Here is a 144,179-nt window from a genome sequence, read left to right as displayed (position 1 = left end):
ATAAGTGGCTCTGATGGTCAAGATAGGTAGTGAAGATCAGCGCATTAACAGAAGGTCTTTCTCGCACATCTTACCCTGTCCAGGCCTGTAGACTTTGTGCATGTTCTCCCTCTTCATACACAGGAGAGCAGAGAGTCTAATGGTGAAGTACTTGAGTCTGTTCCGCGCACAAGGACACCGTCCTGCTGCACCCTTAAGCACATACCAAACTGGAATTGCTTCTTAAAAAAAAAAAAAAAAAAAAAAAAAAAAAACACACATCCAGCCCTATAAATGACTAAAAAACACACTGCAGCAAGGCTTCAGGTAAGCAGTGGATCTTGAAGTTGCAAGATATTCAACTAAAGACTGTCGTTCACACGCACACATTTCTTTGAAGAACTTGTTTTGAACTACACCGGTGCCAAAATTAGGGGAATGATAATTAAACGGGAAATATGTGGTCAGGCACTGTTTTTTTTCTGCTTCCCTGGGCATTTTGAAATTACCAGGGCATTTAACAGGGCAAGCATGAACCTCCCTTTAATCATAAGAGCATGGTAAACAGACTCCGAGAATATGCAGGCGCCACAAGGTCAGTGGAATTAATCAGGAGCTAAAGGAGTTCTTGTTCCATTAATCTAAATTTGGCGGACTTGCTGGGCTCCGGCTCGGTTCCGCCAAGGAGGGGCTGTTCTCGGAGACCCTCCTTGACTGACTGGACCCACTCTGCTGCTTTGCTCCTCTTCCTCCTGTGCTGGAAAGCCTTAGAACCAGAACTCATTGGCTGAGGGATGCAAAATGGCCTGTGGACACTTTGGTGCTTGTCCAAGGTTGCAAAGACAAAAAAAAAAAGAAAATATGAAGAGTCATGCTGAGCTCTTTATGTCCAGGTAGATTAAACAGGTTTTCACAAATATGTTAAACCAGGATGGTTTGTACTGTACTTGGTTAGCTTCATGTATGATTATTGAGATGAGCCATTTTACTCCTGTGTCTACAAGCAATTCACTACTATACAATACTCCTGTAAAGAGTACCTAAATGTGTAATATTTTCCTTATACGGACAGTGCCCTAAAAGCAAATAAATCAGTTATTTCATCATAAAAGCTTCCTTAATGGAAGCAAGCCAGGAAATCCAAGCACATGGCCTCAAGCATATAAGGATGTGTTCCGATGCTGGTTTTCAGTATGATCACCACGAGGGCTCCAAAATGCAGCCACTTTATGCACATAAATCTCAGTTCCACTATTTCTACATCGCTGCAGTCTGACAATTATATACAGTTGCAATATGAAGTTTGTCCTGTGAATGTTCAAGTGTTTAAATTCAATATTGATAAGATGATGCATTATAATTTGTCTGTTATTAGTTCTGGCATATTGTGTTTGCCCGTTATTATGACTTAGCTGAAGATCAGACCACATTCTGTGAGTCATGAATGTAGGAACCAGCTGATCCCAGAGGGTTCACAAACTTTTTCTTGCAACTCTACCTTCTATCTCAAGTTAATTAAACATACACCATATTTCAGTGTCTTATCTTTTCTCTTCCATGGAGAGCCTCTCTCTCACATCCGTACCAAATGTGCCCATCTGAGAAGGCTGCATCAAACAGGCAGATTGCAGAGCCCCAGCAACTAGCTCTCTAGATATGGCACCGCAGACAGACTCCGCCTGGAGGGACAGCATGCAATCCAAGGACCTTCAATTATAACTAAGGCAGGCTGAAAGGCCCAGATTTCCTTAGAGCTTTGAATGGCACACTCTGAAAAATACTAAAGATGACTAAAAGACATGTCTAGACTGTACACGACTGCTGTTAAGAAACTTGTCTCCTTATCAACCAGTCATCCATTGTAATCTTAAAGCCTATCAAACATGTTGGTTATCAAATACATCTAATCATCCTGGTCTGGAAGTGGCCATACACGAGCTGAAGCACTGACTTCAGGAAGACCTTGAAATGCGCTGCCCACAACACCAGGATACAGGGTGCAAAATGGAATTCAGTGATGAGAGAATGAGAAAGCATTTCTTTAAATCACCAGGGTCCGGGTCGAGCGTGCTGAAGTATTAGAGAAATTTACAAAATCACCACGAATAATCACCACTGATAGCCCAAGTTTGAGAGCAGGCAATGAAGTGGAGAAAATTCCATGTTCCTGAAACCTTGCCTTCACAACCAGACGCCTCGTGCATTGCCTGAACCTCCAGCAATTAATCTTCTAATACTGTGCTTAGCGAAGCGGTCCCGTGCTGCCGGGTTTCTAATTAAACAAAAGAGATGGGAGAGGCTGGATCAAGCCACAGAGAAACAAACAGAGAACTGGAAACTGGAAGACGAGTCACAGGTGTGGTCCAACGGGATGAGGCAGACCGACAACAACCAAAGTACTGAGCCCCCCACTGCCACGTCGCCTCTTTGTTGGCTTGGACATGTGATAAGAGTGCCTGACTACTATTTCCCACATGTGTCATGAAGTCTCCCACTACCCACTACTACTTCATGTCCCATTAGGAGCTGCAAAATGAGCAGGGAACAGACGAAATTGTTGCGGGAATCCAGTGCGGATGTGCTGAAGAAAAGTGGCAAAAAAACTGTACTTTTGCTGAGATGTACGTCGCTTTGGACAGAAGCATCTGCTAAATAAATAAATGTAAATGGAACCAAGCCATCACATCTGGAATCTAAGGCCCACGACAGAAATATCTGGTGGTAAATACAGTGATAGCAGAGCTGTGTTTTAAATACACATCCATGGCAGCTTTCGAGAGAACCAAGAGACACCTACATTCAGCCAGGATTAAATTTACCTTGATCAACTCCATTTGTAACATCTGCAGCAGGGTATGAACCTCTTGCACTGGCTTGGAGCCACATGAAGTAGAAGCAGCACCCACCATGCTGAGCTCTCTCAGTTGCTGCCAACACCAACTGCAATGGGCAACCAGCAGTCACATCAACCACGTTATCTCAGCCGGTTGAGGTAGTGACCCAAAGCCATAGGCTCCAAAGACAGCGAATTATCAAGACAGATGAAACCAAAGAACCCAAAAGAGTGCAGATACTAGGTTAGACACTGTGTTCCTCTACACCATTCTCAAGCAGTCTAGGAGATATACCTCCAGAGCAGTGTGGTCTAGGGTTTGGCGGACCGTAAAACAAGCCCATTTGCCCCTGGTCCAGCTGTTATGACACAGTTACTCTAGAAGCTGTGTCTCAGTTTCTTACAGGAGGCACAGTTCCTACAGACAATTATTGACATACCCTGTCTCAGAGCGCCCCCCCACCCCCCACCCCCGCTACGCCCCTGAGCAATTAGCCCCCTCAGCCTGCACAGAGGGGCAATCAGAGCTTTAACAGGCAGGCTCCTCTTCAAGCCATGAAATACAGGCCGCCTTTACTTTTTATGGGGATAATTTATTACCTTATTTACGAGGTGAGCCGCTGACAGATTTAATATTTTAATTCAGTTTTATGGCCTTGACACAGAGCAGCGTGCTTTATGGCCATGTTCAGCCACCGGATGCACTGGGCCATGTCAGAGAAGATGGGTCCGATCGCAACCATTCCTCACAGCACTCCGGCGAAATACCCCCCGCCCATCGCCGCCCCCCAGCAACCCCTCAGCGCCCCTCTAACTTCGCCTCTTATCTGTCTCCCCATCCTTCTAAACCATAAATTCTTCTGGCATTGAACGGAAGGCTGGCAGTAGAGCAGACAATACAGATAAAGGAGTCGAGAGAGTCGTTGAGCAGAAAAAGGCCCTCTGTTACATTTGCACTGAGGGTCTCATTTGACCATGTTCCCTGCCGAGGTCCCTCTTGTCCACACTCCCTGGCAGTTCTCGAGCGCTTACAGCCTCATCCGCAGGTCACGTGTCGGCCCCCTGCTCAATAAATAGAGATTAAACACAACCTAATTCCCTCTCCTGCTTTCCCTTTTTGTTCAATATGTGCTATTTGAAGTGGCCTGGATGCATTCACAGTTACAGGGGAAGAAGAAAGCACTGTATGGAATGAATTACCCATATTCTGTATTGTGAAACATTTACATCATGCTTTTATGCATTTCGCTGAAACTCTTAAGAGCAGCTTAAGTAAAATAAATGAAATTTAACAATTTCATTTAAAAAAATTAAAAAATACATTTTAACATTAAAAATAGAAAGTAAGTTATGAGATGCAGGTCAACTCTTTTCCATACAATAAAATCATTGTTGCACTTTTTAGCCTTGGTAGTCTCGATATAATGAAGGTAAAAGTAAAAAAAAAACAAAAATTCTTGCATAACTCATTATCCATCTACTAATCACTTATTCACCAAATACAAACTGATGGTTATTTTTGTTCCTTGGAATAAATTATTTAATTGTTTTTTGAACTCCTGTGAGGGCTGTCCTCTGTTATTGATACAAGGGACACCTTGTTCTCTTCCAAAGGACCAGAAACAAAGAGGAGCAGGTTGGGGAGCACAAGGCAGGTGCTCAGAGACTAGAGCCGTTCTGCGCACTTGTAAAAGCGACAAAACCATAGGTCACACAACAGAAATGCAGGAACTTTAATAATGGATGAAGCTTTAATTAAAGGTGTGAGAGGCAGCGGCCACAGAGCAGCAAGAAAGGAGCTGCTTGTCAATAAAAACAAAAGTGAGGGCACAAGTAATGGGGCGTTAGCGATTTAAGCTGAAACATTTTGTCCGGCAACTGTAAGACGTGATGCGTTTACAATTTACAATTATACTGAATATCCTGATATTTTACTGCTGTACAAGTTGCCTACAATATTAGTTTAACTGTACAATTGAAAGTGACACTTTAATCAACTTAGTATTTAAACCTGAAATATACAAGGTGGTTTTCCTGTATATTTCATTCACAATTATTTACATTTTACTAATTCACCCAATGCTTTTCTCCAAAGCTCAAAGGTACTAGAGCTGGAGATGAGATTCAAACCTGCAACCACCTGGTCCAAAGGCAACCGCTTTAACTCCTACTTTACCAGTTGTCTAGTGGTACAAAATATCCAATAAAATTCAGAAAGATAAATATAGAATTCAGAAATCAATCTAGAATGTATAGTAACACCAGAAAATAGAAATTTTGTAAATTTTGTGCAAAATTGAACAAAATATAAGAGGACAGCATAGACTATAAACATTTCTGAATTTTCAAAGATTTTTTGAACCATAAAGTAAACATCAAGAACAGTAAAATACAAGGTAAATTTATTGCTTGGTCCATTGCTTTTATAACATTAAAAATATTTCTCAGTACTGTCATTTACTATATTTTTGTCTATGTTATTTAATATTGGATACTGAAATGGCTATGTCCGGAATTCAGTATTAAAACAGATTAGTTGGTTTGTGACTGCCTCAAAATGGCAAAATGACAAAAAATACCTCACAAAATATACTTTAGAATTAATATCTTTATTTGAAGAAGAAACTGTGTCCATAAACATTTTAGCTTTCAGTTATAATTAATAGAAACATGAAACCAACTATTATTATTACTGTTATCATCATCATTATTATCATATGTGGTAAAACAGCCATGTGGTATTGGGAATTGCTCAAAAAATCTGTAAATTTATTCAAGCAATTTAAAAAAGTATTTATGGGATATTTGAATCACAGCTTTGTCATTGCCCAATTATTTTACAAATATATACAAAGGAACTTACTTAAAAATTCAAAGCAATGAAATGGAGTGAATGCAGGGTTTGAAGTCTTATTTCAAAAGAAAAGACAACATGAAAAGATCACAAGAGTTGGAGGTATGTGAGCGGGTGTGTGTGTGTATGTGCGTACAGTCATAAAAGAAAATTAATTTCCCAAGCCATCACACTGGGTTGCATTAATCACTTGTCCCTCTTTACCTCCCATCATTTTCATCTGCTAATTTTCAGCGGCACTTGGCAAGAACATATGCCAAGGGCAGTAAAAACCTGGATAATTGAATTAAAATATGTTGTAAAAAATACCTTTTTCTTTCTATCCTGAAGCACTTTCTGCGGGAAAAAAAAAAGTGTTTGCAGCTGAATCACCTGAATGAATATGAATCCTGTCCCAGTAAAAGACTGAGATGGAAATTGATTATTTTTTTTCAAAGGAGAAGTTTGCTGAATAAATGCTATTAGTAAAATACACCAAAAATTAAATAGTTTCAGATTTTTCCCACAGGCACTGGTTATATACTGTATGCAAACAGCAAATAATGAACATTGGACTGATTCTATGAAAAATTACACATTTAAGGTACACAGGAAAAGAGGTTATACCCCGTGCGTATTTTTCAACGGCTGTACACAAGGACCTAGTCCAACCATCAACCCGAAGCCAGAGAGAACACCCAGCATAGCCAAAAAAAACATCTTCACGACCTGAGAAAAAGAAGCTTAACTGACTTCTCCAAACCATCTACAAACCAAAACTAACCCACCAACAAATAACCAAACCATGCCTAACCCACCATCAAACCAGACCTAAACTAAGTCTAACCAAAAAAAAAGCCATCAAGGCATCCCACTAACAAAAAACCAACCATCAAACCATACCCACCAAAGCCAAACCAACAGACCAAGTGTCAACCACCAACAGAAACCAACCAAGTCTATGCCCAACAACACAAAAAACCAAACCAACAAATCAAGTCTAACAAACCAACTTAAAACCATCAAACCATACCACCAAGAAAACCAAGCATAACAACCAACCATCAAACCAACCCCACCAAAGCCAAACCAACAACCCAAGCCTAACCCATCAACACAAAAAAACCCAACCATCACACCAACCCATCAAAAACCCCCACCAACCAAAAAAAAAAAAAAACCGAGATTAAGTTTAACATAAGGACAGCTGGTAGTGTAGTGGTTAGAGCTACTGCCGTTGGACCCAAAGGTTGCAGGTTTGAGCCCCATATCTGGCTGTAGTACCCTTGAGCAAGGTACTTACCCTCAATTGCTCCAGTAAAATCACCCAGCTGTATAAATGGGCAAATGATTGTAAGCATGTAATAATGGTGATCTTAACATTGTAAGCTGCTTTAGAGAAAAGTGTTAGCTAAATAAGTACATGTAACCTACCAAGCCATCTGACCAACAAAAGTCCAGATCAAGTCTAACACAAAAAACCAACAGACCAAGCCTAACAAACCACACCACCTGGGTATCAACATGGGTATTTCACTGAGGTTATCAAGTGGGAACTTCCTTTTGTCAGTGTTCTGTTGAATTAGGCCCACGACACCTCTGGAAGGCTCAACAGTGCAGTCTGGTGTCCCAGACACACCCCCCTCCACACATGTTTGATAGGCTTCACCCTCAACAAATGCTGCAACCCCACTAACTCAACCAGATAAACCACAGCTCCAAACCAACTGCCAATGCACCACTCCACAAATTGAAACTAACCTACTTAACAAGGGCACACCTCCTTAATTAACACCAGCTGCCTTCCATTACTCACCACTGCAGACCTCCCTCCAACCTGTAACCCCAACTACCCTGCTTTCTTTTCAACCACAACCACTGACTTGCCTTCACTGCCGCCTTTAACGAGCGGCCTCTAATATCAAACTCCCCCAAGAATGCCGTAGCTGATTTAGCCACAAACCCTCTTACGCCTACCTCTACCGGCCTCACATGAGCTCGCCATCCACAGTCCCTTGCCTCTGCCACCAGATCTGTATGCTTTAACAGTTTCCGCTCGTATACCTCCCCATAGCATCCTCGAACGGCACTGTTAACTCTACAAAGTACACAATACGCTCGCCCTCCGAATACAACACCATGTCTGGACACAGCGAAGTAACAGCAATGACCTGCGGAACCTGGAGCTGCTTGCCCACATCAGCCAACAGTTTCAGGTCCTGTGCGTTACCCCACCTAGCAGGGCATGCCTGCCCTTGCATAGTGCTACTCTCTTCTGCCCGTACAAAACCAATTGCTCTAGCTAAACTGCCAACAGGCAGAGAATTCATAATTTGCCACTTACTCTCAAACACACCTGCTAAACATCTAAGAACTTGATTATGGTGCCAAGTATAGTGCCCCTGCCCCAAACTAACCTTACACCCTGACAAAATGTGCCTCAGCGTCGCTGCGTCGCCACACCGCTACACAACCTACAAGAACCATTGCTTAACATTCTGTGGCGTTGGTAGCATGTCATAAGTCACTCCAAAATTATTAGCATTTTTGTTCATTTTAATTAAATGCATACTATTTCCCAGTGGCCCTGCCTTCATTGTTTATAGAAATTTACTTTTCAAATACTTTATGAACATATAATAATATTTATGGGAACACAGTGCAATTATTTCAAAATTATTCACTTCTTGGAAGTTTTCTATAAACTGGTAAAATTTTACTTGCACAAAACTTGGAGAATTGCACCAGTCAAGTTTATTATTAAATAAATAATTAAAACCCTGAACAAAAACTGAACAAAAAAACACAACGAAGAAGAAAGAACCACGAAAAATGTTCTTTTAAATAGAAGACGAGACTGCAGCACAGAGGGATTAAACATCTCTGCAAGTAATTGCTTGGTAGGTCATTAGGACTCGGTGCTTGATCAACGAAAAATATAACTTTTAGATAAACAGATCAGATTTAATCCCACAGTAATGACTGGATTGTTGAGTTCTTTGCTTCCTTCTACTGAGCCTGGGATGTGTTATCTTGGAGTGCATTTTCAGACAATTAAATTCTGCAATAAATGTTCCACACTGATTGTTAGAAAGGTATGATAACATACAATGTGATTATGCTTTTTTGTACTAGTTACACATAACTCACAAAAATAATTAATTATTAATAAAAATATTAATTTCTGCAAATACATTGAAGACATAGCTCTTGGCTAAGTCAAAGTGATATGAGTGAAATTATGTAAGTGTGGTTCTTCCATTTAAACGTCAACAGTAAATGCAGTTTGATAGAATATCGCCAGTATGTTGCCAACATTGTAGCTCACTCACGAGATGTCAAATTTTCACACAGTCAACATTCAAATGACAGCTTAAAGGAGACACAAAATCTATGACCACACTGAGCTCTCACTAAACCTACACATAAATTTGAGTTTCGCTCAACCTGTTTCATTTCCTCGCTCGTATGTCCATGTGTCGTCCCATGGAGATGCAACTGTACACCAACAGCCCTGCTGTACACACCTCATTACAGGCCAAGCCAAATGTTCTACACAGCTGAAGATGACACAGCTTATGTTTACACAACACGAAGAAGGCATTCAATTTGTACCTATTTACATTTTACTGATATGAAAACAAATGGCACAAATGGGATCAGCATCACAGGTCAAGACCTCCACAGTGATGTTCAGCATCATCAGGCGATAAACAGTAAATATCAGCAGAAATATCTGTTTATCTCAGTCAAAAGAGCCCCAGTTTTTCTCCATTGTATATGTTGGGTAAAAATACATTTCCTCCATCTTAATCAAGGCAAAGCTCACAACAGACAAAGAGAAGCCTCCCAGCAGGGCTGGGCCCCTAATCTGCAATTCCACATACGTCAGAGAGCAGAAATAAATTAAGCCCAGAGGCTCTGATTGCTGTGCAGTTTGAGCCTTTTCACATGTTTTCCCCGAAATGTGATTTGAGCTTAATTTTCCTCCTTTACAGGAGAAGCTCACTTAAGAGGTTCTCACTCTTCTTTGTGAAAACAAATCCAGACCACCTACAACGTGCTACAGCTGAGCAGTGGAGATGGGGCTTGTTCATATGATGTCACATAACTCTACTGGAAAAGCAATTCATAATCATGACACATTGTACTTTGTGTGAAAACATGACACAATTAATAAAACATCTCTTACATTTTGCTGACACTTTCTCCAACAAGACTTACGAAGTTAATCTACTAAAAATTTTTTACCTATTTATACAGCTGGGTAATTTAGGGTAAGTACATTTCTCAAGAGTATGGCAGTCAGAGGTTGGGATTGAACTTGCAACCTTTAGAGCCAAAGAGAACAACTTAAACCACTATGCTACCAACTGCATTTTTATTGAGCAAATTATTAACAACAATAGAAAACTGAATAAAATGAGAGTCAAAGTGCAGATCAGACAAAACCATTCATCAGGGCAAAACAAACTGAAATGAGTACTAGATTACAAAAAACATTAGCTGGCACAATATAGAGTTACGCTGATGAAGGCATCTTGCCGAAACAATCCCACCCTGTTACAAAAAATAAAGCTATTTTGGTAAGCTAGTTCATGCTCCATCCTCCATCACTGCATCATTGCTTTAGTTCATTAAACAGAAGTTTTGAGCACCCAAGCCCTTAACTTGATTTTTTTACCAACATTTTCTGTTTCTTCAGTAAAAATCATCCAAATAATTGTAGGTAGCTTAACACTGTAAATTTCTTCTGACAAAAGCATCAGCTAAATGAATAAATGTAAATGTAGTCACGGGGGCCACACACATTTACATTTACATTTATTCATTTATCAGACACTTTTCTCCAAAGCGACATACATCTCCTAGAAAATACAATGTGTTCATTACATTATGAGACACTTAGATACAGACGAGCGCTTCTTAAGTAGTTAGTTTTTTTCTTCCCACCATATGAACCAATGTTCATCACACGAGTAGCTGCATAAAACTTTATCAGAATATCGATGATTCCTGATCACTTTTTTTTAGCTATACATAAACATTCACATTACATTACAGGAGTAACTTTGTAAAGGTTTATCTGGACATGATCTTAAAGTTATAATGCATGAACATTAACACCATACATGAACTTAAGAGATGATGGGCGAAGTGAGTCTGGAAGAGGTGAGTTTTCAGACCCTTTTTAAATGTGGACAAGACACACTAGTACATGGGAGCACACAGACAAACCCCGATGTGCCCCATTTCGTGGTGTCACTTGAGGACCATTCTCAGTGGTTATTCTCAGTATCCAAGGAGACAGGACAATGCCTGAGGTTGTGGCTGCTTGGTAACAAAGTAAGACAGTCTCTGGGCATTACATGATGGAGAGAGTCGTTTCCTGTTTGTGTCTCATGGTATGGAGAGTTAGTTTAAGGGCTTAGGTGGAGACACAGAGATTGCGGTGTGGCAGAGGAAACACCGAGAACCAGGAGCAGAGAAATATGCCGGTAGAGTCAACGTACACTTTAAAGTAGGATCCCGGAGCAAGAGCAGAAGCGGGGCAGGTACGCTTCGATAAAGCAGTAGGCCATGGAGAAGAGAACGCGTAGACTCCAGCTGCTGTTTTTGCCTGCTTTTACTTCCGCAGACGACAGGCCCATGAAAAAGTGTGGGATGAATGAGTATCTAAATTGCCTGTCCTCCGTGTGCATTAATGGAGACGGATGAGTGAAATGCTTGGGAAATAATTGCCCGGGTGAGGGTGGTGAACGACTGCATGGGGCTCCCTTTTCCCTCTCCCAATCCCTTCCCAATGAAGGTGGGTGGGTGTGTGTGTTGGTGGGGGGGTGGGGGGAGGGGTCATGAATGAGGCTGTTTAAGAGAAGGTCACAGATGGGAGCAAGGCAATTTGAGGTTGGAAATGAGCGATGTCCTTTCTCATTTGGATGGTACAAGTGCTCAGGCCTCTCAGATGTCGCCTCCTCTTAAATATTTCTACCACATTGTTTTATCCCCCCTTGTCTTTCTGAGAAACAGAGCACGAGAGGAAGCAAATAAGAAAATGTCTGATGCGCCGTGCTTCGGAAATGAAATACCCCGCATAAGTGTGGGAGCGGTGCCCATCTGTAGTCACTGGAGATTCAATAAAAGAAAACATAAAAAATGGGATGAAGCTGAATCTAATTTCTCAGCAGCTGTGTCCATAAATGGGAGTAAAAAAAACTGACGACAAAGGAGATGGTTCACGCTGGCTTCCCCTACAGCTAAATGCATTCCAGCAGCATACGAGAAGGCTTCATTTTTCCTCTCAGAAAACGCATAGAAATTGAAATTTTCGCAGACTGTGTTGACACACGGAGAAGTTTGTTTGCTCATATCTGTGTTATTACTTTCCGTGTGTTTTGTTAAGTTCCGAAAAAATATCACTAGTGGATTACGGACCAACCTCCTTCGCCCGGTTCTGGAAACGAGACCTTTCCATTACAACAGAGAGAGAGAAAAACACTACACTGTCCCTTTACAGAGACATGCTGTTAGTTAGATAATGGATATTGCAGGTGTATATCGAATGGTTTTCGCAGCAGGTGGTCTGGTGCCCGTGAATGGCTGAACTGTGTAACCCCTTCATCGTCATGACCAGCTCAACACAAACCACTAAGCAGCACCGTGAAGACAAGTTATAACAAGTGAAACAACAAAACAGAATAACCAGCTAACCAATTATGAAAGACCACATAAAAAAATTAATTGTCAAGAGGCAAAAACAAAACAGCCATAGTAATAAGAGTAAACAGAGGAGGGAAAAAAAAAAATCAATACATTCAATCTATATACGTATATATATATTCAATGGCAATATACTGTATAAAGTCAATATATCTGTATAAAAACTGCTAGGGAGGTGCTAAGACAAGCAGAGAGAAAAACAAAAGTAAGAGGAGAAAAAAAAAGAAGGAAAAATAAGAGGAGGGGTACAGAGTAATTAGATAAGGCCGTGCTTGGGACAGTGCAGTTCAGTAGATGTACGTGTTGAGGTACAAAAAACAAAAAGGAAGAGAAGGACAACTGAGATTTGAGAAAAGTTGTTGACGTGAAAAACGTAACGGGGAGAAAAGAAAAAAGAAAACAGAAGAAGGATGGGGGGGAAATAAATGGGTAACTGTCTCCGCACATTAACCAGAATTTAGTGGAAATGGGAAGGAAAAGAACGCAGACTGGATGTAACAAAGGAGAACCATGCCAGCAATAAATTATTACTAATAAAATCATAATAAGAATTATTATCACCATCATCATTATGATTAGATCTAATTAAGAAAAAGCGTGAATTTGCCCTGCATTTCTGTGTTTGCTCATACCTGAAGACAGCTTAAAATTGTATGGTATTAATTAACTGGCTAGTCAAGATGTAATGATTAGACCAGAAAGACCACACACACACACACACACACACACACACACACTGTCTGAAACCGCTGGTCCCGAGTGGGCTCGCAGGGAACCGGAGCCAAACTCGGCAACAAAGGGCGTAAGGCCGGAGAGGGAGGGGAGACACCCAGGACGGGATGCCAGTCCATCACAAGGCACCTTTAAGCAGGACTCAAACCCCAGACCCTTCCAGAGAGCAGGACTCGGCCAAGCCTGCTGCACCACTGTGCCCCCCCACTGTCCCAGAAAGACCAGATTTCTTAAAATTTGTGGGACTGGTGTTTATGATGGTGTTCAGGCAGTTAAAACATTTAGCCACTGGGAAGCTGAGAATTTATTTTTAGGACTCCAGTTTATGATTATAACATTTCTTGACAATAATTAGAGGAACAAGTATTTGTGTCACATTTTTAATTGATGCGTCTAGAACTGAAATGTCTCCAAATGCAATGATGGAGACAGTGGAACACTGCAGTTCATGAAATCTGATATTTTGTGAACCACCTCCTTCCGAAACTGGTAAACTGGAGTTCAACACCACATCATTTATGAAGTAAAAAAACTGAGTGAGTGCTGTAAACAAAAGCATGATTGAGTGAATCACTTTTAAAACATATATTTCTTAAATCTCCCTCTCACGCCCACATGTGGTGGTGTGTGCGTGTGCATGTGTGTCTTCCTCAAGCTCGGCTCCTCCACCAGAGGCCTTGGAGTTTGAAGGTTCTGTTCTGCGCAGTTTCTTCGCTCTTCTTAGGACTGCACTCTTCTGGACAGAGACTTCAGATGTTGTTCCCGGAATCTGCTGGAGCCCCTCTCCCAGTTTGGTGGTCACAGCCCCAAGTGCTCATATTACCACTGGGACCACTTTGGTCGTCACCTTCCACACCCGTTCCAATTCATCCTTCAGCCCTTGGTTCTTCTCCATCTTCTAATGCTCCTTTTTTCTCTGATATTATTACTACTTGGGATTGCTATTATTACTATTGCTATCTATCCCAATTATTATATGTAGCGTATACAGCATATAAATATATATACTGGATATATATATATACTGTATATATAATAGATAGTTACACATCCAAATCCAGAAAGATGCATCTGTGGTTAATAACTCTAGCAGGAGAGATGTGTCATTGCTCAGCGCATTAATGGTTTTATAAACTTTTGGAAAGTGGCCTCTTTGAATTGACTGTCTGGTTAATGCTTTCAAAAGCACGGATGGATTGAGGGAGTTATGAATGGGGATTCTGAATTTAATGGCTTTTTTTTTAGCTGAAGGAACTGCAAATAGTGTCATGCTGTCATGTTATACATCTGTATTAAGTCTTTAAACTTCAGGAAGTTAAATATTATCCTTGAATATATTTTAGCTTTAATATTCATTTGCTTCCAATAACTCAAGGTGAATGCTTTCTTATTTATCAAAATAGCTAGGACAGACCAGATTGGGGTAAACTTGCAGGGCAGAAGCGTGGAGTCGGCGATGGGTTTACCTTGCATCACGTGAGCTGATTTTTCTTTGGCTGTACTGAAAACTTCGTGCAGCATGTACCCTAAAGCACTGCCATTGTTTCGGAGGACATGAATGAGTCTCCGGTGTGATACATATAAGAAAATAACACAATTTAAATGGTGCTCTGGCATTTGACAACCTCTACCACTGCCACCCTGCAGAAGAAGATTTCAGCCGAGCCCGGGCTCAGGCATGTCCTCAGGGGCCAGCTTCTTGTCATGTTCTGTTGAGCAGTAAGTAGCGGCTCCAGCCCAACAGCACTGTAAGTGTTGTATTGATCCCCAGCTCTGTAGCTTGCGGATTAACAAATAAAGGGCCAGGTCAATAAACTATTCATCCAGGGCAAAGTGAAACAGCTCCCTGGGCCCACTCAGTTAATGTCTGTGTGTGTGTGTGTGTGTGTGTGTGTTTGTGTGTGTGTGGTGGTCTGTTCATTTGTATGTTTCTTTGTGTCTTTCTCCAGTTTCTGCTAGTTAGCATGATGGGTTCTCGAGGTGTAAGAGTGAGAAGAACGGGTTGCTGCACTCTAAGCAAGTCTGAAATTTTGCATATACACAGTCTTCATTAGTATAATGTAGGACATTTTAAACACACATAAGCTGCACGTAAAGAAAAAAAATTGCGGTATTGTTTTAATTCCAATGAATTGTGTGTATGAGGTAATGACTGTAAATCTACAAGTGCAACAAAGTGTAACAGATCGCCAAATTAATTGCAGTAATTCGCTATTAACTTATTAACTGTAAGAAACAAGGATGGATGTGCTTTTATTGATATTACCTGTGAAAGTTATTGTCATGGCGGCAGACGGACGGGAAACAGACAGGTAGGTGGAGGACCCAGTCGTGGGTTGGTTTTATTCTTGCAACCAGGTTTGAAGGACAAGACAAGATCAAGGTCAGGAACAGGTGCAGGTCTTTCTTGGCGTGAACGTGACAATGCAGGCAATCCAAACTAGGTAGTTGTAGAGAACAGGCAAGGCACAAAGAGCAAGGCCGCTGAGACTGCAAGGGCACAAAGGCGATTGCAAGAATCTGCATTGTGTTGTTGTCACGGAGCTCCTTATATCCTGGGTCTCATTGATTAGACACAGGTGTTGCCGATCTGCTCGTTCCCGGGGGCGTAACAGTTACGCAACTTTGAGATCTTTTACATAACATTTACATTTATTTATTTAGCAGATGCTTTTCTCCAAAGCGACTTACAGTGGATACTATGTTGTGTTACCAGCCAGTGTACGAATTTAGAATCCCATCAACAAGCAGGGATTATTAAAACATGGTATGTGGATTCTTAGTTCAGTCAACATGATATTTTACTTTATTTGAAGCTAAATACAGGCAGTCCCCGGATTACGAACATCCGACTTACGTACAACCAGTAGTTACGAACCAGCCGGTTACTGACTGGAAGTGAATTTTTTTGTCACCTTTAAGTAACAGTTGAACAAAAACTTCATAATTAAGCCTATTTTATTAAAAATTTGAGTTATATACAATGATTTGTAATAATAAACAGGCGCTACTTTGCGACGACCATCAAAACATTGCAGATCTACAGTGGTTTGTCGGCTCGGGAGCAGGGCGCGTAAGCTTGAGGTAGGACTAAGACTTTCTTCTTTTCAGTCGGAGCACATTGTTGTTAACAGTGCTGCGTGTGTTACTGTATTTTCCTTAATTTTTTTTTCGTTTTTACCCTCGTAAGTATGGCACCAAAGTATAAATGTGATGCAAGTGATAGTGATGCATCTAAGAAAAGGAAAATGATCATGACTGAAACTAAAGTGGAAATAATAAAGCAAAAGGTGAAATGCTAACCAACATTGGAAAAGTGAACATTAAATTTTCTTTAATGTTTTGCCCTCTCTCACTCCCTCTCCCAGAGTACTCTACTATAAAAGACACGGCTCAACCGCTTCTCAGTTGCGGAATCTCGCTCGAGACGACCCCCTCCTCTGCGTTCTACAACCTACTTTGCTTTGCTCTTCATCCTGTCCCTCATCGTTCTCCAGTCCCATTCCACATCTCTTTGATAATGACCGCCTGCCTTCTCCCTCCACCACGATTACAGATCCTCTCCTCTGTTCAGCTTGCCGGCCGACCGACCGACCACTCGCCCAACCCCGACCGCAAGAACACGTTTACGCCTTTGGCTCTTAATAAACGATCCTGCACTTAGGTCCAGCCTCCTCCTTGCCCTCTGTTCATCATGGCAGTATGTTTCTCTCTATTATAAACAGTGTAGTTACATTTATTATTATTAGTGCATACTATTATTATTACTGTATTGTTCTATTAAAGATGTTTTAGTGTATCGGGAAGTGTTTCTTTAATGTTTTTGCATTATGCATAGGAAGGTACACAATATACGATGTACTAAGACAAACACTTGATAAACTGACGTTTGTTAACGACCATACCTAACTGTTTTGACTTACGTACAAATCAGACTTAAAGACAGACTGAGGACATGGAGCTCATTCGTAATCTGGGGACTGCCTGTAAAGAAAATTCTCTGTGGTGCTCATATTTATATCATCTGGAGTTAATAATTAAGATAGTTTCCTAGGCAAATCACTGGGATTATGTTAACTCAGCACATATATCATACACTTAAGAGCTGTCAAGGCAGAAGAAGATAATGGAAGAACTGGGAGTGTGAATGGTTGGTGGTGAGTATGGGCAGAATTTTCACCTTCTAACACCCCTCCTGACAAGAACACAGGATGCATGTTCTCAGTGCACAGTGATGTCCCAGCAGTTTCAGCATTTCTTCAGTTTATGCAGAGGGAGGGCACTCCCCAACAGACCCCAACGTCCTCACCAACAGACCCCAGCATGTGCGGATTGGCAGTAATACCTCCTCCCCACTGATCCTCAACACTGGCACTCCACAGGGAAGTGTCCTGAGCCCAGTGCTATACTCTCTGTTCACACATGACTGTGTGGCCAGGCACAGCGCCAACACCATCATAAAGTTTACTGAAGATACCACCATTGTGGGTCTGATCACCAACAACGATGAGACGGCCTACAGAGAGGAGGTGAGGCTCCTGGCAGAGTAGTGCCAGGACAACAACCTGTCTCTAAATGTCAGTAAAACTAAGGAGCTGGTGATTGACTTCAGGAAACAGGATACGGTTCAGGCACCCATCTACGTAGGAGGGGCCTTTGTAGAGAGGGTCAACAGCTTCAGATTCCTAGGGGTCACCCTCACTGCCAACCTCACATGGACTGAGCACACAGGATCAACCATCAAAAAGGCCCATCAACATCTCCACTTCCTCATGTGTCTGAAGAAAGCCCGGATGTCCAATACAGTCCTCACCACTTTCTACAGGTGTGCTGTGGAGTCCGTCCTCACAGGGTGTATTACATCCTGGGGTGGCAGCTGTTCCATACAGGACAAGAAAGCCCTACAGAGGGTGGTCAAAACAGATCAGGAAATCATCGGCACACAGCTACCAGTAGTCGAGGACACCGACACCACACGCTGCTCAGAAGAACGATGCACATCATGAGAGATCATAGTCATCCCGCACGGGCACTTTTCTCCTGCCTGCCATCTGCAAAACGGCTTAGGTCTATTTGAATCCGCACAGCTAGGTACAGGAACAGCTTTTACCCCACTGCTGTAAGAGTATACAGCACTCACCAATGTGCCACCTTTTGTAACTAGAGTTGGACTGCTCCTTCCAAACACATTGGTAAATTACACTGTCACATTAAGCATTCTCATTCTCTCGTTCTGAGTTCTCTGACTGCTACCATTATTGTTACTGCTGTTACCATTATTTATCGTTATTGCTGTCATTGCTGCTAATGTTATTTACTGTCAGTGACACTGATTTGTTTGTCATTGTTTTGTCTGTGCAGTATTTCTATTGTCCTTGCCCATAGTCTGAGGAGAAGCATTTGGGAAGATTTTCATTATACATGTACATGGTACTTGTATCTATGACAATAAACTTGAAACTTGAACTTGAACTTAAATGTAAAACAACCTCTTTAATCCAAGGACATTTTAAAAAAATCTTAAATGCACTTAACGGAAATTTGGAGATAAGTTAGGGTCACCCTCTTATGAGATATTGGAGATGATGTGTAAAATATTTTGTCAGACTGACCAACATCTTCAGAAATGTCATTCTTGCTGTTTGTACTCTGCTACATGAACAGCCTTCCCATACTACACATACTCTCAAAGGCCTTATATGTCCAAGTGATTAATCACCTTGTCTTGCAATATGGTGTGGCTGCAGCTGACGAAACTGTATCCCATATCAATTACTGTTCAAAGCAGTAATGCAGCAACATGCACTGCCTTAGCCGAGTGTTTCCAGCAAGCATTCAGAACCAAATCGGAATGAGCTCGATCAACAACAATTCCTTGCAATGCAATTTGGTATTGCACGTGGCCCATTTGGGAGAATGGAGTGTGAGAACAGATCTTTGATTTCACCCTCATGGACCATCGTGGATGTTCCTTGATGAGTCATCCTCAGACAATCTGTTCTGCCATATCACATTATGTCAAAGTGTTTGGATTTTTTTCAAGTGTGAACAGTGCTACTCGTGCATATGGAAATTGCAGGAATCTCAACTCTTTAAGCAGGTCCTTCTAACCCTTCTTTGCTCACCCCCTTCTCCTTCTCTGTCCAAAATATATATATACAGGAGAGATTGCTGTACTGAAATGCTGTATGTATTGGCTTTGTTCATCTCCATTATGGCTGGCAGAGAAATTGCTGTAATAACACCAAGGGAGAAAAATGCCCTGTCTATTGAAGGCCACAAAACAGTGGGAGCCCCCCCATCACACCACCTCCCCTCCTCCTATAGTCTGACATCAGATGTACAAAAAGTACCTCTGCGGAGTGTCACCAAAACCAACCCTCACAGACGTGCGTGCAGCAGGGAAGGGGGACATCATTAAAATCTCATATTAGCGACCCCCAAACGGTCCTCGTCGGGGGGCTTCATCAAATAAACGGCGCTCATCAGACGGGCCGCGGATCTCCTGGCCACCTGACGCAGCAGCTCATCCCTCACACACTGGGGTCTTAGAATGCCCGTCGCTACTTCATTAATAATTCACAGAATCATAATAGCAGTTATTACAAACAGCCAGAACAAGAAAATGAAATGACAGAGGACCTGGCAGGCTGGTGAATTAAATTTCTCCAGCAAGAAAAATAAAGTAACAGTGTGAAACATGTCTGATTCATTGTTTAAAAGCTGCGTTTGAGTGTGAGAACATGTTAATAGGCATCTAATGATGCATTAGAGAGTCAGGTAGACAAGCCTCAATGCAATTTTAGCAATAACGAATGCCAAATATGAAAAGGTGTAGCGTTAGAAGTGTTTGGATTTCATTTGCTCATTTGGAACAATAAGCGGTCAATTCCAGTTAAAATGCATGATTTTTATGGGGCTGCAGGTGGCGTAGTGGTTAGAGTGCCTTAGAAGACACGGGTTTAGATCTCACCTCTTGTTGTAGTATCCTTGATCAAGGTATCTACCATGAACTGATGCAGTAAAAATCTGTTTAAATAAGTAAATCGGTCTAAGTAGCTTTAGGAAAAAGGGTCAGCTAAACAAGTAAATAGCAGAGAAGCAGGCAAAACAGGTTGAAAGCAACTTAAAAAATAATCAAATGTAAAAATTCCAAACTGCTCCATCTAAGTGTCCATCAGAAAGAAATCACCATCAGAAAATGAAAACAGAAAGAGAGCATAATACATCAAAAGAGTATCATAACAGAAGGTTATTTGTTAATGTATTCATATGCCAGGTTAGTGGATTTTACTCACCATGTAAAGTACTTTAGCTGTAAATTGTCTGCTCAATGTGTAATACTTTGGACATTTTAATACTATTTTCATTAAATCACTAAATTTGTTATAAAAACTGTAGTCATTTTTGTTTTGATCACTATTATGAAGTCCTCTGTGCATTTATTTGGGATTACTCAGCATGTGTTTAATATTTAAAAACACATATGACTGGAGAGTAGGGATTTCAGCAATCTGCCAGGGCTCTGTTTGTGATTTTTCATTTCCCAGGCCTTTGAGTTCTGTGGAGTATTCCTCAGTGGAGTATGTCTGTGGAGGCAGAGCCAGATGCAGAAGAGTTGATAGACAATGAATTTTCTCACTTTCACATACACACACACACAAGCATTTTCTATTAAGAAATTAAATGGCCTGCTTTGAGAAGGACGATAAAGGTGTGTTAAGAAGCAGAAGGCATCATCTCATAGTCCTCCCCAATCACAAAGATGCAAAATCCTAAAAAAAGGTAAACTAGATTTGTCTGAAGGGCCACTTTGTTTTAGAAGCATTGCTGTTGTCCCGGGAGATCCCGGCACTAACTGGAAACATCAAGATCCACAAGCCTATCTTCTATTACGGCTGCACAAAACTCTCTCCAAACTCAGTGTAAAATAAAACACATCCTAACGAAATTCTTATGCAAAACCTCATCATTTCTGGTTGGTGCATCATACTCTGCATCATTACTGTGATAGGTTTGACCCTTGACCCTCTGACCTTGAACTCCCCGTACAGGGCATTTATTACACTTCTTTGTGAGGGTTTGGTCACAAGGCGTCGGTTTACCGACTGGTGCTCTGTCCGTCAGTCTTGCAGATGATGTCCATTAGGGCAGATCAGCGCCATCCACCCTGTCTGGACTGGCTCCCGCGGTAGAGGACGTTTCCTCCCGCTGCAGTCCGGCCATCTGCTCAGTCCAGAAGGCAGCTGGTTTACCGGCCTGCTGGAGGTGTGCTGAACCCGCCATATTCAATCCAAGAGGAGCACGCAGAGGAGTCAGGGTCGGGCCCCTTTGGCCAGCGGGGACATAGGGTCATCTGTTACCTGCTGACCCTTCCGTCTGCTACCGAAAAATGCAAAGCTCAGAGCAGCATGGCCTGGGGGTGAAGAGGGAGCCAAAATAATTCTTTTTATAGATATGAGACTATAATTGGTGGCAAAGTGTTTCTCGGAATGCAGGCAGAGATTGCTGCTGACACAGGGACTTTGGAGAGTTAGTTTAAAAACAAAGGGAATTTTAAAAGGAACAGTGAGATAAGGGGCTACAGGCAGGAAAAAGTAACAAGTCAGGTACATCTGTACGGGATATTCGCCGCTGAGAGAAAATCATTTGAAGGAAGAAATAAGAGACATGAAAGAAGCAGATACAATCAGCAGTAGTCACGTTAGTGGAGTATGCTCCTTACTCAGTTTTAATGTTTCACAGGAGTTTAAGAAGAAGCAACAAGGGCAGCACTGTAAACATGCCGAAACAGCAGAGGGATGGTCTTATTTGCCCGCAGTAGCTCTCATATAGTTTCATAGTACATGAGCCCTTCTTTCATTTTTTCTTGCCAAATAATGGTACAGAATTTCAAGGGGCGCAAACACCCAAGGGGGGCTGAGGGAGAAAGTCAGAGAAAAAGCATTTTGGAAAGGAAAAACACCGGCTGCTCGGTACACTCATAATATATGCCTTGGTGGACCAAAATTAAGGCAATTGCTGCAACTTCTTGGCTTTCGAGGCATTCTGATTTCAGTGGACAGAGGGCGAGCAGAGGACTGCATGTTTCACGCCCTCTCGGCTTTGTCTGCGGCTGTCCAAGTCTCCCAGCAGTGTGACAGTTAGCAGTTATTAGCGGCTCACGGGCTCCACCAGGGGCTGCGGTGGTCAGCTCCACATTTTGCCACATCTTCCAGCTTCTCTGCTCCTGTGGGTGGCTTGTGATGGGAATGGCTAGAACTGCCTCCTCACTGTCTTCTCATCAGACCGTAAAAATCATACACATCTTTTATCCTTTATAATGTTACGGGGACGGCAGGTGGTGCAACGGTTAGAGCTGCTGCCTTTGGATTAAAAACAACCAGGTCTGAATCCCACCTTCTTCTTTATTACCTTTCAGCAAGATATCATATTTTTGCTCCGGTGGAAATTACCCAGCTGGGTAAATCTCTGTAAGTAGTGTCGTTGTAAATGTTACATGCACTCAGTTCTCACGTAAGAAAAACTGCATTTATTCATTTAGCTGAGACTTTTTTCCAAAGCTGCTAATAATTGTTCACCCATTTAGACAGCTGGGTAATTTGACTCAAACAATTTAGGGTAAGCCCTTTGCTCAAGGGTACTACAGCTGTGCGCAAGATTCAGACCTGTGACTTTTGGGTCCAAAGGCAACAGCAGTTCTCATCACTCTGTTTACCAGCTGCACCAACTAATGCTAAACCCTGCTCCACAATGAAGATCTTCAACAGTCCCTGGTAGGGATGGTGCATCAGCCAGAGTGTAAACAAGGCAGCTTGCTGGACACAACTTGACCGTGTTTAGATGGCTGTGAGAGCAGGCCAGAAAGGCTTTGTCCCCTCTCTTGATGTCTGAAGAGATGGGGGCTTGCGGTCATTTCTGCCTTCAAAGATTTGTGTGCCCAGTCTGATTGCCCCCTGCCCCCCACTCTGCTGCTATTGTCAAAACTTAATGGCACAGACCAGCGCCTGAATGGAAGGCATTCATTTGCTTTATGGTTTCAGGTCGTGGTCCCTCTCCAGCTCCCGCTCTCACCTCTAATAAACAACCTTGGACAGAGAATTTAATTTAGACCTGTGCTATCAAGCATCTTCAGCGCAAGAGAGTGAAAAAAAAGCATCAATAAAAGGGTAGTATCCGAGAGGCAGACGGCCTTTACAAAAGAGCGTGGTGCTTGACAGAGTGACCTCGCGGTCCGTAAAGCCGTGGCAGGCAGCCGCAAAAAAGAGCTGTCTTCCTGAAGTCATTGCGCTGACAGAGGCACATGTGCTTCTCCACTGAAAAGCAAGGTTTTGTTGCCAGTGCTCTCAATGGGAAACAGGAGTAGTATTTTTGGAATAGATCACTGGAAGAAAGGGGTCTTTACTGATTAGCTCTGATGTTTACTTGCTCTGCACAAATTTTTAACCAAAGTGCTGACAACTCCTTAAAGCAAGAAGATAATGAAATGTGGAACTGTAGATGTGAAAAAGTAATTACCCCCAAACTTTAATCAGCCTAATTAAGGCAAAAATTAGTTAGTGCTTTGAATAGAATCAGGCCTGACTTTACAACAGACACTGTACAAAAATGGGATATGCGGAAGAGTAGCAAAGGAGAAACCACCTCTCACTAAAACCAACATAAAAGCTTGCCTCCAGTTCACCAATAAGCACCTGGATGTCTCTCAAGACTTCTGAAGATTGCTCTGCATACTGATGGGTACAACATGGGCCCTGTCACATTTGCCCAAAACCAAAATTGGTATTTTAGTGGAAGAACCTTCTACCGTCAGTCAAGCATGGTGGTGGAAGTGTAATGCTGTGGGGATGATTTGCTTCCACAAGTGCCTTGCTATCGCTGCAGGGCCCATGAATTTTTCTTTGTATCAATAAGTTATAAAGAAGAATCCCAGGCCATCAGTCTGAGTTGAAGCTGAAGCAAAGTTGGGTCATGCATCAAGACAATGACTCCCAAACATACAAGCAAGTCAGTGTCAGAATGGTCAAAATCCTGAGTGGAATCCACCTTTGTTGAGAAAAGACCTGAAAAAGAGCTGTTCACGTTTGAAAATCTCTAAATGTTGATGAGCTAAAGCGGTTCTGCATGGGTGAATAGACCAAAACCACAGGCCCACAGCAATGTGAGACCCTGGTCAACAGGTACAGGAAGTGCTTCAGTGGAGTCATTACAGCTAAAGGTGACAACCAGTTACTGGCTATGTAGGGGCAATTATCACACCAATTTCACATTTCATTATTTTTCACACCAAAGAAATGGTATTTACATTTTTTTCCATTTAGCTCACTTTTTTCTCCAAAGCAGCTTACAGTCTTAAGCTACCTACAATTATTTACCCATTTTTGTGTAATTTTTACTAGAAAAATTTAGGGTAAATACCTTGTACTACAGCAGGAGGTGAGATTCAGACCTATGAACTTCAGATCCTGTGGTATCTATCCACAACGTAGCACACAAATTCACAACTTAAACATCGAGATCCACTTAATAGGTACAAAAATTCAGGACAACTTTTACTTTATAATAGTTATTCAGTTGTTGCGTAAAAGGTGGATTTTTAGCACTGATTTTAGTATCTGACTTCATGTAAACATAGAAAACTTTGGCAGTTATTGGTTAGCCAAGTAAAGGCTTATATTATCTCCCAGAATTAGATAAATTCTTGTCATGAATTCGTACAAACTCTTTGCATAATGCTTTCCTGCTCTCGTGCGCTCCTGCCATGTCATCACACAACGGACTTCAAAAGGGCACAATTCTCCATTTCTCACCTGTCCAAAAAGGAAACTTTGCATGGTGCATGCAAAACAGCAGGAGTTTAAGGTGTGACAATCACCCCGCAGCGCACATAAGGTAACCAGATAGTGAACAAGGCAGGGAATCCTCACAGAAATAGGTCTGAATTAATTTGACTGCTGCCTAATTTTTGGCCTAATGCTGGCAACAATTCTTCTTTCAGAAAAGCATGTGTGACTCCAGGCTGAGTTTCGGTGTTAACAGAGATCCTGACCTTGAGCTAAGCAGAAAGAATCAAATGCGAAATGACCTTTAGAGTCAGTTTGTATCAATAGAAACGACATATCCTTTGTGACCACATCACCCTCTCAAAACTCTCCATTCTCTTAGGTCAAACGATTATTAACGCCTTAAGATAAAACCTCTATTTGGGTAACAAGTCAGACATGATTAAATCTCCCACCAGCAATTGGTTGACTGGTGTGCACACTGACTGGGTGGAACAGCAATAGTGCTATTGTCTCACAGTTTCTGGGGAGAGGGGGTTCCATCCTCTCCCCCGTTTGTGTGCATTTAATCCGAGTGCCCTGGTTTCCTCTCGCCTTCCAAAGACATGTGTTTTTGAGCTTAGTGAAGCTAAACAGGGGTGTGGTGGCGCAGCGGGTTTGGCCAGGGCCTGCTCTCTGGTGGGTCTGGGGTTCAAAGCCTGCTTGGGGCGCCTTGTGATGGACTGGGGTCCCATCTGGGGTGTGTCCCCTCCCTCTCTGTATTGCTGGGTTAGGCTCCGGTTCACTGCAATCCCGCTCAGGACAAGTCGTTTCAGAGAGTGTGTGTGAAGATGCAAAAGTAACTACTATATCCTGCTTAGTTTACACACATTGACAAAGCATTCTGTACAGTAACCAAATGCACTGTACTGAACACATGAGGGAAGCTGGAGGAGAGCAGCATGGGAAGACTAAACCCATGTGTCAAACATGCACAGCAGAGCCCTCCTGGGGGTCTGTGGCTCGGCTGGCTTTAAAGTGAGCCTGAGTGAGACTGGCAGCGGTGCTTAATGATTCAGGGGGAGCACGGGTGGGCTCCCGAACAACGCTTATTTGATTGACATACTTATTTAATCCACAGGAACCCCACGGTCTTCCCATTTTTATTATACCAACCGTACAAAATTCATACGAAATAGGCAGACAGTAGACGTTGGGTCATTATCCTACTGTAGAAATATTCTTGCACACACATACACGGATACAGTGAAGAATGGTCATGGAAACAGTTGGCGGTGGTAGGAATCATGGCTGAAGTTCACAGTCCTCAAGAAGTAGAGCTTCTGGCCGTGCAAACAGTTAAATATCAACATATTTCCCCAAGAGTATTTAAAGAGGAGGGGGTGAGGGGTGAATGGGGACATAGCAATGAACATAATCACTATTAGAATCTGTCATTTCGAGACTGCCTCACTGCCACCTCCAAGGAGGATTTAACTTAATAGGCCACATTTGCAGCCTCGTGCTTGGAGGGAAAGCGATGTGGCATATTAACACTGCAGGAGCGGCTCAGACGCTGAAAAGTCAAGCGTACGTCAATATGCGGAGAAGACTAAAGCCACTTTGAGACTGTACGGATAGAAAATTCACACACTGAAAAATGAGCAGTCTTTGCAAACAGATTTTTTTTTTGTTCAAACCGTAATGGAATCACAGGCACCAAGACAGTGCTGTGTACCCAGACTTTTTATTTAAACAATGTTTTGCGTTGACCAAACACAGGGATCCCTGAGCCACCCGGTAAAGTCACGTAATTTCTGACATATTTTCTCATCCGGAATAAGATATATGATTTCTGGTTTTTGTTATTTCATCAGCAAGAAACACAAAGGTCTGTCCAACCACCTGCTTTTACAAAACCTCTGCCTGAATTATTTTTCTCATGAATATTAAAAAGACAGCTGCTTGCAGTGTGGAAATTATATCATAATTAGCAGGTTTCCGGACCAGCACGCCGTGTGAAAACAGATGGCCTCTTAATTCAATTACCAGTGCAAATGACTGACCAGCAAAAGGCTGGCTGGGCACCACGACCTTCATGCTACCGACTGCTTTCTCCAAGGCTTCCCAACTTTCTCTAACACACTTTCACAGGCATATTTTTGTACCAGTAAAACAATTCAGACCATTTGCAGCTCACTCTGTAAATCCAGACAGCAATAAACACCGAATAAAAATAGCAATAAACAATAAACACACTGAATCTTCCGGTACTTTGGTGGGAACAAGACCCAGACGATATGTAACTCCTCTATGAAGCAATATTTTCACCTTATCTGTGTCTTTGAAAGTAAGTTTGTTATAAATCATAAGTTTGTCAACAGTTTTGGGGGGCTAACATTTACACATTTCATACACTATATTATAATGAACAAGAATACATTTAAATACATTTTAAAATATTTGGAATCCTTCCATATATTCACAAGTATTATTCAACGAATGACAATATATTTTTTCAAGATACTGTATGTTTCTTTCATGAGGGCATACCAACACATGTCCAGGATATCCAGCCACGGTTGTCCCAGTGCAACTTGTCTCACATTTCCAGCTGGTGGACAAGCTGAGGTGTACATACTGTCTGAATTTTTTACCTTTCACGTCCTTGCGGGAGGAAAAAATTCAATTTCATCGGCACTGAATCGCACATTCCAACAATCCCATCTGTGTGATGGCTCCTTTGCACCATGCAGATAATTATCCACTATCGTTACATCCAAGCTCATTACAAACTTACTGCCATCAAACTGGCCAACGCTGGCCAAGGCATGTAGTGTATATGAAGTGTATAGGCAGTCCCAGGATTACGAACGAGTTCCGTTCCTAAGTCTGTCTTTAAGCTGAATTTGTACGTAAGTTGGAACACTTGGTTACGGTTTATGTCTAACATCAGTTAGTCAAATGTTTGTCTTAGTATATACTGTATAGTGTACCTCTCTATGGATGAAAACACATTAAAGAAACAGTTCCGAATAGTCACTAAAACATTTTCATCATAATAATACAGTAGTAGTAATAATAATAATAATAATAATAATAATAATAATAATGTAACTACAGTATTTATTATACAGAGAGAGACACACACATTGGGACAGAGCCTTTTACATGCTCCATTATTTTCACTTTGTCCTTAAAAAAATTGTCCCAATCTTTGACCGATTGTATCCCAATGTTTTTCCAGTGTTTGCTGGTGTTTCACTTTTTTCCTATCGCTTCATTATTTCCGCTTCAATTTTAATCGTGATCATTTTCCTTTTCTTGGATGCATCACCATCACTTGCATTACATTATGCTTTGGTGCTATGGTTACGAGAGCCAAAACAAAAAAAATTTAAGCCAAATACAGTAATACATGAGACGCTATTAACAGCAACATGGTCCGACTGGAAAGAAAAAAATCTTTTTCCAGCTCAGGCTAACGAGCCGACAAACCGCTGTAGACGCACAATGTTTTGATTCCCGTCACAAAGTAGCGCCATTTGTTATTACGAATCATTGTGCGTAACTCAAATTTGTAATACAGTAGGTTTTACGGGGGTGGGGGGGCTGGTTCGTAACTACGGCTTGTACGTAAGTCGGACGTTTGTAACCAAGGGACTGCCTGTATAAAGCGAAATAAATTTTACACATGAAATGTGATACAACATTTAGAGACAGCAAGCACAGAGTAGAATGAAACATTCTAATTCTAGGAGAAGTGGAATGTTTGACCGACCCTACGATTCAATATGCACACTACAGTACAACCCTAACCCTACAATACATTCAATCTTGAGCACTGAGCTCTGGTCAGTGTTTCACCCTGCTATGTTGAGGTAACACAAAGGTGTGATTGAAGTAAAGGCCACGGTCAAATCACAAACAGGACATATGTTTGCTCATCAGCAACGTTCAAGAGGAGTACGGAGTGTCTCTCAGCCAGATTGAAAGGAGTGCTTTTAGAGGTGCTTTGCTTTTCCCTTCGCTCCTGGGGAATATTGATCAGGATGTTTTTAATTACCACCACAAGCCAGTCTTCCCTTTCCTCTCCTCACTCATGTGTTTTTGTCGTGCCCCTTTTATTAAGCGTGATTATCTTTTTCCCCAGTTGGAGCGCAGGAAACAGTGTGTCTCTTCCATTATTCGGTCAGCCTGGCTTTTTAAGAAAAAAAAAGACCTAAATTAGGCTTCGTTCTACCAATTTTGTTAGTATTTCAGATTTCATAACAAAGATTGTTTTTAGTGTGCTTTTTTTTTTTCAAAATTCCGAAGTATGATTGTGGATATTTGCACTTTTACAGTGAAATAAAAGTCAGATGTCACAGTAAAACACCCCGGATGCTTCCTGATTTCAGCTCGACTAAATTGGGTGAAATTCTAGGTTTGAAACATTCTTCATTTTTCCAAAAAAAAACAAAAAAAAAAAAAATCCTTCAAAAGTGTCAACACTTCAGTGCACACCTTCAGGACTCCATTGTGATTCAGGTCCTTCCTCATTCCATGCCAGCTAAACTCTGCATGGTCCAATCGATGGCCTAACTTGACTGCTTCCCAAATACTGTATTCCCCATTGTTTGCCCAATATAAAATAAAGTCCACAAAAACTGTTGTCGACCTAGAAGCTGTAACTTAGCAGCTGCAAAAACAAGACAACTTCTGAAAAACTGGGTATGGTTACCTAGTCTACGACATGGTCTTAGAATAATCCGCACCCCATGGTTCATTTCACCACAGCCTAATTTCTGTCTCTGCTTGTTTTGTTTTTCTTTACAAATTTTGCTTTACTTTTTATATATATGTTTCAAGTTGTCAACCTAACATCTCAGTCTGACTAAATCAAAGTGAAGTAATTTCGCATATGTTCATAATGTGTTTCTTGGGGCAGAAATCAAGTAAATACAAAAAATATAAGGTTCATAACACCTCAGGGGCAATTGATCATATATGACGCACATAGGCAATGCCTTTATATAAGCCTAAATAAAATGCGTGTGTGCGTGTATACACACACACACACACACACACACACACACACACACACACACACACAGCCATGGCCGAAACAGGCTGAATATAATCACATGGATCACATTTACATTTATTTTTTTATCAGACACTTCTCTCTAAATCAACGTACATCTCATAGAAAATACAATGTGTGCATTGCCTTAGGAGAGACAGACATAGCTGCAGATGTGTAATTCTTGAGTACAGTTAGTTTTTGTCACCATATGCGCTAGTGTTCATCACACAAGTAGCTGCACAAAACTTTACCAGAATATCACCAATTTCTAATCACCTTCCTAGTTTTTTTTTTTTTGAGATACATATAAACATTTACATTACATTGCAGGAGCGGCTCTGTAATGGGCTGAGCCAAGCATGATCACGTATACATTACAGGCATGAATATTTACATTTATCTGACGCTTTTCTTCAAAGCAGCTTACAATGGTAGTCTACCTACAATTACTTGCCCATTTATACAGCTGGGTTATTCTGCTGGAACAATTTAGGCTAAGTATCTTGCTCAAGGATACTACAGCCAGAGGCAGGGCTCAAACCTGCAATCTTTGGGTCCAAAAGCAGTCACTCTAACCACTACATTACCAGCTATCCCTATAATATTGATACATGATCTTAAGAGATCATGGGTAAAGTGAGTTTTAAGACCCTTTTTAAATGTGGACAAAGATTCAGCAGTTCTGAGTTGGGGGGGGGGGGGTCGTTCCACCACAACGGAGCCAGAATGGAGAACCTCCATGCTTTACCTTTTGTGCGTGGGACCACGAAGCAGGTAGATGTGGAAGAGCATAGCAGTCTGGTTGGGGGGTAGTGAATGATCAAGTCTTGTAGTTATCTGGGAGCAATTCTATTCATGCTTTTGTAGCCATAACCAGAGTCTTAAATTTGATCCAGGCAGCTATGGGAAGCCAGTGCAGAAGAACAAGTAGAGGAGATACATGCGAACGCTTCAGCAAGTCAAACACAACTCGGGTAGCAGCAGCAGCAGTGTCCTGTATCAGCTGTAGAGGTTTGATGGCAGTAGCAAGAAGGCCAGACAAGGGAGAGTTGACATATCCAGTTGTGATATCACCATGGCCTGGACAAGTAGTTGCGCGGAGTCGGTTCTGAGGTAAGGACGGATCCTGCGGATGTTATGCAGGATGTATCTGTCTGGGTTGTGCCTTCAATGTGCTGAGAAAAAGATAGACTTGAGTCAATCATCACTCCCAGACTCTTAGCCAAGGAGGTAGGCAAAATGAGTGAGTTTTCCAGTTTGATCGAGAGATTATGACAGGAAGACAGGCCAGCTGGGAGGTGTAGGATCTCTGTTTTGGAGAGGTTGAGTTGTAGGTAGTGATCAGACATCAATGCAAAGATATAGGATAGACAGGCATCTATGCTCGTGGAAATGTCTGATGATCCAGGTGGAAAGGAGAGGAAGAGTTGTGTATCATCAGTGTAGCAGTGGTATTTGAATCCATGGGAGGTAATGACAGGACCGAGGGAGGAGGTGTAGATCGAGAAGAGAAGAGGACCCTGTACCGAGCCCTGCGGGACACCAGTTAAGAGACGAAGAGGAGAAGAACGGGAGCCCTGCTAGACCACTTGATAAGATCTGTCAGATAGGTAGGACTCAAACCATCTTAGTGCTGTTGCTTTGATCCCAAGCTGACTAAAAGAGAAGAGTAGAATCTGATGATTGACAGTATTGAACACTGCAGACAGGTGAAGGAGGATGAGGACCGAGAAGAGGGAGGCCACTCTGGCCAACTGCAGAGCATCATACACTGTCAGGAGCGCTGTCTCTGTGGAGTGACCAACTTCGAATCCAGGATATAGATATACTGCTGTGGTAGTTCTTCTATAGAGTCTGGGTCACCTGCTGAAATTTTGAGAATGAACAATATTGATATTTGCATGATAAACCTAGAGCACATTTGGTTAATCATAATTTTTTCAAGAGCCTCATTGTTCCTAGATGTCTTTTTATAGCTTTTACAGTTTTGAGCCATTTTACACTTTTGAAGTGAACCGTAAAAATTTTACTGGAGCAAGGTAAGTTGGACATTTTGCATGTTTTTTATGTGAGGTTGTCTAGGGACACAGCAATAAAATGCATTGCTCCTTGTCGGTCTCTGCATGGAAAATAAACTTTACACATACAAAGGAGCAGGCAGAATTTGATCATCAACAATAATACCCAGATCTTTATGGGAACTGACAGTGCAACGATTATTATTATTATTATTATTCACCTGGGGACATTTTGTAATGACACAGACAATTAACTCGCAAAACAGCATCATGCTCTCTTTGACAATGCAGGTAATGAGGGAAAGTCACACTCTTCCAGGATGCCATGGCCACTGTTTTGAAATGGGGTCAAATCGTGGTGTGGTAAGAGATGCAAGATGTTGATTTGGAGAAGGTCAAATTCAGTACAGCACTTAAGGGCACAGACTTGTACCTGGTAAAGGCCATGATGTGGCACCCTTGAAAAAAGGAACTCATCTTAAAATGTTTTAATAGTACAAAAGTTTGATAGTCCAGCGTTAAAAACTATTAGCTAGTTAAAATATTAAGTGCCACTGACATGATAAATAGTGGTTCAACAAACTTTTGTACTCCAGTTGTGTCCTTTGCGTTGAAAGTCATAAGTCATATTTGTCGCAGGTCACAAATCCTCTTATACAGTTTTATATCAATTAGAAGGATATATAAACAATTAACAAGCATGAATATTACATTGTATAATAGGGCACTGTTACATCTTTCAATAATTTCACAGACTATTCATGCTAAAATAATACCTGTATAGAATAATGAGAATATAAGTACAGTACTTTCATGTCACACTATTTTCACTTTCATTTCTAAATCAATTTTCTTTCACTTTTTCTTTACCTAGTTTGAAAGCAACTACAGTCACAAAAGAAAGATTGTGTAGATAAAACTTTTCAGTAAATAAAATAATAATCACTGATAGACACAGTCAATCAGAAATATGGTGCCTTGTGGCAGCCAGTGTTTTCATACAGTAAAGTGAGCCGTCATCGTTAGACGTTACGAGCAAAATGTTAGCTGTTACATGGGGGCTACAAAAAAAAATAAGTTAGCGTAGTGGTTAGAACTGCTGCATTTAAACTCAAAGGTTGCAGGCTTGATTCCCACCTCCATTACCTCGCTTTATAAACGGGTACATAATTGTAACCTTAACATTGTAAGTTGCTTTGGAGAAAATGTCAGCAAAAAGAATAAATGTAAAAGTAGTCTGATGGAGCAATCATTGTAAACAGGTCATCATATATTGTATGTCAAGGACCACAGATTCAACAAATCTGGTCTTTGTTCTTGAGAACATAGCAACACATTTCAGGATCTTTCCCATACCTTTCCATTTAAATACCTATTATTTATTTATGTCACTATGAGACCTTCATGAAACAGTACTGTGACACAATGGCCTGCTCTGCTCACACAACAAGCAATACTAAATGACACATGCAGGTGTTTCGAAAAAAGAAATGTCACATTTAACTTTACTGGTAATGTCCTAATGAGTCCACATGCTGTATATCCAATGTCCCGAACTGCTGTGGTAGCAAACAATCGATGGATTTTAAATGTAGGAAACTGTCTATAAAATGTTTGGCAATGGAGTCATATGTACACGGCTGTGTAAAAATAGCTTTATCAAGTTGTTTACACAAGAACATCAGATTTGATATGGGCATATGTAAGTCTTCAGTGCAATGAGTAAATCCAGAGTGTATTTGTAGCCCATTTGAGTGCGTTTTACTGCCAACTAATGGTTGTGTAAGGAAGAGTTTTAGAGGTACTATTATGTAAAAGAATGTGTGGCATAATTAAAAACATCACTTTAAAAAAATGTTGTGCACATGAGATCCATTAAAACATGTACCATTCTTCAGCTGTAGCATGCTGTAACAATGATGCTAAATAACTTTGCATCAAACAAAGAGAAAGAAATCAGCTTCTCACTAAGAGGTGTCAGACAGTATTTGCTTTATCCTAAAAAACAGCAAAATCACTTGGTTTTAATAAAATTTTTTTTACAGGAATTTCTTGAGTTTTGAGAAATAAAGCTTGTGTTTTTAAATGTTTAACTGCAGGTAGCTAGGGGTTTTACACCAGTAAACGCATGAAGTTTTTTCAGCTGCGTTAGTCTTGGGGCACCTAATTTAACCTTTTGCCCATGGCGCATTGCCTTTTTTTTTTTAATTTATTTAAGGCTATACTGTATTCAGCTATTCTACAGCTGTGCTAAGTGTACTATTAAAATTAGCTAGCTTGTCAAAGACAAGTGAAATAGGAAAACCTATAATGTGCCTATATTTAAAGTTCTTTGTTGTTCAATGCATTAACTGTATTCTCAGAATTTTACACAACTGAATGAATAAACATGAGTATCATACAATAACTGCAGAAAAATTTGCTTAACATCACTTTTTTGCAAGACAGCTTCAAAAACAGCCATGTGAGTGATCTGATAGACCAAGGTCAAAGAAAGATACGATGGACATGCTTAAGCTTTCTGTGATAAAAAGAACCAAAGTGTGACCAAGACAGCAAATCTTCCCTGTAACATGATGAATAAAATCAAAAGAGTGCAACAAATCAATAAAGTCCATGACCAGAATTGAATACACTGAACAAACGGAGAAGGGATTCCCCTCCAGAAGAATGGAAGAAACCAAGAATCATGTCGAGGTGGACAATATAAACAAAGAAGGAGCACAGATGAATCACAGCCGTACAATGTAAAATGGCAAGATATTCCTACGTAGAGAAGTTTCCAAAAGAAAGTTGTATTCGAAGTTGGCGCAGGAGATATTAGCTACACACTTGGGTTCTGGAAAAACTGAGACATTTTCATTTCTTTTTCACTTCACAAGTTAAAGATGTTTGAGTTCACTGGATTCTCAGAATACAAACAAAGGTCTATTTATAACTTGGTTTCTCAATAAATCCCTTTTATTACATTACATTAAGTAAATTGATGCAGACGCAACTAAATTTATTCACAGGACAGGTTCTGAACAAACCTCAGATGAAATAATAAAATTATAATTTTGTTTACATATTGGATTTTCATCATGGTTGCAGTATCTAGAGTGTATTTCTAGCCCAAATGAGTGTGTTTTACTGCCAACTAATGGCTGTGTAAGGAAGAGTCACGTCTGGTTTTCCGCAAAGAGAAATTTTTGAACGCAGTCAAGTGAAACAAATACACTGAAAAGTTAAAAAAAAAAAAAAAAACTTCAGTGTCCGTATCTTTGGAAATTTGTAACTCAAACATTCCTAACATGAGGACCCAGCGCTATAAGTGTGGTATGTAATGTGTAGACAAGTACCTATTATACTCAGCTGAAAGCCTTTTGTACCAAAACCTCCCATCATTTGAAGTACAGTTCTGATCACCTTCGTTCCATTATTAACAGGGTCATACTATTCATTCTAAAAAGTCAGCTTTTAATTCTGAGCCTCTCAAGTAAACCATAACATTGAAACTGATGAAAATATTTGCTTTTTTTTGTTGTTTGTCACAAAGTTCAACAAAATGTTTCTTCTTCAGTGTTTATCCTTTGCGTCAGTTGCACTGCTGTGTAAAAATACAGTTGAAACTTTTTTGCAAGACCCTTTTCTCTAGATATGCTTCAACGTCTTTTACTCTCACTCCTGCATAAGACTGTATTTTTGCAATTAATTTGTTTGCATTTTTAAAAGATCAGATAATACAGCGAGAAACAATTATAATTTTACTTGGTATGAGCTGACCTGGTTTTGTTAATATAATGATCATTAAGTGCTGAGAATCAGTTTGTTAGTTATTTCGAGAGTTATTTGCAGAGATTGAGTCTTGGCCTCTGGTGCCCTGTAGTCACCTTCCTCGTGTTCTTGGTTTATTGTGAGCAGTGCAATTTTCTAAATGAGTTTGTGGTGCATTAACATCAGTCACCAAGTTTGCAATAACGTCCTCTGCATCTACAATTAGGAACACACCACGCAAGATAATAGCGGACCGGTAATGACATTGTCATTGGGGCCTGATTTCCTGGTGACTTGTATGATGTCAAAATCAATGCCCTGATATATAACACTCTCCAGAGCAATATATCCCATGTGCGAAACTGCCCACTGTTCTCCTTATCTACTCTTGCAAGTCGATGCGTCAGAAAAGCGGAGGCTCTTCCACCGCAGAAATACTGACAATGGAGCCATGTGGGGCCGCAGCAGTGGGCCCTGAGAAGCACACATGCGGGACGGGCGCATAAAACACTCAGTTATAGTGCCTACTAATGTTTCCTATTTGGAATGAAAGCCCTTTTTCTCGTTTTGATGGGTGTCACCGTTCATTTAAAGTTAGTAAAATATGTATAATTCCTCAAGGTTCCATAAGTGCTCAGAGGAAAGAAATATTGAGCAAGCTAATACTGGAGTAACAGGGGTTGTAGAAAAACAATCCTGTGGGACAGAGAGGGAAACAGTGCAAACTGCATATTGAATGGCAGAATTGACAATTAGTACCAAAGTGATTGACATTTGAATAGGGGGACAGCTGGTAGTGGAGTGGTTAGAACAGCTGCCTTTAGACTGAAAGGTCAGAGGTTTGAAGCTCACCTCTGGCTGTAGTACATGCAACCAAGGTACTCACTCTAAAATACTGTAGTTAAAAAAAAAAAATTACTAAACTGTATGAATAGATCAATAATTGTATGTAGCTTAACATTACAGTAAGCTATTTTGGAGAAAAGCATCAGCTAAATTAATAAAAAGAAAAACACATTGGTGTCTGTGGGGCTGATATTCTCTGCTTGTTATTCCCATACACAGAATACAATGTAATTCTGGCCGACACTGTGAATAAAACTCACAGCACTTCATCTTCAAACATCTGCAGTCAGTTTTATGCAATTTTGGAAATAACCACTTTTGCTTAGCTGTTTCCAGCAGTGGGTTCACGGAAGAACGGTTTTGGAACATGGAGAAGTGCAATAAAAGGTCAATCGCAAGGCTTGCCATCGCAGTTGTGTGTCTGGGATACTGTAATTTCAGCTCCGAGCAGGTGGTCAATCTTAAAGCTTTCCTAGACGTCACTTATGAAAAGGAGTCTGAAGTATTTAAATCCCTTAACATGGGGTAGTCATCTTTCAGGACATCCAAGTGTCACTTTTCATGGCCTTTCCAAAGCCATTTGCCTGCAGGCTTTGCTTCTGTAACCCAGAATCTCTCTTCCAAATTCTGAGTTCTCCATGATGGTAATGTCTGACAGGTCTCCTTCTTTAACCTGATGGATTCCTCCACTGCTCAAGTCCACGAAAAAGTTCTTGATCTGATGCTACGAACAGAACGGACCACTTTTCGGTCAGCTCATGACCAGCACAGAAGTCCAGTAACGACTATCCTCTTGTCTCAGATCAGTTAGAATCTATTTCCTAATTGTACCTTTACAGACTTTGGTATTTTGACCTTTGGTCGCTTTGTTGCCGCTCACTCATCCATGCGGACATCACTGCAGGCTATTGAGCATCCCCACACCCACCCAGGAGGGCAACTCACATGGGGCAGCTCTACAACAGGAGAAAGACCAAAAAAGACTAAAAAGCCTGAATCCAGAGCCAACAGGGTGTAGTGCTTGGAACAATTATGTACTCTATGAATGTTTCTACTTCCTGCACTAGAAGTAAATTCCACTCAGTTGGTCTAAGCTGTTCAGATCTGTCCCACTTAGACAGTCATACAGCAGACATTTTACCATGTCAAATTACAAAATCCATGCTCGGCAGAAGCACATCAGTAGTGACTGGTGCAATACTGCATCAAACGCTCCCATTTGTCGTGACCCTTGAGAATATAGAATAAACCCCAATTCAGATACATACACATCAAAAAATGTTTGAAAGCATTCAGTTCTGTACAGATAGACTGTCATTTGCTAGTCTGAATTTTCTATTTCTAATCGATCAATGAATGAAAAGTCACAAGTGATACAAATAAATAAATGAGCACCTTTGACTTTGATGAAAACTTTTATCAAGTGTATTATATCTAATATACATGAGGCAAAAGGAAATGTCATTCTATAACATTTTTTAAAAAATTCCCTGATTTTTAAACTTTTTAATTATATATAAAGTAATAAATGTGGACACTTAAATGTTCTGATCAGATCATCGGAGAAGCTAACTGATAGTTGTTCGTGGCTCATTAAAGGTTGTCCAATAGGTCATACCAAGGAACTGGACACTTTTTCAATTTCAAAGTTTAACAGACAAATGTGTGGCTGTCCAGACAACCAGGAAAAATTGTTTTTTAAAATTAAAAAAAAAAGCATTAATCATATGTGCAGATGGATTGTATCGTTTTCACTTAGTAAGTCAATTTACAGTTTCAGCCTGCAATACGGTTTGATCAATGCTTCAGTCTCTATAATGGAGAAGTTAATGTATTCCAAAATGTAAGTCTGGGACTTTTTTATGGACAGTAATTTGAAAATGTCATACAGTGCTTCACTTTTTCTTGACTGAGATATAAAGTTGCCTGATAGTTTTTCTTAATTCTGTAGCTTACAGGGGCTAGTAATAAATTACATTATATAAGGGATGTAATAGGAAATCAATTGTTAGAGCGAATATTTACTTAGAGAATTTTTTCCAGAATATGCTAATCCTTGCACCCGCTGATTCTGGGATAGGTTCTGGAGTGTTGCGGCCCTGAGCTTGTATTTACATTTATTCATTGGGCTGACACCCTTCTCCAAAACAAACTTATTAAAATTATTTTTACTGTTTATTTACTTATTTATACAGTTTGTTACTGGAGCAATCTGAGGACCTTATTTACTCAAGGGCACTACAGAGGTGACATCCAAACCTGTGACCGTTGGGTCCAAAGGCAGCAGACCTAACTACGACACTACCAGCTGTCCCCTATACATACATATATAGTAGTAGTGGTTATTTCTGCTGTTGTTTATTTCTATTTCTATTGCTCTATTTTTAGTTGAAACATAGACGTATGAATGCAAGAGATAGAGGGGCTGTAACATACTGAGCTCAGCAAGTGTGAACCGGGGGACTTATGCCACAGAGTTGGCCTACAGCTGGCAAGTGGCTAGAGCACAGCTGGGGTGTTGCTGGTCTTCCAGTCCAAAGAAAAAACTCTAACTGAAGGCTATGGGATTGAGCGCACAACCTCAGGCTGGACCACATACATCAGAGAGAGACAAAGGACCATGTAGCTGCACATTACTGCTTTTAAAACAATGCAGTGACCTTCACATTGTATAAAGGGAACAGCTGTTTTCTTGGCAGAGAATTTTAAAAAAAAAAAAAAAAAAACTATGTGCTTCCTTTAAATACACGACACAAATAGACCGAGTTCTCTTAATAAGGCTTCAGGGTCAATGCAATATTGAACAAGCTTATTGTTATATGATTTTAAGACCTTTACTCCAGATAGGTTGGATGGCAGCTATGATACGAGACACACGCTTTACTGAGAGCAAAGGGGCCAGACAAAGATCTGCTGGAAAAAAGAAGGAAGTGGTGTGTTTTCGTATGTGTAATAGATGATAGAACAACAAAGGTTCAGGTCTGTATGGTATTCAAGTCCTTTACCATTTTCCTTCATCCCAGGGGACCCTGCTTTGAACTGTTCATACACACTTATTGTGGTGGCAGAAGTGGGATGTGTCACACATCCTAGCTGCTGACCGATCCAAGTTACAGTTCTACTTTTGTGATAGTTAATTCGTGAAGATTAAAAACTACAGTATATTGCATCTATTATCGTGGTTACATGATTGCTTCTGACAGATTTTCCTTTGTAATACACCTGTGGGTAAGCAGTTCTTGAGTAAAAACCTCATAAGCAAAAGCATCACTAGTGAAGGGGCACTAGATGTTAATTGGAACGTTAAGGCTTTGTCTTTTTTAATCTGGCATGGACAGAAACTGTAGAAAAGATGTTTTCATTTAACGATTTAGTACGGAACTAAAATACTGAAGAATACAAACAATAAATTGGAAATGCAAAAATCACAGTTAAACCTGAGAGAGTTCTACTGATAGGTTTAAATTTCTTCTGAAAATCTGTTGAATCGATCGATAAGGAATCTTTATTGTGCAAATGATCCAGAGCATAAATTTTACGGTTCAAAAATTTTTCTCAACTACAGATTTGCTTTTAAAAAAAAAAAAGACTGGACATCAAAGTTGAAGATATTCTGCAAATACTCTTGCTGTAAGACACTGACATAGAACTGTTTAATGACAATACTATATTTTGAATATGTCATGCACAAAACAGAAAACCTCAAAAAATGTAAAACTGAAGGATTTGTGTTAAAAATGGTTGCAAGGAAATTCCATTTAAGGTGAAATACACACACACACACACACACACACACACACACACACACACACACACACACACACATTTTCAGAACCGCTTGTCCCATACGGGGTCACGGGGAACACACTGTCCAACACACTGCGCCACTGCGCCCCCGATTAAGGTGAAATAACATTTATTAAAAATGTTAGTGTATAATTTAGATTTGCAGTTAATAAGCAGAGCAAATCACCAGTTAAGAAATATTAAAATCCTGTAATTTATCCTATTTCATGAATGACAGCAATATATATCAGGTCTATGCACTAAATTTTTGATGTGCTCTGTAATTTGCTCATTTAGTCAGTAATCTGTACTTATTATTTATGCATTTGATACTTTTCTTCAAATGTTGAGCCACTTACAAACATTTACACTAATGGGTAATTTTTACAAGAGCAATTTAGGGTAAGTACCTTGCTCAAGGGTACTACAGCCAGAGGTTTGGATTGAACCTATGACTTTCAGTTCTACAGGCAACAACTCTAACCACTACGCCACCTGCTGCCCTCCTATTCATACCAAAGTATTTCCAGAACACAGAGTAAAACAACTCCAGGAGAACCCAAGAGTGAAGGGAGGCGACAGAAACACGCAGTCAGTCAGAAAGAGAATGTGACTCATGCTGATTATTCAAAGAATAATTATTCAGACGTTCCATTGATGTGGGAGAGATTTAAAGTAAACCACATGGATTTCTTCTGGGATGTCGGTTGTCCATAATATTTTGGATATTACCAGTATCACAAAGCATAAACCATGGTAAGAGATTTAACTTTTTGCCCCTCTGACCAGAGAAATGGAATTTCCATAACACTAAACCTGAATGCAGAACAGCTGTGACTTAGCAGAAGAGAAAGAAAGGCGAGATTATTCTCAAGTGCCTCAAGATTTTACAGACAGTAGGGCAATCTTGCTGTCTTCCAAATCATTTGCATTTTAATGAAAACTTTGGATGGGAATGTAAATTGAAACCCAGCAATATGAAAAGATTTATTGCATTAACCACGATTTCACTACATGCATACATCCATACATACTGTACATATAGACACAGTGGCAGCATCGGGTCGCCGTGGCCATCCCCATTGCCACTTCCTAACTCCACTGAACACGTTTAGGGCATTGTGAAAAAACTGAAAAATGTTCTGTTTGAATAACCAGTCAACACATGTACTGAATTCCTAATGCAGGAACAGTCTTACATGCTGGCTGCAGAACTTCAAGTTATTGTACATCATTCGGTGGTTAAAGCCACGGGGGTTTGAATCCTTGCTCTTGCTGCAGTAGCCTTGAGCGAAGCACTCACCCTAAATCTCTTCATTCAAAATTGCCACGTTATATTAAGGTGTAAATAATTTTAAGTGACTATGGAGAGAAGCTTCAGCTCATCGGCATGAGTTAAGTGATCATCTCAGACGTACAACTCACATGTGGTGCCCGATTCCTCGTTCGCAGCCTTTATATTCGTCACTCTTCTCTTCACCACTTCTCTATGTGTATGAAACGACGGTATTAATAAATTAATTAAATAAATCAATCATTCCATTTAGTTTGAGTGATTAAACGGTCCAAAATTGCTGTGACCGGAGGAAGCGGGGCTGTGCTGCTGCTCCGGTCAGTCCAAGTTTGCTTCTCATTTCCTGCATTTCCTTCGAAAGGCATTCTGCTCCTTACGACTGTATGGAGTCATGGGATGAACGTTTACTTTACACAGTTGCTTTATTTTTCAGTATGTCTAAAAAGATAAACTCACACAACAGTAAGCAAAAAAAGGAAAAAAGAATGTCATAAAGGATATGATAAACAGTGCAGGGGAATCAACAATATGTTTATTTCCACATGGTGACCTTTTGCTAGTGAGCCTGATGGGAGAGATTCATTAAACTGAAAAGCAACTCCTTAAAAGGTTTTTTTTTTTTTTTAAACAGTTTTTTTTAGTCCAATAAATCATGTGGCCTGTTCACAACTGGCAAATCAAGCTGCTTTTCACTTTGATGAAGTCCATAACCTCAGTGCTCCTCAATCACAGAACACATTGCAAATCCATACAGTAAACAGGTTCATTTTCATCACCAAAGACACAGGGATGCAGTCAGCATCACACGTACTTAAACGCATCCCTGGGGACGTTTCACCGAACATGAGTGCATCCGTAGGACTCATAATGGAAATGAAGACGTATAACTAAACCGAGGACTTAATTAAAATGGCTCGTCTTCTCAAGAGCCACCTTCCCAAACTTTACAAACGGTCAAGCTCTTTCTTAAACACATAACCCTTCATTCTTAATGATGATTAGATGGAAGTGTAACACTAAGCCGCAGTATTTCGAACATCATTACATCTTTAAGCATATTCTACTGCACATTCAATGAGAAGAAGGTGTTACGCAATGCGAACAGGACTCAGGTTTGTCATAATTAACTACGACAACGGAAACGCAGTCAGACGTCTCGCTGAAACCCAACCATGTGTGAGTGTAAAATTACAGCAAAGTAATAAGCACATACACATAAGTAACAGAATATTGTCCCTGTACTAAATCAAGACAGATTATCACTGAGCCCCATACATATGATCATCATATTGGATATAATCCACATTACTGAACTACTAATTTTGTTTTTCGTTAAAAAAAGTTGTTGTAATTCAGCACTTGTACGTAGAGTAGAGAAAGACTGGTTTCATGGCTTGGGCTGCCATCTGTCTTTATTATTTTGATAATTATTATTTAGTCAGCGATATTATCCAAACCAGCTTTTACTAAAGCAGATCAGTGTTAATAACCTTGTCCAAAGGAACTACAGAAGGGCCCAACCTCAGCCCCCAAGTGCTCCCCTCTAGGTTACACTTCTTTAATGACCTTACATGGTGCCCTCCCTGAAATGAAATGGGTCCATCCAGACAACACAATCCAATATTTTTTGTACAGAGATATAGCAGAATTAACAAAACAGCAATTGTGGCCCATGAGTTCAGTGACGCACATAAAGACGCACACACTCCGTCTCCTTAGTCTATACGGTGAGTGAGAATCCAAGTCTTAGAACAACCAAAAACGATAGCGACAAAAAGTCATCTTATGCAGCCTACAGCCTCAAGTTTGCATTTTAACCAAGACAAAAGATTAAAGCTCCCTTTTCCTTCTGCACTCAGGAAAGCGTAGCTTCCAATTACGCTCCTTGGCTCCGTAGTTTAGTCACGCTGATGGCAGGAGTAGGGGTGGGGCTGGGGTGAAGGAAAGAAAATGTTTTCCATCCCAAGTCGATGATCAAACACCTTGGGCACCTGCTTAATGGTCTTATGCAGGCCAAGCCATCGAAGCTGACATACAGCCAGAATAAGCAATTTCAGCAGCAGAACTCACCGTTTCAAGAGAAAGCTTTTGAGTGCGTGATCAACACCAACGGGGTTTGCTGCTATCCCGGTGTACCTAGCATCTCAACATCTGTACTTCCTTCCCTGTTTGAAATATTCTTCAGACCCAAGGGTTCACGATTCAACATGGATCGAGATTTATTTGACAACAGGAATGTAAAAGTGCTGGAAAATAATTAAAAACTTTCCTACTGATGAGTCGTGAACATGGTCACCACTGACAGGAAGTGTAAAAATTTGTGCTGTCACAGTTACCGTGTTAATTAGGCATCATACACACTTAGCGTGGTGGGAGAAGTGGGATGCATCACACATCGTAGCCGGCAGCTCATCCAATTTGTGCTATAGTCTTACATTTGCGGCAGTTAGCACATTAATTGCACAACATACACACTTGCCATGGTGGTCATCAACCTACTGTCCTATCCCTCTTGACGGCAAAGTACACTTTCACAGAATTCAGAAGTGCAAACTAAGAGGTCAGCTCTGTCATCTGAAAATGCCAACAAGCTCATGTGCCTTAGCAACTGGTTAAACTGGTGAGTGGACAAATGGACGGAGACGTGTCCTACACAGTATCTGGAGGCTTGTCCTGACGGGGACTGTGTAATTGTTCTCTTTACTTATTGTTCATTGTCAAAGTGCACACTGGAGTTAAGCAGATGAGTCTTTATAAACAGCTTCCAATTGGATACCTGTTTACAATCACTAAAGTTAAACAAAGACGAGGTTTAGTCACTTAAAGTTGCTCATGAACATCAATACATTTTAAAATAAGATGCAACAAATGATGAATTAATCATGACTAATTTATTAAGATGTGCAATTAATCACGATAAAAAATTTTATCAGTTGACGGCACTATCCAAACATCGGTATGGGCTTTGCTTTGTCTCTGCGCTCACTCAGGAAGATGAATTGCATGCAAACAAATTTCAGTCGACTCATTTTGGAGAAGAAGAATAGATCAAGAAATACTATAACTATAATGAGGGTGAGAGCAGACTGAGGACGGTACTGTCCTCCAAACAGGCCTTACTCTGAACTCCGTGAGAGACAGAAAAGGAGGGAAAATTAACAAGTACAGCTACCGCTACTGTATAATACTCTATAATTACACCTTCGGTAACATTTCTTGTACACACAATTACGAGAGACACACAATTAGAGAACAGTTTTAATCTTTATTTTTGGCTCGAGTGTTGAGCTTTCTTTGGCAGTCAGGAAACGGGGTGAACATCAGAGAGGAGCAGCACGCCACCAGCCGCTGCCGTCCAGCCACGTCAACCACCGAAGAGGAAAAACTTCTCGGCGTTGCACTGCTCGTGCAGCTGTTCAGGCACATTTAATTTTCAGGAGTACACCTGCCTCTCAGGGCCGGGCCACAACCCGGCAGGTTTTGCGGAGCACGTGGGCGCACTTGGGAGGAGGAATTTGTCAGAATAAGCCCAGCTGTACCTGCCAACCACATGACCCCCCCCCAACCCCTTTTTAGCAGAAAATAAAAAAAAGTGGTCCCCAAAGCATAACCTTTCTGCCGATTTGCTGGGGGATTTGGAACCAGTGGCTCGGTCGGTGTGCAAATCGAGTGCGGGGGGCCAGGGTCTGCATTTTAATAAGTGCCACAGAAGGCTGAGCCATGCATCATGTCTAATGAGGCCAGGAAAGGATGTTTTCATTTAGCAGGATGCAGGTAGCAAAAGCGGCCCGGGCACCTTGCACCTCCAGCCACCGCCGCCCCAATATGGAAATACAGGGGCACCAGTGGTGTGCGAGTTCACTCAGATCACCAGAACACACTACAGGTCTCATTAACAGAAGAACTAGAAAGGAATTATTTAAATAAAGGCGTGAACGTGACATTAACGCTATCAGATAAGTTTAATACTGGCCACCCTCATAAAAACAGTTTATCCTAGAGAGATCTTCTCTCCCTGACATTCCGCATCATTTTTGATCTCATTCGAATGCAATATTGCGTTTAGCAAAAATATCAGCACGTGCCAACCAAAGCTGGCATCTAAAATAAGTCGTAACGCACCGAGGACCGGTACAGCTTCCCCAGGATCATCCTTCCATACCCCCGTTCATGCATTTTACAGCCACAGAACGCATTTCAATCTTTAGGGAAATAAGACCAAATACCATTCCAGGGTGTTCTTAATATATGAACTTGTTTCCCTAAACTGCGTTATTGGAATTAAAAGAAGATACTGCTGCACACCGTGGCAGTTGGCAGGAGTGTATACTTTTGAGCCCACACACAATAGAGCTGATTATATCTTCCCCAAGACCACCTACACTACTCCTAGGGTCATTCCTATTTTAGATTCCTATTAATTTTTCTTCCGGAAAAGACAAGCACCTTAACCAAAATTAAATGCAGGAACATCTGAATTTAAATGAAAAATGGATTCTGTCTCCATATAAAGTAGCGTACAACTGACAAGAAAGATATGTATTCTTGGACAAAAAAATATACTAAGGCAACAATGGCACTGAAACACTGTTCTGTCCTCCTTGAAAATATACCATAAAACCTCAGCAATACAATTAAATGTTCCCACATTGACAAACTTCATCGAGATTTAAAAAGGGTGGAATATGTAATATTTCTCCCATGAGTGGTTCATTAACTCACAGCCGAGAATCAATTCCCCTTAAGCTAAAGATCCCGACAATTATCACATCTGAAAGTCACAAAAAAGCTAATGTTTCTCCTCTTTTTATTGTCCACTTCTTTGAAAACTTTTGTTAACATGGTCTCAATAAATACATGATTTCCAAAAATACAATTCATTAACAGCAGACGAAATCATGTCGAGAAAGAGTGCAGTGCAAGCAAAGTGAAGCTCCTCAATCAACACTTGGAGACAGTAGAAGTACGACACTTCCCTTGGCAATACTTATAATAAAGAATGATGTATCACAATAATGAAGAATGCCCCCCTTACAAAAAGACACAATTAGCAACAAAGTTCATGGACCCTTTCCATACTTTCGCCACTGGTAAAGCCAATAGCAACCCATACCAGCGTAAAAAGCATTTTAAAAAAGTGGCAAGACAATTCATTGGAACATTTTGATTATGTGATCTGGAACTATACTCGATGACATCTTTAATACAAACTAACATGTTGTGCGCTAATCAATTACTGGCCAGGAAGCAGAAGTATTCATGTTAATAAACGTTTTGTTCCCCCCCCTCCAGAAGCACTGAAACGGACGCTGCCACCAGCAACTTTCCAAATGTGTCCTACTTTAGAATTTGCATTCGCTTTCAAAGATGATATATATTTATTTTTCATACAAGCATCTTTGGTTTATAAAACCTGACAAGTGATGCAGAAAAGGTAAAAATAGCACCAGTTTAATAAAACATATGAAAAGAGCGAGTGGGACGAGTGTGGTACAAGAGGAACTACCATGTTACGGTGAAGTGGCCAATGAAACCCTGTAATGGACTGGCGTCCTTTCTGGGGTTCCCCCCCTTGGCCTGGGACCCTGTGCTTCTGGGATAGGCACAATACCACCATGACCCTGCCTTAAAGAGTATATAAAAGACTATGTAGGACACATGGGACAGCTGGTAATATAGTGGTTAGAGCTGCTGCCTTTGGACCCCAAGATCACAGGTTTGAATCCCCCCACCAGCTGTAGTATCTTTGAGTAGGTACTTACCCTAAATTTCCCCACTAAAATTACCAGGTGGTATAAATGGGTAAATAATTGAAGAAAGCTTAACAATGTAAGCCGCTTCAGGGAAACATGCAGCTAAATTAATGCAAATATAAAAAAGGCATTAAAAAAATGGAAACCCTAGGAGATGTACACACCTGGCACTCTGACCTTGGCACAGGTGAACGTTCACTACAGCATGTAACGCATTGCTTTAGCAAACAGTTGGTGAGGCAGCATTAAGGTGCACCGCAGGGGATCTTCTGCAAGACACAAACTCAATCTTGTGCTGCAGAAGTACTAAAACATTCGCAAAACCTGAGTCAGCCAAAAACAGGTTACTTAACTTTGAAAAGGGTAGTTTTAGGCCTCTACTTAGCAGCAAATCTACAAGGATTAAAAATAAAATCTTTCAAACCGGGTCCCCACTGGGACAGCACTTGTTTCGGGGGATTTCTGACACAACGGGAGACTTCAGGTGTAAAGAATTTACTTTAGAGGTGAGTATAAAATACCGGAAAGCAATGAAATATTAATGTTGGTACAGAAAAAGTTTATGAAGGAGGATTATGACCAAATGAATGTGTCTGCATGACCATAAACACCACAGATATTTACATCTGATCATTTAGATCCTGCTTCTCTATCCAAAGCAACCAACATGTGTTAGGATACTTAGTTATCCATTCATACAGCAAGGTATTTTTTTTTATCAGTTTAGGATAAGTACCTCAATCAAGGGTGGGATTCGAACCCATGGCCTTTTGAGCACAAGGTGACACCTCCCATTGGCCCGCTGCCCAAGGTGTGCAGTTGCTCTCAAGTTCCAAGGTCACAACAGGTGCATGAAGTCTGACTGGGAGGCAGGGGCGAGTCCAGGTAAGGTTGCGGATGCGGGTTGCAGAGCCCAAAGGAGCTGACGGGGCCTCTTCCCATCAATCTTCCGTCGCCGCACCGTTCTGCAGCAGAGGCAACGCCACCCAGCCAGAAGAGCCTGCGCTCTTTAATGTCCTTATTCCTCCCCCCCGAGTGAAGATCCTGCTTTAACAGCTCCACGCAATTTTCCCTGCAGCCCAGAACCGTTTCTATTCTCACCACCTGTTTACTGTAGGGGGAAAAAAAAAGATTCCTCATCTCCTTTTCCCAGGATGCCCCTCTTTCCCCTTGCAAATGTATTGCACTGTTTGCCACAGCTGTTTCACCCGTCTTATCTGCATGACCCTGGACAATGATGTGTGCCGCAATTATTCCCATCACGGTGCTGATAATAAGTTTACGTATACTGTATGTGTGTGTGTATATATTATTGCAGTACTGTAACTGTAGAAGAGCAGGTAAATCGCGCCTCACAGCTCCTAAACTGCTTTTTGGCTGTGAGTTCCAGCGTGCCCTGTGTTCACAACCCAAAGACATATGTGGAAGTTGACCACGGTAAACTACTTCAGCACCATCCCTTACCACGCAAGGCACACAAGTGGTTACTATGAGAGTCATGCTGTAGTTGACAAAAAAAAAAAAAGACAAATTAATACATAGGAAGGCATTAATTGCATAAACCCGACGTCACTTTTATAACACCTGGGACCTGCAGAACGAGCACAAAGAAATGTTTCACACATCACCCGCGACCTGGACTGGAAGGTACACACACCTGTCAGTGGCTCCAAACAAATCCTATAGAACACCTCCCCCTTCCGCCAGACCCCGTCCCCCACCCGAACAGGCATTAATCCCCCGAAGTAGTGGGTCCTGTTTAGGGCAGCCCTGGGCTGACACCAATTTTACCATCTGCGCTAAAGGAGGAGAGAGTGATGGGGTGGCGTGTAGCGCTGCCGACACTGCATGCGCAATAACTCAGCCCCCCGTCACTGGCGCTCCAGTGTCGGGCCTTCTCACGCATGCCCTTGTTACGAGGAAATTCATTTTATCTTCTATCTCTTGTCTTCGTTCGTTCATTTTTTTTTTTTTGATCTACTACAGCAAACAAATAAGTGGCCTCCATCGCTACATACTGTCCTGCAATAAATGCAGTGACAAATTACAGACTGGCAATTCGAGGACAGAGCGTAGAGCTCATCTTCCAGTAGTACAGTAGTCACCAATATGAAAACTCTAACTATAAGGAGCAAATTAAGGAAAGAGAAATTTAAAACTGAAGAGTAAACAAAGTAATCCCATAAAAAAAACACTGCTTGACACTGCGAATGTACTGCTGAGCCGCTAGAATTATGCGCACAAGAGACAAAGTGCATCTACAGCTACAGAGCAATGATTTTGGGAGAAATTTTGGCAGGAACTGAGGCTGGCAGCTAACGCTTGTGACGGGAACCCTAATTTGGATTAATATCTCAGAAGTAATTAAATCAATATTCAGCCACAAGAACAGGGTACACCAGTGTTGTAGAAACATCATTAAACCATGGTGGAGGTATTGACTTCACGTCTCTCTGGGGACAAATCAGAAAGTTAGCACACACAGAACTCAAAATATTGACAACATGAAATATTACCTGATTTTACCATGCTGCACACCGTAAACTAATTTCCCCCAGTTTCTTTGTAATGACAGTGAATAGGAGGGTTTAGGGACATTTTGGGAGAAACGCTGTGTTTACACTTTCATACGCGTTTCTTACTGGTTACACTTCTCACACTTCAACATTTCTGACCGTTTTTTTCCCCCGAAACAATAAAAAAAAAAAAAACCAACAGAAGTTCGTAGACAAACAGCACAAAACACAAAAATGTAAACCGTATCAAAAATAACCAGGTGGTGATGCAAGGTATTCTCAAAAGACACCAAAATACTATACAAAATAGTTGCAATTTATTCCTTCTGGAACAAAAACCTTTCCACAACTATTTAAGTGTCAGTTATGAACACACCCAACAGAGAAAGAAAGGGAAGTCATGGGGCTCCTTCACGTTGAACAATGAAGTAGAACTGAGGAAAAGAATCAATGCTCTTTTTTTTTTTTTTTTTTTTTTTACTTCTTTCAGATTTTTTAAAAAGAAATATCGTTGATACCTTGAACATTAAAACGTGTTCATTCTATTGTTTTTCTCTCAATTTGAAAACTTGTTTCACTTTAAAGGATGATGAGGTTTTATCCTGTTTCTTGCACAACTTTGCTACAAATCCTTTTTTTTGGAACCAAAAAAGGAAAAGGGAGCAACATCATTCAACTGGACATGATACCTCTTTAAAGTATCTTCTATTAAAAATAAACAGAAAAAGGTTTTTCCTTCTGTAGTTTTGCCTTTTTTTTCTTTTTTTTTTTTTTTTTACAGAAAACAACAAGTGTGAGAAGAAAAATTAAATACAAACGTCACAAAGTTACCATTTCTCTACTAGCTTTCTTTTCTACATCTGTAATGACCTGCTTTCTGCAGAAGCAACTTATGCAGTTTCAATTCATTAATCCATAATACCTTTAGATACATTTTCTTGAACAAAATTCATTTTTATTGGTCTCCTTGTTGATGCAAAGTCTTGTCAACCTCTATAGTCTACTAAAGCACTGCAGATTTATGGCTATGCAGAGTACAGACCACATGGGAGACATGTAAAATAGTGCAATTATCACTTTTTAAACAGTGCCATAGCTTTTCAACTTTAAAGGATGATTAAGGTTAATGCCCTTGAACTCATGTCAATCCAAGTTTTTTCTGTCCCCTGACAAAATAGATATTTCATCCACTTTAACAACTTAAAAATTCCACATAACTCCAGCACTGTTGTAGATGTCCATCATTTATCAGTTATAAAAACAAGAAAAGGAAAAGGACTTAACTATTTATGAAATGTATTAAAAGTTCATATAAATAAGTTTGCTTGCCTTCTGTATAATTGAATATCCTGTCTTAAGGTCTGCAAATATAGCAACAGGACTATATGACTTGTTCGGTTTTTGTATGGGCTTGCAGAACATCACCATGCCTCCTTTTTAGTCACTCTTTACAGCTCCGTGGTCTGTGCAGCCAAGGCACCACACGCAGCCCCAGGACCCGAGACATGGCCAGTCCAACCGGAAGAGGCTGCTTTGCAGCCCATCAGTCTTGTCCTGATTTTCGTTCACCCCGAAAGCCGACAGAACTGTCGCTGCGGGCAGAGCGGGAGCTGCTGGGGGGGGGAAGGGGGAGGAGCATTGTTTTACAGTGTCAAAGGCTGAAGGAGGGCAGGTCCACTGGGGTGGGGAGGTGGGGGAGCAGGGCAGTGTAATGGCATTCCTAGGACTGCTTGAGGCGTTTGCGGGGCGGCCCAAGGAAGGGGCACTGCGCAGAGGCCAAGGAGCGGTAGGCCTCGGCCACCAGGTGCGGGTGTGAGGCCACCATGGACCTCCAGCCCGAGGTTTCCATCACCTCCGCTGCATGGCTGAAACACATAAACACAGGAAGACAGAGGGTCAAAACATCGAATGTCACTGACGCCATTAACATACACGGTCATGGTGGCACCGGTTGAAACAGAAGGGCCTCCTGATCCTCCATATTCACCAACTTGCAGCCCGAGTCTTTAGTTTAACAGGTTGAAGGGAACCTTCGCAACCCCATCTCCAGGGAGGTGGACTCTGATTAAAAACCTGGGACTGGGCAGAAGCCGACGTGGTCTGGCCTAGGATTTCATTATCGCCATTGCCGGCTGGAGAGCACTTGACTGGATGCCTGGTCCCCCACTGCAAAGCCCCTGCCACTTGTCACTGTCTGCCCCAAATGTGCCTTTATCTCTGCTGAGACATCCTCTCCCCCAGGAAACTCCACTGAGTCACAGAAGCCACAGGGATCCACGCGCACCTCGCTGGAGGAGGCCGTGTGCACCTGCACACCAACACATGAATGGCTCCTGATGACACTGCGTGCTGTGTGCACACCTGCAGGGGAAGGAGCTCCCTGGAGCTGTGTGGGCGAACTGCTTTGCTGCCACCCGGGGCTCCGATAACATCTGTGTGAAGGGCTGTGCGAGCGCCTCTTTGTCAGCAAAAGCAACGGAAGCAGGCATGCAAACAGCCTAGTGCTGCTGCATTGGTCTCCGACCCTTAAAGGACCCCACAACCTGCAGAAGCCTTCCCCTCAGCCTTCTGCACAACTCCTCAGCATGTTGGGCTGCCGTCGGCTCTCCTGCATCTCCCCCAGTCACAGCAACACACCGATTCACCGCCTCCAGGAAAGCCTGGGTGGAGGACGCATTCCGGCATGTCCGTTCGTAATGGGAGTGCAGTGGAGCGGTGCGGACCCTCGGTAGCCCATTGTTGCTCCTCCCTGCCTGGGCCCACAGAAAGATCTGCCCTGTCTGAGGGAACCCCCTGAGAAGCACCACAGGTTGCTGATGTACGGCCCAAGTTAGGTACAAATGGCGCTTGACGTTGTTTGCGCTAACCTTCCACTCTGTATTTGAGTTCTCCTGTCACACCACTGCTGACAAACGACCAACTACAACAGGGGGCTACAAAGAAATAGCTTTTGTTCATACACAGCTTTTAGATGTAAAATCGGCAGTAGGTTTACAGAATGAGAGAAACAATTTAAATACAAATACATCTAAACATAAGTAACGCAACCCCGAATGGTTTTCATATAAAATTAAATAAATTCATCCATGTTCTGCTCTCCTTTTCAAGCCGACTTTTGTCTAAGAACTACTTAAGGGATGGTGCCATACCAGTACTGTCTGCAGTGATCTAAGGGACACTTATGGTACACCTACAGGTCAACAGGTCAGAGGACAATTCTGCCCAGGTGGCACAGTCATAAAGGATCAGCGCTGGGGTCTTGGAGAGGGGTGCGCCCAAACAAGGTTAATACAGGAGGGAATTGGAAAGTCTACCATATCAATGAATCAAATATCACAAAGATGAAGTAATGTCTGGAAAATCTGAGGCCAATATTTCTCCAAGAATAAAGCACAACCTCCCATTCAGGTGCTTTTGTCACATCTACGAAGCGATATACTCTCAAGTATCTGCGTGTAGCTTTGGGTACAGACATGGTACAAAATGTACATGTGGACATTAGTCTGGAGGATACAGCAGCAGTATTTTATTAACTGATATCTGCAATAATGGTTTTTTATGAATAGTGATGGATTCTACTTTGCATCTGAAGTCTGTATTGCCCTGTTTCTTGGAAAACAATATTGTGGCTAATTAAACCGGCACGAATGTAGGACTGCTGCTAACAACACCCCACAAAGGAATTTGCAAAAAAAGCTTTCAATTACTTGAGCTCCTTAAGTAGAGACAAATACAACAGGGAGCAGGAATATGAGACAGAGACAGATGGACAGTATATTGTAGGATATTTCTTGATTGGTTTTCTTTAGACGTACATGTATGCAAATAGAGAAGACATCACACGGGTGGTGCCCACTCGACAATGCTAATATGGAATGAACAAGTGCTACTTGCATCAAAACAACGTATAGCAGTATTTGTCCCGTAAGAAATAAAAGAAAACCTGATGTGACTTCACCGAATCCCTGAAAGGCGGGGAGATCTACTCAGCTTTTCACCTCTTTGTTCAGCACTCCTTAAGTTTGTTTGGTCAACTTTTATTGATACTTGGAACAAATGGAGGGAAAGTTAGTCATACTGTATAAATCAGCACTGAAAACACACAGAGAAATCAAGGGGCAGCACACATACAAGATACAGAAGACAGCAAAAACTGATGCTCAGTGGAAGCAGACAACATGGGAAGTGTGGAGTGTAAGAACGCTTCTTTAACTACGTTTCACATATTTCTTACCGTTCTTTTACAATTATTACTGTATTTTCTAACTTTCCATCCTTACTCTCAGCTATTTTACTGAATAATAATAATCAGTTATTGTATTTGGGTGATTTTCAGCAGTGTTCAAACGATGTAAAGAAAAAAGCCATATATACTCAGTTCTATTTACTTTAAATTACATGACATGAGTCAAAAGAACGCAAATCGTACATTTCTGCTGTTGGCTACTAGTGTTGTGTTGGCACTTTGGGGATGCTGGTACCATGTGATGTGAGTTCATTCAAATAAAATCACGCAAAGCATTTTCTGAATAAAAATGGGTGGTCTTTGACAAACCGTTCTAGGATGAGATCAGATAACGTGCCCGACTACCTCTAGAAGACGATCAGTAATCCTGATCTTCAATGAAGTTTAAGAGGAGTTGTAATTGGAAAGTTTTCTACTGTATTCTGCTACTTTCGTTTGTGCTGAGGTTTTTTGCACCATTCATCAGAAAAGTAAATCTATCACATTTTTTAAAGTTTATTAGTTCTCTGTACAATAAACCCTACAATAAAGAGAACCCAAGGTATAAAAATGCGCTTATATTTGTTTTTGTGCCTTTCCGTTTCATCTATTTCACATGAAAATGCACCCCTTTGCGGGTCCGGCAGCGTGTCTGTGTGTTCAAAGTGTCTTACAGCAAGACACAGTCACAAAACAAGGAGTAGAGCATTTGAAATGATGGTAAGTCACTATATAGCAGAGACCATCTGCATTACATATCAAACAGAGCTGAAACTGCTCGAGAGTCTGACCTGGTTGTCAAAATTTAGTTTTAACTTTCTCTGATTGTCACATAATGCACCAAGGAATCAAAACTTTCTTCAATGTCAGTGTAGAACTTCTAACATCAGAGAAAAACAAATGTTTCATTGAAATTTCCATATGCCCAAATAAACAGCATCCTGAAATTGCTTAAAAAAAAACTGTTACATGAAAATTATGACAAAAAGCTAGTGCCTGAAATTTGATTATTTTTTAAATATTTCCTTGCAGAAATATTTCAATAAAAAAGTTGGATTTAATAAATATTAAAAAAAAATTTTAAAAAAATCAGAACCAGTCCTGGTGCTCCTACAATAACTAAAGGAAGACAGGAAAGACAGCTTCTTATTTGTCATCAATTTACTGATGTTAATTTTTAATGAGTTGTGATCTGGACACTTGATGAAACATCACAGTTTTTCACAACTCAAATTTTCTGTACACTGTTTTCAAAGGGAACCAATTATCCGTTCACTTTAAAAAGATGTCCATGACTACCTCCCCATTATAGAGTGCTAATGGTTTACTATGTTCACTGTCATAAGAGCTGTCAGAAAGTGCCCTGCATCAGTGCTGGCCCCACTTGAGCATCTCTCGTACCTTCAGTTTTCACATTCATCAGTCATGCTTATAAGACGGTAACACATTCTACTGTCAAGTCTCTGCGGATTCCCGACATCAGACTTCAGTTCGGTTTAAGATGATGCAACAGAGATGAGAAGAGGCTCTGCTGTTTGTTGTCACGGCTGTAATTTTTTTTTCCTGTGCTTTTTCTAATGTATTTGAAAAAGAAAAAATCCTCTGTTCTTAATGTCAGTCTCCAAAGTATAGACTTACGCATTAACGGAAAATGTGAGACGCTTACAGAACAAACAGGTGACCTTGAATCACGGTACAACACAGAAATGACATGTGGAAGATGCATGTGGAACTGCAGGTGGGTTAAAACCCCAAAGGATTTTCCCTTAAGAAAACTGAGAATATGTAGTGGGGGGGGCAGCACCTCTGCACCTCTCAGTAGAAACAAATGATCCAGCGATGATATTTCAAACATCCTCTGGGTAGGTGTCACTGTTTCCATCATGTATGCACTTGACACTCTGCAGAACTGTTTCACACCATTATATTTGATGCATATGACAGAAACCCAGCAATTAAAGTGCAATATGCATATCAGAGGAAACAAAACAAGTGAGAACCATCGCTGAACTCAATCTTTTAAATCATCAATACGGTCAGCTACACCATAAACATTTACATTTATTCATTTAGCAGACGCTTTTCTCCAAAGCGACATACATCTCAAACAAATGTCTGCATTGCTGTTTAAAAAAAAAAAAAAAAAAAAAAAAAAAACCCACATATAGCTAGGCTGCAGAACACCAGTGTGAGAAAATCATATTAACTGCTATAATTTCCTCAGCAATCAAGGATCCAGCTATTATTGACAAATTACCCATTTCAATATACTGTATCAATTCACGCAGGAGTTAATGTCAATCACTCCCTCCCCAGAAGAGAAGCAGATCAGCAGCATAATAAGCCTACAACTTCATATACCTATATTTAGCTTATATTTTTTTAAGAAATATATTTATGTGTATATATTAAAATACACAAATATATAAAATATATTTATTTTACATTAGTCAGTGGTCTAAAAAACCAGAAGAAGATAATTTCTATAAGGCTCAGTGTTCTGTATGGGGTAGCTATACTGCATATTGCTCTTTTTATTTATTTAAAATGCACTGCAGCTGCAACAGTTTTACAGTATTGTCAAGTAACTCATCACAATACCGATTGCCTGTTTTGTTCCTAATTTGCTGCTGAAAATGAACCAAATATCAACCAGATAATGAAATTACTTCACAGTTTTTTATGGGGGAAAACTCCAGTTTGTTCCAACTCCATTCCACGTTCACCCCAAAATCCCTAAATGATGTCCAATGTCATAAGGAGAAGGCATTGTTAAAATTTGCATTACAATTTCATGAGGTTTTACTTTCTCATAGTTTGTTCCTGGAAAATAATTTATTTTTTATTCCTTCACCTCCTCAAAGCATTTTTGAATTGCACACTTGTCAGCTGTTCTGAATTGCACACGTACTTAGAACAGAAAACAGGCCTGTACCTGTTAAACTCATCACTACTGTACAACTGCTCTTTTTGAGTCTACTCGCGAACAGTCGTAAGGACAATTAATGTTCTCGATTTCATTAACTTTAAAAAAAAAAAAAAATACAGAAGTTAAATAACTTGTTAATTTGTAGGTGCTGTTTTTCTTCTTATCCCCTCACTGCTACTTAAGATCTTAAGATGGTGTCAAGAACACCAACCGAGCACAAGTTCAGGAACTAACGAGTAACTGCTAGCTATTTGCAGAAATTTCATTTATAGAGTCCCGCAGCGCATGTGTATATATACTGTATATTTTTTCAATAATAATTTCATAAAGTAAACTCTATGGTGTAAATTCTATGGTGTTAGCCCATTCTGATCATTTTCCCAAGGTCAAACACACGAATCAGGGAATAATATGAATCCTGTACACAAGCAGACATGTGTCGCTTAATGATGGGGATAAGTTCTCAGAAATGCGTCGTTCGGCCATTTCTTCATTGTGCGAACATCATAGAGTGTATTTATACACACCTAGGTGGTATAGCCTCGATCATAGAGTGTACTCATAAAAACCTAAATGGTATAGCCTCCATGCAGTGAAGAGACACAGTAAACACATTTATAATGCTGCTGCCGGCGTAACACAGCATACTGTTTTACAGTAAAGTTTTTTATAAGTAGGAGCACACATTAAAAATAAAAAGTACATTAAATACATAAACCAGTGACATAGGTGTTTATATTGTACGTGCTATACTTTTACATGACTGGCAGCACCACCACAAACACGTGAATAACACGCGCTACAACGTCGCTGGTCGATAAGAATTTTTGAGCTCCATTATAATCTTACGGGACCACCATTGTATATGCGGTCAGTCTCTTGATGCATGACGGTAATATAAACTACAAGCATGTTCACGAAACAGGTATTGCTGCGGCCTTATAGCAGCGGGAATTCAGGTTGGACACGCACAGCCCATTGCTACTCACTAGTTGATGAAGTCCACAGCCTGCGTCTTGAGCTGGTCGGCACTATGTAGGTCAGCCAGGATGAGGATCTCTGCTGCATTCTCTACAGAAAGGTTTGTGCAGAGTGCATCTTCACACATCACCTTGAGACGTTCCAGAGCATACTGTAGGGAAGGAATAGGCAAGGCAGAAAAAACATCAGCTTCAGGTGCCATAAAGATGTATAAATCAGGTAACAGGAACATAAAAATAAGTTCTCTTGGTTTACGAAGGGCAATACTTAACCTGAGTACAGCAGGTTAACTATCTTGCTCAGGAATAGAGCAGCAAGACTGGTACCCAAAAAAAAAAAAAAAAAGAAACCCACACTGCAAGGCCACATCTTAAACCAGTACACTTAACGCTGTGTGGGACACTGCTTTCACAACACCTTTACACTTACGATGCAGTGGTGCACCACTATCTACTGCCACACAGCCTTCTCAAACATCACCTTGTCTGCCGCGGCAAGCAGGTCATCGGCCATCTTGTCCAGGTTGGGCGCCTTGCCAGTGTAGATAAAGCACATCATTTCTTTAAATACCTCTGGCTCCACGTCGTTGATCTCTACACGGTTCTACGGAAAGCACAGAGAAGCAAACAAGTTACCATCGGAGTAAGTGCAACTGGGGATGATGGTCGCAGCTGGTACTTTTTGGTCACAATCCCCCCCACCCTACAAGGAGCATTCCACTTAGAGAAACTAAAATTTGACAAACTTACATCCATCTACAACAAACTAACATGGTCACCAACGAACCTCCTCACGTAAGACAGGGAGCTCTGAGAGTGTGTCAAACACAGATGTTACATAAGTGACTTGATACACAGTTCACGATGAAATGTAACAGCGCTCCAATGTTTCAATGACAAAAGATGAAGACAGACAATGTGTACTTCACAGATACTAATATTAACAACTTGCCATTCTGCTTCTGCATTTCCATATATAAAGTTTTTTGTCAACAAATGTCTAAATTATCTTTGCTGGACTGTACTAGATACAGTACAGTAATAATGGTGAATCGCCATCCCTGCTACCGCCACAAAACCATGCATTGAATGTAGAGAAGTGAAAACTTAATCTATGCTCTGAAAAAGAAAGAAAACGTGTTTATTAGGATTTCGGGCACAAAATGTATTCGGGTTTCTCGGAGTCAGCTGTACATTTATCGCGTTATTAAAACCGGTCCCACCTCCCCCCGCTGGTCGTCTGCCACACGTTTAACAACACTCAATGCCACCAAGACGTACACTTCGACGTTTCCGTTCGTACAAGTTCCACATCTCAGGCTATTCCACCACAGGGGACAGTTTAAGCGTTTTTTTTTTTTTTAATAAAAATAAAAATAAAAAAATGAAAAATTTAAAAAAAAAACACTGGCACCTTGAAAATCTGATTTTTGTAGAGAGCGGAATTTTTTTAATTCATGCCTGGTAAACCAATGGCAGTGTGCAGATTGGGACACGTGATCTTAGCTCCACCGACAGAACTGTGTCTGAGCCGTGCTACATTCGTCCCTGGTCTACCCCCACCTTGGGGTGTCCAGTGCTGCTAGAAGGGTGCACATTTTGTACCGTCAGATAGGATCCACCAGTGGGAAATGGAGGCTGCTCTGCGGGGAAGGGTAACTCAGCACAGACTTATGGTGGAACAACACGGTTCCACAAACCTCTTTCGCGACCTACTGTACCATGGCATCGCAGAATAGTAAAATATCAGCATGTTAACTCCGCCAACTACATCTGAGCTTGATTACCTGTTCCACATTTAAATAAACCCACCTTCTAGAACACAGATAAGAATTCATTTACAAATGACACAATCAAGGCCATTCCAAATATTTCAGGGGATCACAAAAAAAAAGCACGCCTTCATACTTCCATCTAAACTATGAAAAATGATACGAACTGTCAACAATCTATAGAGCCAAGAGCTCCCAGCTGACTCAGCAAGATGACAATAAAAAAGAAAAAGGAAGAACAAGCAGAGGACTTGAAGGAGGAAACCGAGAAGCGAGTGAGCAACCGAATTAAACAAAGTGAGACAAAAGTTATCCGGCTGCCATATTATGACTTTTGGCTCTCGTGTGCGAAGGCAGCGAGAAGCTCATTTCCAGTGAGAGGAGCCGGCGGCCACTAGAGCGCTCTCCATCATCTGTTCGCATAGCAACCCGAACCTCAACCTTTCTTCACTCCAACAAGCAGAACAAGGCGGCAAACCAATTATACTTCCGCTTTATCTGTGCTGCAACAACACAATGGATTTTAACAGGGTCAGCGGCAGCGAACAAACTTTTAATTCATTCGTTTATTATTCTGCCGTTCGCTTCTGATATGACCACGGAGGGTGGTGGAGGTGGGGGGGTGTGCCCAAGTGAAGAAAAACCTTTAATGGGTAAAAAGGAAACTTTTCACATTTATGTTTATGGAAGATGGAAAAGTTGCTCCGTAGTTCTCACAAGGAAGTTGTTGCACAGGGCACAGCTCAGTCCCCCCGGGGATGTTCATATTGGGGGCCACGGTTAGTTGAGTTACTTCTACCCTTCTGGGCCACATAAACTGACGTTTATATTTATTCATTTATCTGATGCTTTTCTCCAGAACCAACTTACAATGTTAAGCTACTTGCAATTATTTTTATATGGAAATAAAGTGCAGTGCTGCTGGGAAACGAACGGTATGATGGTGCGACTGGTGTAGGTTCTGTCGTTGTCCATGTGCGTGCTGTCGATGGATGTGCTGCTGTACACACGCTAATACAGTAAGGACAAGAATATTTTAAACATACAGCACCAACCCAAACCCCTGCCCTGTTGTGATAAGAATGAAGATATTATTGTTACGAGAGATCATATTCTGGAATGAACGTGCAAGTCATTGCATAAGCAAAACATATGGAGTCAATAAAATGATCTTGTCAAATTAAAATGCCTTCAAATTTATTATCGCTATCACCAGACAACAGCATGAGCCCCCCTAAAAGAGAACTGGGGGCCTATTTAAATGTAAATTGTTCATGCACATATGAAAATAAAATAATAACCATGTCTAGAATAACTATTAATTGAAAGGTAAAGTGAGGGGCGCGGTGGCGCAGTGGGTTGGACTACGGTCCTGCTGTCTGGTGGGTCTGGGGTTCGAGTCCCGCTTGGGGTGCCTTGCGACAGACTGGCGTCCTGTCCTGGGTGTGTCCCCTCCCCCTCCGGCCCTACGCCCTGTGTTACCGGGTAGGCTCCGGTTCCCTGTGACCCCGTGTGGGACAAGCGGTTCTGAATATGTGTGTGTGTGTGTGAAAGGTAAAGTGTCGGGATTCAGATATCATCTTTTGTGCCGTTTGGATTTTTTAATAAACATCTCATCAGAACGGTGGAGGAATGTTTCATGAATGTTATGAAAAAAGTTGAGCTACAATTCTCTTTAAGTGCGAGCGACACGTGAAAGAACCAGCAGCTGTAAATGAGACCTGTCAGTTAGGTGCATTTTAAAGCCTGTCACAGTCTACTATTATTATTCATTGTTACAATTAAAAGCGAGAGGAAAGAAGCGGTGGAATCACAGCCGAGATGGAGGACAGAAAACACTGCAGTGTTTTTCCCAGGATGGAGCAGCGCTCAGGTGCTGCTGGGAGATGCTGAAACAGGTGTGTGTGTGTGTGTGTGTGTGTGTGTGTGTGTGTGTGTGTGTGTGTGTGTGTGGGAGACAAAACACCCTTGATAGAGAGAAGCATTGAGAGGAGAAACGATCGGGGGAAATGCCTCAGACAGACTAACAAGGTCAGGACGGCTTGGGAAGAAACACTGTTGAGCCACATTCCTCAAGAAAAGGCGCCATTTGAAAGCATCACCAAGATTATGTTGAACATGTCCAACGGACAAAAGAAAGAAATAACAGTAGGGGTGTGAAGGAACAGAATTCAGCTTTTAAATCCATATGGATGCAAATGCAGTTTTTAATGAAAATGAACATGGAAAATATCATTTTTACTAATCCACATGTCAATTACATTGCTGTGGAAAAACTATTCGCCCCCATCCTGATTTCTTCTATTTGTGTACACACACACATTTTCTGAACTGCTTGTCCCATACGGGGTCGCGGGGAACCGGAGCCTAACCCGGCAACTCAGGGCGTAAGGCCAGAGGGGGAGGGGTCACACCCAGGACGGGACGCCAGTCCGTCGCAAGGCACCCCAAGTGGGACTCAAACCCCACACCCACCGGAGAGCAGGACCCGGTCCAACCCACTGCGCCCCCCCCTCTATTTGTGTATATCATACTAAATAGTTTTACATCTTTAAACGAAACACAACATAAAACAAAGGCAACCTGAGTAAACACACAATAGTTTTGAATTTTTATTTAATTGAAGCAAAAAAGTTATCCAACACCTATCACCCATGTAAAAAGCTAACTGCCCCCTTAAACTTAACATCTGGTTGTGCCACCTTTAGCATCAATAACTAAACCAAACGCAACTGATAACTGGTGATCAGTCTTTTACAGTGCTGCGGTGGAATTGTGGCTCACTCTTTTTTATAGAACTGCTTTAATTCAGCCATACTGGAGGTTTTTCGACCATAAACAGCCTGTTTAAGGTCCTGCAACAGCATCTCAATTGGGTTCAAGTCAGGAATTTGACTAGGCCACTCCAAAACTTTAATTTTGCTTTTTTTGAGCCATTCAGAGGTGGGCTTACTCCTATGCTTTGGATCAATGTCTTGTTGCATAATCCAGTTGCAACTGAGTTTCAACTTACGGACTGAAGACCGGACAGTCTCCTTTAGGATTTTCTGGAAATTCATATTGCCCTCAATTATTGCAAGCTGCCCAGGCCTTGAAGCAGCAAAGCATCCCCACACCATCACACTGCCACCACCATGCTTGACCGTAGGTACGATGTTCTTTTTCTGGAATTCAGTGCTTGGTTTACGCCAGATATAATGGGACCCCTGTCTTCCAAACGGTCCCACTTTGACTCATCAGTCCACAGGACATTCTCCCAAAAGGTCTGAGGATCATCAAGGTGTGTTTTGGCAAAATTCAGACGAGCTTTAATGTTCTTCTGGGTTAGCAGTGGTTTTTGTCTCGCAACTCTTTCATGAATACCATTTTTTTCCCAGTGTCTTTCTGATAGTGGTCATGAACAGTGACCTTTACTGATGCAAGAGAGGCCTGTAGTTCCTTCGATGTTGCCCTTGGCTCTTTTGTGACTTCCTAGATGGGTAACTACTGTGCTCTTGGTGGAATTTTGGAAGGTCGGCCACTTCTGGGATAGTTCACTACCGTGCCAAGTTTTTTTTCCATTTGGAGATAATGGCTCTCACTATGGTTCCTTGGAGCCCCAGAGCCTTTGAAATAGCTTGGTAACCCTTCCCAGACTGATGTATTTAAATTATCTTCTCCCTCATCATTTATGGAATTTCTTTCAACTTTGGCATAGTGTGTTACTGGGTAAGACCTTTTAACCAACTTCATGCTCATGAAAAAGTTCTATTTAAGTGTTGATTTTATGGAACAGAGCTGGCAGTAATCAGGCCTGGTTGCGTCTAGTCCAGCTGAACCCCATTATGAACACAGTTTCATAGATTTGGGGAAATCTATTATGGGGGCAAATACATTTTCAAACAGGCCCAGGTGGTATTGGAAAACTTTTTTGCTTCAATAATAACATAACCATTTAAAAACTGTATTTTGTGTGTACTCAGGTTGTCTTTGCTTTATGTTAGATTTTGTTTTAATTTCTGAAACAATTTAAATTAAGGTGGACAGAAAAACCGAAGAAATCAGGATGGGGCAAATACTTTTTCACAGCACTATACATAGAAACATTTATTTGGCTTCAACTTTACACACAGGAGTCATTTTCCATGCCAGCAATTAGTAAGTAATATAGTGATATTAGTAAGAATATAAGCATTCATTTATATCAGTACAAGTATTTCTCCTTAGCGACTCGAAACAAGCTGCATATATGTGAATTTATACAAATCGCCTACTGCTGTGCAAAAGACCACTATGAAATACACTGCATGCAAAGTGTTACAAAGTAGGAGCCACCCCTGGAAAAGTGTAACTCGATCACCTGCACATCATCTCAGACTGACAGCAGACTGAGGACTTTGACTTCCCTTTAGTTAGACGGGGCTTCCAGGATAAGCTCTGGACCACCGCAACCCTCATTTGGACAAGCACTTAAAGGAGAGCGATTACACGAAGGAACCCAGCTCTCCTCGGAGCTCCGAAGCCCACATGCCACAGGTGGTTAAGGACCCCAGACAGGGAGCAACATGAGGAAGTGGGCTGGGGAGCACTCGTTACACTACAATACAGCGTCACCTGCATAGCAAAGTCGCGTAAACGATCGGAGCACATTACGACACCCCCGTGTGTGTGCCCACACACACACACACACACACACACACACACACACACACACACACATACACACACACACATACACACATACACACATACACACACACACACACCACAGAAGACAACTATGATGTAATTGTGAGAAAGAACCCCACAGGAGCCTGTTCACTATGTCAGCACAAGACAAGCGCCGCACGCAGATAGAGTGAGGTTACGCAGCCCCCTGTGCCATTCTCTCCTCCCCTTGACACCGGAAACACACCTCTAAAAAAGGGCAAAGCTGTCACTGTGCACCAGACGTGTTCAGGAGGACCTTACGGTCCATTTTTCTCCCTGTCAACCCAGCGCAGGATACAGGAACCTCTTCTGAAAAGCACGTCAATGTCAGAGATGAGCAAAACAAAAGAGGAATGGGATCATGCTAATTCAGTCCAAAAATAACCGATTGGGAGGTTCCTTTGAGAAATAACACAAACAGCAGAGACGTGCAAGCAGGGGGAGGGGGTAGCAGTGGGTGTATGGACAAGCGAGAGAGAGAGAGAGAGAGAGAGAGACGCTCTATCAGATGCTCCCACACCTCCATCGGCCAGCTGATAAATCTAGGATTAACAGCCCTACATATGAGTATCGGGTCCAGTCGGAGAGATCACCAGGCATTCCCCAGACACCTCATTTGGCATGTGTGTGTTCCACATCAGCCTTGGAGTACCCTACACAGCCCTATCTTTTACCCGAATTAGCGGCGGCTCATCTAGACACCATCTCAGCATCCGGCCATTTCTCCGTCATTGGGGTGTGAGGATGGGGCGGCGATGTGTATGTCGGCCGCAGTGCTGACGGAAAACAGCAGGAGACTCACCTTCTTACTCTCCTCCATCTCATGTTCAAACATGGCGCTGAACACGGGGGAGCGCGCTGCGACACAGAGAAAACACATAAATAAGGCCTGTAATATTTCAACATACAACAGCACTATTTGCTTGGCATGATCCCTTTTGTGTCGTGATGTCGACCCTCATTAGCCGAGCATAGACACGTTTACTGCCTTCTCCAATAAACATACCACTGTAATACAACGAGTGAGAGAGGAAAAATACTGGGAAAATGTTTGGGTTAAATATAAGATTATGGCAGTCTCAACAAAAAAACGGACTGAGTCTTCCTGGAATATACAAACATTTAAAACATCTGTTCTTAGCATATTTGTCTATCTTCCACTTAAATGTATTCAGGGGGTACTTACCGCCAAACCAAAGAACAAGGATTATTAACTAGTATTCAGCCGACACCTTTATTCAAGTTGACTTACAGCATTGGACACTGCAGTAAACCCCTAATCATTCACCCACACACTGACACATACTCTCTACAGCCTGAATCATCAATTAATTCACCTGAAACATATCTTCAGACTGTGGAAGGAAACCAGAGCACTCAGAGGAAACACGTGAAACATGGGAAGGACACAAACTCTACAGAGACTGAGCCGTGACGCACCGGCACCACACACAGACACAGAGATGTACAGGAAGTGGAACATTTCTGACTTCCTGCACAGTGCCACTGTGTGAGGGCCCAATGGCTGCAATGGTGACGGGTTCACAGCGGTCAACCTACCTGCCAGAATGGCCTTGTGGGCCTGGAACTCCTGCCCTGCCACACAGAGGGAGCAGTCAGTGAAGCGCGAGTTCTCCCAAAGGCCACCCAGCTCGTCGGCCAGACGGCAGTCGGGCACCTTCACCATGTTCATGGTGTTCTGGCCTGAGATGTTCACAGAGTCCTGGACAACGCTCACCTGCAATTAAGAGACGCAGGCAATCGATTAGTTCATCACTTCCATGTAAAAACACGGTATATACAACCTTACTTTGTGAAGTAGTGCGATGAGCTAACTGGCTGGGTAAAATTAAAAGCCTCATACAACTTGCACATAATAAGGCAGGTTATTGAGCAAGACATATTAGGGCCATATGGGTTGTTAAATGATTATTGATCCAAGATCCTCAGTGCAGAGTCTGCCCACTAAACAGCCAGATGCTTTCTGCGTTTCCCACGTGTGCCGTTACCCCTTGACCGCAGCGGCCGTGAGCTGCTCAATCCCAACAAGATTCCACTCTTTGCCCCTGCGGCACTTCAAGGGACCTGTACTCTACCAAAGACGCTTCCCACAAAGGAGCGCCATCAGCTTTCCGCGTCGCTTCTCGTGGGGAGGACCGAAGGTGAGGAAACTGCTCTCACTGCACACAGGTGGAGCAGGGTGGGAGGAAAAACAAAAAGAAGAGCATAGATGGAGAGGAGTAGGCTGAGCAGAGAGGGAGGGGAGGAGAGGAGAACCTAGTGTGGAGGTAAGCATCTGTGAGATGGTCTCCCATGGAAGCCACCTCAGCGAGCACAGCATATGGGCATGTGCGTGGAGCAACGGAGGCGTGTGCGTGTTTATGCGTGCGCGTAATTGACTTTAATTTCCCGTAATGCCAGTACCAGCTGCCTACCTGCTGCTGCCTCTTCTCCCACCAGGGCCCTGAAACATGTCAAGGAAGGACACGGGTGTCCCTTCGCATCCGAGTATCATCAAAAAGGCGCAAATCCGTTCGGTTATGGTACGGCCCATCTGCCGCGTGTCTGGACTCAGGGTCGGGAGGCCAGAGGCTCCACACCGCTCACTCATCGCAACTGTAGGAAAATGTCACCCGAGCACCGGCGGACAAACAGAGATCACTTCAAGGAGAGAGCGAAGCTCAACATACATGAGCCTTCGGCAAATAGGGAGACTAACTTCACTAAAGAGGAGACATCAAGTGGACAGCAAAGGTCACCAAATGGCCCTCGAGGAACATCAGAAGACCAGGAAGGATATCCCTAAGGAGGCAAGACTCCCGTGAAAAGCTTTGGAAGAAAAAGAAAAGGAAGGCTCAAGGTAAGGAAGCACAATGCTGCAGTAAGCTGAAATGTTGGAGAAACAAAGAGATGAAGGGACGAAGACAACCTCTCACACAAAATCCTATATCTAGAGGCCCAAAGGGGAAACTCTGCATAAAACCTGCCTCTATGTACTTAAACTAATGAAGTTTTTGTGCAGTGAACTTCACACACTTAAGAAGGAAACCACACACACACACACACACATTTTCAGAACCGCTCGTCCCTTACGGGGTCACGGGGAACCGGAGCCTACCCAGCAACACAGGGCGGAAGGCCAGAGGGGGAGGGGATACACCCAGGACGGGACGCCAGTCCACCGCAAGGAACCCCAAGCAGGACTTGAACCCCAGACCCATCGGAGAGCAGGACTGCGGTCCAACCCACTGCGCCACCGCACCCCCAAGAAGGAAACCAATCATTTCAATATTTTGATACTCTGTGGAAGCTGCCGACGATGTTTAAAGTTCCACCATCTATTGGCGTCAAAGCGGCAAACCTATCTGGAGCGGTTTACCCAATTTGTTTTTGGACCCAGTTTCCCAGGCAGAGCCGCGCAAGGCCGACTCTGCAGCCTGTTCTTTTCATCGGCGCTTACCTCGCTGCAGGAGCACACGTGCGTGGACACAACCGCCCCATGCCAGCTGGCTACGGGACATGTCCTGCAGGGCGGTTTGGGTAGCCGCCTTTCAGACAAGGCTGGGGAAGGTGTCGAGAGAGCTCCAGTCCTATGAAAAGCCGCGCAGATCAAAGTAAGAGCGCTGCTCTATCACAGATTCGGATGCTGGGATTATCAGACGAGGAGGCAGACACAGGTGTGTCTAGTCTGAAGGGTTTACTTGCGTGCGATGATGGAACGCGCTAACGTTTCCTGCTTGAGGTGGCTCAGTTTTAAAGCCCTTATCTGTCTCTAGAGCGAGGAGTGGCAGCACTGACAGGATTAGCCAGCATCCCTCTTCCTGGCACACGACAAAAATATGACTCTGCTTTGAGGGCCAATTCCGCTTCGGCTCCACGAATGTTAGTGATACTTCATCTGTCACCCGTAATAAGAAGCAAATAAAAAATGCAATTTTCCCCCATTCAAACACCAGAGAGAAGTACTTCTTAAATTGCTCTGGTGTATACCTTCCCAAGTGAACTGATAAAGAAGTCATGCTACACAACCACCTTTGTAAGCTTCACGGGAAAAAGAGTTGGGCCGTATCAATAAAAAGTAAACATTCGAAAAGTACAGCACCACCTGATCATGGTGAGAGGTGGCTCATTTGTAGAAACTTTTTTAATTTAAAGTGAAGAACACAAATTGGTACACGCCGGTGAACTTACTGGGATGTCTGTATCGTGGGGGGGGGGGGTAAAAAATTCACATCCAATGTTTTCCAGGTGAAGATGGGAAATGAGCAAAAATGTCTATGAAAATTTCCTACATCTACTGGAAAAAATCCAGGGGGCGCAAACCTTCCTGCGCTGCTTTTATGAACTGCTTTATTGCTCCATCAAACCATGTGCATTCCACCTATAGCCATATCTTCTTGAAGTCTCAACAAGACTCAAAGAACCTGGTAAAAAACAGCGAGAATATCTGTCTTTTAACACTCATAAAACAACATAGGTTTGCTGTGTCATCGCGTTATCAATGTTCCAGTTAGGAATTTTCAAAGATACAAGTCCTCTTTATGTAACTGTCTTTTCTCTCCAATTATCCATGTTCAAAAACTTGCTGCAGCGCAAACGTCACATGTATTTTGACAGTAAAACACACCAAAACAGAGCAGGAGTGCAACGCCAGACTAATTTAACTGGCCTCCAGTGTTGACAGCTTCCATCTGGTGTTTGAGTGTCTGATCAATAATGACATGAGTAAGACTGCATATGTTAATGAAATGAACTGGTCAACATGGGATTTGTGACGAGAAGGCTGTATTTTATTTTCTATCATTTTAAATTAGTTTTAATTTTAATGTAGCTCAAAGTGAGTAAGTGTTAAAGTCTATTCATTTACTATAGCTATATCCAAGACTTTTACAGTATATATTTAGCAAATAAACTGAGGGATATCTCTATTATTATGCTTTTATTGATTGTATAGATAATGAAGCAAAGGGGCAGATACTGAGAAATTTTGCCCAGGTTGTTTTCAAGTCAATGAAAGGCAGGCAGGGGGGGGAAGTCATGCAACGAACTGGAGTTCCATTCACAGTATTCCCTGACAGGCCTGGAACCGATAGGACAAACAGCAGAATTTTTTACTGAAACTTGAATTCAGAATAGCTTTATTTGAGCTTTTAAAAAAATTAAAAAAAAAGAGGAAAGTCTATATTATTAAACTTTTATTGAATGTTGCATTGTAGCCATATATACAAACAAATCAAGCTTCAAACAGATGCCTGATCCCATATGTTTGTAAGCTGAGAAACCAGTGCACTGATTTATAGAAATCGTTTATATCTTTTAAAATCATACATTTCTGGATGAAAATCACATAAGGGACGGATAAGAAGAAAGGAGGACCAGCTGAAGCTGTGACTCCCCAGAAGATGCATGACCACCAGGGCCAGAGGGGAAATCTACTGTCTTCTGCATCCAGTCCTCACCCTGTTTGTTGGTGCTCCTTTAGGAACCTTTAGGAAGAAAAGGTCACCCAACATTACCTATTCACTGGCCAAAAAACTAAGAAATAAAAATGCTGGCGTGCTCTTCATTCAGTTATGAATGTCATTTTCTTCATTTATTCACATAGATTGTTTTTTTTTTACGATACTGTGAATGTCTGCAAAAATAATTAAATAAAAAGTTCATTAAGTTCTCACAAATTACCACCCTGCTGGTCTATCGCATTTCTCCAATATTTTTCAGGCCTGGTGGGTTTTTCAATCAGCCTTTAGTATGTTCATGCCTGCTCTGCCCAGGCTGAATTAATAGAGCCATGATCTTTTAACTCGGTGGCGGTCCCCTGCGAAAAACTCATCACCAGCTTTTTATAATGCATGACTTTCCCTCGTCAAAGCGAGCCGGAGGAGCGACACAGTAAACAGCTCATTCCCGCTCCCGTTCTCGGACTCCTCCTGCCAGCTGCTGCGTGCTCCTATTGACTGAAACAATTAACACCAGGTGGGGAGGCGAACGTGGAAACGTGAAAACGGGCGGCTCTCGGCCCCGTTCCTCAGTCGTGTGGTGCACGGCCACGACCAGCGCTCAGGGTCTATCAAGAGTGAATATTTCATACTTCATTTAGAGCCCTGCATCCTTTTCATTTTGCTGATTTTGCCTCCAAAAGTTAACAGAGTTCCCGATTGGACAGTTTTACATCATGTTTATATGTACACATTTATAGGTATGTAACTTGAATACGGCCCACTGATCAGCAGTTCTGTCATGTACTTTAATCTGCAATATTATACACTCAGACAACACAACTGTATTCAAAGCCACTTGTACAGCACATAACTTCAACCAAGCTGTGGACAGTCACAAATGGGCTGAGATATCTGTTCATATAAAGCAGAAGTGTGACACGCTGTCAATAACGATTCTAGTTGTACAATTTGAAATAAACCCCTTTCAAAACACGGATGGTTCTCGAGTTACATTTTAAACTCCCTGCATTCTACAGCTCAGCATCAGCTGTAATAAACAAAGGGGTAAAAAGGAATTTAGCGCTAAAACCAACACGTTGACAAGTGTCTCTTCCGTGCAGTTTCAAGAGACCAGTGGAACTTGCAGGCAACGCCTCCTCCTCGTGACATCATGCCTGCATTTACATTTACATTTATTCATTTAGCAGACGCTTTTGTCCAAAGCAACGTACATCTCCACAAAAGTACAATTTATGCATTGCATTAAGAGAAGGAGACATAGCTGCAGACATGAAAGTCTCAAGCAAACCTAGTTTGTTCCCTACCACTTGCTGCACCGAGATTCATCGTTCAAGTAGGTGGATAAGACACGGGACAGACAAATCCCGATACCCTCCCACAAATTTTTATTTATTTATTTTTTTTTTAAAATATTATAAGACACACAAATAAGCAAGTACAATGCCAGAGTAGTGGCTGAATAAAGGTTGTATCTGGAGATGCTTCTGGAGTTACGTTGCGTGAACAGTTACACCATAGATGAGCTGGAGAGATCTCGGGCAAAGCGGATCCGGAAAAGGTGAGTTTTCAGACCCTTCTTGAAAATAGACAGAGTTTCCGCAGTTCTGAGTGACAGGGGAAGGTCATTCCACCACAACGGACCCAGAACCGAGAACCTTCGAGCTTTGCCTTTCGTGCGCGGGACCACCAAGCGAGCAGAAGTAGATGAGCGAAGGGGCCTGGCTGGGGTGTAGCGGTTGATCAAGTCTTGTAAATAGCTGGGAGCAGTTCTATTGATGCATTTGTACACAGTAACCAGGGTTCTGAATTTGATTCGGGCAGCTATAGGAAGCCAGTGCAGAGAAATGAGTAGAGGAGATGCATGGGAGCGCTTCGGCAAATCAAACACAACTCGTGCAGCAGCATTCTGAAGAAGCTGCAGAGGTTTGATGGCAGTAGCAGGATGGCCACATAGGAGAGAGTTGCAGTATCCAGACGGGAAGTCACCATGGCCTGGACAAGTAGTTGGGCGGAGTCAGTAGTGACGTAGGGACGGATCCTACGAATATTATGCAAGATGTATCTGCAGGACCGGGTTGTGGCTTCGATATGTTGAGAGAATGACAGACTCGCATCAATCGTTACTCTCAGACTCTTAGCGAAGGAGCTAGGCGAAATGAGTGAGTTGTCCAGTTTGATCGAGAGGTCGTGACAGGAGGATAGGTCAGCTGGGAGGTAAAGAATCTCCGTTTGGGAGAGGTTGAGTTGGAGATGGTGATCATACATCCGTGAAGAGATGTCCGACAGGCAGGCAGCAATGCGTGCGGAGATGTTTAACTTCTATTAAGCAGTCTTTTTTTCCAGGGTCATTAACACACACTTACCGTGGGCACTTTGTCCTATCTGCCAAATCACTATGTTTTCCCCCACCAGTTCCAAGCCCACCTGACCATACGTTTAGCTGCATCCCCACAGGAAGGCACACCACAGCCTTGTCCTTTGGATCGCCGGCTCCTCCAACAGCGGCCCACCATTTTGCAGCAAGGAAACCAACGTTTTCCAGAAGCTCTCGGCCTCCCTCTCCATTTCCCTTCCGCCCGAACCGGGTTGGCCTCGTGCCAGCATCGAAAAACAAAAACAAACGAGGACCAGCTGCGGCGGTCTCCGAGATGGGCACGCGGCATATGGCGCAGCCCTGTAAAGGATGGGCGCTGTCACGAGTAAAATGCTTAAAAAGAAAGAGAAAAAGAGAAACAGCGGAAAAAGGGGGCGAAAAAAAGCTGAACATCAGCAAAGAGCTAATTTATTCCACAGGAGCCGTTCCCCTGCTGGGCACCATTTGGAGGCAAACACGGGAGGGGAAGAGGAGACCTTACACATCTCACAACTACTTGTTTTCTACTCTTTTTCTCTTTCCTCATTATTACGTTACTAACCCAAACGCTGCGCAAATTAGACACTCGGCAGCACAGGTTCTGCTGTGCCAATAACGCGCAAATGAACCGAGAGGGCCGATGGGGATTGGAGGCAAATGATTCTCAAGAGCGAGACGGAAAAAGGAACGGGGGGGGGGGGTAGGAGAGTTTTCTTTGAAAAGAAAACAAATGAACAAAACACAAATAAACGAGTCAAAATGGCTTAATTTCCCAGACTTTAATCAGCGGCGCCTCATAGAGATGGACGGCAAGCGAAGAGTCACGACGGTCTCCCGTCGGACCATCTCGGGGCAGCAAAGCGAGGGCAAAGAAGGTGGGGCACTTCTCACCGTGCTCCTCGCACTCTCTCTCCGCTAGCCCTCTCGCTCTACACAGTGACTTCGGTGTCTGGGAAAGGGAAAAAAGGGTTTCCTTTGAACAAGCCATCTCGTAATGACAGCCAGCGCAGGCCCTTTAATGGGAACAATCTCCTCATTAAACAGCTCCGGGTGTCCGGGGACTCTGGCACAGACAGAGCGCCGGCCTTGTTTGCCCGCTTCCTACATGACACGGCGTCACGTCCCCCGAGACACCGCTAAGTGCCTCATATTGCTCAGCGCTAAGACGGAGCAGAGAAGCCTTAACTGGACTAAGAACCCCGGGGCTCCGCTCGGTGCAGTTTAACTACTGCTGCCTGAAATGACAGAAATATCCGCCGCCATGAAGTGCGCTGGATCATAAACACAGAGCAGCATGACTGAAGAGGGTCCTACAGACGCTCCCATCACAGCATTACCCTGCAGTTGCTTCTGTTATGGCGACACTCTCCTCTAACTGCCTTTTGAAAGGCAAATTAAACATCACAAACCTCAAAAGTATCACGGCAGCGGAGGAGGGAAACAGACGTGTGTATACCGAGAACACAGCTTGGTCACGAAGAGCCTCCATGCTCATCTAATCAGACCCACATGTACACAGCCATTGTTTATTATTATTATTAATTCAATTTGCACAACCTGTGACTAAAAGTGAAAGTTATTTACAGTGGAAGATCTATAAACTAACTCTACATACATACATTCTTTTTACTGGAGAAGTTCAGGGTAAGTACCATGCTCAGCGATACAACAGCAGGAGCAGGGATTCAAACCCATGTCTTACGAGAAGGCGACAGTTCTAACTGCTACTCCACCTGCTGACCCATTCTATCAAATGACCACCTTCTTAAGTCTGTAAATATTCACCCTAAGAGAAAATTTTCCTAGTGTTTTCCCTATTGACTGTTTTTCAGTCTCAATAAAGAATACTTTTGTCATTTTCTCCAGTAAAAAAAAAATAATTTGAAACAATTTTACAACAGGAGTTAAGACTTGCACAGACACGCACGGCGAAAGGCCAAATGGAGAAGGGCGCCTGCGCCGACCATTAAAACTGTATAAATGTGTGAGCCCTGCCGTCCTCGCCCTGCATCGCTGCCTGTCACCGAGGATTCGGGTCCCATCAAATCCATCCTCAACGCAAAATTATACACAAACACGTTTGCAAACTTTTTCATTTTATTTACTTTCAGTAAACATTCTTTACGGTAATACAGTTCTAAATAAAATAAAAAAAAAAAAAAAAAAAAAAAAAAACAAATTAAAATAGGAAATTTAAATAATTTGCTATTCAGCCACCATGGCTACAGCAATAAAAGGCCTCCATTAGCAGCTGCATGTAAGACACATTTACATAAACTGTTCACAGTTAGAAATCCTACAGTGCTCTGCCCTGTACAGTAATAACCCAGCATAAAACATGGTATTTCTCAAAGACTGGTGTGTGACATCCACCCAAACAGTCACACGTGTATCGCAGCACAGTTTGTCATCAGGTGCTAAGACGGATGAGCGCTCACATTTACATTTATTACATTATCTGACACTTTTCCCTAAAGCAACTTACAACATTAGTCTAATTACACTTATTTACCCAATATAGCCAGGTAATTTTACTGGAGCAATTTAGGGCAAGTACCTTGCTCAAGGGTACGACAGCAGCAGGTGGGATTTGAACCTTCAACCTTTGGGACGAAAGGTTATACCACTACACTACCAGCTGCAAGTTGGTCGGCTGCGGCCAGACCTGACGGAGAAAAGCCGAGGAGACGGAGAGGAACCGTCTGCCACAGCCATGTGCTGAACCGCCTCGAACCCGCAGAGGAACAACTGGCAGAACCTGCTGAAACCTCTTTGTGGGTGGAAGCACCCGCACTCGCACCCTCCCTTTCAGATCCCACCAGTATCACTGAAAGCAGCATGTTCGACCGCAGACTGACTTTGACTTTTAAGCGACTGGGTCTCATCCCTGAGAATTTTGAGACGACCCTCTTCCATCCCCTCCGGGTTAATTATAATTATTTTAAAGAGCCGCCGCACTTTTTAAACATTTATGGGTGCATGCATAACATAAGGAAATTAGCATATCTAAAGTTTAACCTCCCGCAGTTCACTTCACGAAAGTGCTATTAAACGTGAGTACAGTTCAAAAGCAGAGCTTTTGTACAGCTTTTCAACTGTATCCACGTTTAACAGCACTTTTGTCAAGTGAACTGTGGGAGGTTAAACCTTGGCTTTCGATCCTCTGCATCAGAAATCTTTTTCCATCGAGACAATAATAAAGATGCCATCCATGCAGACTCAGGATGCACCATGGCAGTTGAAACGCTCACAGGTAATATGTGTCCGTCCCCCAGCCCCCGACAACGACCGACAGAATTATGGCCTTTCACTAATCCGATCGCGCCTCCGATGGGCACCAACACCATGTGCTTTGGGGCTCCGAGAACATCCGTGGTGACGATGGCAGATGATGGCGCTGTAAGGATCATCTATCGAGAAGTTGCACATAAACAGGCGTTGCTTATGGGGAGGAGCTCTGTGTGTGTTTGTGTGTGTTGGGGGGGCACTAGGCTCCCGTTTTTAGGTAGCATTTGAAAATGTAATTCTGAAAGAGGCCATAAACGATAGACGCTTCCTTCCCACATTACCTTACCCTAATTTAGTGGGTAAAACGTTTTAAAAGCAGCCAAACAGAAACAGGCATTTTAATAACCTAATAAATAAATAAAGGTGATAAATAAATGTAATATTGCGCATGAGCAGAATGTCGTTAAGACTGGAGTGGTAGAGATGCTCTTAAGAATTATGCATCAGGGAAAAAAATTAAAATGGAAAAACAAATTATATTAAAAAGTATTTTGTATGACTGTACAAAAACGTTAAAGATGCAGCTTGGGCTTATGTAAATGAAGGAACAATTGTGCACTCATGCGATAAGAATTCATTATACTGATTTATTCTCTAAATTAATGAATAAAGTCGTATTTATTTCCATGTGGAAGAAAAACATGATCCGATGATGCATATTGCCCGTCACATAACGTTTTACACTTGCACACGCACGCGCACACACACGCAGAGATTGAGGCACAATCTGAGTGTATCCTACCTCGCAGAACAAAGTGAGCTTGTCATCAGGGAGCAGCCCGTTGGCCTCATCCAGCAGGAAGTCCCGGCGGATGAACTTCTTGAAGCCCCAGTCTTTGCCCTGGACGAAGCGGTAGGCTCTCTGGCTTTCTGAACACCCAAAGGAAAGGAGAGACATGCGTCACGGTCACATGTGATGATCATTCCTGACGGCCCGTGCTGATGGATCAGGCCCAGCAATAGAAGACGTAACACTTCTGAAGGTCTAATAAACAAATAACCTTGTGGATTACAGTGGACCATGATCCAGGACAGTGGCAGTTAAATGATCATCATAAAATGCCAACAGCCGTTTTCTGAAACATGTTCAAGGGTCATGCAGTAGCTCAGGTGTCACCTGGATGTCCATGCTGACTTGACCGTGGGGGGAAAGAGCCAAAGGCTCAATGACAGAAAGACCCATCTGAGCACAGCTGAATCCACCAACCCTGTTTGTGGGCACACCGGTACATCCTAAACACATACATTGCAAGGCCACGTTGGCGCTGCAGCAACGTTATATCACCACGAAGTCCTTGCAACACACGATGCCTTCAAAGAGAAACTGGATTTGAATCCCACCTCCTTCCCCTAAAATACCCCAGTGACAATCAGCCAGCTGAATAAATACACTGCAATTCGCTTTGAAGAGAAATGTCAGCTAAGGAAGAGGACAAGTTGCACGAGAACTTTCAGAGGTGCGTCGGAGAGTAACAAAAACCGGCTGCGCTCTGACACCGCCTCATGAGCACAGTATCTCTCTCTGGTTTCCTCATGCTGTCCTCCTTCAAGAATCGCTGTCGCAAACAGGTGCTTCACTGCTCTGCAGTGTCGGCAGACCTCAAGATAGAGAAATACAACTAAGCTGGAGTGACGCCTCCCCACGCTGCTTTTCCGAGTGGCCATGCATTCACTTTCTTTTCACTGGCAACTGTGAGAAGAAACAACACCAAAACCCAATAACCCTCCTTATGTCTCGGACGATAAGTGCAAAGAAATGCGCAAATTAATAAAAGTGACCTTTGCAAGGGAATAGTGGCACAAATGTGAAAGCTCTCCAACAACCATGCATGAGTGATCATCATTTATGATAAACAGTGCTAGCCAAAAATATTTTTTATAGAGTGAGACCTTGACATGGGTATGAATGGTTCAGGGAGCAGCAGAGCCTCTCATTCAAAGGCCAGAGTCCAGTCCCTGCACGGTGTTAAACACAGGGACTGGACTATGACCTTGTAACAGCATTCGTGCGCAAAGGGAGGGGGGAAAAAACGCCGTAGAGGATAAAAGCAGTGATCCAGAGTTTCTGATGCCACGGCGGTGTCCTCAAACGGCCTCATCCTTGGAGCTGTGCTGCGGCGCCGCTGGCAGGGTGGGTCAGACGTCCCGCTGCAATCCGGGCCAGAGCGGAGGAGGACAAGGAGAGGAAGCAGCAGCGCCAAGGGACTTTGGCAGGGCCACACACTGCAGCAGGTTACTGAGGCTCAGGTGAGGGATCCCCAGGGCTGCGCTGAAGCACTAGAAACGGCTCACTGCCAAAACCCCAAAAGTGTGTTCATGGAAATGGAGAAGGGCTGCGAGGGGAAACGGGCAGTGTTATTTCTGTATTTTGTAAAAGTTATAAAAAAAAAAAAATAAATAAAAAAAAAAAACGGAAAGTGCACCTGATCAACAGACAGCGTCATTTGTTACCTCAACCCAACACATCTTTGTGGGTTTGTAGCTGTCATCACTATAATTACACAGAGGGGAGGCAATAATCAGGATGTATTGGATACAGAAGAAGGGGCCTCTGGCATACTTGCACCATTATTAAAGCTCAGTAACTACGGTAAAGTAACAAAGACACAAGCATTACTAAAAATGCATACAAATGTGCTTATTAAATGTATGTATGCATGGACGATTTTATAAATATGATTCATTAATAACATACGCATTGTTATATTATTTAAAGGACGTTTATTTATTCGCATATACAATTCTGGTAATTCAACTATTATGTCAGAATACCAAATATCCAGTCATACAAGATAACAAGAAAGGAAAACATGAATATAAAAAAAATCTCTTCTGATAATTTACAAGACAATGTTGCCTTAAAACTGTACAAGTGCAAATAATCTTCTGCCCAACTAACAGAAAACTATTTATTGGTAAATGCCAGCCCATGTGAACAATTACAATTATTGCACGGATGCAATGTAGGGCCTGGCTTCTCCTGTGCATCTCAGTGTTCTGACGTGTGTGTTGGAACGCAAAATCTGTAATAAATAAAAACAAGAAAATCTTATGAAACTATCATCCATAATGAGCCCTGAAGCAAGAGAAGTTTTAAAGAAACTGCTAAAAAACTGAAAAAGTAAAAGAAAAGCCTTGCTCTCAATTTCAAACAAGAAGCGATAAAACAGAGAATTCCCTTGAAAGGCAATATCATTACTAATACCTTTGTGTCATTTCATTTACTATTCATTTCTCGTAAATGATACGTTAGAAACAGCTCAGCAGACAGGGGTTACAGGCAATTACAGTAATTATGAGAACGGCCTCGTTTGGTAGTTCTGACAATCTCTTTTACACTGCACATTTACAACAAGTGAGAAAGACGTGCTACAAGTCCTGAGCATTTCAAAGCAGATATCATAATTTTTAAATATTGCAATTTAAAAAGAAAAAAGTCATGCAAACACTGGGAGAAGATGCAAAGTACACAGACTGAGCCAGACTCATTGAAACCCGTGACTCGAAACCCGACCGGAGGAATTCTCTGTGCCACACACCCCTCCCAAGAAAAAGAGAATAAAGAGAGAAAATAAAATTCTTCCTGGCAAAGGAATGGCAAAAGGTAACCAGGGCTGTACAACAGAGTGATGATGCTGAAATCAAAAAAGATCATTTAAATCCTGCCCTCCACGGCAGCACAATAAAACCCAAAGCCCCAGATACAAAAACAAAGAGAGAGCAGATAAAAAGTGCATCGCTCTGTCTAAAGTTCATGTAATCCAATTTCCTTTGAACATAAACAAACATCACATTTAGCCTCAATTTAAAGTGTTCACCGGAAAAAGTCAACGAATGAGACTGTAACCACAAACAAAGCATTAACATTTCCAAATTAAAAAGAGGATTATTTAAGGTCACATGGTATCAATTGTTTTTTTATGATGTGATCCAAAGAAATTCAAAAAAAGGGATCGTCGTTCTCATGCTAACAGTATCGTGATGCCAGTGTACCGTGGGACAGACACCTCTTCGTGGTACAGGGGTGAGTCATCCGGCAATCCAATCTAATATCCAGGCTATAAGGGCTGTTATTGAGCACTTGACGTGTCCGTCAACCCAGGAGCCAAGAGTGGGCTATATTATCGGCGCCCCGTGTCACACGATATGCTGCTGAATACCAGTGGGTCACCGGGGCGTGAGCGTGTTTATCATCCAACCTACCCATTTGTCTGTAAAAATATCACTCATTCAGCGCGCAGCTCTGGCACAAAACGTTTCCGAAAGTGTGCTGCAGAGTCAAAGAGAATTCCCCGATCAAGGCTACATGAGCGCACAGCACCAACACACAACACCTGTCACACACACAAACACTGCATTTCTCCGACACTGACCGGTGTGGAACGAACCGATGTTCTGTCCATAAACTCTGCATGTCCCCAATGTCCCTGCTCCGTCGGAGCCGTCGTCGTCTTACTGAAGGGCCGGCGCCAATAAAAAGGGGGAATGCGGGTCAACACCTGTTGTAATACATCTATAATGCATCACGATAATCTCATTAATTTCAGTAATCTTCACGTCTCAAATTAATCAGTTCAAGTCGAGCGCGAACGCTGGGAAAACTTTGCACGGACAAAGCTGGATTTGAAGCCAGATCTGAAGGTGAAGGAGCTGCGAAGCACCAGTGCTACCACTGAGCCGCAGTTCTGCTCAATATTATTCCACCCAGAACTGCCACGGCTGCAGTCTGCAGTCACTCATTTCCCTTTGTTAATAGAAAATCAGAAACTGAACAAAACTATTCACTCAAAAACTAAATAAGAAGGTTGGGGGGGCGGTGTTTTGGGAAAGAAATATTTGACAAAAAGTAATTTGGACAGCTCTGTGAAACACAGCTTTCAACAATATGACACCAAGTTAATAGGTTTATTTACTCACCATCTCAAAGGCGTTGTTCTTAGTGTGGGGAAATTAGAAAGCTTGTCATTAATCAAGTTTCAATTCATCATTTCGAAATTACGCTGCCAAATAAGCGCAGCCCTTTTTCAATTCTTTCAGGACAATAATGTGTGTAATAGTACTGCATTTCAACACTGCGCTCCCACATCAACATTCATCCCACTGCAGTAAAAACAGGTGAGAATAGTGAAGTAAAGCTCGGAGGTGGGGGGGCCTTGGGCAGGCAGACATTTAGCGCTGTTCAGCCCATTTCCCTATCTTTGTACTAAAAATGTTTAGTCAGTAACTATACCTTCAATACATTAATCATGGTAAATCCAGGCACTGGCAACATAGCACCTTATCAGCAAGTTAAAAAACAACAGAGCCGAATGCTTGACACTTTTCGCAAGACACTCGTTTACATTTACAATTTATAACTTAAAAACTTACAGAGCCTGCAGATACAGCATCTTCATTTACCTCTGACGCAGAGCCTTGTTAAAAAGAGTGATCCGAAATGGTATGAGCACAGGTACGACTGTGACGCCTCCTTGTACCTTTTCGCAGAAACCGTGGAAAACTTTGCAATCGCAACGTTTCATAAGAGACGTTTCCTTCAAGAAGGATTTTGTGCGTCTCCTTCTGAATAAACGTTTCTCAGAATCTACGGCGGGAGTTCTCGGAAACCGTGTGCCCGGGCGTTTCTCAACCGGGATCTCCAGGGACAAATTACAGACCGTGCTCCACAAGAACGGCAGTATGTAAAGCAAAACGGGCCTAACAGCAAAAAAGCTGAAGAAATTATGTGCTGACATGGGGTGTCCCGAGGACGTGGGGGCTCGGTGTGTTTGCAAATGTCTATTAACGCAGGGACTGTTGTACCACGCCGACTGGCGGCACACAGTGCGCTCCGCCTGGGGCCGGCAGCCCTGAAGAAGTACTACCACTTTTACAGCATTTCACATTAAGATAGCAGCAAACACCAAACCGATCACCTTATAACGTTAAGCTACTTACAATTATTTACTCATGTATATAGCTGGGTAATTTTCTACTGCAGCAATTCGAGGTAAGGTCCTACAGCAAAAGGAGGGATTCGAACCTGAATCCTTGAACAGAAATATGGCGGCTCTAAGCACTCTGCTACTTGCAGCCCACATGAATGTGGTAAAATGTAGGTGCCCCAATTAAAATAAAAAGAAAAAAAAAAGAAATTACTCTGGTAATTACACAATAGCTCAGCTCATTTGGTACCTCAGCTGATTTGGAAGAGGAAAACTTTCTAATGCAACCTGATTATGGTCAAAAACAAAAAATGCACCAATCTTTATAAAAGCTAGGGGTTGTGTGAATCTATTCATGGCCGACGTCATCTGCCACTACTATTCTTTAATTTTTTTCTTCCCTAAATCTGTCAAAGTACTCCAAAAACATGAAATAACACCGTTAAGATGATTTCGCTATCATGGTAGCTTGTGGAGAAACTTTAGGTGTTCACATTTTTGTTGAGAAATGTGGGAAAAAAAGAAAACACTGCTCTCTCTACAGCAGTACAGTTTCACCAACTCTTACCCAACAACTTGCTTTGTTTACATTTATTTATCTGACACGTTTGCCAAAGCGACTTCCAATGTTAAGATATTTACAATTATTTACCCATTAATACAGCTGGGTAATTTTACTGGAGCAATTTAGGGTGAGTCGCTTGCTCAAGGGTACTACAGCTGAGGGTGGGATTCGAACCTGCGACCTTTGGTTTCAAACGCAGCAACTCTTAACCACTACGTTACAAGCCGCTTTGTCTTTCCACCCCCAGAAAATTGACAGGCCCTACTGAATAACAACAGCTGGGGGTGAAGAGCAGGGAACAGAGTCCAGAATGGACACCATCGGCCAACCTCACTCCTCATCCCGGCCACCCAACAGCACCATCATCTTTGAGGGCAAAGCAACGGAAGGCTGATTCACCTTTTTGCTGTGTGGCCACAGGGCCCTTCAGGGAAAGGTACCTTCCACTCCATATCCATATTGCTCTGTCCGTCTTACAAGGCATTTCTCTTTTAGACTTTAATGAAGTTAACAGATCACTTGTAATTCTTCTCTTAAGGAGCCAGAATGACTCACATAGAGCAGCAGTGAATGGAACTGTAAAGGCTTCGCCTTCATTTCTCATTCCAAACGATGAGCTCACTCGAACGCACGCTCCGCTTCAGCTCTCATTTGCCCAGATGCCTCTAGCTTGCAAAGTACGGCCGAAAACAGAGCAAACAAAGGAGCAGGTGAAAATGAAATCCAGCAGCTGCGGCTCTCGGAGCTCCGCGGCGGCTCGAGTCCTGGAAGACATGAACCTTAATGAGGTTCACTGGATCAATATGACACACTGAACGCATGCTCTGAAGAGGAGGAGGAAGAGGAGGCCCAGCAGAGAGACATCTATCTGGCCATGATGCATTCAGGGATCACAGCACTGTAAGCATGAGGAGACATCTCTCCAGTGGTCACTCCCGGCAATCTTCCCTTCTACCATAAAGGTTTTTTTTTTTTTTTAAAAAAAAAAAGAAAAAATTTCATAAATTGCGTCACGATACCAGCCTCAGGTAGTGTGTCCCTAATCCCTCCTCTCATTCTTAATATGAAACAGGCTCTCGAAAAATAGGTCCTCTATCCAACGGCCCTCCCATAAATTAAACTTTTTTTTTTTTTTTTTTTTAAAATATCCAACGGATTCGCTTTTACTATGGATGGTGTAAAAATCTCCAGGGCATGTTAGTACTGCACACTTTCTACTGTAATTATAAGAGTACTTCACTTGTGAGTAGTAGGAATTTTCGCATAGCTCATGTTGATTTCAGGCTTTTTTGGCAGAACAGCTGGCAGTGAGGCTATTTACTGTACTGCATTACCAGGACATTAGCACAGTAATACAGTACAGTAACATACACCTTCACTGACTGTACAGTACATGGTACTGATGGTACCCCATTGGCTCCCTACAAACGTGTCATCGAACATGATCCCTGACCTGGACTCAACAAGCGGTCATCATATAAAGAGGACTCTCCGTATTTACAGTATTTACTCGGCTTGTTTGAAGAGTAAATGAGCTTGGCACGAGGTTTGGACTCCCGCTGGGCAAGCGGACTGAAGAGTTCAGCCAAGACGAAACCCACGAGTCCCCAAGTTCCCCAAAAACTTTGTACCTGATGACTGCAGTCTTGGTTATCCGGCTTGTAGATTATTCTTCCTCGTCCAAAGAGGTGTTCAGCAGACAGACAGCGCTCAAATTTTATCATACACAACTCCACGTGTATGCCATTCGGTAACAGGAGGGTTAAACTCACAAGTAGCCATGTACTCATAGATTAATGAACCCATCGTTTGATGCAGCAAACGTGTTGAAGAAAAAGCAGTGGTACCTAAAAAGCGATTTCCTTCACAAGAAGCGTTTTGCACCATTAGGAAGAAGCTAACTGCTGAGACTGGGAAATAAAGTCTGGTCTCGCCCATTAGAGATGTTCTGCAGCACACCATTTCCCCTTTCCACACAATCTGCCCCGAAAGGGCCATTAAGGGATGCATCGCAACCACTCCAGATATAAATAACGCGTCCATATATGCAGAGCTCCACAGGACACATTAGAAATAACCAGCTGGAAAACTACCTAGAATGGCCACATCTGGCTCAGGGAAATTTAATTTCAGACTAGGCTTATTTTCCCCAGCTTATTCCAATTAAAATAGGTTAGAAATGGAAGTGTGCAGGTTCTCAATTCATCAAAAGTGCCCAAGAAAACTTCTAAGGCTGCTTTTAATCAAAACTAAAATTGCCTACGATGCTCTTAATTAAGTCCTGGGAAAATGGATCATCCCTACTGAGATTATACAAACATATGGCAACTGGTGCACCTTGCACACACACGCACACACGCTCAAGTGAGGCACAAACAGGAGGCAATTTGACCTAAATGCAGGCACACCGTAAACATTAGTGGCAGCGCCCAGAAAGGTGAAGAACCAGATGGACAAGCAGGATCACCTGTCTGCAAACAAGCCTGTAATACATTGTAGTCATTTAGCATTTTAATGGGATACACATGTATAACTCCCAGTTAATAAGATGCTACACCCATTTCTGTGCTGTCAAAATATCCAAAAAATGCATGCTGGTGGGGATTTATCATGGGAGGGGGTTGTGATGATAATTTCATCCCTGACGTCATTGCCTTCTGATGACCTACTCACCCATGGCTTTGGTCTCCTCTCCCTTGGCATTGAGGATGGAGAACTTGAACTTGGCACGGACCTCTGCCTTCGGACAACTGACCAGAAGCAGGTAAAGGGACAGGTAGTCTTTGCTCTCCTCATCCAGGCCTTTGGGGTTCACTCGCAAACACCTGGGAGCACAGAGCAGGCTGTCACTCTCCCAGATCACAAAGCCAAATAATGAATTCATCCACACTGGAATGATGGGTGCAGCAGTGTGTCCTCCATTTCTTACACAACATGGTACTTTGTAAACAAGACTCATGGATTGGTAATCTGGGCCTCAGGGACAACAAAGCACAGAGTAAACCAGAGCAAAGTTCTCCACGGCTAAGCTTGCCCAAAGCCCTCCCGCCTCACACCATTTCAGCTTGTCATTGGCTCCAGAAGAGAACGTTGAGCTCTTGATGACCTCGCCCATCTCCTCACGGCAAAAGCTGAAGTTGTTGATAGTCCACATGTAGGAGAACTTAACCACCTTAATCTGAGGGGAGAGAAGCAAAGAGAGTGGAGAAAACATGGGTAAGTCAAAACACATCCACAACCATTTGCATTTGACCAATTTTTTTTTTTTTAATTGTACATATTTTCAACTCGTCATACATTTAAACATGGGAAAACTGGTAGCACAGTTAGAGCTGTTGCCTGTGAACCCAAAGGCTGCAGGTTCAAATCCCACCTCCAGCTGTAACACCCTTGAACAAGGTCCTTACTCTAAACTGCTCCAGCAAAATTACCCAGCTGTATAAATGGGTAAATAACTGTAAGTAGATTAACACTAAGTTGCTTTGGAGAAAAGTGTCAGATAAATTACTGCATGTAAATGTGGAACAGGAAAGATACTATATGTACGTTGAGAACACGGTCAACACAAACTCCAGGAGCACACACTGGAACAGCTTTTCATCTCAGAAGGAGAATTAATAAAAGGCAGGAGTCATGCATAACAAAACTAAGACATTAAAGATGTTTAGCTGCACTTTAAATGCAGAAGGGACACAACTTAAAATAAGAAATTTTGAACAGAAAAACATTCCAGTGTTACTCGGATCACTCAAAGTCTGTGCACAAGAGAAAAAATTTAACAGATGTTTATGCACATATATGTACAAAAGCACTAAACTCTGCACACACTCAAACCAATTTACACAACTAGTAGGGAGACACCACCAAGACACACCCAAATAGCAACACTTGAGTGTGACATTTCTTAGCGCACACACACACACACACACACACACACACACACACACAAACACACACACACACACACACACACACACACACACACACCCATGAAGTCCCCACCTGAGTGTAACACCAGCTCTCAGCCACAGGCCCGCTTGACATTTCCGCAGGGGGAGGAGGGCTCGGTACTCTTGACATCGCCAGCTTTGACAGCAGGGGGGTGCAGCCAGAGCAGCAGAGTCCCACCAAGAAGAGCTTTTAAATGGCACAAAGCTGCCAAGGCTGCGGAGGAGCACCGCCACGAGCCGACTTCGTCCTGGAATGAAAACCAAGAAAGGGTTTCCCTTGGACTTTGAGGCACGTGCAGTGTCTCAACATTCGCAGCAGTCAGAGCAGTACAATATTCAGGCCCATTGTTACCTCTCCTGCCAGCCTGACCACGGTAACGATGAGCTCACACTCGTTACAAGAGCGACTATTACTAAGCAGCCAGAAGGACAGTGGCATCCTGTTGAAGTAACGCATGTACCTTACACACCTTCCATCTGCAATGCGCTGGAACCGTGGTCCAGAAGACTCAAAGAAATTGTCGCCAAACTCCTCAGGACAGCGGCAGATCGAAGGCCAATTGGCCTGTGGATCAATAACAGCCCCTGCAGCAATTAAGCCCGAAAATGAACAGCGGAGAGAGGGGAGCAGGTACAGTTTTGGCCCACGACTCACATCCGTCAAGTGGCCCGTTCCCTGGTGCGATGGCGCAACAACGCACGGCAATACTGAAGGCAACACAACTCTCCCCATACCTCCTGGAAGTGACAAGAACGCAAAATAAGATCAACTGCAACACTCGGCGTTCTGTTTAAATCTGGGTGCCGAGAGCTGCTGGCGGCGATAGTAACGGACAGCACTCGCAAACGCCAGATTATTTGGAATTTATTTCACACACGGACACTTTTTGGAACACGGTCCTCTGCGCCAAGCATACAGAATGAGACACAGAAAGACACACTCGTGGAAAAGCAGAGAGATCAAAGGACATCCGCTCCGTTAAAACATCACCAGGGACTGAAAGTACGCGACCGTTTTAATGTCAAGAAACCGTTGACACTGCACTGTCCACTAACAACTTCATACTTGCAGGAACAGTAAGAGGAAACGTCAAAATGTTCTCACAAACACACACACACAAACACACACCTGTTCAGAATTCTTATTAGACAGGCAGCTTAGGTCAAAGGCACCAAAGGTCACAGGTTCAAATCCCCCTCCAGCTATAGTACCCTTTAGCAAGGTACTTAACCTAAAATGCTCCAGTAAAAAAAAAAAAAAATGACCAAGCTGTATAAATGGGTAAATAATTGTAAGTTGCTTTGGATAAAAGCGTCAGCTAAATGAATAAATGTAAATATACATTTTTCTGCTTATTTCTAATAGCGTTTTCAAACATTTGCTGGGGGGAGAAGGTCACCTGCATCTCCGCGTCCAGTCGGCAGCTGGCAGCGAAACGCCCAGACAGTAGGACTGCATTCATTCAAACCGCCGATGCTTGACGGGGAGGAACGCTGCCCGTGTTTGAGACAAATCAGTCAACAACTAGCATTCAACAGTCATCTGAGGACACGACGCATTATTCTCCCTCATTTTAAATCAGCTTTACCGTGTAAGTGTAACTAAGTGAATAAAAATATTAACACAAGCATCTTGCAGATACACAGTAAATATACCCAGCAGATAAATCAAGATGCATCTCCATTACTGCACTGGTATTGACTGTATAAATGATGAACCCAAAGTAGCCAGATGCTGACAAATGCTGCACATGTGGTTTAAAGTTAATAAAAGACAATAGAACGGACTGGCATCCCGTCCACGGCATACGCCGCTTTGCACCATATGTTTCGAGAACAGGCTCTGGAACACAGCCACGGTATATAGGATGAGTGATTGATGAAAACAGAGAGAAGATGTTAAAGAACATAACCTGTGAATAAACAGAGGAACGTCGCCATTATTAGGCTGTTATTGACTGTGATATAATGGTTGGATTTATGAACAAATGGAATTAACAGATTTCCAGTTGTGTCCTTAAGCTGAAGACCAAGTGTGTATTGCGCTCACCTGCGCAATTATAAATCACACTGGGCTCATTTCCAGGCACGTATGACAAGTGAAATGAAAATGTGACATCCTGCTAATTGTCGCTAATCGAAGCGCTGCTGCCGCCTATAAATTTGCCAACTCAAAGGTCCCTGACAGGTCTAGATGAGTCCACAGCTCAGGTCTGCAAACGCGAGACGCTCGGGGCCGTCTGCATTCACGGGTCACATTATTTACCACGATGTCTGTGGCACGTTTCCCTCAACCAGCGCAAATCCGCCAACCTGACAACGGGCCATCGATCCCCCCCCAGCAGCAAGACGTCACACATTCCGCCGTTGTGTGGCTGTTCTCCGTCAGCGGCAAATTGAGAAGCGCTGAACCCGGGAGGACCAGCTGAGGCCGACGTCCTCAGGGGAGACGGGAGGGGACAGCGAAGCTCTTCGCCACCTCATCGCCCTCTGTACGTCTGACGTGGGGATGTACACGTAAACAACAGCGGCAGCAACAGCAACAAGCGGGCTTTGTCTGCACCTGCTCTCGTACACATCGCTCCACTTCCCTGCCTGCAAAACAAACTCCTGTTACACAACTCATGCGAAGTGAGAACAAATGAACATGAGAAAACAGGAGGACAAGCGAAGGCTACTCGCCACTCCGGACATTCAGTCGGTTCCTAAGAAACTGCTGGAAAGCCGCTGGACGAGTCTTAAATGTGACTTAGTGATTAATGTTCTTTAGAGATTAGAAACAATGAACTAATTCAGCCGGACTTGGCGTTTCATCACAGAAACGAACAACAATAGATCCACCGTGAGGGGATTGTGAAAAGCAGAAACACCCATGTGGGTAAAATGTATAATTAATGGCTACAGTCGCCAGCGAGGCCGACGTTCAGCACCTGCTCCAATCAGGTGTACAATACGAAAAGCTGTAAATTCTACTTAAAAATGCATTACGGTTTAAATCTTAATGCTCATGTATCTCTATTTATCCAACGGCTTGCTTCAGATCAAATCTGCCACGAAAATGCATGTCCCTGTTTGAGGATTTTTTAAACAAACAATGGTTTCCACGAAACTATAAATTCAGTGTACTTAAGACAAAGGGATCGGATCTCCCCGCGATTGCAGGCCGTCGCTTCGGCCTGATCGATACGCGATCCTCGCTCGTCGAGTCGGCCGCGATTCTCTTTCTGCTCCTTCATCTCTGCAGAAATCAATGCTAGTTAAATCATAGCGCACAAAAGGGCGAGCGAGCGCCGCTTCTGTTTTAATTACGAGAAGAGATAAGACATGCGGGCGCAAAAAGGAACTTTTCACAGGACCGTTTGTGAAGAAAAGCCCTTAAATTCATTGCTGCGGGGGGAGCGCGATGCCGACACCTCCTTTACAAGGCCGTTGATCCGTTTCACACTTTCCCCACAAAACAGCAACATGCCAAAAGGGGTCAGTTGGTGCTTTCACCCCGCAGCGACGGGCCAACGTACAGCCACACGTATATATTCATTAAGGAATAGCTCAACGGCCGAAATTAAGCATTTCTAATTGATTCCTAATTAATTCGACATTTCTAAATAATTGTGCGGTGAAGTTGCTGAGTCTCTTTTCTGTTTGTGGGTTTTTTTTTTTTTGTTTTTTTTTTTTAAATTAAGGGACACATCTTGTTCACCAGCCCCAGTGCAAGAGGGTGAGGAAAGAATTTGTGTAAAGTTCTCCACTGGAATTTCCTTTTAGCTGCAACTTGAAAGACACACATGAAATGCCTCCGCCATCATTTCCCCAGATACCGGGAATGTGGCAGGCGGAGAGTTTTTTTGTTTTCCTTTCCTCAGCTGCCAGCTTTACTAGCCAGTATAGCTGTTACAGTCACTAGTGGCTATACCTGATATATTTGTAACTACTACATCTCTTGGTCCTTGATGTTCAGCGCTGTGTCACTGTGTGAGAAGAGCGCTGTGAAAACAGAGTAGACTGACGACTATGTGTGCCATGCCGCATTTGACAAAAAATATCTTTTGAGCAGCAATAAATTTGAAGTGTGGTTCAGTCTCATTGAACTAATTGTTAATTTTACTTATTTATACATTTAAATTTATTTTTCAGCAGTTTGCCCCTCATGCCCCTCTGGACTGTACTCTGCTCCACGTCCAATACGTCCAGGACTTCATTTTAAAGAATTTTTTTTTTTTTTTTTTTTTTTTTTTTTAAGTTGACTTAATTTATATATTGTGTCCGGTCTGTAAATATAATAAAAGTCCAGACAAGGACAGCCTTGCCATCCAGGATGTAGCCTACCATGCACGTGATGTTTCAAGGATGGGCTCCAGACCACTGCAGCCCTGCATAGGATTGATGAAAATGTGGTGGACTGAACTCCCTCAGAACTGCTGAATCCCTTTCATCATCCAAGAAGGGTCACCAAACAACTTTTCAGACCCCTTTCTCACTTGATCTTCAAATGTACATCTAGTCAAGCACAGCCTTAGCTGTTGACCGGGCCCTGATGGAGACAAAGGGCACCAAGCTCCACAGCTTCTGACACACTCCTCTGCAATGCGCCACAAGTGACGGGGGTCTCTCTGCGCCCTTGAGACAGAGCCCTGCGCCAGGCGCTCGGCAACAGCACCACCCTGAGCGCATCAGAGCCCCAACCGAGCAAACGGTGACAAGAGGAGGAGGAGTGCTACTCCAAAAACGTGCTCCTTGTCCCTCGCGCTCCCCAACGTCAAAACCGGAGCCTCATCTCGAAGTGTGAGTGCGCCAGACTCGACTCGGGGCGGGGCGGGAGAGCTGGGCGGGGGAAATGGGAGCTGGCTTCCCGTAATTATGCCATTTTCTATTTAAAATGTAAATGTAATGTGCAGATCGCTTCAAAGCGACGTGAACCCCCCCCCTCCTCCCCCCATGTACCTTTTTTCCCTTTCTGTGCAATTTTCCAGAAGTCAGCAGGCCCTGAGGGGAGTGTGTGCTCTTGTGGGGTGGATGCCGATTTTCTGCTGCTTTTTACAGCTCTCCTTCTGCAGTGATATCCCTGGGAGATGCGGGCCAGCTGGTGTCCGCCCTGCTGGAGGGGCTCATCTGTGCACAGCTGGCGGCACGTGCCGCGGTGCAAGAGACTCGATCGCCTCCACCGGAGAGGATCGTCGCACCGCTGTGTAGGAACAAAAGAGCGCGGGTGATGTGCACTGGCCAGAGGGAAAAGCACTACAAACCACTCAGGTCTCCATAGCGACTTCCGCTTACAAACTGCACCACCTCTAGTACTGCGGAGACGCGCCACAACACAGCAACCGTGCATCTCGAGTCTGACGAGACCAGCCTGTCTGCTCCCACTCAGGCGTTCCTCAGGGCTACTCGCGCAGGGATTTGCAACCACACCCCCCACCCCACCCAACCATCACAATACCTGCATTAGCGCAAATCCGGCTGGAACGGAACGCGAGACCAACAACCTGTCTGCAAATCACATTTTCCACAACATGAGCGCAGCCCAGAGAAGAGACGGTGTCCTTCAGCTTGACTTTGCCAGGTAACCCATTCAACTCAATTACAGCGGGGCGGGACACGCTGTGAGGACCAAAGACGCCTAATTACCATCAGTGCTTGTTAATAAAGGGGGAAAAAAACAAAAGCACATTTATCCGGCTCCCTGATGCTTCATCTCTTTTAGCGTCCCTTTTCACCCAAACTAGAAATTAGTATGAAACTCTCAAGTCACCTTGGAGCTTCCTGGATGCTAGAAACGTATAACAGCCACGATCACAAACAATTAAGTCAAACTGGTAGCATACAACTCTCTTAAGTCCAGTCATTAGATATCTACAGAACGTGATCGGTCCCTTCAACTCCCGCAAGAACTCTGTGATCCTCCACCTGTGGCTGGTGCTCGTCTCTCTCACAAGGGCCCAAAATTTAAAGCCTGTCAGTTCTTAGTCTTGGCCCCAGTGTGTTCGAAAAAACTCCCTCTGTCCCTCGAAATGGCTGAATCCCATCCACCATCTGAGAAGGGTCTCAAAACATCTCTTCCCCACCGACTGCCCTCCTGAACTCCTGGGACCTCCACGAGTCAGTTCAATCCAGGTGTGTGAGTGTGTGTGCATGCGAGCAAATCTAGGCCCTCTAATGAGGAATGCACTTTTGTTCCCTCCGAGCTGTATGTCACTTTGGAGAAAAACATCTGCAGAAACACAGCTGTTAATGGAAGTATGGTCTCAGCAGGTTCGCTCAACCTTGGCTATGATTCTGCACTACGTCCACTCTCCACTCTCCTGAGGAGCACAGCTACCATTTGGCGTACAAACTGAACAATCCATGAACATCTTCAAGAAGTCATCCTCATAGTATGGAACAACATAACTCATTACATGGCCAACATATCATGTCGTACATATGCTTATGCTATTATTATAATAACAGATAGCTATTACTTACGCTATCTATTATTCTCTACCGAATATTATCTGTTCAACACACTTATCTGCCTATTTATGGTTTTATGAATTCTGATCTATGTTCCAACCGTCTCCATCAAACGTTTTAGCCATTTATTTTTCAGCAGAGGTCCTAATACAAGTCACTTTTTTTCCTTCCCCAGCACATTCTATCTGTACTTTTCTCATTTTATTCCGGTGTATTATTTTGAGCAAATAAATTCATGAAATTATATTTAAATCCCCAACACAACCCTAACAAACCATGCCAGTCAGGTAGCACTAGCTCATAAGTGTCTGGAGACTAGCGAACGAGCTTCTGAAGCAAACGAGAGCCATCCTGGAAATAACCATGGGAATATCTGTCGACCATAAAACGCAACCGAAACGGCACGACTGATTAAGAAACGTCTGCGATGTGGAATCCATGAGTCGAGGCAGCGGGAGCAATACGTGAAACGTCTGGCTCAACGTGACCTTGCGGAATGAGCGCACTTTTATCGGGCCCAAACACAACCCGAAAGACAGACTTTCTTCTTTGTGGAACTTCTCTCGCAGCCATTAAGGGACTCTGCGCTTTGAGAATCCAATTAATTCCAATTTCCACAGCAGCCGTGATCCGTTACACAGGAAGCTGTTTGTTTTGTAACAGCCTTTCTTCCTCGCAAACCCCACGCGTCGCTTCCCATGTTAATGGGCTGTAAACTCTGTGTGTGCGCGTGTACGTACGCTACGATGCACAGAGACATAGACCGGGGGGCCTACTTTCTCGTCGCTTCCCTGGACACACGGTAAACCCAGCAGTGCCTTGCAGAAGCCCTCCTGCGACTTCCCTGCCGCCCCAGTGTCTAACCACAGCTTTGCCGGAACACGTCCCCTTAGTCGCCGGTCGAGACTAACGCGTGAAGAAACGCGTGAAGAAACGGAGGGACAGTGAGGTTCAGGCTCTTCAACTACACTGCTTGCAGGAAACCCTGTGGCTGAGGCAATGAGACCTCCTTCTAATTAAACAAGGGAACCTGTCGTTTCCAAAGGCCTGACGCTGACAACGTGGGTCAAACCAAGCTGGCTACACCTCTCATTTTCCACAGGATCTTCTCTCCTGAAAGCCTGCTTTGAAAATACAAAAGACAGTATTTAATTCAGACAACCTTTCACTTCTTCCCTTTCCGTACCAAACCGCCCACATCTGCGAGCCAATTAAGAGCTGTTAATTTTGCCTGGAGACAGCGGCGATGTCAATGAAGTTACTGTATCACATACTTTCCAAAATTAACATTTTTTTCCCTTTACATCTATGTCTCGACTTTCTCTTCTCATTCACACCCCTCTCCAACATACTTCAGTTTGAGACACAACGGTCAACGAAGGACGCCACTTTACTTGTGTGGTAGGAATGGTGGTGCCAGGGAGGACGGCAGCATCCAGACCATGGACCGGCATGCCATCTGCAGCCACCAACGAAAATAACAGCTGACGCTTTGACATAATCTGGTCCTTGCCGGGAGTGCGCTCCAGTAGAGGGGGCATAGGGATCGGAGACAGCCCGTAACTGACGCGTGCCGCTCTCTGAACCCAACTCCCACAAAGCAGTCGCCAAACACTTTTTAGCGAAGCCAGCGCATGCTGCCACAGCCGCTCCTCCTGCAAAGGCAGCTTTTAAAGGTGGCACCACAAAGAGCGCGGCCCATTTGATAAGCGCAGCGCAAACTCGGGTGACGCTGCCGTTGCTCCGACGCAGGAAAGGCCCCCGAAGGCCTCGCGCTGCTCTAATGCTCAGCCGATGGAATCGACATTTAAACTCGAGCCTTTCATTGTTATTTCACGGCAAATTTCAAAAGGTTATATTTCTTCTGTTCTCTCCCAACTGTAGATGTTGTGACATCTCTCCCCCCCCCAGTCTACTGAACTTCTTTTAATGTCTATTGAAAGTGTTTTCAAACATGTCGGATATAAGAAAGGAAGTCGCATGCGGTTGACAGGAAACCGCCGTACACAACTGTACCTTGTCTGGAAAGGCGCCCACAATTAAGCAGACTCCTCCACTCTTTGCGCTGCCCTGCTGCTCCTCGCTGCTTTTGTGCTCCTTTTATTCTGTCTGCCTATTCTACGCAACTTTAACACCTGGTTTCCCAGAATGCCCAGTCTCCAAAGGCTCGAGAGCAGCCCTGAGTCTGAGGGCTGCAGAGTGGGGTGGGGGATGGGAGGGGGGCGCAGCGAGGGGCCGAGGCGACACGGCGTGCGGCGCTGCTCTTTTCAAAGGACAGGAACGGCGCTAATGAGTCCGGCACCATCGGCCTCCTGTTCCCAACGCCAGACCCTTTGTGCTCTTATTTCATTCCGCTTGCCAATTACGAGCTCAGCCACACTTCTTATATTTGTATGAAAATGGCTGCCGTTCCGCCGGCGAGTCATCATAATGTCAAGCATGTCGCTGTGACTCATGTCAGGCTACCGAACAAAATGATTCCATCAATTAAAACTTTCACTTATCTGCAAAAATGCTTGTGGATCATAGCTGCAGTTCTCTCTCTAAAACTTTGCCTTTTTTTTTTTTTGAAACCATGGCTAAAAGTTTATTCCGCAATGGAGTGCCAGTGTGGTTAGTGCTGGTACCTCTCAGTTGAAACCGTAGGTTCGAATTCCTGTTCGTTATGGGTGGTAGTTCCACATTCTGTTCACATCCCAAACACCCAAATTGCAAGAAAACAATGGTAACCCACTTTTGCACCCTGCCTAACCGTAGTGCACGAGTGGTGCAGAACACTAATTCCACAGTGGGCTTCCACTGATCTCCTGGTCTGCTGATAGGGGTGCAAGATGGGGTTTTGGGATGTCAACCAGACCTGAAGTAAAGGAGCTGAGAGTCAGAAGGAAACTCTGCACCTGAAACTGACGCCACTCAGATACAAAAGCAATAATAATACATTATTACGGCTATACGTGGCGCCATAATCAAGCACTTGAATGTTTAGCAGGTGTTTTAGAGAGTAAGCATTTGTCAGTGAATCCTTTGCCTGGCAGTATAAATAATACGATTGGATTTGAGAGAGCAGGAGAGTAATACTGTGCAAGAGCGGACGTGTCTCGGGAGGTGGGGTAAGGTACGGGAACGGAAGCTGTTGGCTGATGTGGGCAAAGAGCTCCAGGTGCCACAGGCCATTGCAGTTACTTCATTGCGTCCAGACAGGGTGTTCTATTTGGAGGGCGAGCAGATCGTGTACTTTGTGGAGTTAACAGCGCCATCTGAGGATGTTATTGGAGAGGCATGTGAGCAGAAAATGTTAAAGTATGCAGATCTGGTGGCAGAGGCAAGAGACCGTGGGTGGCGGGCTCATGTGAGACCGGTAGAGGTAGGTGTCGGGGGTATGTGGCCAAATCAGCTACGTCGTTGTTGGGGGACTTTGGTGTTAGGTGCTGACAGGTGAAGGACCTGTCTGAGAATGCTGAGAAGGTGAGTCAGTGGTTATCGTGGAGAAGAGAGCAGGGTACTCTGGGTAAGAGTTGGGAATGAGGTGTGTAGTGGTTGGTAAAACCAGTGGAAGGCTAGTAATGGGAGGCAGCTGTTGGTGTGTAAGGAGGGGTGGCCTTGTTAATTGGGTTGGTTTAAGTTTGTGGAGTGAGGTGTTTGTAGCTTTTGTTGGCATGTATGAAGGTGTGGAATTGTTTAAGTAGGGTGACAGTTTGTGGAATTGCTACATTTGTTGAGGGTGAAGAGTATCTGACGGATGGATGGGGGAGGGTCTGAAACACCACACTGCACTGTTGACCCTTCCTGAGGTGCCGTGGGCTTAATTCATCGAAACACCAACGAAAGGAGGTGCCCACTTCACAACCTCAATAAAATACCGATGTTGGCATCCTGTGGTCTATGTGGGGGTTGGGGGAGGAAATTAAGCCACTTGGTCTTGAGTCATGGGGATGTATGATGGCAATACCGGATGTTTTCTCAGTGGCTTCACGATGAAGTTGGTTGGACCAGGTCCTCGTGTACAGCCGTTGTAACATACACATGGGGTGTAACATCTTGTTCTGTGCATGTTGAATGTTCCTGTAACGTGTCATTTACGCTGCGCCATTGAGCACTATGTGTAAACCTGTCCAAACACATGTTCAGGTCAAGCACTGCAGAATTGTTCCGTCTAGCCCGAGCAACTGTTAGCTGGAGTAAAGCCTCTGCTGAAGCACACACCTCATCATCTTCCTGAACTCCATGAGTCCAGGTCAAGAGGATGGCCCTTTTCCTTAACAAAACAAAAAAAAAAAAAACTCTCTAGTCGGATATTGAGCTTAATTTAACTCCACGATCAACGTGCTCAAAGTGATTAACTGCTCCGCTATATTTTCAGTTGAAAAGCTGCAGTACTGCATGTAATGTTATGTTCACTGGGTAGGAGAGCTAGTGTTCAGCCAACCTGAGCGAATCTGAGGAGGTTACAGTTGCTGCCCTCGGATCCAAAGGTTTGAATCTCACTTGCTATAGTACCCTTTAGAGAGGTGCTTACCTTAAATTGCTCCAGTAAAATTACCCAGCCGTATAAATGATTCGGCATCGTCAGTAAGTAACACTAAGTCGCTTTGGACAAAAGCGTCAGATAAATGAATAAATGTATGAGAACAAAGGAATATGAATACATTTACATTTATTTATTTATCAGACACTTTTCTCCAAACTAACTTCCAATGAACTCTATGTAGTGTTATCAGCCCACACACCTTATTTACCAAGGTGACTTACATTGCTAGATACACTACTTACACTGAGTCACTCATCCATACATCAGGGGAACACACACTCTCTCTGTCACTCACACACTATGGGGGGGACCTGAACAGCATGTCTTTGGGCTGTGGGTGGAAACCAGAGCATCCAGAGGAAATCCATGAAGACAACATGCAAACTCCACACAGACTAGAACAGAGGAATATTTCAAGAATACGCAAGAAACCCCTCGGTGAATTTTAGTGATGACAGAAGGACAATGCCCCTCTGTTTCTGAAATCCAAAAATTGGACAGACCTTCACCTGAGCCACATGGAGCTGAAGAGCTAGTGGCGCCTGTCAGCCTGCTCCACGAGGAGCCCTTCGTAGAGCACGAGGGAGCCGTTATTGCCTATGGAATTCTAAATGTCACACAGATAAGACTGGAGCTCTAGGTACACACACGATGCTGCAATGACATTTTAGAGCAACACTCCTAAGTCAATAAACAGCACTTGTTGCTCTTTGGGTCGTCTTCCAACTTTATCAAGTTCACCGGCAATCCATCAACTGCAAACTTAAATTCATAAATTTAATTTAAAAACACTACATTCAAAAACTACTCTAAACTCTTTGGTCAATAAAAATAAACTTTTAAATCAAACTAATGGAGGAAACTCCCAAAAGGACGTTTACTTCTAATATCTAATTAGGCTCTTTTAATTGAAAGCACAACCGAAATGAAGTTTATTCAGTGAGGCGAGGAAACTGTAGAATCCTCAGACATTGAAGTTTAAATGAAAGAAAAGCAGCAAAAGGGGGAAAAAACGGTAGAGGAAATCAAAGAAAGATGTTTTTTTAAATTATAAAAAAAGGCTGTTCTGTGGAAGCACAATGGCAGACATGTTCCAGTCGCATCCTTTTATTAGCTGTGGCACTGGATGTTTGAAGAGGGGAATTATCTTCCCGGAAAGCTCTCTCTCCTTCTGTGTGCGCGCGCGTGTGCGTCAGATGGCCGCATCACTCGCCCCCAAGATCTGAAACGCCCCCCCTTGAGAGGCAAACGCCCTGGTGACGATCACACGAGGAAGACAGGCTATGAGAACGCCCATGCGCACCTTCCATGGGGGCACCAAGAGCAGGTCCTTCATAGGAGCAGCCCGGCGAAGCCCGCAGATGCGGACTAAGGATGAGCTAATTGATTTAGAGATGAGTGTAAATGTTAACACCCGGGGCACAAAGCGGTCCCCTCACGGTGACAGTCAGCGGCTGCCCCTTGGGGGTTGGGCTGGATTAAAAGCGTGAAACCGCACCTTCGGCCTCCTCTCTCTGCGACTGTTCCAGTGCCGGCACGGCGCGCTGCAGGGAGCCTTACCCACAGTGTAAACATCGCTGTCGGGAGAACACTTAAACATCCCGCAAACCCATGCAACTCGACAGTTTCAGAGGCACCGGGAGCTTTTTTTTGTAAAATGTGTGTTTAGCATTCAGAAACTGACTCCGAAAGAGACACCCTTCTGAAACAAAACAATTTGCACCGTTTCTGTGCGAGCGCTCCAACAATTTCCTGCGATTTTGTTTCTCGGTCAGCGTACGGAGCGTGGTATCATTTCTGAAGACCGAGTGTTTCCGTTCGCTGAACAGCGCCGTTCCAGAATGGACAGTTTACAGCGAGCCGCTCAATACTTCTTTAACACAACTCCCTCAAATGGAAAATACAGGGCACACAAATTGAACAGCGGCTCCATTTCAGGCGTGAGCGGGATGAACGCATCGGCAGGCTGCCGTCGGGTCACCAGGTCCACGTCCGGGTACAGCAGTGCCCAAATACAGACCATCAGCTCGTGTCGTGTGTTCGCATTTCATTTATTTCATTTACTTTTCAATTAATTATCGTTACATGAGTTTCTGACAGCATTAAATGGAGATAGTTAATAGAAAAACATATTAAAAAAAAAAAAAAACACACAAACACACACCGCCCCAGGGTCTCCCCATTATTCACACCTCCAGCAGGACATAAAGCTGCTTATACACTTCTGAGAAAGACACCAGCAATGAAGGTGTGTTTCAGATAAGCCCACAAAATGCTCCTGTGGTCAAAACCATCTCAGCTTGGTGTGAATATCGACAACGGAGGTAATGAGGGTTGCGGTTGATCAATGAACGAGTCCCCACCCACTGCTGGAGTATTACCCATAATGCTCCATTAAAAGTCAGCCTGTTCGCAGAGCTCCACTCATTACGAACACGTCACTTTTTCCAACTAACTGAGCCGGAGGAAAGCAATGAAACGAAAAGGAAGGAAATAAAATATGAAAGAAAAATATTAAGGGGTGGGTTGACTTGAAAACACACTCGACCAACAGCTCTGGCCCTCTGCACTTAAAAATATCAAGAAAACACAATCATTAATTCCACTCAAAACACATTAAGTGGAATGGACGTTCCACAGTGGGTGCTGCACCACAGGCTGCGCGCAGTGTTTTGCTGGGTAACCCCGGTAACTGGAATGAGCGCTGTCCACAACGAGGGCAGAGCGGAGCTTTCGGAACCCGTGACACCGGTCGGTAGGGGGCAGGAAGGAGAGCAGACGGCGGAAGGAAACTGGACAGGAGAAATTTGTGTAAAGCCGGCGCCTGGACCAGGAAGACCATTGCCAATTTCCAACTCGCTCGTCACCCATTTTATCTCGTAAAGGATGGACCCGTTCAGAATGAGAGTTCGGTTGCGACCGCACGGTCAGGGTGTCGTACACAGACTTCCAGGCACCGGCACTTTGCGTGAAGGAGGAGAAGTGAGCAGGTATGATGGATGTTCTACCACCTTGCTGGGGTGTGATACAGGCCTTCACCCTGGCGCCACCAAACCACAGAGACCGCGCGAGCAAAGGAATAAATAACTTCTACATACAAACATTCAACGACCTCACTGTTGTTTTATTGAGCGGAGGGGTGCAGGGAGATTCACCACCAGAGAGATTCCTTCCTCTCGTTTGCACGTGGTCTCCGCTGTTTGTTCAAAGACACAGCTTTGGAGCCACACATTGTTCTCATTTTGATCTGGCAGGAAGTCATGTGGCACAGTGTCTGCAGTTAGAAGCGAGGCAGGCAGAGCAGCTAAGGACTCTGGGAAGAGGTGCAGGCCACGGAGCCCAGGCTGGAGCCGAAGTGCAGTACAGGCCTCCCACTCACGACAGATACGGAACGCCTTCATGACACTCTATAAAGGGGTGGCAGCTGACAGGAGTAGTGGCACTTTGTTTTGATGCTTCTCTGCCAACTGCGCCCTCGAGCCACTTCCATCACCTGACGCGTCAGGATGCAGAGGGCAGCAGACCTCCAACAGCTGCTCTGGGGCCCAAGGCGAGATCACGCACATTAGCGTCGGTCCGTCATGAACCGCCTTCTCTCCTGATCCTCATTATCGCACCATCTGCGGGAACTCGGGTCCAGTCGGCACTGGGGGCTTCCAACCTTACGCAAAGGTTCTCGCCAGGAAAGAGGAAGGAAAGAAGGTGCCAAGCCGCTCCTCTCACGAGTGCGACATTTACAGTAGGCCAGACATTTATGGTACGAGTGAAAAGCACCTTTGGAGTCATTCGAGGAAACTCAAAGCGCCGAGCTGTGAACTTTATGCTTCGCAGCAGGACAAGTGCTGTTGTTGGCAAACAAAGAGGTAAACACATTAACATAACCATGGTACCTGGGCCACACTACACTGTCCAGCAAATGACAAACGTTTACATCACAGGAAGGCGGTGGGTTTGGTCTCCTGTAGAACGAGTGAAAGAATGAGAACTTTATGGATCAGCAGCAAACACAATATAACGCAATCTCACTCACACACACACACACACACACACACACACACACACACACACACACACACACACACAGAGAGACAGACAAACATGTATCACCCTGCAACAGGAAACCTAAGCTATTACCCAAAGTCCTTTTTTTTTTTGCCACTGGACCAACTTGCATGGCAGTGTAATAGTAGTAGTTACTCGCTACTTCTGAGCCAAGATCTAGACATGCAATTCAAAGCAAAATCCAAAGGGAGGCGCTGCAGGGCCCAGGTGGGTCTAGGCCCACGTCAGGATACCACCGCACAGCACCGACGCAGCAGCTGGGTGGGCAACTGGCTGCGGCAGCATCTTCATAACCAGACAGAGACAAATGGCTCAACCTCCAACGGCGGTCGGGGACAATTTCACCAATTTATGAGTCTCTCTCAGCTCCAGGGATCCGGTAAACTATAACCTGGGCTTTTCCCGTCCTCGCGCACGCACTCTCACGCAGCCACGAGCACCTACACCTATAAAATTTAACCTTTATTTCTTCATCTATAAATTCCATTGGATTCGAAAGCCATAAATTGTGGTGTCAGCGAGTGGTGATTTGTGCTGCTGGCAATGGCGCTCTGAGCTGCCCTGGGGTGACAGTTGCAGAATCAGCGAGCGGGGAGAGGGATGAGGGTGACGCCGGTCCGGAAGCCGGGAGCCATGCTGCCGCAGCTGCCGCAGCCCCTCCGTCCGCCTCCACCTGCTCCTGCAGTTACCAGAGAGTGCCTGTGCTGACGGTAAGGGCCAAACGGAACCAGATCAGTCCGCTGTGCCACTGCAGGACACTGAGGACTGTCATTGGGGCAGTAGGCCAGCAATCATAGAGCCACGCCCAAAGTGGACCAATACCCCACTGGTAAAGGAAGAATAAAACAGAGTTGTGCTTTGGTGCACTACAGCAGGTCGCCCCGGGGCTTTTCCTTACAGAGGCGCAACTCTACTCGGATCGACACTCCCGCTGCTGCTATTCCAGCCAAAATAATTCCGGCGAGCATTTACCGCAGCGCTCGACTTCAGACCTGTTTATTCACGACCCCTCCTGGACCGAGGCAGCGCTACATTAAAAGCGCTCAATTGGAATGCCTAAAATATCTACGCTGTCAGCGGCAATTGAAACGACAACGGATGAGGCAATAAAAATTGAGATCTTGCGGTTCTTACTCTAATTTATGTGTGCTCCCCTCCTCCTCCTTCCTCCGGGGGCTGTACGGCTCGCAACGGGAGTCATTCGTCCAGCTCATCGTGGAGCTCGCAGGAATGAGCAAATGCACATACACACACACACAAAAACATACACGCGTTTCAGTGTCAACTCCCTGTTCTCTCTTTCTCGCTACATCCTGGACTGTTGTCTGCTTCCTTCTGTCTCTCTATCAACTTCATCTCTACCATCCTGCGGTCTTTTGGCACACGCCCCCCACTCGCCATTATTCAAGGTTCTCTTGCCAGGCAAATAAGGCATAGAGTGAAGCACGAGGGGCAAACTGTGACATTATATCCTCCTTTGTGTTTTCCTGTTTGTCCTTCACCAGTGCGGAATCATTAAAGTCTCTGACTTTCTCTAAATTTCCCTTCTTTTATCCAACACCCTTATGCTTCTATTAAACCATTTTCATGCACTTCACTAAACCAGTTACTTCCAAAAGCTGGATTCCATTTGGTGCCTTAATGGTTCTGATGAAATCAGTGAGAGCAAACGCCCCCCCCGCCTCCTTCCTACATCCTCCCTTTTCTGCCATCTCCCAACCAATGTCCTCTCTCTCCTTTTCTTCTACCTGCCACCAAATCCTCCACTTCTCACCCACCACCTTCCTCTTTCACTCCCTCCCAGTCTTCGTTCATCTATCCCATTCCTCTCACTCTCCAACCTTCATTATGGCCTCCCACCCTTCCCTTCATAAGTTCCTTCCAAATCACCATCCAGTCCTCCCTCCCAGCACCCACACCGCACCTTTCCACCACTTTCCTGCTCGTTCCCTCTTGCTCCCCCACACTGTGTCTTTCACGCTCTTCCTCACCAGTCACTTCCCCGTGTGTGTGTGTGTCTCTCCCTCGCATACTCACCAAAGATCAAAGATCCTCAGACATCTGTATGGATTGATGTAGCACAGCTCCAGCTGTGCCTGCTCTGCGTGGCTCTGCCGTCCGTCTGGAGAGCTGAGGCAGACAAACAGACGCACGGCATCACTTGTCATCCTTTGGGGACGATATCATGACAGCATCCTAATGCTTGCTGAGCTGGGCTGTGAACTCACAAGTTCTGGTCCACTTTACTCATCCCCCTTGACCCTCGCAAATAAAGCTGGCCAACTGGTTTTCTCAGTGTGCCATCGCACATTACACCATTTTGAAAGTCTGTGTGTGCGTCCGTCCGATTACAGACAGAGGAGGCCGGTGCGAGGAAACGGGTCCTGCTGCCTTCGCTCTGAATGCGTCATTCTCAAAGACTGCAAGAAGTGCAGCTTTTACTGCGGAAAGAGGCCATGGTAAACAGCTCCCTTCCACACAAGCATGGCAACGCAGAGAAGGACGTTTATTAATCAGGTGTTTATTGCATCTAGTCCTTCACTTACAGTAGAAAACCAGAGAGCCCACAAACGAGTTCAGGAACAAGGGTTTTGTCCTTCTTTTAGGAATATGTAGCTAGAGCACAGAAAAAAACCCACCAAGTGCAGACCACTTAGGACACATCAGGTTGAACTGTGAACACCAAGATAGTCCTGTAAAGATTGGGCAATATGATACTGACCAAAGTAAAACACAATAAAACACAGTAAGTGAAGAGCTTTGGACTTTCTTTTTGCTCTTTTTCCCCAATAAAGCTGCAGGTAATGAAAAAGGTGGAATATATATATATATATATATTCAAAGAACCTCTAAATCAGCAGTGGCATAAGTTAGATCACAAAAACACTTTGATAACAAAAAACTTATTTGACACCAAGTTTATTCTAAGCAGAAAATATTTGAAAGCCGTGTTTAACAGCATAGTTTCCTATGTTTAATGGTGTAGAACACAACTCCATACAAAGGGAACTCATGTCAGCCAGGTACAGGGGTGGTAAACTCAGTTTAATCCCTTAATTAATTTTGTCTCTGATTTTCCCCGATTTATTTTTTCCCCCAGATAACTGCAGGGTCCAATGCAGCTCTTATTTCCTGTATATATCCTGCAACACAGCTCAGCTTCAGCAGCTGAGGAAATACCCATTTCATTCACCCTACTTTGAGGGGGGGGGAGCACATCTGTAAGAATAAGACTAATTGGAGCAATTAAGCTCACATAAAAGGTAGGAATGAGAAGTTGCGGAGACACGGCCATCCGGGGATCGAGAGCGACACCCCTGCTCTAGTAGGGATATGGGGAAGATATGCTGGAAAAGGGAAGTGATTTTACTGCTCAAGCACAGACCACCCAGCCTACATCTCTCGCTCTACACAGACAGGTCTCCTTCCAGGTCTACACACACACTGGCAAGGTTGTCACAGCGTCACGGCACAGTGCCACAGACAGGCCCGGATCGCTGCTGCGTAATGGACCCTGACGCCAGGAAATGAGCACTGCCCAGCGGAGACACATCGGGTAATCGGGGTTGGACCCTTCGGCCCCTCACGCGCCGGGGGGTTCAACACCCTCCCACTTACGCATGCAGCTCACTGGCTCCCCTGTAATCCCCTGTGCCCCCTTCTCTGATGCTGCTGACACGGGGAGTAAAATTCCCAATTTACCTCCCACTTGCGTGGACCCCTGCATGAACCCCGGCTGCAGAAAAGCCTGGAGACCAGGCAGAGGTTTCAACAGAGGCAGTCTGGATGAAGGAGCCCTAGCACCACCACATCCCACGCCACTGTGGCCAAGGAGCAGGGGACAGTGTCTCGGCTCCTTATAAATGACCTCTTCAACACTCAGCCTTGAATGTGAGGGAGTAGCCGAGTGGAGAAATAACAGGGCGAAACGGCAGCGGAACAGCCAAGAGCGGACGGTGAAAGATGGGCCGTCGCACAGCGGAGCCACGAAGGAGACGTTACATCGGTCAAGATGGATGAAATGCGGAATTTAAAAAACGTCACGGAAAAGGAACAAAAAACTCCAGGAAAGGAACAAGGTGACAAACGAAGACATGGAGAGATTAAAGCTGAAACCCACCCGCGGTGCAGTTGTGTGAGCAAAAATCACAAAAAGGAAATAACACTCTAAAGAAAACACTTTTTACAGAGCAGCTCAGAAATAAAATCTAACCTCGTGAAATTAAGAAAGAGTCACCAAGATGGAACTGGTGTCACAATTAGAGTGTCGCTGCCGTCCCGGCTGGCAGTGCCCTGGGCTGCCCGCTCACGAGCCTTTAAATGTCTGCAACGCCCGACTCAGTCCTTAATGAGCCGAGCTCGTCTCTCATCCTGGAGTCACAGGGACAACCAGGGCAGAGAGGGGACTAGTGACAGAAAAAAGTGGACAAGGTGGGCAGAAGGCACCTGGGAAGGGCTTCCGTCCATCCTGATTGACGACGATCCGTGTTGGTTTTGATATCTGAAAGCAACTCTAAGCCCGCGTTTAAGCTTACATTGCTGGGAAGGGCACCGCTCAAGGGTATCAGAGCCAGATCCGGTCCCGTGGAGGTGGAACCCGGATACACGCGAGTCCAGCGGCTTCGACACTACCCGTCCCTCTCCCTTTCCCTGCCAGTTATCACACACAGACAACAGGATCTCCCCAGAGCAAAACAGCTGCTGCGTTGCCCCCTTCGGCTTCCTCCTTCTGCCTCTCCACCTCCACTGCTCAGTCAGGGAAACAGGACAGTGTCCGGACTTTTCCATACCGTTCCTCCCGGGTGAATAAACCCACAATTCCACTCCTAAATTAGAACTAAACTTATTGAACATAGGAAAACAGATGTGTTTTGACTCAAAAATGATCTTGATGAGGCACCACAATGAGTAAAATGTATGTTGACTTTCATTTTCCAAACACTCGCCATGCAACACAATGTAAAGATAAGACCAAAACCATGTGGGAAGGTTAGTCTCCACCCCGTTACGTTACCCCAACTCGCTCACGTCCACCCCTCCCTCCTCACCCAGTCACCATCTCTATCGGTGGACAGAGAATGCTGTCAGTCGTGAGTGAATGCAGCGTCACTCGTTCTCGTCTTGCGCCGAGACGGGGAGGGAAAATGCCAAGGCGAGAGTTGATTATCATCACTCTTCTGGGGACAGAGGAGACCAGGAGGGGTGGAAGGAGAGGCGGAGAGGCAGCGAAAGACAAAGAGAGCCACATACAGAGGGAACAGCGGGAGGAAGACGAACAGGAGGACGGCTTTCCAATTACGAGCAGAAGTGCGACATGGATCAATTTTCTGGCCGAGACAGCAGCTCCTATGAACTCATCTTCTCCCTGTTTGTCCCCCTCTCTCTCTTACACAGACACACACACATTCCCCTCCATCAAAACAGCAGCTACTTCACCCTCTTTATTCAGCCACTAATGAGCCGGCATCTATCCCTTAAGCATGGTGGTGCAGAACGCAACCAGAGACAGGCGCGACCGCACACCAATCAGGAATAAAAACACCAAGAGCGGGTTCCCATTTATTCTCCGAACCCTTTCCGCATCAACACACTCCAAATGTACTTTCTCATTTTATTAATCGCTGTTTTACATTCACCTAGTCCTTTGGCAAGCTGGGCATTCCACTGGTGGCATAGCACAGAGAACTGTCACCTTGTGCTCAAAGGACCCGGGTTCGAATTACCACTCCTGCTGTAACACACTTGAGCAAGGTACTTACCCCGAATTGCTCCGATTCAAATTACTCAGCTGAATAAATGAGTAAGTAACTGCAAGTACCTTAACGGTATAAGTACCCTGGAAGAAATAAATAAATGTAAGCGTAAGCTGGGGAAACAAAGCCACGGCGGGGTCTGCTTCGTCATACCTGCTCAGAGAAGGACCATGAAAAGGGAAACAAACGATGTGGTTCGAGAACGCATTCAGGAGGAGCAGTGTGTGACCTTGTTGGGCTCCGCAGTTTTAATAAAGCGCGTTGTCTTTCCATGTTGTCGGCACCATTATTCAAATCCTCTCATGTCAGCGCCACCACGGCGGTGCCCCACTCCCGTTGATCAAGAGGCGCCCGGGAGCCGGGCAGGAAGGGGAGGGGAAAACGATGGGCAATACGGCACTGGCACATCTGCTGGTCGGAACGGTCCATCCATCTCAAGGGAGAAGCTCGGAAAATGATTGACTATGGTGACAATCTCCTGGCCATGACACCTGAATATTTCTGACACAATATGACAGCAGGGAACATGCCAGAAGGACTCAGAAAGCAAGTATAAAACTTGTTAAGGAAGATTTTGGGACTGGGGGTAATATATGGGCCTACAGGATCCATAAAGCCATGAAAAGCCTCTCCGGAAAGCAAATATACAACCAGAAGACAAGGCCTTAGGCCGCATGTTCTGCGGTGAGATGCCCTCCTGTCGCTACGCGCTGAAATGCTTTAATCTGCTCTCGACGCAGTTGACCTTCGCGACAGCGCGTGTCAACAGCTGTCACCACTTCTCCCGCACAAATTGGGCTCAACAGAAAGGTCATCCCGCAGCTCAATGGGCTCTGCGCTAACCCAAAAGCCCAAAATTCGCAGCATGAACTGGGGGAACAAAGAGCATAAAAGCAATTAAGGGCACCCGGCTGTACTGGATATAGCAGTCAGACCATGTTAATCACCGATGAAAGCAAAGGTTCATGTTCAAGGAGGAACGCAGTACCTGGAGACAAGAACATAGTGACATCGCAGGGAGCAGCAGCACAGCGCGATCAGCAAAGCGCACTTTCCATCGGCTGGATGTTGGCTAAAGCGACACAGGTTCAAAGAGCCACACAGACAGAGTTCATCCACGGGTCTGAAACCATCACGACTGACGCTGATGTGGAACAACACAAAAACGAAAGCTTTCAGGGTCCATCGGGAATGGCTTCAACTGGGGTGAGTTGGATAAAAGCAGTACGGATGGGGAAAGTCTTTGGTGGGACACCTCAGTTAGGAACCAAGGAGGAGGAAAGCAAGAGGACGTGGCAATGCCAACGGACAACTGGAGAGGATATGATGCGATTTGAATGAAGGCAAGTGATCAAACTGGACATTGAGCGGCTCCATCGGGGCCAGGCGAACACACAAAGACAACCTTGGTCTTCCTGCGCTTACTGACACTTGGAGATGAGTGTGTACACCAAGACACACCCGCTCCTCTTTGAGCGGTGGCAGGCGCACAGGCAGCTGGCAGTAGCACGAACGCGAATACCAATCGCGAGGGGACACATAGAGATAAAAGGCTTCAGAGGCCATTTAAAACAGGCGTCAAAATCGTTTGGAGTCGGGCCGCAGCGCTACGACAACGCACATCTGTGGCGTGGGGGGCACGCTGTGAAAGCAGGGGGATGAAAGAGCACAAAGAAGAAAACACGAGCGCTAGTAACGTTTCAAAGTCTTAAAGACAAAGGGCCACGAGAAGCAAAGCAAGCTGAGAAAAGGAAAGCAGGTGAAGAGAGCACTTTCATTAAGCGCAGAAAATGTAAATTCATACATGTCACTTCAAAGACTATACTGTGCTGTCATATAACTGCAATACCTGACTCCCTGGTGAGGAAAACTTTCCACCAATAGGTATTTCTTTATTTTAGGTAAGCAGTGCACAAGCCCTAAGGGCCCAGAGAATTCTGGGCCATTGCTGCACTGACCTGCGGGGGGTCCGATGTCTGTTCATCTTTCTTCATACAGCCCAGACAAAGATTTTGAGTCATTACCCGTAACGGTATTAGCTGCCTCTAGCACAAGGCAGCGCTTAACACAAACAGTTTCCTGGGGCAACAACCTCTCATCTGCTTTGACTAACCCTGTACGCAGTAAAATCACTTTACAGTCACACACACCGCACGGCTCATCTCTGCTTTCGCTCTTTGTTCTCACACAGACGCATGTGTGTCCTCCAGTGTAATCGGTGAAAATTCCTGCTACGGGATCAGGGCCCTCACTGTGTCTCCAACTGGAAGACAAAGAGGAAAGAGCTGAGTGTGTGTGAGAGAAAGAGAAAGTCACTGGCCACCAGAGCCATGGAGTTCCGCATCGCCCGACACACAGCTTAATTGCTGTCACTTTTATTCATTCGCATGTATGAGCGCACATTGAGAGAGAGCTTTCGAACAATTAACCAACACCCCACCTAAACAGTGCAAACTGCTAAATCACTTGGAAAAGCCAAACGGAAAAAAAAATCATCACTGTAAAAAGAGTCATTTACCTGTGTACTTGAAATGATTGTACATGTAATATGTAGTCAGTAGTTTCATTTGGTATTTACATCTTTTTCCAGGCCTTGCTGCATTTCACCATAACTTGCATAGGTGTTATGACTTACATTAATAAGTATGATGTGCCAATTGTTTTCATAAACTCCAGCTGAAAATTTTCATAGCAAAAGAAAAATCCTGAATGCCAAGTTATTAAAGGCAAAAAAATATTTTTTAAAAAAAAAATCAAGATTATCATTTGGATAACACCAGAGAAAATAGGAAAATATAACTTGATTTGTGAAATGGGGGAACACAAATATAAGAACATTTGCTAAATAATCGAGATACAGTAGGTGGTAGTAACACGTGATAGATGTGTTTTAAAACCATCCTTTAATACATCCCAGTATGGAAAAAAATCGCACTAAAAATAACAGGACTTATGGGGGGAAAAAAATAGGGTAAAGGACAGTCCACTCAAATGCTAAACAAATTGCAAATTTTAACAACAGTCCAAATAAACATGTTAGAACAGTTTAATAATTACAAGACTTTACCTCGAAAAAGTGAAAAAAGTGAAGACTGCTCAAACATGACACTGATTCCAGCTGCATGAACAACATGACACGTTCTTTAATTTCAATCAAAAAGGCTTTTCTTCAAGTGTTAAAGCTGTTTTTTTACGCTCACAAAGCAGAAATTTAGGCACATTCCTGTCACCTTGCTCACTCTCCTTTTTTTTTTTGGAGGAGAACCTTACAATCAGCACTTCCAAAACAAAGCATGTGGGAGAACCGAGAGTCGTGCGTGCTGTCGTGTGTGTACCTCCACGGGCCGCCGTGTTCTGCTGCCTTACTTTGCATCCAGTTGATTTCCTCTGCGACACAAAACAGATATGTTGGGGATGAAATTGCGTCTAAGCCAACAAACTGAAATCGTTCCCTTGTTCACCAATCAGAGAAGGCAATTCACGTTACGAAAACTCGCGCTGAAGCAGAAATTACTACTATATTCTCTTCCCTTTTTGCAAAATTTCCACTCGTTCCTTACTTTGCACAATGTAAACACAAAGTTCACAGCACGGGGGAATAATAAAAACAGTGTGTGTAGACAGATGCCGGAGAGCGTTATTCTGGGGCATGGTCTAACCATTTCTGTGCATCTCATAGCATAACATGGAAATGCACACAGACGTTCAGTTTATTTCTCAGTTCATTATGGGGATCTTCATGGGGACGAGTGGTGCCCTGCACAGCCCTACAAAGCGAGATCCTGCATTTGGGTCATGTGCTCACGATGGCAGGGAGGACATTAACCCACTTAGAGAGCAGCAACCGCAACGCACCCGGCATTAATACAAAAACATCAGCAAATTCACATGCAAATACATGTGGAAGGTGAAGTTGAAATAACGTCCAGAAGTTTGACTGGTCTTGGTGGTTTTCCACAAGCAGCTTAGACACTAATAACTGACAAGGCTGTATTTCTTCTAAGGGAGACTAAGACCACAAGACTCATGCGATTCAAATTATTCTGTTGCACTATTCAAAATTCTTGACTAATAAGAACAATATCCCAACTGAGTGGGGCTGGTCGGGAAAAAAAAAAAAAAAAAAAAAAGAAAAAAAATTCCATCCCCAAACCTCAAGGAACATAAAGTTATACTAATAGGGAAAGGAAATATGCTATGGATATACACTACATTTACATTTATTCATTTAGCTGATGCTTTTCTCCAAAGGGACTCACAACGTTAAGGTATCTACAACTATTTACCCATTTAAACTGCTGGGTAACTTTACTAGAGACAAATTCAAGGAAAGTACCTTGACCAAGGGTACTACAGGCAGAGGTGAGAATCAAACCTGCAACCTTTGGGTTACAAAGTTAGTCAATAACCACTGCACCCCTACATGTCCCACTGTAGGACTGTTCACCGCTGCACTACATTTTAGTGCAACGATTAACAGTCCTACAAGAACTAATAAAGGCAATTCTACATATACGAATATCTAGAAATACGGTTACTGTACTTAAATTACCTTAGCATCTTTTTTTCAACATTAGTCTTGAGAAGGACAATTAAACTGGCAAGGGTTAGATTCACTTTGAGCCTTAAAGCAGAAGCAGTGGAACTGTGAACGTCCTTCCTGGTGCATAGTGACCACGGGCCACATGGGAGTGACCCAGGCATCCAGGCCATTACTCATATTACTACAGCGCTCCCCAGCTCCCTCCAGCCTCATGAATATTCATCCACCTCATTACTACACATGGCAGGGGGGAAAAGAAGCCATATTCAGAATTTTCTGTGTATATACACAGCAGGACCTAGTAAGAACAAATGAGAATGGATGTGCGATGTGGGGGGCAAAGGGAAGAAAAAAGAAAAAAAGAACAAAAACTACATGAAAAGATCGGAAAGAAAGCACTGTATTTCATAAAACAACAAGTTATTGAGAATGAAACCAAAACTAGACATTAAACAAGCGGCCAATTACACATAGGGCACAAAAGAATATCTATGGCTTGAATTACTCATTACATAGAATTAATTACAACTTGCAACTTTCCTGTAAGATTCTCTATAGACGCACATAATACTGCCGCACTACTTCTGCCACAGCGCACAAGGCAGCGGTACAAGTGCGTCCACAACAGTAATTTATACTGACCGCCAGTCCAGCCCACACAATTGCAGGAAGGAACATGAAAAATACGTCATATTGTTGAGGACTTCTGCAAAATCAGGCAGATGGTAGCACAGTGGTTAGAGCTGCTGCCTTTGGTACCAAAAGTTGCAGGTTTGAATCCCACCTCAAGCTGCAGGACTCTTGAGCAAAGTACTTCCCCTAAATTACCCCAGTAAAATTACTCCACTGTATAAATGGGTATATAATTGTAAGCAGCTTAACACTGTGAGTTGCTTTGGAGAAAATCACCTAAATGAGTAAATATAATATATAAATAGAAAATATACCCAGACAAAATTAAAATTCTGCAGTCTCCTTTATAAAATATAGCTCGTTACTTAAAATGCATATTATGTTACACAACGAGAGCTCATTCATTTGTGAATGATCTGCATTATAAGTAATGCAGCACCGCTATTTCTGTTTAGCCATTATTTCAAACTGAATCGTCCATAATGCCCATGGAAGCAGCTCAAATAAGAGTAAAATTAAAGATAAATGGGAAGCAGCAGGAAAAGTAGCAGTTAAAGCCATGGACTTATAACCTGAGAGCTGATGGTTCAAGCCCCATTACCAGCTACTGCTGCAGCACCCTTGGGCAAGATACTTATCCTGAATTACTCTAGTAAACATATCCAGCTACGGCTAAAAATTGAGAGTACCGGACAAAAGCATCAATAAAGCAATTTAATCTAAATGAATAAAATGTAAGCTCTTGCAGCTTTAATTATACTCTTTCCAGCTGATGAGAATTCACCTTTGCACTGGTGTAGTGATGCGACTCTATATCGAAGACACTATTTCAGTTACAATAGAACCTTGCAGTGCAATCAACTAATGGGTATCTAAGGGCGGCCGAAGGAGGAAAAAAAAGAAAAAAAAAAAACGATGCAACACAAAATCTCCTAACAGTACAAACTTAGGAAACTGCATTGTATCATTCAATCAATGCAAAATATTTAGATACAGGTATCTCTGCTTCAAGGGAATACACCACAAAAAAGCGTTTAGTTTAAAGCGTTTATACTTGACCTTAGCATAATCAGCTACCTACACGTGATCTTTGTCTCGGATCCATTCTTTGATACCCATGTGACTTCTCTTTCTAGGATATATTCTGTATCTTAAGAATTCAGCTTTTTTTTTGTAGTTTGAGAGAGAAGCTGGTGCACATATGTCTAGAGCAGGCTTGGCTACAGTAATCCCTTACTCAGGAAGTCCAAACACCTCTCTTGTCATAAACAACAAATGCTGCAGGAAAGATTATAACAAGAAGCTGAAAATATGATCATATTAGACAGTTCGTCAAATAGCGCTCTGACTCCCAGTGAACTTCAGGACTGACATTCAAGTCTCGTTTAGGGTTTACCCCAGGGGTGTCGCACCTTTTTAGGCCGACGGCCATAATTATTGTGAACCGGTTCAAGGGCCACAAATGCCTCACTGAATCTTAAATGTCTAAATTGAACTTTTTTTTTTTATTGTGTCATGCTGCAGTATTGTTATTTCTAGTCGATTTGGTGTGCAGATAATTTCGCAAGAATTGTTTCAAGTTCAAAGAATTTGCTGGAAGATTTCTTTCAAGTTGAGCACAAAATGAAAACCAACAAACCTCTATAATAACATTAACAAGCAAAATTTGAACCTTTCATTTAAGTTCTTTCAACACAAGTGGCTAACCTGTTTTAGCTACTTTCTCCCTCACTACAAAATTTGCCATCCAAAAGGAGTTTTGATTTTCAGGAAATAACTTGAACTGCAGCACAACTCCGTTAAGCCTCTGATTCCAGTTAGAAGGACATGTTCTTGAGCTACTGTTGCCCCCAAAATTTACTTTTTAGTCTGGATATCTTGACTTCATGGAACTGGCCTTGAATTTTGTAAATGAGAGATGCATGTCTGGAGTGAAATGTTTTGTTATATTTCTTAAGAACTGAAAACACTTCATTGCACACCAAACAAACTGACTTATTTTTCCATTTTAATAAAGTGCAGGTGGCGGGTCTAGCGTTCAGGTCCTGCTTGGGGTGCCTTGTGGTGGACTGGTGTACCGTCCGGGGTGCGTCCCTTCCCCCTCCAGCCTTGTGCCCTATGTTGCTGGGTTAGACTCCGATTTGACGTGACCCCGCTCGGGAGAAGCCGTTTCAGACAGTGTGCGTGCGTGTGTGTATGAAGTGCAGGTTCATCCTTCTCATTAGAAATGTCCTGTATCCAGAAACTTACTTCCTGATTTGCAAGTCATGCTCAACAATCCAATTTAAATAAATATATATGTGACTAATGAAAAACAACACAGTAAAACTGTTAACAGTGATAAAATCAGAGCATACAAAAACCAGCTGTGTTCAGCAGAAGTACAGCGTCGCCTACAAATATGACTACGCTGCAGCCAAACCCGTCTGTTGTTCCGTCAATCACCCTTACTGTTGTGTCTGAATACAACTGCACTGTTATGAGATGCAATACAATTTATAGTACTCATGACATGTACAGTATATATTAATAATTTAGGAATGCTCTCACAAGCCACGTTACATCAGATGGCAGGCCACATGTTGGGGAGATAAATCAGAAATCAAAATTAGGTACAAGGCAGAGCACACATCACAGCAGGCAGCCTTTCTCACAATTCCTGGAACACATAGGTCAGATGCTGATGGTAGATGCTTTAGTTATGGAGCCCTAATCACTAGAAGAGTCTACTTGCCAATGTCTGGGAAGCACCAGCAGTCAGCACACTTAAATCTTGACTAAAGGAGCTGTACTTTTAGCGATCGCACTCTGGCTAAAGCTGCTGTCCACGCCAGTGTCTGTCCATCAGCGTGTGCATTTGCACTGTTGAAGGTCATATGATGGAACCATGTTTATCTGTACTTTTTTCATCTATAACACCAAGGGTGAACACCACTGGAGTGAAACTTGCAGGACCTTGCCATGAAGAACACCTGAAGCCCAGATGAGGAGGCGGCCAGAGAATCACTCCACCATTCCGGAACCACTGCTAAACACTAGCAATCTGTCATTACTGTACAGCGTTGCTATCTCCTACATAGGTGGGCAGTCTGTTGGCCTTGGACCCCCAGAACTGTTATTGGTCTCCAGCCACTATTTTGTCTTGCTCCTATTTCCTGCTGCTCTCCTCCATCACCAGTACGGAAAAGCGTATCTTGGTTACTGCTAAACCATGTTGACTATTGCATGTCTCTATTCTTGCTATTTGTATTCGTTGTGATGGACCACGTGGAAACCTGTTGCAAAGGGCCCTGGACAAAAATAGAATTTCATTTCCTGAAAACTTGAACTAGAGTTTTAACATCTCCCACTGATGCCTTCATTCACAGCTAGAGAGTTTGTCTGCACTGATAGAACTTCCTTCAGTGAAACTGCAATGTATCATTCATTCAAGCTGAAATATTTCAAGATGTGTACATCCGCAGGCCTGCAGAACTGCCAGCCAGCTTTATGCATTAAATCATGCTGAAGGAAGTACCTGTCAGTCACTCTCATGTGTCCAACAGCAAGAAGCATTTGTTTGTTTATTTGAAAAATTTCACTTCATTCCATGTAGTTCAATAAGGTGGGGAAAAAAGATTAATGCCACTGATAATTCATGGGTTTCTATTATTGTTTAATTACATGTAATCTTATGTCTGTTGTTCAAAGAATATCTGCAAAGGTGAAAGAATGATGCTGACCTTTCTTAGCATCTCCATTACGATTTCAAATTAATCATTTCAAAACTAATAACTTTATCGCAATAACAATGGCGATTATTCCCTGCCTTTCTACAACTGCAGTTGCAGAAAGCCATGCTGTAGAGGAACTGTCAAGCAGAGGAGCCATCAGGATCTCACAGGAGGAGCGTAGCAGCCTGGAGAGAAAATCGTCTCCTACTGGAGGCAAAACCAGCCATGTCCGCCCATCCCCCGGCACCTCACAATGGGGGCAATTACATACCGTAGTCGGAAAACTATCCTTTGTTTATGTCATTTAACGCCATTATACTTCAAATTATATCTTTTCTATATTCAGGCCAAAGTGCTCAGCAATATCTGAGATTTTCTGGAAGTAAACAGTGAAGTCTTGACTCCCAAACGCTTCTCCCTTCTGGCTTACGAGGGAGTCAATGCACTACGGTACACGTCTTACACACAGCTGGCACTGCGGTTTGTCACCGGCGTCCGAGAGCTAACACTCAGCAAAGTGAGGCGCGCCAGCCGTGAAACAAACACGGCGAATTAAGAAAGTCCTACTGAGGGAGAAATGTGCCTGCTTGTTAGCTACAGCTTGTTGGCACGTGGAGGCGGGAGACCAGCGGGGAGCGATCCATAAGGCCGAGCTCCTCCCGCAGCAGTCCTATGCACAACGGAAAGAGAAATTGCAACCCTTTGGAGCCTAACAACTATTTCTCCTCAAGTGCAAAGTAAGGCGAAGAATGCGCTGCTTCTCAATCTGTTTCACATTAAATCCCCAAAGCTGGTGGACAGCAGAAACGGCTGTGTGCGGAAACTGCACACACCGGTGCTGCCCGCAAATTCAAACTAACTTTCCCCAAAGACTGCCCCCACACCCAAAGATTACTTTTTTTTTTTTTTTTTAACAAAAGCATTTCATTGTGCTCTCAAGGAAAACCAGAAACACACACACGCAGACACACACGTGCGCACACATAAACACACAAAGAAGAAAATAGGAGTCTTTTCTTTCTGAAAATGTGCCCGACGCCCAAGAGCCACAGATTGTAGCACAATTGCACAGAAATGGGATTACCGAAATGGCCCATTCCAAAATCCATTTCTGTGGCAAATTACAGCCGGGTCTTGTGTAGTGGCATTGCAGCTGGCAATTTCTCACAGAGAAGAGGAAAAGAGGGCCTGTGGTGCCCAGGTACAAGGCTGGGAAAACACACGAGTGGCACGTCTCCCAGGCTTTGCCTCAACATGTTGCAGCTCTTTAAGGACTGTGGTAAGCCTGGGACAAAACTTAAAACCATAATTGGTACAGCGGCTAAAATCGATACCGCTGTCCGCATTAGGCCACTCTGAGCGCAATTTCATATTCTGCCTTGCTTATAGAATTCCTCCTTTTCTAAAAACTCAATTTTAGAAAGGTATGAACTATTGATTTTGCCACCGCGATCCTCTCGCCTCTACCCCTCCCTCGCTCTCCCTCATCCCTGACTTTGTCTGACTGAAGAAACTCATTGAGTTTTGTTGTTGAGGTCGCAGAGCCTCTGCAACGATTTAACCCCCTCTCTTGCAGCATGATTTCCTCCAGACCACCAGTCTCCCCACCCCCATATGGCTCTGGGCTGGATAAGTAGCTCAAATACAGAAAAGGGGGGATGTTTGTCACCACGTATCACATAGATCTGTAAAGTTTCTGCTCAATATTGCCGAGTGCAGTTTCACAGCAGTAAATTCATTAAAAACCCAGGACTCAAAACCATAACCACTCCGCAACCTTCAGGCCCCTATAATGGAAAGTACAGAGCTTTCCAGAGAATGCCATCTCCACCTCTAATTCCCTGTTTTCCAAGAGATCCTACACTGGAAGGTTTAGTTCATCAGAAGAATGCCTGAAAAGCAGAACGCAGAACTGTGTGCAAACAGCTGAAAAATGGTATTCCAGCATAACAAATATCACCACCAATATCAAACAATTAATATTCAAGATTCTAAAAAGTTCTACATCCCAAATGCCATGCTATATTAGTTCGGTTTTCAAACAATACAAGTAAAGCAGTCCAAACGCATCTGCACAAAATTTCAAACTGGGTCTTGTGGAAAAACTGATGTTGTGGACTAAACTAATTAATTAATCAGGACAGATTCTAATAAGATTGCCCTTTTTCAAGAGACACTCCAATCAGTTTTAGTCCCATCTTGTTTGTTCTTGTTCTTAACAGGCCATTTTGAACAAGAGCACTTCAGTGCTCAGCAGGTTCCGCATTTCAGTTCTCTTTCCACATACTAACACAAATGACACTGGTTTCTACAATTCAGACATAGCTGTTAAAACTTAAAGGGTTTTTTTTTTTTCTTTTTTTTTTTTTTTTAAACATGAAAACATTTAGTGCAAAGTGCACAACTTCCCACGAGTAATTTTGCAGCTCTGCGGTTATGTCTGATGACTGTGATGCATATGTATGGACACCAGCATATTCCCATTTCACAGTGTCATACTTCCACAGTACACTCATCTTCAACATTACATTCACTTTAAATTACTGTGGGAGGACCACAAAAGCTGAAAGGCCGTTATTTTGTTAGAATGCTTGTTTATTGTGTTCCTGGGAAAGACGGCAGAACTGAAACAAGCGAAACAAAGACAGGATTAGTGACTCCAGATATCATTAACATTTACAAGTGAACAGCGACTTAAAGGAGAAACCACCTGCAGTCTCTGCTGTCCGAAAACCTGATCGGAGGAATTCCATTGGCCTGAAAATAAGGCCAAACTACTCACCATGCATTCAGAACTGTGAAAGTACCAAGAACATACGAGTACAAAAAGCTCAGATAAGCGGCAACATTTTCATTATCTGCTGTCAAAAAGTTACAGCAGGTAAGGATATGAACTTGGTTTCTAGTTCTAGACCCCCCCACCCCCCTTTTGCTGCTGAAAATCAAAAAGTACTCACCAGTAAGCAAGTCAAAGCCTAGTTAGTATTAAGACATCAGGTTTGAATACTCACTCCTGCAGTAGTGCCCACAATCAAGGTACTTACCCTTAACCTGAACTGATGCAGTGTCAAAATACAGTTGTTTAAATGGGTAAACACACCCTTTGTCAGTTATACAGACATTCACTTAACCCGACTTCAACAATCTGCGTTCAGGTTAGTATAACTACAGACTCTGCAGTCAAGCTGAGGATGCTAGAACTAATACCACATGTCAACCTCAACACAGTACAGTGAGTTGCTTACTTGCTTTACTGGGACTGAGAACCGGTTTGTTACACGCAAAGTTCATTAAGGGAATGTGACACAGAGGGGGCCGGCGGCTCTGAATAAAATCTATAAACTCTATTCTGATTCTACATGCAGCTACTCATGTGGTCATGTGGGAAAAAAGTACAGTCTTATGGTTTTATAAAGACAACAAAAACTGTGGAAATTTCTCAGTTTAATTCCTAAAAGTAGGTGAATTTAACAGCAGGCGACAAACATAAGATTCCACAATATCATTACTTAAGCAAAAAAGCAATATGCAGAAGTAATGTGTAGAAAACTAAATACATGCCATGATACAGCAGCTTGTAGAACCACTTTTAGCGACAATGAGTTGAAATAAATGTTTTCTGTATGAGTTTATTAGTCTCTCAAAACATTTTGGAGGAATTTTGGCTCACTCTTATGTCTAACACTGCTTCAGTTGATTGATGCTTGAGAGCATTCGTTTTGCAGAGCTCCCAAAAGGTCCCTCTGCAGCATCTCGATGGGGCTGAGGTATGGACTTTGATTTGGGCGTTCCAACACTTTGATTCTTTTCTTTCCCAGCCATTCCGCTGTAGATCTGCTGATGTTCTTGGGATCACTGTCCTGTCGCACAACCCAGTTTCAGCCAAGTTTTAGCTGTCGGACAGATGGCCTTACGTTTTTCTCTAGAACAGTTTGGTACAAAAGGGAGTTCACAACACAATGGCTGCAAAGTGTCCAGGTTGTGTGTCTGCAAAACAAGTCCAAATCACAACCCCTCCCGGTGAGCCAGGATGCCTTATGCACAGCTTTGCACACTTAAAACCCCCCAGCTGGGCAATTTTACAACCCTTGTGAACAGGAAAGTACAATAAATCAGAGTGGTAAAAGCACCCTAGTTGACAAACAAGGCAGCGCTTACTATTCGCAATCCTAAATATCTATATCCAGTTATGGTTTGGGCAAGCAATTTCAACTGTAAAAAGGACACCCACCAGCAATAAAAACAAGGGGAAAAAATAACCGCTCGTAACTGATCACGCCATGTGGTGTCCAGTTCAGGCTGTGGCTGATCAAAGTACTTACTGTGCACTGACACACAAAAACAATCACATCCTGCTGTGTAAGCAGTCAAATGCTGTGAGGCGTTTCAGGTGACAGTCACACACAGTGTGAGTGTCAAGTCAGAAGCCAATAAAGAAGCTCTTGGGAGAAGGGCGCACAGCCCACAGGGGGCAGGTCCCGAACACTTCCTGCCATTCCCGGCCTCTGACACCACCAGCTCATCCCCGTGCACGAGCCCCGGGGTCACAGAGCACTGCGGCGGCTCGCGGACACCCAGGGGCGCTCCTCATTGGGCGGGACGGCGCGAGCGCGCGTGCGCGCTAACGGTTTCTCGCTCACGTCATTTTCGCCGTTCGACATATATTGTGAGGTAAACAACAACAATAATAATAACAACACACATACCGTAGTTCAGGAGATAGTCAACACAATGAACAGGCACTAAAAACACCCAAAAACAGGTCTGTGTCCCGGGCCCGGGGTCTGCGAACCACACAAATTACACAAACTCAGCGAGATGTGGAGTCAGTTACTACTACTACTAGTTACCACCTGGAACTGCCCAACTCCGCGCAGAAAACACACCTACGAGTGGTTGTGTAATGAGCGTGCAGCGCAGCTAGATACAAATATCACCAACGAGGGAAGAAGGGAGGAAAATAGCCAGAAGCTGACCCGAAGAGGGGCTCTCAATCGGCTAGCACGCTAGGCTAACAGCACAACAGCAGCTCCAATCCGATCGCCTTTGGGAAACCGACACAGAATCTCTAGCGCATTTCCAGCAAAGTTGCGGCTTTCGCATATACCCATACTCCGCCTCAAAACATTACTCTACATCACATCGCCAAATACCCTGTAACTACTTTGATTTGCTTTCTTTGTCTTTTTTTTCACTCACCTTTCAGTGCCTGCGCTTCGCCCGGATCGGATTTTCTCACACTGGCTCGATCACATCCGGGTCAAGTTGATGCGTCATCGACGCCCCGCCCACTCAACGTCTTATTGCCGGTCGTTGCAGTCGTTCAATTAGCCATTACAGCCTTCGCTGTGTAAATGTGAAAATAGGAGTAGAAAGCGTAAAAAAGGCAGAAAAAAAGTTGTATCTTACTAAAAACTCGTATAGTCATTTAAAACAGGAGCGCTTAGTGTGTATTTTGGTAAATGTATATAGTATATGCAAATGTAAAACTTTGAAAACGACAAAAAATCAAAAATCGTAACTGGAAATGAAGAGATGATGACTAACAGGCAATCTTAAGTGACTTTTTCTGCGCTTCCTTAAGTGCATTTTACTCTTTACATGAAATATTTCCAAGACTGGATGCTCTTCGTATTTTGTGTTATAATGTGAACTGGCAGCACTGGGTAATTTAGACCCTAACCCCTAAACCTTAACCCTAAACCCTAATCCCTTACCCCTAACCCTTAACCCCAAAACTCTAGTCCTTAACCCTAACCCCGAAACATTAACTCCTAAACCCTAGTCCTTAACCCTAACCCCTAAACCTTAATGCTAAACCCTAATTCTTTACCCGTAACCCTTAACCCCTAAACCCTAGTCCTTAACCTTAACACTAAACCCTAATCCCTTACCCCTAACCCACACAGACACACACACATCCTTACTCCTAATCCTTAACCCCCCATGCACTCTGGAGCTTCTAAACCCTGCTGTTTCTCCTACTTTGCTACTCTTAATCAACACTTTTCCCTCAATTCTTCCAGAAAGAACACCCTGTCACATATAAATGCGTAAACTATACCAGCTCTGTACACAAATCCTACCACAGTAAGTCCCCTCAAGCAAAGGTCTCGGCTGACTAAAGAATAATTATACAGCACTGCACTAACACAGAATATTTTATTTGCTCTTGACTCAATTTCAAGATAAGAAATATATATATATGTGTGTATATATATTATATATACAGTGTGTATATGTGGTGACGCCATGAATACTTCACAAGCCTTGAAATGTAAAGTGCGGTGACGTCAGTGTTTATTTGTCATGCAGGACTGTCCCTGCAATGAATGTTGATGCTGCATCATTTATAGTCTGATTTCTACGGCTCAGTTTTAGGCATATCATTAATAAATAGCAGAAATCCAGCCTTAGAACTTCTCCTTTCACAATTAGTAAGAGTATTAAATGACAGGTGGGAGCGATGCTGTCAAGGTGAATTTCACTCACAGGGATGCCTTCTTCTATATGTTCTTGTTGCATTGCAAACATAGGGAAAACATGCAAACTCTGCACACCGTGAGCAGTATTTGAACCTCTGCCCGGTCGTACAATTTGGGTACCGCAGCATTATCCACTGCACCACGGTGTAGAGTACACACATACATTGACTGAAACCACTTGTCCCAAAGGAGGTCACGGCAACCTGGAGCCTAACCTGGCAACACAGGGTGCGAGGCTGGGGGACACACCCAGGACGGGACGCCAGTCCATCACAAGGCACTCCAAGCAGGACTCAAACCTCAGACCCACCCAACAGCAGGACCCGGCCAACCCCACTGCACCACTGCATCCCCCCGGTGCAGAGTAGTATTAAGTAAAGTCATGCAAAGATACAAATGAGCACACTGGGTTTCCTTGAACACTATAGTAGCATCATTCCATCTGTACAAAAGTGTTTATTTGCTTGCAATCCCTTCCTAACTGACTGTTTTAAAAAAAAAAAAAATTCCCAGAAAAATTCTTAGGAGGACAAACTGGGCGACCCATATATCTCGAAGAAACAACTGACTCAGAGGTCGTGTCAGAGCTTAGAGGACTGAAGAATACTGTGTTGAAATAAAATGAAAAACAGGGGCTTCAGAAAAAACAGGAGAAAACAGAAGGAACAAAAGCAACATATGAATCATGATCTGTTTATTCCTTGCAGCTGCAAAAATGCACAATGTATGCCATACATAGGTTTATTACTTTTTTCAGTTTTTTTTTCTCAAAACCATGACAGCTCCACACCAGGGCAATGCACCTGCACCGCGATGTGGAGAGTAAATCCCAAACAGCGGATCCCAGTCGAACCCGAGCAGCACCCGTCAATAGAAGCCCTGCGATGTGGAAGCAGCCTGAGACAGGCGGCACGCCAAATGACGTCCCTCACGTCCCCAACCTCGCACCTCTCTGTCAAGAGAGGGGGGGGAGAGAACGGTGCCAACGAACAGAAGAACGGTCACACGCACGCAGTGAGGATCTCGCACTGAGATCTGGAGGAGGCGGCTGAATAAAGAGCGGAGCCGGGAATCTAGGAGCACCGCATCCGAGCCAGAAAGAGGCCCTCAAAGTGGCGTCACGTGGCGCTGCCCTTTTTTGCAGAGCGAGACAACCAGCAGCTTGCCTGTAATTACTTTAGGAGCGTCGGGCGAAGGAACAGCTAATAATGTCGGCTGGTGGGGTATTGAATTTGCACTTTAATTAGAATGCTTATGGAATGTGGGCAGCGAGCTCCGCTCTCCGAATTGCGCGCACATCCTCGGGGGGCTCGGGGCGGGACAGCGGGTTGACATGAGAAGAGGAGGTGGGCTCGGGATTCTCGGCGGAAGTTTCTGGAAGTAATTGAATCAGAAGGAAATAATATGCTTAGTAGTCACAATTGCGGGGGGAACTTACGGCGCTAACCGTTTTAAACATTTATGCTGCTATTTGGCGCGGCAGTTTGAGGGCGGCGCTCGCGAGAGCAACGGCGGCGGAGTTTCGCCTACGAGGACTTGAACCCGCAACGTTTGCGGAGTTGTTCTTTTTTTTTCTTTTTTTAATCGTTTTTTTTTCTTACGCTCTTCAAAAAATAATCAACGCAATTAACCACACCAGGGCAACCTCATTAACGTTTCACTCACTCACACATAATCTGAAACCGCTTATCCCATGCGGGGTCACGGGGAGCCGGAGCCAAACCTGGCAGCACAGGACACGAGGCTAGAAGGGACACACCCAGGACAGGACATCAGTCTATCCCAAGGCACCCAAAGCAGGACTCGAACCCCAGACCCACCGGAGAGGAGGACCCAGTCCAAACCACTGTGCCACCCCACCCACCGCTAAAATTTCAACAAGTTGTTAAAATAGCTTCATCGCCCGTATTCCGTCATTGAGTCGGGTGTTTACTGTTAAGATACTGTTTATTTCATTCGATTTTTTGGGGGGGGAGGAATAGATGCAATATAAAGCATGACAAAGAGTGCAACTCATCCAGTTGGGGATTTATTCATTCTTCCGCAGTGTTTAATAACTGTGGGACGGCAGGGAATTAGCGGCGGAACAAGAGTCTGTCGACGCCGACTCTCCTCCCGAGGACTCTGACCGGGCCCTTTGTTCACGTAAATCAAGAGGAATTAAAGCTCTGCCAGCAAGCAAGGTAGACAAAGAAAAAAAAACAAGGTATTGTTCGAGCCTGAAGTGTGGCGAATGTATATCTCTGAGTTTGGCGCCGCTGCAACTGAAGGCGAGTTAAACAGAGCACGGTGTGTGACACTTGAGAACAGATTGTGTTGAAGGCCTTTGCTGCTCCTCACATAATTCCACTTCAAGGAAGCAAAAACACTTCAGGAAATCAGCGCAAAAGAACATCCACAATCACGGTCTGAAGTCCCTTGTTAAATATGCCGACGGATTATGGGAAATTAAGCAAATATAATTGTCAGTTTAAGTGGATTTGTCTGTTCGGCGGCGATAAACATTAGATTCTTGAGCTTAGCTTTTTGTTTTGGAAAAAGAGTGTTGAAGGACATGCTGAAAAACAGGGGGACACACAGCAGGACTCCTTTTTTGTTGTTTTTTTGGCTCGGCGACTCTTACACTGACGGTACAAGGTAATATGAATAATTAATTATAATGCATTCATGTGGGTGAACTTCGGCGGCTCAGTTCTCGAGTCTGTGGTTTAGGGTAAATTAAATATTTTTCATACTCAGTGTTAACGTCGACAAACACGAATATAAAACTCTCTAGTGAAAAGCTTGGATTTAACCAGCTATACCGTATACAGCCCTCGCATTTAGATTCCGACAGAAAATTGCTGCCCTTGGAATTGGATTTTGAACGAGCCTGAAAGGTGAAAATACAAATCTGACTTAAACCGCTCAGTGAAGCAACACTACAGTCATCAATCTGTGATTAAACAGCATTTCAATATATGGGTTTTTAGATATAAAAATGGAAAACCTCTGTACACGGTGTTAATGAAGAGGACGATGGAGTACATGCACATACACAGAGCATGCAAACTATGGAGCACAGTACATTACCATTACGGCTTGTGGAACGTCACGCACACATACACACAGCAACATCTATACCTCCTTACCATGCCGATAAACATGCCACCCTAATACGTACACCTTGTCGCCATTAACAAACACCTAGTTGCCATGACTCCCCTATTTGAGATCCTGCATAGCAGTGAGACGTCACTCGACCTGGAGCAAAAGGCCGATAAGAACCGAACACTAGAAGTTTGGGAGTTCAAGTCTCTGTCTACAGTCATCATTCTCTTCTCCCCAATACCTCATCATTCCGGATTAAATACTACTGAATCCAGAAACCCTGAGTTGGTGTCTCTTTGTCAGTCAAACAAGGCTGTTTGTCATATAGCTGGCTGTATGAGGCAACATACAATACATGGGATTTTATGGACTTACTGTTAACTAACTCAGAACATCTAATATACCATATATTTATGTGTGTGTGTGTGTGTGTGTGTGTGTGTGTGTGTGTGTGTGTGTGTGTGTGTGTGTGTGTGTTACAGGCCCCATGAGGATTAATCTGTCTGTACTATGAAGAGCTGAGACGACTTTCAGGAAGACAATCCACAAAACAGTAATGTGTGAAGGTGTCTGACTGAGAAAAACTTTTGACTGGAGACTTTGCGAGATCCAGGGCTTATTTCTACAAGTGGTCCATCATTAAGCTTGTGCCTTCTAAACATTAAATGGAATGTGGTTCTGGCTCATATAGCACACTTTGGAATGTACGGGAGTGCTGGGGGAACATTACCCGTTTATACAGATTGATGGGGGGAAAGACGAAATACAGCATGTGCAAAGCATGACAGAGTGGATAGGTGTGGTGGCTCAGTGATGTAAAGATGAAACCTTCAGTTATGACAAGCTCTTGATGTAATTAATTCCATTCTTTACTGAAGCAAAAAGATCCGTTCAGCCAATTGTGCTCCGGCTCTTTGTGGCCTTTTACTTGGAGAGAAGCGTTGACGATGACCTGACCTTTGAAAGCACATAGGCTTTGAGATGTTGAGGTCCATGTAGCTAGTCTGGTTTAGAAGAAGTCTGTTTGTCAAATGATATTAATTTGTTGTTGTTGAAAGCTCATCACGTCAGATGGACTGTTCCAACTCCCTAGCGTGCTAAATACACAAGGTTATTAAACATCCTGGTGGGACGAATACATCAGGTCAAATGTTTTGACAAATTTTCTAAGGTACAGACACTTTCCATTGTTATTTTTAATTGTTTTCTTTCTATTTTCAAATATTTGTTTACAGACATGGGTCGCTTAATGACGGGGAAATGTTGTGAGAAATGCGTCGTTAGGCGATTTTGTCGTTCTGCGAACATCATAGAGTGTAATATACACACCTCGATGGTATAGCCTCGATCGTAGAGTGTACTTATACACACCTAGATGGTATAGCCTCGATCATTAAGTGTACTTACACAAACTAGATGGTATAGCCTTGATGCAGTCAAGAGATGCAGTAAATACAAGATTTATGACGCTGTTGTTGGCGTAACACAACACCTTGTTTTACAGTAAACTTTTTATAAGTTGAAAGAGTACACTGTAAAATAACAATAAAAAGTAGAGTATAGCAAATACATAAACCAGTAACATAGGTGTTCATTATCACTATCAAGTATCATGTACTGTACATAATTGTATGTACTATATTTTTATATGACTGGCAGCGCAGTAGGTTTGTTTACAGCAGCACCACCACAAACATGTGAGGAACACGTCATGCTACGATGTTACGGTGGCTACGACGATGCTAGAATTTTTCGTCTCCATTATAATTATATGAGACCACCGTCTTATATGCGGTCAGTCGTTAAGCAAAGCATCGTTAAGCGGTGCATGACTGTCTTGTCGAATGCATGCCACTTGCATTTCAGCGCACCGCTGTTAGGTGGCAGTAAAGGGCACCAATACAGTGCCCTTACAGTGAGGGACGTCTCCATTATTAATCTTTTATTAAAGACCTATTTGCTAGCTATCACAAAATGTAAAAATTTGAAAGCGATGTCTACTTAATCTTTGCTTAATTTGTTCAAACCTTTTTTTATGTTTTGTTTTTAAAACTGACGGTGTTTTTATGTATGTTTTTGGAAATACTATGTACTCTGCGTAAAGTTTTTATGGTTTGTCATTTCTGTTAATAAAATACAAGTTAAAAATGACTAAGCTTTTATTAATTGTGCTATCGTGGTTGCATTTAAGAACAAACTGAGTCACAAACGGACTTCTAACTGCTCATAAGTTTAACATTTATTGAGTAAGAATGAATACTATCAATAGAAAATTGTCACAGAAATCATTTATCTCAGCTCTTGGCACGTGAAACAAGGCACTGTTGGGAAACGTGATCTGTACAGTGGTGTGTAGCTTCAACAACATTATTCTTCACCAAAAAGGGGGTTCTTATAGCTAACACATCATTTCTCTTCCTATAAACCCATTCTTGCTATTTTTGGTATTTTAAATGATTTGAAAAAAAAAATATTTCAATAGTATTAAGTTGTTAATAATTTGAGGCTGTGCCAGCCGCAGCAAGGACTAGAGAGGCTGTCTAGTTAGACCCAGAACGTGCGCAGAAATCACGCAAACGCACCATCCCCCCACCCCCACACCCCAAGGGAAGATTCGCCTCCACCAGCAAACACTCCCAGAGGCCCCGAAGGAATCTCACACACACTCTCAAAATCACTTTACACCTCGCCACTTAGACCCCGGGCCTCTGCCGAAAGCTGCTCACATTGTTGGACGGACGCCTCGCAGCAACGCACGTCGGACATCGTCAGTTTCTCATCTGCAAACCGCTGCTCAAACACAGCCACGTGGTTGAGATGCTCAGAGGCTTTCGCCAAAATCTGGGCCCCAGAACATATAAGGGCTTCGACCTGAGGATAAGAATTGCTGTATAATATCTTACAAAAATTCTTCATAGTAGTGTAAAAATTCATCGGAAAGGCTTTGGGGAAAATAATGATACGTTTCTTATCGAGATTATGACCATGAAGATTAATAATTAGAGATTTTGATTCTGTAATTCAAAATATCTACATTACACACTTATATTTAAACTAATTAAACAGCCAGAGAACCGTAACAAAGGAGCAGTCATGTTTACTGGTATTTTTCAAACAATTTGATCATTTCCGGTGCTCTTTTCATGGTCGGATCAGTGTGACACCGTTCCTCGGGCAGCTCCACCTTTCCGGTGTCTCCATCGCCTAGCTCCCCCACCCGTCACTCCCACGGCTGCTCCGCACTAGGGATTCAAGGCTACGCACCCAGACGTCCCACACGCACAGATATTTGTAACCCTGCTTTTACCATAGAGCACACATGCAGACAAGGAGCAGAAACGAGCATAACACCCTCCCTGGTGCTCCTCCGGAGCAGAGGGTGTCGAGGAGCAGGGTGTGCTGTCGCAGCCCACTGCGGTGCAGTGGAACCCTGTGATGAATACATGAATCTGGTTACATTTACATGTTTTCATTTAGCAGGCAAAAGCACATTTTCCGGCATAAAAAGAGATACCGGTGCGATTCTCAATTTGCAGTCAAATGTCACTGTTTAATGCCAGCATAATGGGGAGCTGCATATAGAACTGGAAGAGAGAACACATTTTTTTAAAAGAAATAACCCTAACAATAGCATTACATGAGTAGCAGCACATAGACCTGATAGGAAATGCAAAGCTATTTGTGACAAACGATATAATGTAAATTTATGAGTAGCACATCTGATGATGGAAGGTTTTGCTTTATCAGGGAGGTGTGTTAACTCAAGTATGGAGCTTTTCAATGGCAAATGCGTCATTCCATTCATTCAGTGACTAATCCTCCTGCACATCTCCACATATATAACAGGGTGCAGCTATTTTAAATTAAGCATAAAAGCAAGACAGTTATTTTGTTTGTTCATCAAACACACTGGATATTGTGTGTACTCAGAAACATGGCCAGTATTAATTTACTGTATACTGCACACTGTATACTGAAAAGCACCAAAAGGATGAGAGAGGTCACACTGTGTACAGGGCATAGAGTACTCTGTATTGTAGTAGTATTGCCCAAGACCATCCTAATATGAATCAATAGTCATAAAATTCATGTAAGGTGTAAGTGTCCATGCACTATAACTTTAAGATCATACCCGGACAAACCCTTACGCAGCTACTCCTGTTATGTAATATAAATGCTTATATTTGTGTATCTCAAAAAAAAAAACAATCACTACAAGGAAGGTGATTAGGAACCGTCGATATTCTGATAAAGTTTTATGCAGCTACTTGCGGGGGGTTGGAATGGGGCCTGCTCTCCAGTGGGTCTGGGGTTTGAGTCCCGCTTGGGCCTGGCATCCCGTCCTGGGTGCGTCCCCTCCCCCTCCAGCCTCGCACCCTCTGTTGCCGGGTTAGGCTCCGGCTCCCCGCGACCCGGTGTGGGACAAGCAGTTCAGACAATGCGATGTATGTGTATGTGCAGCTACTTGTGTGATGAACGTTGGTTCATATGGTGGAAAGAAACTAACTGCGCTTAAGAATCACACGTCTGAATCTCAGTGTCTCTTTCTCCTAATGTAATGAGCACATTGTATTTTCTATGAGATGCACATCACTTTGGAGAAAAGTGCCTGAAAAATGAATGCATGTACCTATAAATAAAGACACAATCCTGGTACTTTGATACCTTTTTTCTAAGATTGTTATGAGATACAACCTTCCTAGGCCGATGTTCGCTGTCATACAACAAACATCAAGTTTCACTTGCCCCCTTTATATTGTCATTTTTCGCTCCACAACCCAAATTCTGTTTTTGATGAAATTATGAGACATAGGCTGATTGCTCTTACGCATCTGCTGAGGAAATGTATTTTATTGGTGCGGTCGACACCTGTAGTACCCCAAGTCAGTATGTGGGCGACCAAACGCATTAAATTTTCTTCTGCTCAAAAAATTAACCGCTGATGTGCGAGACAAATCAGATGGTTCTGGAACATTTGAAGACCCTTGCGGAATCGTTTAAAGATGCTACATGACCCTCTTGAGAAATATTCTAAGCTTTTGCCCCCAGTGTTATATATGTGTCCTGTATATATTTGCAATTCCTTTATCTGTGTTGCCGTGACCTGGTGCTGCTGGGAATTCGAAATGATGAGAGGTAGAAAGAAAAAGCCATCAAGACTTTGAGCACCACTTTCCCTTTTCCTGGAGATGCAAGCAGACTGTAAGAGGCAGGAGCGGTGTTGTCAAGGTGGGTATTTTTACGCAGCAAGCTAAGAAAAGAGTCTATTTTTCATTTCTGGTTCAAAGAGATGACTTAAAGCCAGTGGTAATTCAAATCCTGTCACATTTAAGACAGCGATCACAAATGCAGGCAAGAAAGGTTTCCTATCAGCTGCGAGGTATAAACGTGCTAAAATCACCCTGATGCTGTGAAAGTCAGCCCTGCGAAGACTCACTGCTCTGTAGTGGGCCAGCAGGGGGCGCAGTGGCTATAGCTGAATGACCCGGGTTCAAAGCCCACTTCCTGCTGTAGGACATTTGAAGAAGCTACTAACCTTAAATTGCTCCAGTTAAATGTCCCAGCTGTATAAATGAGTAAATCACCATAAGTAGCTTAACGCTGTAAGTCGCTGAAGAAAAGTGGCAGCTAAATAAACGCAAATGTACTTTTACAAAATTGTAGTATCCAAAATGTGTATTACTTCTGTAAATTGAAATTTCTGTATTACTGATCTGTAAATTCACAGAATAAATACATAAAAAATACATAAATACAGACACCCCTCTACTGACGTAAATTTAATTTACGGAAATTCGGATTCACGTAAAAAATTCCCATGTACGCGTGATTTACAGATAGCGCTTTTATTTCATGCGAAACATCTGAAATACGTTAAGTGCAAGTCGACATAACTGGAGTTTTGAGCCGTGAACACATCTCCTCCCGTTAGTATGCTGCTTTTTTCCCATGTTTTTTACCCTTTTTATTATTCACAATGCCTGGTGGTAAACGTGCGCTTGAAGGAAAATCAGAAGCGTCTCACAAGCAATCGATTTGGGGATGAAATTGAAAATGATAAGGAAGTATGAAGGCGGACAAAGATTATGGTCTATAGCACGGGAACCAGGTTTAGTCGTATCGACCGTGAATACGATAGCGAAGGATGCTGCACGTGAAAGGAACGGCGAGCATGAAAGCAACAATAATAACGAAGAAACGTCAAGGTGCAATAACTGAGATGGAAAAATTATTAAGGTTATTATGTCAAATGGTGGGGGAGAAGGGGTCCTACGTACTGTACGTAACTTTCGACTTACGTAACGGGGTGAAGAACGGTCTATTTGCGTGAGTCGGGGGTCTCTGTGTATAAAAAACAGGACTCACTCATATTCAAGGAAGAAGTTTAGAACCATGTGGGAATATGAAAAGATTTAGTTTTTATGGTGTAATCTGTACACCAGCCCAGCGTAACTGAGATCCCCAACAACTGTCTCTTTTAATTAGTGGTAGTAATTGGAAAAGCAGCGTCGCCACGAACGTAGAATAAGGGAGAAAGTTCTAATGAGCCCCAGCACCTTCTCATCCCATAAGTTCATTTTCAATAGCTGCTCGTCTGCACGCCCCATTAGTCGGCCTGGTGCCGCGAACGGAACCGAAGACGCGTTCCAGCACCAAAGCCACGTGTTTGTAGGTCCCCGTCAGGACGGACACAGCGCTGACAGGGCCACGTCTCGAACCTGGAGCGCTTGCACAGACTGCAAACCTGAGCCTCTTTGTGAGGAGAGAAGGGGTCCAAGCTGACAGAGCGATGCTGTAGCACGAAAAAAAGCGGCTCGTCCGTTGCCCGCTGCACTGCCTGTCGCAGGAGTCCAGTAGTTTAGTTTGGAGTGCTACCTTTGGACCCGAAGGTCACAGGTTCAAATCCCACCACCAGCTGTAGTAGCCTTGAACAAGGTACTTACCCTAAAATTATCCAGCTGTATAAATGGGTAAATGATTGTAAATAACACTGTAAGTTGCTTCAGATAAATATAAATAATGCTTTATAAACAATATCAACAGGCAGCTCAGTTGTGATCCAGAAAGCTGCTTCCAACGCAACCCAGAGGGGTAATACTGCATGTGAACTAGTATCCAGAACACAAGGAGCAGGGCAGAGATGAGAGGTGGTTGAAAAGAAGCAGCGTTAGAACCAGGCTGTGATGAGAAGGTACAGATGGGGCTGTAACTGGTCAATAAGCCCCGGAATAGAGGTGTCGTCCTGGATGGAGGTTCCCCCCATATACTATACGTACCCCGGTCACAGGCCGCTCCCTCTGGGCAGAGCGTGGCGTTCCGGTTCCGAGGCCGTTTCCGCCAAACCAGCAAATGAGCACTGATGTGGAGAAGGCAAAGAGAGGAGCCGGACAACATTAAGCTGAAATATGACAGCTCTTCCAGGGAAACTCGCTGAAGCCACGCTGTTCCTTTCACGCTTTTAAAAATCCCCCCCCCCCCCCCCCCCCCCCCCGTGTCCTGTTTCCTTCAAAGTTTCCGCACAGTAAAGTAAAATCCGTGTTATTTACTAGGACAGTCGTCTCATCGCGCCGAGGGCCCACCTGAAACGGCCGAAAATTCGAGACGGGCCTCCCGCAGAGCCCAATCTTCCTTTTCCGCCGCGTTTGCGCTCGCTCACAATGGATCTTGTTCCCAGTCATCCTAAGGTCACGACCTCAGCAAATCACGAGTCCAGCCCACATGCAGGACATTAACTTCAAGCAAATTGGAAGCACAGAATAGGAAATGGGCTGCTCGCAGAGCAGAATTTGGAGGAAACTCAATTATCAGGAGGTAATGGGGACCGACATTTATTTGTAAGCTTCAGTTGTTTGCTTAATTACAGATCTATTAACGACATTCACTCTCATTTACATATGTAAATCAACGTGGGGCAGCAAAGCTCATTTTGCGCCCTGGGCGATCGCCTGCAACTCGGCCTGTGGAGATCGGTGACGATGCCAACCTGCTCACCTGAATGAGGGCGGAGGGCGAGCGAATGCATACACACACACACACACACACACACACACACACACACACACAGTTCAGCGCAGCCACATGTCACCCTACACTTAGCAGGGCCGCGGCTGAAGCGACGTTACGGATTGTTGCCGCGTAAAGCCAAATGTACCGGATATGATACGGCATGAATCTCTAGCTTTGACTTAGTCGGCTTTCCAGAAGGGACAATAGGGACCGAACCCGGGTCGGCAACATCATCACTGAGCTCATTGTCACGGTACGAAAGGGCTGGGACGCAACAGTGCGGTGACAGATGGACATCGGACACAGTGTCGCAAACACGGTAGGGCTTTGATGCCCCACTGCTGCATCAATATCTATCGAAAATATGAACATTGATGGGCGATTCCAGACTTTTGAACTCTACTGTATATGTGTACGTACATATACAGTATATACACACACACACACGCACACACACACACATTTTCAGAACCGCTTGTCCCATACGGGGTCACGGGGAACCGGAGCCTACCCGGTAACACAGGGCGTAAGGCCGGAGGGGGAGGGGACACACCCAGGACGGGACGCCATGCCGTCGCAAGGCACCCCAAGAGGGACTCGAACCCCAGACCCACCGGAGAGCAGGACTGTGGTTCAACCCACTGCGCCACCGCACCCCCTTATACAGTATATATACAGTATATATTTACATTTACATGTATTCATTTAGCAGACGTTTTTTTCCAAAGCGACGTGCATCTCAGACAAATACATTACATTAGAGAAAGAGAGACATAGTTGCAGACGTGTGATTCTTAAGTAAAGTTAGTTAATTTCTTTCCAATACACGCATCGATATTCAGCACACAAGTAGCTGCATAAAACCCAGAATATTGACGATTCCTGATCACCTTCTTACTGTTTCTTTTTTTTTTTGAGATACAAAAGCTTTTACATTACATTACAGGAGTAGCTGTGGAAAGGTTTATCTGGGCATCATCTTGAAGTTATTGTTGCATGAGCATTGACATCTTACATGAACTTAGGAGATCATGAGTGCAGTGCATCTGGAAGAGATGAGTTTTAAGACCGTTTTTAAATGTGGACAGGGATTCAGCAGTTCTGAGTGAGAGGGGAAGGTCGTTCCAGCACAACGGAGCCAGAACCGAGACCCTCCGCAATTTACCTTTCATGCATATATGTATATGCAGGGTATATGCGGGGTGGTACAGTGGCACAATGGCACAATGAGTAGCACTGTTGCCTCACAGCACCTGGCTCGTGTGACAGAAAGTGGGTTCGATCCCCCCTCAGTCTGTGCAGAGTTTGCATGTTCTTCCCGTGTCTGCGTGGGTTTCCTCCAGGTGCTCTGGTTTCCCCCCACAGTCCAAAGACATGCTGTTTGGGTTCACCCATAGTGTGTGAGTGACACAGAGAGAGTGTGTTTCACTGATTTATAGATGAGTGACCCATTCTAAGTAGCATATCTAGCAGCATAAGTCACCGCGGTGAATAATATATGTGGGCTAGTAACACTACATAGTATCCGTTGTAAGTCGCTTTGGAGAAAAGCGTCTGCTAAGTGAATAAGTTTAAAATATATACATATATAAAATATATATGTTTAAGTACACATGTACTACCATTACTGTGATTGAACGCATAAGACAGATAGATGGAAGCTGCTCTCCTTTTTGCAAATTAAACCTTGTAAAAGACAAAAGTAGTTAATTGTAATCAGTCCACATTGCGCAATAACAGAAGCCATGTGCTTTAACGCTGAAATTGTGCTGTTTTCGGCTCCTTCGCGGAGAACTCCTGATGGATGCAGGACATCTGGCAGTAAAGAAAAGGACAAAGAATGAAGAATGCGCACATATACACTAACTGCTAAGTACTGTATAGCTCATAAATATGGGTCGACAGGCAAGCGTACCAACGTCCAGAAACACACACCCGCGCAGCAGAACACAACGCTGCATATTCACACAAGGCATCAGTGTGCGAACGTGCAAGGCGTGTCACTAATGACCGCTGCAGACTCTCCACAATGTAACGACATGTGCGATTTGACTCCTTATTGCTCTCGGAATAGTGGCCTCCTTCATAAGACAAGCAGCGCTGATTATGCTCCCCGCGATGAACAAGCCTGGAGCCGTGCCTCAACCACGCGCCACGGAGGAACAAAGCGGCAATCAGCCGTCTCCAATCGGTGCCCATTTGCACGCAGCCCCCGGCGCCAGTGTCACAACGGCCTGCATGGGCAGGCAGTGTTTCGGCTATTTGTATCATAACTCACGTCGAAAAGGAGCTCTTTCGAGAGGGTCTACGCAGTGCAAACGGCGAAGCTGCAATTGCCCTGCCAGTCAATATATAATGGAACAATCAAGAAGGAAACCAAAGCGTGGGGCCGACTGAGGAAGCAGCAGGAGCTCCTCCTCTCAAAACACTTGATGCAAGATGCCTCCAACAGCTCTGAAGTGGACCTTCTGCAGCACGGTGTTCATGGGCCTCGCCGACCACCTGCACCTCCGGCCACAGTCACTGAAGTCAAAGGTCATGTAGGACATTGTTCTCGTAGATCGTGTCAAATTCTGCAGGAGCATGAGGTCTACACATTTCGACCAGTCGGGGGACGGGGGGGAATGTTCCGAAGAAAGGAGAAGGCCACTAGAGAAACTATGGAGTGAAATTAGGCTGAGCAATATATGCTACACTTTGTCGCGTCCACTCCCGCAGCACAGTCGACAGCACCTGACACCAGTCAAGCACCTGACTGACCTTTAAAAGACCCTCCTCATCTCCCGTACACTTGCGGAATCTCATTTGAGACAACTGCCCTCCTGCGCTATGCCTTGCTCTTCTTCTTCCCTTGTTTCCAGTATCCGTTCTACGGTTTTCAACCCTTCCCTTCGTCCCCTGACCACGTCCTTAGATCCTCGCTCTCACTCTGACCGCCAGTCAACCAACCCTTTGCTTGTCCCCGACAACGAGAACTCGCCTGACCCCTTGATTCCGGACGAACGATCCTGCACTTGGGTCCAGCCGTCCCGGCGTCCTCGGTTCCACGTGAAACACTTGTCGGTGAAATAGTCCCCTCCTTTTTATGATCATTGTTTGTTTACAGACACGAGTCGCTTAACAACGGGGATACCTAGATGGTATAGCCTCGATCATAGACCGTACTTATACAAACCTAGATGGTATAGCCTCGATCACAGAGTGTACTTATACACACCTAGATGGTATAGCCTCGATGCAGTCAAGAGACAGGGTAAACACAAGATTTATGATGCTGCTCCCAGTGTAACACAGCACACTGTTTCACAGTAAACTTTTTTTATAAGTAGAAAGAGTACACTGCAAAATAACACTAAGAAGTACAGTACAGTAAATACATAAAGCAGTAACATAAGTGTTTATTATCATTATCAAGTATTATGTACTGTACATAATTGTATGCGCTATACTTTTATTCGCCTTGCAGCGCAGTAGGTTTGTTTACAGCAGCAGCACCACGAACACATGAAGAACACATTGCGCTACAACGTCGCTAATCAGTAAGAATGTTTCATCTCCATTCTAATCTTACGGGGCCACCGTCGTATATGCAGTCAGTCATTAGGTGACGTATGACTGTATTTAACTTTCACTTTTTTCCAAGGAGACTTTAAGCTGCTTACAGGGATTTATCCATTTATACAGCTGCATCATTTTTACTGCACCAATTCAGGGTAAGTACTTTGGTTACAGCAGGAGGTGGGATTCAAACCTCGATCCCTTGAGCCTAAAGCTGGCAGCTTTAACAATGAGGCCACCTGCTGGCAAAGTGGGTGTCACTGACTGAGTCACGATAAATATTATTCAACAGCTTTGGCAGTGGTATCGAATGTGTCCTGAATTGTGAACTTCCTCACAACCTGAGAGTTTCTGTACGAAACCAAATTTGGTCCACAGGCCCATTCAAGAACCGATAGTATAATTACTGTTGGTATCTTTCTTTTTTTCAATGTTTTCCTTCATATTTCAGTGGTCAGTCATATGGAGAAATGTAATACTGCACATAATTCAAGTAAACTCCCAAAGAAAATACTTTGCAAGTTGCTGAAAGTGATTTATGAATTATAATTATGGCCTGCAGACACATGTATCGGTTAAGTTAAAAGAACTGCGAATTCAAAAACGCAATTTTTTCGCAAAGAATGCTAATGTAAAAGGTATGGAATGACAAAGAACTCTCCCATCACAGTTATTGGTTGGAATCGTTTACAAATCCCACCCCAGGTACTTAATCTACCATGAATTACTCCACTAGAATCACCCAGCTGTATAAATGGGTGGATAATTTAAGTGATTTTGGAGAAACGTGTCAAATAAATGATTAATATACAAGACAAGTTTAATACTAGTAGAATGGAAATTAAAAAGCCGGTCTGAGTTGTTATGCAGACCGTCAGGATCATTGCTCCACGCAGAGTGTCTCACCCTGGACCGCCGAACGTAACGCATCTCGGGCAGGTTGGGCAGTTGGTTCACCACTTGGATGGAAACCGAAGCTGAAAGGGGAAAAAGGTGCAGCTGGGGGTGTAGGGCTTACAGTTATTGACTCGTCCTTGAAGGACCCAGGTTCAAACTCTCCTCCTATTGTTGTGCCCTTACAGTTATATTTATTTAGCAGACCCTTTTGTCCAAAGCACCTTCCAATCAACTCTGTGTAGTGTTATCAGCTCTCACACCTTATTCACTGCGGTGACTTACACTGCTAGATACACTACTTACACTGGGTCACTCATCCATACATCAGTGGAACACTCTCTGTGTCACTCCCATACTATGGGGTAACCTGAACAGCATGTCTTTGGACTGTGGGAGGAAACCAGAGCACCCAGAGGAAACCCCCACAGACACAGGGAGAACATACAAACTCCACACAAACTTAGCTGGGATTGAACCCACATCATCTAGCACAACCCAGGCACTGCGAGACAGCAGCACTACTTGCTGTGCCACTCTTGCTCATGGTACAAGCACTCAGCTGATACAGTAAAAATTACCCAGCTGTGTAAGTGGGTAAATAATGGAATATGGTTTACTGTAAGTTTCAGAGAAAAGTTAATTAATGGGGATTGGGGATTTTCATTTCATATGCAGGTTTTTATTTATTCATTTACATCATTTCATTACTCAGAAATTGAGGCTACCAAAAAAAAAACTACAGCAGCAGCAAAACAAGACGAGCGAAACAAAGACGGCAGCAGTTAGTGTGAATTTTCTTAAATGCCTTATTACTTTTGTGTGCCTATTAAAAACGATGTTAAAATCACAAGTGTGTGGAAATAGCTGGGTTTCACTGGCCTGACACCCCCACCAGCCACCTCCCACCCCCATGTCCGCAGAAGAACAATCCGGCAAATGGAGGCGTGAGCCTGGCAATTACAGGCTCGGAACATTTTGTCCGCATTTCGCTCCTTTCTGACCACAGAGGAAATATTGGCGGCGACGCGGCAGTGAGCTTCCAGCTACACCCAATTCCCCTAAATAAAAATTCATTTACTCTGTACCTACCAGTGCCCTCACTCTCCCTTTTATTGCCGGTTAAGACGAGTCGCCATTAGTGCCTTTTAACCCCACTCGAGAGTTAATCTAAAAGCTTTCAGGGAAGATGCTCTAAGTGGAAAAAATGAGGTTGCAAAGGTTAGTTTCTGTTTCAAAATATTTATATTAAAGGAGGGAATTCAATCAGAAGCGTCGGATCTTTAGTCTCAGATCTCATAAAGCTTATTTCTCAGCGAGCACGAGAGGAATGGCGGATGTGCCGGGTAAACGACCGCTGCTCTTAGCGTGTCAGAACGAAGGCCCCAACATTCCCCCGACACTCCTCTCCGAACAAACACACGCTGGCAAGCAAGGTGCGCTCACTTGCTTTGCAGGTGGAGGGAGAGTAAATTGCTCTGGGATGCGAACCCCTGTCCTTCGACTCAAGGCAACAGCTCTACCCACGATGCCACCTGCTGCACGGTGCCTGACCTTCACAGCACAAGGGACGGGTGTGAAGAGGCGGGGAACACATGAGACACACCCTTCAGGCATGGAAACCTGTGCTGGACACCAGGATTATATGATGATGTGCGAGTGCGTGGCTTGCGTCGCTTTGTTGTTGTGTGTGAGTAGATTACTGTAAATAGCTTAACGTACTACAGTATGTCACACTGTATAATCACTGCACTGGACAAATGCATCAGCTAATCAGTAATTAATAATAATCACTACTAATACACTACTACTACAATAATGACAGAAGGGGTGCGGTGGAGCAGCGGGTTTGGCCGGGTCCTGCTTTCTGGTGGGTCTGGGGTTCAGCTCCTGCCTGGGGTGCCTTGCGATGGACTGGCGTCCCGTCCCGGGTGCGTCCCCTCCCCCTCCTGCCTTACGCCCCGTGTTGTCGGGTTAGGCTCCGGCTCACCATGATAACACGGGGCGGTTTCAGTCAACGTGTGTGCGTATGGTAATGACTACCACTGGTATTGTTACTATTATCACTATTATTATTGCAAGTGCTAGAGTTACACACACACACACACACACACACACACACACACACACACACACACACACACACACACACACACACACACACACACATTTTCAGAACCGCTTGTCCCATACGGGGTCACAGGGAACCGGAGCCTACCCAGTAACACAGGGCGTAAGGCCGGAGGGGGAGGGGACACACCCAGGACGGGACACCAGTCCGTCGCAAGGCACCCCAAGCGGGACTCGAACCCCAGACCCACCGGACAGCAGGACCGAGGTCCAACCCACTGCACCACCGCACCCCCTTATCTGCTAGAGTTACATTTACATTTATTTATTTATCAGACACTTTTCTCCAGAGCGACTTCCAATCAACTCTATGTAGTGTTATCAGCCGACACACCTTATTCACTGTGGTGACTTACACTGCTAGATACCCTAGTTACACTGGGTCACTCATCCACACATCAGAGGAACACACACACACTCTCTCTCTCTCTCTGTCACTCACACACTATGGGTGAACCTGAACAGCATGTCTTTGGACTGTGGGAGGAAACCAGAGCACCCAGAGGAAACCCACACAGACACGGGGAGAACATGCAACCTCCACACAAACTGAGTGAGGATCGAACCCACGTCCTCTCGCACCACCCAGGCGCTGTGATACAGCAGCACTAGAGTTTCTCGGAAACGCAAAATCTGGCCTTATCTACTGCTTCAATCTAAGCGTTTAACATTTGGACCTGTTGTTTGGAATAAACAGTGATGTTTACAAGGAGTTGTTGCCTTAGAAGACCACATAGAAGGATTTATTCAGGTTCCCATATTAAACAAATATGTTGATGTAAAAGCTGGCAACTCGTGAAATGACTGAAATTACTTTTGCAATAAATTTAAATTTAAATTTACACAATCTCTTCAGTGCAAGAATCATCACTTCCACATTGCTGAGGATTTGTGTGGAGTCAAAGTTTTTTTTCCTACATGACAGTCATGTTGACCGGGAGACCTGGATGTTTTAAACTCAAGTGCAGAGCTTTTTCAGGCAGCACGGTGGCGTAGTGAGTAGTGCTGCTGTCTCACAGCACTTGGGTGGTGCGAGAGGACGTGGGTTTGATCTCCGCTCAGTTTGTGTGGAGTTTGCATGTTCTCCCTGTAGGTTTCCTCTGGGTGCTCTGGTTTCCTCCCACAGTCCAAAGACATGTTGTTCAGGTTCACCCATAGTGTGTGAGTGACAGAGAAAGAGTGTGTGTTCTGCTGATGTATGGATGAGTGACCCAGTGTAAGTAGTGTATCAGGCAGTGTAAGTTACCCTGGTAAGTAAGGTGTGCGGGCTGATAACACTACATAGAGTTCTGTGGGAGTTGCTTTAGAGAAAAGCGTCTGATAAATAAAAGTGTTTGGAAGAGCAAAGGTGACGACAGTAGTTTCTGTGCTGACGCGCACAAAGGAACATGGGGACTCCGAGAACATGCCAAATGCATGGCAGGTTGAACACGGGCACCTGGAACTGGGAACACGAGAACAGTAAACACGAAGCCGAGCTTCTCTAATAGACAGGTACAATGTCTGAGATTCCACAACTGTACCGTGGTCACATCGTGCCTTTTAAAGGCCAGGTTGCTCAGTGAAACCACCAACAGCTTGTAATCAGGTGAGTTCGGACATGCTGGGATGGTCACTTGGGGCGCTACACGTCACCGTGACACAGACCACCAAGATTTGAAATATTGCGTATTAAATGTTGGGTTCTCCCCTGACTCGTTACTTTCATCTGAAGGAACTGCTAATTCACTGGAAATCTATGCCCAGTTCTCTCAGAATAGAGCAAAATTAAACAATGCGCTGGTGGGCCGGAGCATTCAAGTCAATAAAAACTGTTCTATTACATTCCCAAGGAGGTCAATAAAAACTGATTGCATCTAATTAGAAAATATCATTCAGAGATCTTTGGGAAAATCACAGCTTATGTAAAAACATAGCAGCAATGTCCTGGAGAAGCCAAAGGGGAATGTAATTATATCAAAAAAAAAAATTAAAAGCAAAAAACGAATGATTTTTTTAAGTATCGCATTGAAATAAAATGTTGACTTTTCCTGTCTGTACTTTAAATCCTATGGGAGAGTTGACAGTTTACCTCTGTTTTATTACCTGGCCAGGTAAGGCAGAGGTGACTCACATGAAGCATGAACAAGTGACTGAGGTGAGCATTTGCTCAGATTGTCTGCTTCTCTGTTAATGACAGTAGGGGGCATAGTGGCTAGAGCTGCCATCGGGCACTCGAAGGGTTTGCATCCTACTTTCTGCTGAAGTACCCTGGAGGAAGGTACTTACCATGAATTGGTACAGTAAAAATTACCTGTATAACTGTGTAAATCATTTTAAGTCTCTTTGGAGAAAAGCTTCATCTTAAATAAATAAAAAAATAAATAAATAAATAACAGTAGGTCACTAAAAGGTCAGAAACTCCCACACTTGTCAAAAGTCTGACATGCAGTACAAATTCAGGTCTATAATTAAATAAGCTGGTATTCTCACACAAAAATGCTCCCGCTCGCAAGATGGATAGACAGAGAAGCAATCGCGTGTATTATCAGCCACGAGAAAATTGCAGGAAGGAAGCTGAGGGATTCTTAGATAGAGGCTAAACGAATCGCCTGAGACAACGTCTGTCACAATTATACTAATGATAATATTGGAGGATCTCGAAAGCAATAACCAGCAATATGGTTAGACTCCTCATAAATGTGGGAGAAGGGAGATTCGGGATATTTTTCACTGTTGATGTATTATGGAGTATGGTAACCTAGAGGGTGCCGTTGACTTCCGTTAGCCTGTTTAACCCTTGCTGCTCCGCAGACAGTGTATACTATCCCCCGTCATCCTGACAAATCACACTCCTCTACAGTAACGGGTGTTGCCGTAATACTAGCAGTAAATTGCACCTGCTACATCAGACTGGTAGAACATCTCCAACAGTGACCTATACACTCCAAAGGGCCTGTAAAGTGAGAATACTTCCAAAAATAATGCTCTTAAGTAATAAACTTCCTATAAAGCTTAGTAACCATCCATTGTCCACAACCATTTGGTGTGGTGGTCTTGGCTTGGTCCCGCTCTCTGGTGGGTCTGGGGTTCGAGTCTTGCTTGGAGTGCCTTGTGATAGACTGGTGTCCCATCCTGGGTGGGTCCCTTTCCCCTCCAGCCTTGTGCCCTGTGTTGCCAGGTTAGGCTCTGGGACAAGTGGTTTCAGACACTGTGTGTGTGTGTGTGTGTGTGTGTATACTTTCTTTTTTTAACGACATACAAAACCCTTACTGTAATACTGTCACTTTTTGCAAAAGGAATGCTTGGAAATGTAAAATATGCTCTTTCCCATTGACACTAATGCAGAAGACATTAAATAACCGTCTAAAACAAATATTTCTGTGAAACATCTAAGTGCCTAAGACTTTTGCACAGTACTGTATACAGTGCCTTTACAAAGCATCCCCACAGCATGATGCTGCCACCACCATGCTTCACTACAAGACAGTGGTAGAGTAGCGGCTAAAGCTCCAGTCTTTGGCCTCAGAAGAATCAGGTTGAAATCCCCCTCCTACTACAGTACCCTTCAGCACTTTACTTACCCACAAATACTCTAGTAAAAATTACTCAGCTGTATAAAAGAGTCACGATGAGCCCCACCACAAACCACTTTCGGTAATTCCACTGCACAAATAATTACTAAAACTACTTGTAAACATTAGTATCCGGGGCTATTGTAGGATTATTTTAGCTTTTGAGCACACTGCTATGGCTAAGGCTGATAGTTCAATATTTACCCCCAATGATCTGCTCAACTTAAGCTTCATGGAGGAAACAACATATTGACTGGCTTCATTTTCTCTATAATTAAATACATCTTGACATGTTTTTATGTTTTTCTCTTCCTGAGAGAATACAGCTAATAGCATAGTCCTAAAGGCACTTCAAGAACAAAGTTATTAAGCGGGAGGACAGAATGAAATGAGGAGACAGAATGGATCCATAGCACCAGAGTGTATATGAACACTTTAAAGAGTGTTATGCTCACTGAGGTGTCCTAACAGTATATGCTACGCAGGAAAACTGGCACCGACAAGGAATGAAAAAAAACTACAAGAGTGTAACTCGCTGTTCCTGTTTTAATAGAAAAGGAACAGTAGCACATCCAGACAGATTGGATATTATTTGGGCTAGAGGGAAAAGTCTGAGTAATGAAATGGCAAGGCACCTTTTGAAATTCCGCAGGCGAGATGTCGCCCTGGGTACCACGCGCCTCTTTGATGTTGGTGTAATTATTAGTTAGAGCTCCATATTTCTTGGCTCTGATTATGAGTTTAACTCA

The 144,179-nt window shown here is 43.5% G+C and overlaps 1 protein-coding gene across 3 annotated transcripts; it reads right to left on the bottom strand.

The window, feature by feature from the left end:
- Positions 1–50,265: 50,265 nt before the first annotated feature.
- Positions 50,266–120,963, bottom strand: LOC108919818 (speckle-type POZ protein-like). Of its 3 annotated transcripts, none has more exons than XM_018728115.2 (12): positions 120,912–120,963; positions 103,108–103,200; positions 102,205–102,291; positions 86,083–86,278; positions 85,137–85,258; positions 84,754–84,905; positions 76,334–76,461; positions 66,049–66,226; positions 65,291–65,346; positions 58,509–58,631; positions 58,037–58,179; positions 50,266–51,758 (listed from the first exon to the last, which is right to left on the bottom strand). In XM_018728115.2, the coding sequence occupies exons 4-12, from the start codon at positions 86,158–86,160 to the stop codon at positions 51,614–51,616; spliced, it is 1,125 nt and encodes a 374-aa protein (XP_018583631.1). In that variant the 5' UTR covers positions 86,161–86,278; positions 102,205–102,291; positions 103,108–103,200; positions 120,912–120,963; the 3' UTR covers positions 50,266–51,613. The 3 variants fall into 3 exon arrangements, with proteins under 3 accessions (XP_018583631.1, XP_018583639.1, XP_018583623.1); XM_018728123.2 differs by lacking the exon at positions 102,205–102,291 and adding an exon at positions 90,972–91,212; XM_018728107.2 differs by lacking the exon at positions 102,205–102,291.
- Between the last annotated feature and the right edge of the window lie 23,216 nt (positions 120,964–144,179).

The sequence above is a fragment of the Scleropages formosus genome, chromosome 20 (genome assembly GCF_900964775.1).
Source record: "Scleropages formosus chromosome 20, fSclFor1.1, whole genome shotgun sequence".
Taxonomy (NCBI): domain Eukaryota; kingdom Metazoa; phylum Chordata; class Actinopteri; order Osteoglossiformes; family Osteoglossidae; genus Scleropages; species Scleropages formosus.
This window is presented reverse-complemented; position numbering and strand designations above follow the sequence as displayed.

Bases quoted from the DNA above. Each gene is read 5' to 3' on its own strand.
- LOC108919818 (XM_018728115.2), bottom strand. From the start codon at position 86,160: ATGTCAAGAGTACCGAGCCCTCCTCCCCCTGCGGAAATGTCAAGCGGG. The intron at 85,259-86,082 runs GTGGGGACTTCA...CTCTCCCCTCAG, and splicing joins AGAGCTGGTGTTACACTCAG to ATTAAGGTGGTTAAGTTCTC. The intron at 58,180-58,508 runs GTGATGTTTGAG...CCTTCCCTACAG, and splicing joins TGCTTGCCGCGGCAGACAAG to TATGCTCTGGAACGTCTCAA.